Source organism: Nyctibius grandis, chromosome 18, assembly GCF_013368605.1.
Source record: "Nyctibius grandis isolate bNycGra1 chromosome 18, bNycGra1.pri, whole genome shotgun sequence".
NCBI lineage: Eukaryota > Metazoa > Chordata > Aves > Nyctibiiformes > Nyctibiidae > Nyctibius > Nyctibius grandis.
In genome coordinates this window covers 2,254,072-2,393,170 of record NC_090675.1, presented here as the reverse complement: position 1 = coordinate 2,393,170, position 139,099 = coordinate 2,254,072, and the positions used below count along the sequence as shown (strand labels likewise).

General features: G+C 54.0%; 5 protein-coding genes across 5 annotated transcripts; 2 read left to right on the top strand and 3 right to left on the bottom strand.

The window, feature by feature from the left end:
• Positions 1-51,417: 51,417 nt before the first annotated feature.
• Positions 51,418-76,679, bottom strand: TMEM132E (transmembrane protein 132E). The gene is made up of 9 exons (XM_068415638.1): positions 76,317-76,679; positions 62,900-63,797; positions 61,273-61,413; positions 58,377-58,569; positions 57,979-58,122; positions 54,137-54,342; positions 53,266-53,545; positions 52,992-53,183; positions 51,418-52,450 (listed from the first exon to the last, which is right to left on the bottom strand). The coding sequence occupies exons 1-9, from the start codon at positions 76,387-76,389 to the stop codon at positions 51,422-51,424; spliced, it is 3,156 nt and encodes a 1,051-aa protein (XP_068271739.1). The 5' UTR covers positions 76,390-76,679; the 3' UTR covers positions 51,418-51,421.
• Positions 76,680-99,972: 23,293 nt separating this feature from the next.
• LOC137671905 (C-C motif chemokine 13-like) lies at positions 99,973-101,044 on the top strand. The gene is made up of 3 exons (XM_068415758.1): positions 99,973-100,085; positions 100,277-100,391; positions 100,574-101,044. Exons 1-3 carry the CDS (start codon positions 100,013-100,015, stop codon positions 100,677-100,679), a joined length of 294 nt encoding a protein of 97 aa, XP_068271859.1. The 5' UTR covers positions 99,973-100,012; the 3' UTR covers positions 100,680-101,044.
• Positions 101,045-101,136: 92 nt separating this feature from the next.
• LOC137671906 (C-C motif chemokine 4-like) lies at positions 101,137-103,242 on the top strand. Its single transcript, XM_068415760.1, has 3 exons — positions 101,137-102,023; positions 102,487-102,604; positions 102,984-103,242. The coding sequence occupies exons 1-3, from the start codon at positions 101,951-101,953 to the stop codon at positions 103,081-103,083; spliced, it is 291 nt and encodes a 96-aa protein (XP_068271861.1). The 5' UTR covers positions 101,137-101,950; the 3' UTR covers positions 103,084-103,242.
• A 2,719-nt stretch (positions 103,243-105,961) lies between these two features.
• On the bottom strand, positions 105,962-106,810 carry LOC137671964 (C-C motif chemokine 3-like). Its single transcript, XM_068415861.1, has 3 exons — positions 106,686-106,810; positions 106,259-106,367; positions 105,962-106,083 (listed from the first exon to the last, which is right to left on the bottom strand). The coding sequence occupies exons 1-3, from the start codon at positions 106,756-106,758 to the stop codon at positions 105,990-105,992; spliced, it is 276 nt and encodes a 91-aa protein (XP_068271962.1). The 5' UTR covers positions 106,759-106,810; the 3' UTR covers positions 105,962-105,989.
• Positions 106,811-119,847: 13,037 nt separating this feature from the next.
• LOC137671775 (merlin-like) lies at positions 119,848-138,855 on the bottom strand. Its single transcript, XM_068415513.1, has 18 exons — positions 138,848-138,855; positions 137,259-137,376; positions 135,369-135,494; positions 134,850-134,972; positions 131,066-131,149; positions 130,201-130,269; positions 129,902-129,984; positions 128,604-128,679; positions 128,026-128,163; positions 126,217-126,291; positions 125,310-125,423; positions 124,748-124,870; positions 123,944-124,161; positions 122,937-123,039; positions 122,077-122,204; positions 121,328-121,478; positions 120,429-120,638; positions 119,848-119,909 (listed from the first exon to the last, which is right to left on the bottom strand). Exons 1-18 carry the CDS (start codon positions 138,853-138,855, stop codon positions 119,874-119,876), a joined length of 1,983 nt encoding a protein of 660 aa, XP_068271614.1. The 3' UTR covers positions 119,848-119,873.
• Positions 138,856-139,099: the final 244 nt, after the last annotated feature.

Sequence of the window (139,099 nt, the reverse complement as noted above, 5' to 3'; positions counted from 1 at the left end):
ATGTTGTTTACTCGTTTTCAATTAGCCTCGCTGCCTGAATCTGCTGTGAAGCCTCATCCTCTACGAGATCAGATTAATGGGCTTGTGTCTCGTATTTAAATACAGCCCCCACATGTGCTGTACGCCAAACCAATAATACTTTATCTTGATGTAATAAAAATAATTGCCAGCAGAAATGCTTTCCATTGTGCCTGTTCTTCACCACTCCAGGGAACTGCTCACTCCTGTTTCCCGCTTCCCCTCATATGTCTCTTACCTCCATGGGCAACCTCACCCTGGCTGAAATCTGAGGTCAAGTAGTGCTGGCATGTGCCCTGAGTTATCCTTTAATCTTTTCCCTCTTCTCATATAACAACCCTTGTTTTTTCTCTCTTTAAGCCAGAAAGGGTCTGAGGCTCTATAACTGCCTATTTGTTTCAGTTCCTTTTTTGCAAGGTCTAACTCTGACTGGATGCAACTTCCACTTTGTTGAAAACTTGGTGGCCTCCATGACCTCCATTCCAGGACTCCTCTCTCCCAATCTGTGCAGGGTCCTTGCATCTTCCTAACACCTTTCTTCAAGTGATTGCTCAGCCCATTACCTCGCAAGCTCTTCTTTGTAAGCTTTTATTTTTAGTGTCTCTTCCTCCTGCTCAGGATGTCTTGCAGCTCTAACACCTTTTCACTCGATGCAGTTCCAGGCATGCTGCATATTTGTGTCCATGACCTCTCTCCAGCTGACTTCACTAACCCATTCCTTTTGTTTCTTGATGTGCACTCTGCTTGAAATCAAGATCCTCAGTTGCAGGCTTATTTTCATTTGTTCATTCACTTAATCACAAGTTGATTTAGGTCAAAGTATTCAATTTGGGGCTCACTTCTGCAATCAGCCCTTCCATAATATCTCCCTTTCTCACCAAAACTCAATCCAGATAATCATTGCCTCATGGGTTCAGGTGAACATAAACCTGCCAGCTTTCACATTCAGCTTTGTGTGCTTTATGGCTGCAAGCAGCGGTTGCTTTCTGGACTCCCCTGTAGACCAGAGCCATTGAAGTGATTTCCACAGAGTAAATGATTGAAGTGCCCCAGCAAGAATTGCTGCTTCATCTCCCAAAGCGGAGGTTTGCTGCATTAAGAGGTCACAGCTTGGTCCCCATGTTCCCAGCAGCTCCTGTAAGGAGAATTACCCCAACCTGGTCATTCAAACCACTTTTTCCTTCCTCTCACCCGTTTGGGTTATTCACCTCTCCCCTTCGTGTATCTCCTCCATAGCACTGGTCTCCAGCAGGTCTTTGGAGAAGACCATCACTGCTTACATTGCACTGCAACCCAGCGTCATTGCATGTGAGCAACCAACAGCTAAAGGGCTTGGTCCTTAGGGCTTGCCCTGAGCTACCCCACATCTCCCCATCCAAGCCCTTTCTGCTTGTGCAGGGTCCCCTTGCCAAAGCTGAGCCTGGCCTTGGGGAGGCAATGTTAATTCCTCAATTTTCAGGGCTGTTTATCTCAACTGGAGCATGAAGGAGCTGGAGGTGGGCAGGAGGCCAGCGGGCACAGCCCAGGCAGGGGACTGGAATTAGGCATGCTCTTTAATCCAACAGAGGTGCCCCCGGTTCAGTGAGGGGTGGTGGAGGTGGCTGGCCTGGACTCTGCAGATGGAGGCACCAGACTGCTGACTCTTAGGACATTTGATTATTTTCTGGCACAGCTTCCCCCCCCACCCCAAGGAAACACTGGTATAATAAAATGTGTATCTCGGGGAACTCATCCAGCAGGCCCTTGCTCTCGCAAGGCTTGGTTGACTGGCTCAGTCTGACCTCCTGGGTCAGTGTGACATATGATAGAAATGGCCAAAAGAGCAAAATTGAACTGGGAAGGTTGTCAAGAAGGCTAGAAAGGAAATCTTCTTGTGCTCAGCTTTTGGCTTTGTGTGAGATAAAGCTGAATTTTCAGCAGCTCAGGACAATGTGTAATTTTCTGGTTGGCTTTACTCGCAGCCCACCTGACTGGCCTTTTCCCCCTTGCTGCCCTCCCTCCGAGACGCTCACATCCCTGCTCCCACTTCTGCACTCCAGCTGCCATCCCAGGCCCTGGGAGGATCAGACCTGAGCCTGACAGGCAATCACCATCCCACCACAGGACTGGACACAGCTGAGACCCAGCCACTGACCTCCCTGGGAGCTGCCAGAGCCCTGCGCACCAGCACGTGGCAGGATGGGGCCTGCTGGGGAGGTGGGTGGGAAGGAGGGGTGAGGAAATCATGGCAAATAGGAGCTGACTGCCCAATAATTATGGACAAGGCTTTTCAGCAGGGCCATAAATCAATGGCAGATGGAGACACAATGGGTGGTGGTTATTGATTTCTTTTTTATTATTATTCTTTGTTCCCCCCATTGCTGCCCAGCGGCGTGGAAAGGCTCCCGAGGCAGTGCTGCAGGGGCTTTCTATCTGCTCGGCAGCTCGCCCACCTTCCCTCCCTGCTCCTGGGTGGGAGGGCAGCACTCGTGTGGCCAGCACCAATAGCATCCATCCATGGAGCCTCCTGCCTGCCCTGTTGCTGTGCCTGAGCCTGGCTCAGCATCCCCAGAGCTGTCTTTGAGCCTTGGGGGGAAATTGAGGCTGGAGGCAGAGGGTGGGATGAGGCTAAAAAAGGGTGGACCACAGCTCTGGCCAAAGTCTCATCTCTGCATCTCCAGCAAGCCACCTCCACCCTGCCACCATCCATCTCACCCAGCCAGCAGCTTTCCCACTCCCAGGCTGTTCCTCTCTGACTCGTCAGGTTCTTCTGATGAATGTATCAGTCCTCGTTTCTTCTTCTCATCTCTCCTTCTACCACTTGCAGTTCTTGGATGTGATTTAAGGAACCTTCCAGGTCTCTCTGCGGTGTCTCTGCTGCTCTGCGGGGGACAGCTATGGGGGGAGGCACAAACCTTGCACTACTTGGGGGCTGGTGCAAGGGATGCCCTCCACCCTCACAGTTACCAGCGGTCCTAGGGGAAGGACTGGGTGTCCCATTGACAAGAATAATGCTGCTAAAGGAAATCCAGCCCACAGAGCGGGCAAAGCCATGGGTTCGTGGCTGGACTAAAGTGCTAGGAAATAGGGCTTTTCTCCCTGCTTAACCTTTTCTTAAGACCTTCCCTCCACCTCCCGTGCTCTTGGGTGGCTCAGCTCTTCCAACGAAGGTCTTTGAGTCAATGTCTATGTGGCATTTTGGGTAACGAGGGGCTCCCATGCCCTGAGCTTAGTGAGTACTTCTAGGCACTGCAGTAACAGTGAGGGTGCTGCTATCCTCTGGCTCGTGAAAGCAATTCTATCTGCAAGGGGGAGAGGGGATGTCATTTGGGTAATGACTTGCTTTCCAGGATGAAAAGCTCTGCCATTAGAGTATTTTTTTCCCTTCCCTTTTGTTCAGGGCTGCGCAGAGCACTTTGGAATTCATAAACTGGTAATTTATTGAACAAGTCTTTGGAGAAGGGAAGTAATGAAAACTGCCATATAAATTACAGGAGCGGTTGGGATCCTATTGCTGGCGGGAGCACGGTGGCTCCCTGGTCTCTAATGGAGCTGGCGTCTGCGCCAAGACACCCGCCGAGGAGCAGACGCCTCGCAAAGCCACGCCAGAGGCGGGTAGAAATGGGATCGGGGCTGCCAAAAGCAAACCAGTAGCCACGTTCTTGGGAGATGGAGCCATGCTCACTGCAGAGCGGGGCAAGTATCTCCTGCAGAAACACCATTTGCCTCTCCTGGAGGGGTGGGGGGATTTACTGGCCCTGTACTATCAGCAGCCCCTGGCATGGAGGCCACACATGGCAGCCTGCCCGTGCGCTCCCAGGCTGGGAGCAGATCCTTGCAGCACACCGCTGCAGCTCGGGTCACCCTGCTGAGCCTGCCCAAGGGAAGGGGGTAGGATCTTTTGCTGATGGATGAGTTGGGTTTCTGAAAGCCTGACCCTGCTAAACCCTCTGCGCACACGTGCTGTGGAGCAGAAACCTTTATCAGAGATGCTTTTGGAGGAGCTGGGATGCAGAAAGAAGCGAAGCATCAGTGGTGTGGCTGTACGAGGGGCTGGGGGAAGGAACATTGGGGCTGGATTCATGTGCAAGCTGGGGCCAGTGGCACTGGGCAGAGGTAAAATTATTGCAAGCCACAGCGTTTTCTGTGTCTTTGGTTAATCAGGGTAATGGGCCATTCACCTCCAGGTCTTGGCTCCCATTCAACGCTCCGTCCTTGCAAGGCCAGCAGGGAACAGGGTCGGGGGGGGAGCAACCCTCGCTGGTGGGGTGGCAGCACGGGCACTGCCCATGGGCGCTCCTCAGGGGTGGTGGGGTTTTGGTTGCCTGTTTTTATAGTTACTGGAAACTCCCGTCTTGTTCCTCCAGCCCAAAGGACACGGACACACGGACTTGCTCCATGTCAGCAGGGAGATCCTTAGCGAGCGGGAGCCCAGCTACTAATAGAGGGTCACTAGGGTTTTCCTCCTGCCGTGCAAAGGCAAAAGCCTGTTTTCTGGATCATCTGATCCTGGGTGCTGTTAGGAGGCCTGATAGACGTGGCTTCTGTCCCACACCTGTGGGAGGTGGTCACTGCTGAGCCCACCGTACGTCTTCTACATCGTGTCTTTGGTCCGAGCGCTCCCAAGCTCAGCCCTGCGTGAGGCTGAGCAAAACGCTCGCAGGGAAATGTGCCCTGCCCTGGCCCCCGGGTCCGTGTGGAAACTGGTTTTGGGTTAAAAACTGCATTTCAGTGAATCCTGGGAAAGGAGAGATGTGAGGTTTGTACCTGAGCAGCATAAATAAATGAATTAATGAATGGATTAAATGTAAATTGTGGCAGCTTTGAAATGAAAGTCATAGTTTCCAAAAGTGCTTTTAACCGCTACTTATTTTTGCAGCAATATAACTGCCAGCAAGAGCTTAATTCATTATCACCAGAACAAAATGAAGACCCTGTAAATTTGAAGTCCAATTTAATTTCCCCAGAAAGAGCTTTTTTTCCATCTTTCTTCCCCTTTCCTCTCGCTGGAAGGAGGATTTCCATCACTTAGAGCTGTGTGTGCCTCCCGCAAATGGGTTTTTCTCAGCCTGCCCAGCCATGGGCACCCGCTTGCCGGGGGCGAGGTTGTGGCCTGTGGTGGGTCCATATGCTGGAGATTTGTGCTGCACGTTGGCCCTGCAAAAAGCCAGTGTTACTTTGGAGAGTTCAGGCTGTAAATCAGTACTGGATGGGGAGGGAGGTGGAGGCTCAGTGAGAAAAAGCAGCTTGTCCCATGTTGTCTTGGGTTTGTGGCAAAAGACAGGCAAGGACCTGAGTGCCTGAGTCCTGACCTGCTGCCCAGCCCCGTGGCCATCAGGGTGGCCTCAAAACGGTTTGCAGGGGCTGGTGGTTGCACTTGAGGCAAAATCATCCAGGTTTGGGGACCTGCTGCTGGGAGGGTCATGGCTTGTTGGCGAGTATCCCAGGGAGGGGAGGGACCTGGCAGGGATGGAGGTGGCCACGGGCCAGCTCCAGCAGTGGAGCTGGGTCTGCTGACGGGGCTCCTGGGGCAGAGTGACTGCCAGAGGCAGCTGAACCCGTCCTTCCCTGGGGGGCTCCATGTATAAACCAGCCCCTGACTCTCCATCCCCTCCCCTCCGACCTGCCTCTTCCTCACACTTGCCACCAAGGAGAGGAGTAAGAGGGGTGGCTTGACTCTCTGGGCTCCATTAACTGTGCAGATGGCCTGTATACGGGGTCGGGCTGTGCGTGCTTGCGTGTGTGCGTGCATGTGCCTGCTTCCAGAGCTGTAGAAAACCAGTAACAGCATGTTTCTGCCCTAAAATGTAAGACAGAGATGGAGCAAATGGGGGAAGGGGCCTTGTGGAGCAGGAAGAGCATGATGAAGCCTCTGGTCTCCATGGAGCTTTTGTTTATACTCCTCTCATTTCCCTGTTGTCTTTCTTTTTTTGTGTTCTATTTTTTTTTTTTTAAGGAAGTATTTTTAGCATGTAGGAAAAAGAGCAGCGCGCTGGTTCGCTGGATGCAGGGCAGTCGGGAGCAGATGGCGTACAAGCTTCTCACGCTGTGCACCCTGCAAGAACACCTCTGTCTGGAGTCACCTCGGGGTTACTGTGATCCCAGGCTCCCATCCTCCTCCTCCTCTGCAGCCCAGACCTTCCCTCCCTCACCGCCCCATCCTCGGCTCCTGGGGCAGCTCTCGGCAGGGGCTGGACGGCAGCGCAAGGCTGATGATGGTACCTGAACTGGCACCTTGCGCAGGTGGGTCAGATGCGTTTGGAGGAGCATTGGATGGAGCTCAGAGAAGAGGAGGCTCAGAGGTGACCTTAGTGCAGTCTACAACTACCTGAAGGGAGGTTGTAGTGGAGTGGGAGTCGGCCTCTTCTCCCGGGCAACTAGCGATAGGACAAGAGGACACAGCCTCAAGCTTCGCCAGGGGAGGTTCAGGTTGGATATTAGGAAGCATTTCTTCTCAGCAAGGGTCATTAGCCATTGGAAGGGGCTGCCCAGGGAGGTGGTGGAGTCACCATCTCTGGATGTGTTTAAGAAAAGACTGGACATGGCACTTAGTGCCCTGGTCTAGTTGCCATGGTGGTGTCAGGGCGACGGTTGGACTCGATGATCCCCGAGGTCTCTTCCAACCTGACTGATTCTGTGATTCTGTGAGCTGATATGCAGGAGAGACATGGGGGCTCCTGGCCACCACTGTCCCCTTGCAGCTCTCTGTCCCCTCCCTGCACCCAGTAATGCTGCATCACGGGGTGTTTCAGATGCATTTACATTGGGACACCCTACCAAAGCTGGTGTCGTTCTGAGCATCACCTACTTTGGCTGCCGCGGTGATGGCTCCTGTCTTGGTGCTGTGCCAGCAAACCCACTCGCTCCCCAAAATCTGGGCGGCAAAGGGAATCCCTCCGGGCGTCTGAGCGGAGCAGCCGCCTCCGCTCAGCTCCTCGGCGCGCTCCTGTTAGCCCATCCCCGGTGCGTTTAATTATAGATATTACACTCTCTTCTCCTGGCAAAGAATGACTTGCAGGGTGCTCCCGGTGTTCATTTGAAACATGAAATTACCGGTGCAGCTTTCATACGGGGAGAATCGCCGCTGTGACCTGTGGGTAATTAACGAGACGGTGCATGGCCAGCAGCCCCCAAGTAATTAGCGGCAGCAATAGGAGTGTTCTCTGGAGCCCCGCTCGCAGAGGGACACGTTTGGACAGCAGCCCCGTCGCGGATGCAGCCCCGGGGCCATCGTGGTGTTGAGAAGACAGGTCAGTGGGACTTGAGGTGGCTGCGTGAGAGCTGCCGGGGTGACAGCTCTGTGCAGGAGCCCCGGGGAGCCCCGGACCTGTTGTTCTCCAGCCCTCTGTGTGAAAATGCAGAAAGCAGGAGGAAAAGCCTGAATGAAATGGGGCTGTCGGGGACTTGCCCCTGCAGATCGCATTTGCTGGGGTCTGCCCAGCACGGGCACGGCCAAAACATTCCCTTCTGGCACTGGCTATTCTGCCCCATGAATCAAATATTCAGTATAACATTTAAATAGCATTAATTCATGTAATTTCAGCTTTTATACTCTAGTAAAATATTCATTTTCAGATAGTATAAAGGTTGAGACTACATCCATCAAAAATTAAGAAAAAAGGACAAAGCTTGAAATAAAACATTCCCTCCCCTGTACGACGTGGGATGTTGGAGACGTGAAATGAGAGACACAGTGATTCGCTGTAGTTTGCTCCCGGCAGCTTTAGTCCCTCCACCAAACAGCAAAGGACCAGGGCAGCGGAGCTCCTTGTGCAGCATCGCAGGAGAGTGGGGCCCCTCGGGAAGCACCTGGGTGCTCCCAGTGCCGGGACAGGACCTCCACAGCTCTGGGACCTCACTGGGGAAGGAGAGCTCCTTTTCCATCAATGTGACCCTCTCGTGTGCCAGTGAAGCTGGAACCAATCTGGCTTTTATCCGTGCGCAAAGTAAAACCAGCTCCAAATAACACACCCTGCAAACCAGCCTAGGAGAGAGGTTCCTCACTTTCCTACCCCCCAGGCTAGAAAAAACACTGGTTGGGTTTTGGGTCCTTCTGGAGGAAGCTGGGGGAGAGGTAGCAGAGTTGCCTCAGCAGCAGAAGTTTCTCCTGGTGACCTTCCCCAGGAGCCTGGCTCCATCTCTGCCCAAGGAGGAGGGGTTTGGTCTGCTTCCCACGCAGCAGTCGGGGGGATTTGAGCTTGGGTCTCCCCAAGGAAAAATTATTCCCATGCAACACTTTAGCTAGACATCGGTGTGGAAGGGAGCTGGAAGGGAGGACAGGAGGCAAACAGACCATCCTGGATCCTCGCTGGCTCAGCCAGGACTTGTCACTGTTTCTCCTCACCACCTCCAGCCATGGCCCAGTGCCGCAGTGGGGATTTACTGGAGGTGTTTGGGCTGTCGGTGCCCGTGGTCAGTGCAGGCTCACAGGGGCTTGACAAGTGAGGGCTTGATTTACCCGCAGACCCGTCCCGGCGCCTGCCCCGACGGCCGGTCCCTGGCTCGGGCACAGCGGTGTGGGTGTGATGTAGGCGAGCTGGGGACCAGGGCCACCAGCTGACCCCGGCGGCACCGTGCTATGAGCTCCCACCAGAAGATTTACGTGGGGGCACGGTCCTCTGGTCTGGCTCACAACTCAAAGAACACTTGGTGGAGGGAAATGGAGAGGGAAGAGTAATGATTTCAGCCCGGAGGACAGTGCGGGCTATTTCTGGACTGAACCTGGGACAATTAATACCTCTGAGATGGGCTTTAATGGATAGTTTGAGATTTGGGGCTGTGAAGTACAATCGAAAGCAAAGTGTTTGACTATTGTTATAATTGTTAACAGGCTCCTTCTGAAGCCCCGTGCGAAGAAATGGATAGACTTCAGCCATCAATAATATCGCTGGAGGAGAAAATTGAAGGGATATCTGCCCAATTAAATAACCTACAGAGCTGAAATTGAGAATCAATGTGGCATGAAGGATGAGGTATGGACTACCAACGCTGAACACTAAATCCACCGCAGCCTCTGATTTAACGGAGGGAGAGGGATGGGGAGGAATGCTGCAGCCGGGATTTCCCAGGCTGCACACACCGGCCTCGGCGTGGCCACTGCGAGAGGCAGGAGGTGGCCGGGGAGCGGCTCAGCGTCACTGTCCCCTGGGCTGGGACACAGCGAAGGCGTGAGATGTTCAGAGATCTTCGCTGCTCAGGTGGGAGCGTGGGCAGAGGCAGGGCTGGCGGTGCGGGGGGACGCACACGGGGACGGATCCGTGTCCCCAGGGAGCACCCAGGAGCTGCCTGTGGTAGGTAAATGGGGACTGCTGGGAGATCGATACGTTCTTTTCTGGATATCTTCCTCCTTCTACTTTTGGGTGACCTGGGGAAGTGGAAGTGAATTTGCTGAGAGAGGTTTGAGTGTTTAAAGTGGACTTGTCGAAAATGAGCAGGGTGGCAAACGGGAGAGAAGGGCAGGTGGCTCCGGGGACGGGGCAGGGCGTCTGCTGAGGATGTGGCTGAAGAACACCAGATGTTGTGTTTGCAGTGAAAAGGTGGAGAACAGGAATAGGGTCTGGGGGAAGAACCGTGGATCTTTTTTTGCCACCCTGCCAAGGAAAACCCGGACTCGATCGCTGGTATCTGTGCGTTTTGCAGGACATATCACTCACTGGTGATGCTGGGGCAACCCTATCCAGGCGTCACCAGAGCCACCAAGGTAGAGCGGGCCCTCTGTCTCCGTGGAAGTACGATCCCATCATCTGGGCCCCTTTCCAGCAGGGATTAAGGGTAAGAAACACCTGCTCTGTGTGGCTGATTCCTCCTCCCATCTTCACCAAGATGTGCCCCACTGCGGCACGGGCTTCGAGCTCCTCCTGCAGAGGGACAGCAGGCAAGGGCACGGCCGAATCCATGCTCTGCCCCTTTAATTTTTTTTAAAGGAGAAATTAATTTTGTCTTTGCCTAAGTACCCGTCACTTTAAATTAATGTCTCTGATAGTGAAAATGACGAAGCAGACAGGTCATTAGGCAAATTTTAATTAGAGGCTCAGATGGCCTTTACTAATAAGATGCTACAGTTCTTTCCTGGCGTTCTCACTTTCCATCCATGGGGTCTTTCCAAGCCCACCCGAGGAGGCATTTCTGTATTGTTCCTCTTCTCAGCACCCACGTGCTCCTCTGCGTGGGCATCCGGCATCGCGGTAGAGCTGGGGGTGAGATGGGGGCTATCGCTCAGTGCAAGGGATGCAGGAGACTGCGTTTCCCTGGGGACACCCCCTTTCCCTGGGGCACCCCATTTCCCTGGGGACACCCCTTGCGTTGGCGCTTGCGTTGGGAGCTGGTGTATGCAGCAGCTCGTGCGGCGGTTGCAATAGCTTAGGTGATGTCGAGGCATGGCAGCATCTCTCTCGGTGCCACAGGAGAGGTTTTCCCACCCCGGCAGCCCCGGGGGAGTCCCAGCCACCACGCAGACTCCCCAGGGGCTGCTGGGGTGGGAGCACCTCGACGATGGGCTGGCTTTATTTGTCATTGCAACGAGCCCATGCGCCACATGCTACCTCAGGAGCCTTTGCCAAGAGCAGGGAGAAGTTTATAAGGCTGGTGCACTATGAAAGATTATTTATTAAGACTTTATGCAGAGAGTAAAGCTGCTCCCCCGTACGCATTCCTTCCCTCTATCCATTTTCAGTTGTTAAAAGGGGTAAGAAATTACCTAATGAACTGTCACCCCCCACATTGTCCAGATACATGTCTCTTGGATCTAGAGAGAGCATCCCTGGGCTGGCTGTAAATCCAGCCTCCAGCCCAGCATAATAAAAGGCTCAATCTGTTCCTGGGTGAGCCAGGCTGGTCTCCTGCTGCCTTACGGCACAGCCAGGGAGCAGAAATACAGCCAGCGAGCTCTCCCCGGGGCCAGCACATGGCCCTGGCCACAGAGAGGAGGACAACGGGAGGGAGGAGCAGATGAACAGGCTCTCTTCCATTCTTTGCTGCTGATGGGATCAAATCTCCTCTCCTCGCAGTGTGACCAAGCCTCTGTGCCCTGCAGGTACACATGTTTTTGTGCTGGGTAATTTCACAAGTGAGATCCATCCATTAAACTGCCGATTCTGGTCACTCCACCTACTGCCAAATAACCGACAAATGGGGCTCTGACCTACTTATATTTTTTCCCTGTCGGTGCAACGCAGTTGGAGCTGGGCAGGGAGCGGGGCAGAACAGGAGGGTAGGTGGCTGCGGCGATTCTGTGCCTGGACCCTGCTTCCTTGGCGCTGGGGGTAGAAGAAGAGGGGGCGGCCAGGCTTCTCGCTGCAGCTGATCTGCCCACAGACTTACAGCAGCTGCCCTGCCATTCCCTCACCCCCACCAAAATGCTGCAGGGAGGGAACCTGCTCTGGAAAGGGAGCCAATCTGGGACAAAAGCAAGAAAAATCATCTGCTTTCATGGCAGAACTTGCTGTTTCCAAGCTAGAGGTGAATCATTTCCCGCAGCCAGGAGAGCATCCCTTTCAGCCATGCATCCCGAGGCTTCGCCGGGTGCTGCCGGTTGCTGTACCAGGCTCTCCAGTGCCAGCAGGGCTGGAGGGACCCGGCCCTTCCCAGCCCGTGGTCCAGCCCAGGGACACGGGTTTGTGACCACGCATCCCTCTGCCATGCTGACTTCGTTATTCCCAGTGCTTGACCGTCCCTGTGGATTCACATGCTGCTTGGAAATCCTCAGCAGGAACAGTTTTATTGACAGGAAAAGCAGTTTTCTCACAATGGAACTTCCCACAAGAAAGTGGTGCTTTGGTGAGGAGGGCAAAGAGAAGGGAAAAATACGTCACGGAGCCTTTTGGATAAGTGAAAAACATCCTTGTTTCCACACATTTGGGAGGGAAAGCTTCGATTTTTCACCTCCAAATGATTTTCATGCTGACATTTCTTTTATTCTGTATAATCAGGCAGCTCTAAGTATTAGAGTGTCGCCTCCAGAAGGAAACATTTTGAGTGACATCTCCCCAGCTTTCCCACCTTCCCTTCCTTTTCCTCCCTTTAGGCATTTGGAAATAGTGGGATTTCTCTCAGGCACTAGAAATTTCACTGCCTCCTTACCTCTAGCACAGACTGAGGGCATTTTAAGCCTTCCTTGCACCCTGAAAATCCACAAATCCTTACCCTGCTCCTCCTGCCCCGGTGAGCGCCACAGCAGGGATCGCGCCGAGCTGAACCCAGCTCTTGGCCCCGTGGAGGTGGCCACGTGTGTGGCCGTTCGTGGCCATCGGTTGTCTGGAGACTTGGTGGTGGTGACCAGCAAACGGGGGAAGGAAGAAGATTTATAAAGGAGATTGATTATGCAAAAGAAGTAGTGGCCCTTTTTTTCCCCCCTTTCTCTTCATCTTGTGCAAATTACCCTATTATTCTGCTCCCTTAGGATGCCTGAGTGTCCTTATTTCTTCTTTTGAGCTAAAGTCATCCATGCATTAAATTAGTTCTCTTCCTCGAAATAGCTTGATTACTTTCTCCAAGATGCAGTTAATGTGAGGTTCCCTGAGAGTTTCAAAAATAAAAACGGGGCAAAAAGGGAAGAGGGGAGGGAAAGGGAGGAGCAGGGGCAGGATGCGGCATCCTTGAGCGGGTAGAAGATGGATTTGCCTCGAGCATGAGGTGCCGTGGTAAGAGAGAGGGGGCAGGGGCTGTCGCCTGCATGGTGTGACTGGAGGGGTCGGTCGCCCGTGCCCTGGGAGCAGTGACCTTTCCCGAGGGCACGTGGTGCAGCTGGGGCTGGACTCAGTGGCCTGTGCAGTCCTGTCCATTGTCTCTTCCCGTTGCACTGGGTGGATAATGATATTTTTCCTCCTGGCTTGACTCGAATTATGTCTCAGATTTCTTATCTTTTCCATGTTGCTGTTCTCTTGGACTCTGACCGAAGGGAAGGAGGGACACCTCATTGAGGAAACGCACCTTCTGTTCCGCTATCCACCACGGCCATTTTTCTTGTCTTCACCCTTGTTTCCTTTCTGCAGAGCTTTTCCAAGGCGGTGGCCAGGGCCAGGGCCGTGACTCGCACATAATGGCCTTAGAAAATGTCCTGGGCTGTTTTATGCTCATTCCTTTGTATCGCCTTGACATTTGTGCTAGGCTTTGAGGGGGTCTATTTTTTCCCCTTAATTCCTCTGACTGTTGGGCAGGTGCTTGCTCCCAGCTGTTTGCAGGAGCCCCGAGAGCTGTTGCCTGAGCATCAGCCGCTAATTCAGGGCCAATTATCCCTCCTCCCCGCTGCGTTTCGCTGTATCTTTCACAGAGCTACATCCGCAGGTGTGAAGCTTCGTGCCTTTTTTCTCCTTCCCAGACGCTTTGCATCCCACAGGCCTCTCCAAAACCCTCTTCACCGCTTTTACCCACCACTGGAAGTAATTTGAGGAGCAGCAGCAATCGCGCAGCGTGTGGCTGTCATCCTCTCCCAAGACCTGCATCGCACCCGTTGACGCTCCTCCTCCGGACCTGGGAGTCCCTGGAGGTGGAGCGGCCGGATCCCAGCGTGCGACTCCCCCCCATACAGCCACTAAAGGAATAATTTGCAATTACCCAGAGCTCAGGCTGCCTGCCCAGCCCGGCCGGCGTCCAAGCAATCAATTCCCGTTCAGCGCGGTGGCCTCCCTTCCTGCTCTCACAAACAATGACAAGTGGAGCACCGCATCGACTTGGATGGAGCGGCGAGCGGCGGCAGGAGGAATAATTACCCATTTGCCAGATGAGATAGGACATGCGGCTTTCCTGAGCCACCTTCCCCGGAGCTGGGCAGCTGGCGGTGGCTGAGCGCGGAGGTGGGGAGAGGATCTCCTCTGCAGCCACAGAGCAGCTCCTGGTGAAGATGCATCAGCAAGCAATGCTCTGGGAGTCCCCAAGGCTGGCATATCTCCAGTGTGGCAGGGGAAAGGCTCCCCAGCCAGCAGTGGGGACAATGCTGGGGTCCAAATAGTAGCTTTGCTATCTCTTCAGCTTCCAGGGCAGCGGTTGGATGAGCTTCCACAAAGTTCTCAAGACGTTTGGAGGAGACCAGGTGAGCCTGAGGTCTTCTCCATGGTCTCTGTGGGAGAAGAGCCACATCTGGGGCAGGTTTTGCACCATCCAGCCTGTCTTCTCCATGTGAATTTGCACTCAGAGTGTGTCTCTCCTGGAGTTAAAATTTAACCCCCTGGCTCACTTTGACCAAGGCACAGAAGAGCTCCCTGCCATGGACAAGGAGGAGGTGGAAGGATGAGCTCTCCAAACTGGGGTACGCCGGCACAGAAGATGTCCCCAGGATGGTCCCAGCCCCTTCCCCAATTGCTGGAAGAGAGATAAACTGCTTCAGGAAAATCTCATCCATGCTGAGAGGTGGAATGATGCCTGCGTGTCACCACAGCTTTCCTCTTTTCTTCCTTAAATTAAAAAGAAAATGTCTCCCTCCAAAGTCATTAATTACTAATGACACAATTAGAACTAGTAAAGAGGGACAGGAAGAATGAAGATGAAAAAGAAAAAAAAAGCAAAACAAAACCGAAACCCGAAGAACCCTCTGGCAATTTGAGACATTTGAAGCTTGAGTGAAATTAAGGAAATAATTGCTTGATTTAAACTTTGTTCTCATTCCTGGTGGGCCCACACAGGATGGCAGTGTGTGGATGGAAACCACCTTTCCAGTGCTCCTCCCTTCCACCCAAGGAAGGAGATAAGTCTCGCTGTCTCTCTCATTTAATGAGATTTTCCTGCTTGGAGGCAGACCCCAAGGCAGTGATTTGAGGTCCTTTTCTGCAGTCCCACCAACTTTCTGTGCAGGAAAACCTGGATTTAGCACTGTAATCCCCATAGTCACATATTCCACGTCTGCATTGCTAGCACCAGCATCTCTCATGGCCTCACCCCTACTTCTCTCCCTCCAACCATCCCATCTCTGTGGACAAGAAATCGCGTCTCCTCCCTCCTGCCCCATCCTCTGTTCTGCTGGTGACGAGGGATGGAGCAGAGCTGCAAGCCGAGGACAAGCAGGGACAGCTCTTGATGTCCAAGTTTAAAGCTCCTTGGCTTTGAAAGGCTGGCTTAAATTGCTTGAAGACTTTCTCTGAGAAATAGATTAAGGGCGTGGGAAGAGGGAAGCCCAGCAGTGCTGCTGGCTGCCTGCTGAGTGCTTATTTCTGTCAGCTGAGTGTTTTAACTCGGTAATCTCAGATTGAAATGGGTTTCGGGAGGGGCGGGAGGTGAGGTGGCTGCTCCCGTGGAGCTGGGATTAGGTAAAGAGCGAGTTTCAGCCTCTCTTTCGATGGTGAAAAGCAATCTCTGACCTGGAGGTGGGACGGGGCCACAGCCCTGGGTTTGGCAGCGGAACGGGCAAAGCAGGTCACCCTGTGATGGATCTCCAGGCTCCCCATCTCCCTCTCCATCCTGGCCATTCGTGGTCCTCAGGAAGCAAAGGTACCCAAGTTTGGGCTTCGTACCTCCTGGTAGGCATGAGGACCATGGCAGTCCCTCTCCTCTAGGATCCCACAGGGACAACGGGGTTTCTATAGGTCCTGCACTAGATCACCTGTCAGGGGTGGTTTAAGCTGTGTCCCAGAGGGGAGGCTTTTCTGCTCGCTAAGGGCTCTGGCACAAGCATGCCTGAGCGGTCTCAAAGGTGGTTATTTTTCTTGATGGATGTACAAGAAGGGGTGACCCCACTCCTCCATGCACAGCGAGGGATCGTGTACTGACACCAGGCTGGTTCTTCTGTCCCCATTTCAATGCAGAGCAGTTTCTAGGCAGGACAGGCTGGAAAAGATCCCAGAGGGAGGATTCGGACACATTTGCCTCGCCTATGACTGACCTCTTAGCCAGAGCACGTCCCCTGCAACGTGCAGCGGGAGATGGATCCCACCTCCACGCTAGGTCTCTGTCTCACCACCTCTTGCACACCAAGTCTTCACAGCCCCAACACCCGAGGTGCTGCCTGGTGATGAAGGAGGAAGGTTCATCCTTGCCCTTCTCAAGGTGACCTGTCTCGCAGGCCATGAAACCGTGGTGGGCAACCATGCTCCCTCTCATCAGAAGGCTGCAAAGGTGTCACCTTAGCCTTGCTCCAGGTTGCAGCAGTCTTAGGGCAAAGCCAAGCCCTTTTCTCTGTGGAACGTGACCCTCAGATAGCAAACTTTAAAAACTTGGTCAGCATTTTTTGTGGAGGTCAAGGTGAAGGATGCCGTGTCCAGCCAAAGGCCAGCCAGACTTCTGCTGGGACATGCTCTCAACCCCAATTCTCACCGACTTTCTTCTTCTGGATCTGTAAGGGACATGCAGAAACACAGGGAAAGGCAAAAAAATAGGAAGGAAAAACCAAGTTCTTATTGACTGCTGTGTCCCTCCAGAGGCCATGGCAAGTGGGGATGGGGAGGGAGAAAAGCTACTAATACATCGTTTTGTCTTCAAGCAATTATGTGAAAATGAGTTAATCACAGGGTCACAGAAGCCATAACCATTAATTAATCCCCAGCATGAGCTGAAAAGATGAATTTCCCGAGGTAAACAAACACGAGTAACAGCGTGGCAAAGAATCAAGCTCCCGCCGGATTATGGCAGCCCGCGCCGGTGGCTCCCCCGCGGCTCTGCGGGGTGGCCAGTGCACAGCCCCGGACCGCACACCGGCCGCTTGCACCCCTGCCAAGCCCCAGCCCCGGAGGGGGAAAGCTTTCCTGCCAAATCGCTGCCTTTCGGTGGCCGTGAGGGTGGGAGCAGGGGAATTGCCACAAATACAGATGTTTGGTCACTCCTGCAAATGGAAGAGGGCAAAGGCATGTCCTTCTGCTCCCTCCTGGTGCTGGGAGCAGGGCTGGTGTCCCCAGCGTTTGGAGCAGGGGTAGGAAACTGAGTGGGCGACGATATGGAGTACTAGATGGTGTCCTACTCCATCTGGATTAGGCTTGGTTATAAACCAGTGAAACTCTCCACTGGATCATCTCAGCAGCCTCCAGGTGGGAAAGGCCTTGAAGGTGTCACCCGGCTGGTGGTGGGTCTCTGCCCTCTCGTGCCACCCCAATGGGGTGCACTGCCTGCGGGCTCTGCTCCTGCGCTGTTGTAATGGGAGGGGGGAGAGAGGGCATGGAGGGATGGATGGGAGGATCTACATTATCTGTTTAATACCTATTTTCACAAATTTTATTGCCATTTTAATAACTATCTGCTCTTGTTCTTTGAAACTTTTTTGAAAGATCCTGTTAAATCCCACACGCAGACAAATCCAGCACGTCTCCTACTGAAATGGCTCTAAAGCCAGCCCAGGACAAATGAAACTTTGCTGTAAATCCAGGTATCTCATTGCAAACTGGCCTTTTTTCTTTTTTTCTTTTTTTTTTTTTGGCGCTTCCCCTCGTTCCCCCACATGAAGCAGTTAGTCCCTGGCCCTTTTGGAAAGGGTAGGAAACCCTCTGAAAATTCTTCTTGTATCAGGCTCTTTGTCTAAACTCAAACCACACCAGTTCAATAAAAATTATTATTTGCTTTGGGCTGCGCAAGTTGGCTGCATGCACACGATTAAATTAGTTTAAACCCAGCCTCTATTTATTTAGCTAAATGGAATAGGAATGATGCTAAAACCAAACTGAAATCATCCAAATTCCTCCTGGGCTGTCAGAGGTTGTTCAGGGCAGGCATGAACTGCTCCTCGCTGTGTCTCATCACCTCTCTGCTTTGCATTTCTTTCTTTATTTCTTTATTATTTATTTCACCCTGCTCTCCCCAGCGCCGTGGTCTGCTCATCCCAAGAGAGACAGACCCTCAAAGCCCGATGGTGAATAAACCCACGGTGTTGTGACTGCAATCCCAATAAAGCAATGGAAGGAAGCCAGGAAGGACGTTCCCTTCCAGAGCCCTGGAAAGGCTTCACATTGCCCCTGTTCACTGGGAGCTTTACCCAAACTCAGCAGGGTAGGACCAGCTGTTGGAGATGCTCCTCCTTGGGATGGTGCACCCAAGCATGGTTTCTCCTGCGTCACTTCCCTGATGGCATCTCGCGTGTCCAGGTGACATCCAACCGCTGCCCGAGAGGCTGCTGCAGCTTGAGCCAGTTGTAGGGCAGTGATCGTCCCTCTGTACTCGGCACTGATGAGGCCACACCTTGAATCCTGTGTCCAGTTCTGGGCCCTGCATTTCAAGAAAGATGTTCAGGTGTTGGAGTGAGTCCAGAGGCGGGTGACCACCTGGTGAAGAGTCTGGAGGGTCTGACCTATGAGGAACGGCTGAGGGAGCTGGGGGTGTTTAGCCTGGAGAAGAGGAGGCTCAGAGGTGACCTTATCGCAGTCTACAACTACCTGAAGGGAGGTTGTAGTGAAGTGGGAGTCGGCCTCTTCTTCCGGGCAGCTAGCGATAGGACAAGAGGACACAGCCTCAGGCTTCACCAGGGGAGGTTCAGGTTAAACATTAGGAAGCATTTCTTCTCAGCAAGGGTCATTAGCCATTGGAATGGGCTTCCCAGGGAGGTGGTGGCGTCACCATCTCTGGAGGGGTTTAAGAAAAGCCTGGACATGGCACTTAGTGCCATGGTCTAGTTGCCATGGTGGTGTCAGGGCGGTGGTTGGACTCGATGATCCCAGAGGGCTCTTCCAACCTGATTGATTCTGTGATTCTGTGTCCCAGGCTGGATCACCAGGACAAGGTCTGATTCTGGCCCCTGGTCCCCACGTCTGCCCCTTGCTGCAGACCCTCTGGCTTCATTCTCCTCTCATCCTACCCTCCTCTCTTCAGGTTGCTGTAGGAGTGAAGCTGAGCTCAGCCCATCTGTATTATTCGGCTGGTGTCAACCCAAAAGAGCAGTTCTTCTGAGGTGTGGGGTGTCTGGGAGTACGTGAAAGGAAAAATATCATAAAATACATCACTGCAGATCAGTGGGAAAGGGGTTTTTCTTACACTTCCCCCCCCATAAACATAATTTTAGGGCCTGTCTACCCTTTTTTTTTGCTTCAAAATCAGACAGTTTTTATTTTTAAAAAAATCAATTAAAAAGAACTCAAAACATTTCGCTTAAAATGATCAAAAGGAGCTGAGTGTCCTGAAGCAAAATATCTTGTTTCATTCTGATGCTTTCAAAATATTTCAGCTCCTTCCAGACATGTTTCTGGGTGCCTCCACCCAGACCTGCTTGCCCAAGCTGAACTCCCCTGGTTGTCCCTTTACTGGGCATCCACCAGTTAATGCCGTTTAATACCGGAATAAGTGACTCTCCCATTGACACAAGTGTTTGCACTGATTTATCTGTCGCTGGTTAACTACAAACCGTTGCTGCTGTTACCTCCTGAACGAGCTGCGCAGAAATAAATGTGAATCCTGTACAACAACGCCCGGCTGTTGGGAAAGCCTGAGACCCAAGGCTCGAAACCACGCTGGTGTTCACATTCAGAGAGCAAAAAAACTAACTCCAGACACCGACAGACGTAAGGGAGCCAGTTATAGCATCCATCGAGCCTTGTGCTCAACCAGACACTTCCAAGAAGCAGGGGCATTTTGCTGTATTTTCTCCTCTCATTTATTTGATGACTGACCTTTATGAAATTTGCCAAATCTCACGTGGCCTGAGTACCTCTTGGTGGTGTTTATTCTCCCACAGCCAGCTCCCAGTCCCTTCACAGCCATGCTGACCTTCGACAAGAGCACTTCAAGAGCCTTATTAGCAGCTGGGAAGTTGTACGATGTCCCTGTAAGTAAACGGAGGGATCAGGATGAGAAATTTCTCTGAGAAATGGGGAGTTTTGCATAAGAGCCGGCTGTGGTGGTGGCTCGGATGTGAAGGGTTGGGCTGGAAGAAGCAGGGGAGCATGGCCAAGCTGCTGGCCAGTGGCTTTTTGGTGACTCCCATGAAGGGAGATATTTGAATGAGTCTTGAGCCAGAATAAATCACGTTCCCAACCCTGTCGACCTGAGCGGTCAGAGACCAAAGGCTGGTGGTGTCACAGGGAACAAAATGCCTCCTTCGCTTGGGTGAGGGGTGAGGACGGGGATGCCAAAGCGGGCGGATGGGGATGTGTCTTTCCCAGGACTATTGGGGTGGTACCTGGGAAACTGCGTGGGGTAATTTTGGGGAGCGATGGTTGTGTGCCTTGCAGCTCACAGGAGGGTTTGCACACCCTGTTCAACCTGAATCCCTGCAAGGCTGTGCCTTGTCCTCTGCTTCCCGTGTGCCTGGGGACCAACCCTGATTCACCCAGGCTGAGACCCCAGTAAGAGCCAAAAATACCCACAGAGGCTCGGGGATGGCTCCAGGTCTGCCTGGAGCTGCAGCACCCAGGAGCAGCAGGGTGGAGAAGTCCTCAGGCCATGGGGAGACCATGGGGCTGTCGGGCAAGAGGGGATCAAACAAGGTGCCAGTCCTGCGTCGAGCAATAATCCCCTGCTGAATAGCAGGCAACGTTTGTGCCTGTGTCTGGGGAAAAGGCTGGGATATATAAACGCTGCCAGCAGGAGAGCAGAAGGGAAGCCAGAACAGCTCCCTGCTTTAAGAGAGAGAGAGAGAGAGAGAGAGAGAGAGAGAGAGAGAGAGAGAAAATGAGCCTCTGCGATATCCTCACCCATTTACACACATAAAACTTTCTAAATGCTAAGCCAAATAAAGTCGTCTTATCGGTGTATTACCACTTAAGGCTCTTTCAGGCAGATTTAGAATGAATTAGTGCTTTTTTAAACGACAAATAGGAGCAAAGTGAAAAAAAAAATCTTACTCCATCACCCTGCATGATTCCTGCCTTAACCCTTGGAGGGGAGAGCGGCTCCCTGGGCAGGCGAGGACCGTGTGGGGTCCAGGCTTGGCCAAGGGCTCCTGGTACCGAGGTCTGGTGTGAAAGCTGCTGCCTCCCACGGGTGCTGGAGGTGCTGGGCGAGGTTTTGCTAAGGTGAATCGGCTCCATCCCATCCTGGTATCCCCCTTGTAACACTGAGTTATGCGGCTTTTTGGAGCACAGGGTGGGTGCCTTTACTGTCCCACCTCGCTGCAGCCAGGAGACTTGCTCCAGTGGTGGGAAAATGCCACCGTGGCTCATTATAATGGCAAATTGGCCACTTGGTTGGGACGATGCTGGGTGCTGTGCCCATCCCGCGAGCCCCAGCCCATGCCCAGGGCCAGCGTGGCCCCTCAGCTGCGTCTCGGGGTGTGACTTGGGGACCTGGAGCAGATCCAGGTCCTGCCGTCCTCCTTCCCCACCGGGGCAGGGGTTGGGACACAGCATGGACGAACGCTGTTAGCACACGCTGGTGTCTTGATCTGTGCATGGAGACAAGAGTCGTGAGTAACTCGACCACGGTGCCTCTCTCTCGGTCACAGCCTGGTCAGGAGGAATGATGGAGCCAGACAAAGGCAGCGGCAGTAACTGGCTGGGAAGTGATGGGGTGATGCGTCCCCCCCTCCCTGTCCCCTCGCAGCAAGTGGTAATTAACAGCTCCGTGCACAGGGGCACGGAGCTCAGCTGGTGTGTATCTGTGGGTGCTTCTTGTGCTCTCTGGTTTGGGAACTCAAGGGCCCAAGCTTGTGTCTGAGCTCTGGAAGGCCGGAGTGCATCTGTCATCCCTGCACAGGATTGATGTGTTCAGGTCTCCTGGCGACTGTCCCCTCTGTGGCCGGACAGGACATCGTGCTGTCTCCTCATCCTCGGATGATCCCTGGGGCAGAGCCAGGGGCTCTCCCAGACCCGGTCTTGCCAGATCTGCTCCCACATAGGGCAGAAAACCCCTGGGGCTGAATCAGGCCCCTCCACAGGAGCCACCCAGCCCCATTCAGCTGGCAGCAGGGCCAGCTTGCCCACCAAACAGCTTGCTGGCCACGCTCCTCCTGCACCCAGGGCCCCCACCATCCATCCATCAGAGAAACACCACTTGTTAGCAATTAGTTGCCTGACTTAATTGCTCTCCAGTCCTGTGGTTTCAGGAACGCTAATGTTTTACAAAGCTGCTCTTTTTGGTTTTGTGGGGAGTGGGGGAAACAGCCGTCGGAGGCTTCATGGCTGGAATTATTTATAGAGATTAATGGCTGTGGCTTTTGATGCCTCCCAGAACAGAGTCACCATATGCCAGCACTTCTCAGCGAGACACACGCTCCGCACACACACACACCCCCCTACACACAGCCCCGCTCCTCGCTTCGAGGCCGCTCGTGGAGGCGGGCTGGGGCAGCCAGCGGGAGCCCAGCGTGGCTGAGCGAGGAGAGGGGCACCCAGGGGCTCCAGGGGGGACCCTGCCACGTGGGGAAGCTGTCGGGAGGAAAGGGGCTCCCACCAGGTCCAGGCTGGTGGTACTCGCTCTGGGGATGCTCTCGCATCTCGCCCTGCCTGCCAGGGCTGGCTTGTAGGAGGGGTGACTGAGTCCCTGGTGTTGGTCCAGCCACCCTTCCTTCTCCCCCTGCCCCACCAGGCAGTCCTGTGAGCCTTGGGAGTGTCCTCCTAACCATACTCAAAAAAACCCCCATGGATCCCCAAAATCCCAGGCTTGCAGAAGTTCCAGTGCTAGAAATACTGTACACATCATCCCTCCAGAGTAAGGCTGAGGTTTTTTTAAGACTTTGATGCCTGTTTGCTCCTCTCCCCAGCTGCCCGAGGACTGAACCAGTACTATGGGAGCAGGTCACTATGGGGTGGCTTCCCATGCCTCCTTCCCTGAATACAGGGCTGTGATGAGCCTTGCTGGGCACAGCGCTGGTGCTCGAGCTTTTCAGTTGGGATCTTCTGAGATCAGCTGAGAACCAGAGCTTTGTGAATGGTCCTTTTGACCACTCTGTGATGGTTTCTCTCTGCCCTGTCCTGGACATGGCCAGCACTGCTTTCACTGAGACCCATCACCCACGCTACTACAGGCAAACGATTCCCCATCCCAGTTGCTGTCCGTACAGCTCTGTGAGCAAAGGAGGAGCTGCCCAGGGAGAGAAGGGTTTTGTACAAGCTGGGACATGAGCCAAGAGCTCAGGGAAACAGACAGTCCCAGCAGTTTGCAGCTCATGCTCTCTTACAGCGAGTGATGTGGGATGGTGGTGTGGAAGGAAAAGACACCAAGACATTACTCCTCTTGGAGGCCAGCCTTCTTCAGGCCAGCTCCAGTTTCTATGGGATGTTGGCAACCAGGATATATGAGGCCCAGAAAGGCTGGGGAATAACCAATGGCCATTAACTGCCAGCCATTCAGCACATGTCGAGCAATGCCACCCAAACCATCGCTGCTGGTGGTGGAGGTGATCTGGGCTGTCTGTGAAGGTGAAGATCCAAAGCCGAATCCATCCCTGAAAGGTTCACCTTCAAGAGGGGCATCACTGGTGCCCTTCCAGAGTCCTTCTATGAATAAGGAGTCATTAGCAGAGCAGCTGTTGGAAAGGGCCTCCTGGGACCCACCGTGCGAGAGCCATATGGTGCGGGAGGGATGGGTGGAAGAGCGATGTTAGAAGCCTGTCGGCATCTGCCAAGCTGGGGCGATCTGAGAGGCATCTTCTGCCACACGCCATGTGATAAATGGTTCTAGGGGCAGGGCTGACATCTCCATTTGCTCCTCTTCATTGTGTAGCTCTTGGAAATCTTCATGCGTTGGGTTGGGGCCATGGGTGTCTCCCATGTGTGTGCACTTTGGTGTCTCATGGAGCCAGCAGGAAATTTGCCCTGAAGCATGCAGGGAGGAGATGTTGCTTTGATTTGGGATTTTCAGGTTGCTCTTTTGCACCGTGTTAATTTTCCACGCTCTCGAGCAGACTCCAGTTCCCAGCGCAGTCTGAAAGGAGAATTTTTCCCCTTGGTGAGGAATCAGCTTCTTCCTGATTCCTTTTCAGTACCTGCCAGGATGAGAGGAAAAATCAAAATACGCTAAATCTCCAGCTGGGTATGAAAGACCTTCTTCAGCCCTTCACAACCCACTTTGCAGTCTGTTAACACCAGCTCCACTATCTTATTCTTATTGATTTTTTGAGGGCTCCTGGGCCATCCTACAAAATTCAGAAGCTGTCCAGGTCTCTTTGTTTTGGGAAAAAAAAAAAAAAAAAGAGTACTTTCTTCCCAAGGCAAAAGCAGACTCTTCGAGCGTGTCCTTTTCATGCAAGGCAAATGGAGCTCACTTGGAAAAAAACACGAAGGCAGGAGTAAATCCCACAGCCCCTGGTCCCAGCCTTCCTTGGCTGCACCGAAGCAAATTAAAAAGCAATTTGCAAGTCCTCATTCACAACCATCCAACAAAGGGAAAGTACGAGGGCTGAGTTTAGATTCAGGAAAGGGAAGTGGCACGTGGCTTTTGTTTGTCTTCAGCCTCTGTTTAAATGAACAAAGCAGTGGACATGAGCTACTGCTGGTGGAATTCCATCAGAAATAAGCAAGCAGTGATGGCAGGAGACCAGTTGGAAGCCTTTTTGTGCCCATCAGAGGGGGATGTCTTAGCATCATCTTCATCTCATCCTTTCCCATGGCCCCTCTCAGCATTGTATCCATCTCCACTGCTTGGAGAGCATGAGCCATCCCCCACCTAGAGCCTTAGCTCTGAGCTCAGACACATCTGTTGCAAACTGCCCCAAACCACTCAGTGACACACAAGCTCCAAGAAGTACTGTGTGCCACAGTATTGCAGGAGATGTGACTTTATTGCCCAAACCTCTGGCAGAGCCAGCTATTCTTGGAAAAAAAAAACAAAACTCCTTTTTGCACAGCTCAGAGAAAAAAACAGTAGATTCCCATCAGTGTAACCTGCTGCTTTTTTTCCCATCTCCAGTCTATTATTTCTTCTGAAAAGTCATCATTTTTCCACTTGATCCACCAAGCACTTTGTACACTATTACAAGGTGATAGTACATCCAAGGCCCATTTACAACATCACTCTGGCAGCACGGACACCGGGGCTCCGTGTTTAGGAAGCTTTCCTTAGCTGAAAGCCTGTTCTGCTTGGATGGCTTCTGTCGACAGAGACCAGCTGCCTTGGTCTCCCACCCTCGCTTACATCTTCCAAGGCACTTCTAGCAAGTGCACACCCAAGACCTCTTCCCAGGATGGAGCCATGCCCATTGAGTTTTCCCCCAAAGCGTCACACTGAAGCTGCAACCAGTAGCCACATGCCCAGGAGCCAGCCCTCTTTGTGGCCATCTGCCCAGATTAAAGTAGAAAGCACCTTTGGCTCCTTTGAATGTCAGCTCAGCATCTCCATGTCTCATGCTGAGACAGGACTCCCCCCTGACACACAAAGACTCTTCCAGGCCAACCCTAATATTACATCCTCTGACCAGTTCACTCACAGTGCCAACATTTTACTTGCTGAGTCCCTTAATTTTTGCTTTTTAGCCCATTTCTCCTGTTCAAATTGAACATACAATTTTTAGCTCATGGAGCAATGGCATTTGGTACCAGACACCAATCTGTGTTTGCATGGCTCATGGCCAGCAGCTCTCTTCCTCGCCAAGGGTTGCATCTGCATCCAAGGAATCGCACCCTTGGATGACTGCTCAGGATCCTCTTTGCTTCTTGTAGTCTTGCACAGCGTAGAGATCAGTGCTGGCATCAAGGTGTGATGAGAACAGTCACCCCAGCAGTTGTTGTGGGAGATGTGGTGGCTGCCACCTTCCCTTTGCATCGACCTTGTAGCTGCAGATGGGCTCAGCTGAGACAACTGATGGACTCACTCCTCCATGCCAGAGCTAACGTGAGCCCTGTACCTGACCTTCCCACACAGACCAGAAAGTTTCCCCCTCAAAGTTTTTGCATTATTAGAGCTGATACAACCCAGGCTGTCGTTCCCGGGTCACTGTTCATATCGTCTCATGGTCCTAATTCTGTATCCTCTTGTGGCACAGAAGTGATCCCTTCCTCTGGAGAGATCACTGAATGCCTGGGATCCGGTAGGAGATCAACAGTTTTCTGGCCAAAAAACCCACCTACCTCATAGCTCTTTGCAGGACTGAGCCTCTGCTCACCTTCCTGCTGGACTTTCTGGCTGGTGCAATAACAGAAGACTTGCCCTGACCTCCAGCAGCCTGGGACCTCGGCAGGAGAGCTGGGGACCAGCTCAGCTGGGGAGGGCTGACCCTGGGCTCCCGTGGCTGAAGTCAGAGTCCTCCTCTGCTTCTCTCCCATGCACATCCCTGGGGAGTGTCTGCTTTTCTCACCTTGGAACGGGACCAGCAGAAATCAGGTGCCCCAGGCTCGGAGCAGTCTCTTGCGAGAGCCCAGGGCAAGGGAGTGAGCCCACCACGGTGGGAGAGGGTGGGTGAAGCACTCAGGGTGTGCTCAGGAGCCTTTTTCCCTTTGCTTTGCTCTAAAACCCAGGCTGGGTCATCACCAGAAGTATTAAAGATGCCAGTGATCTTCTCAGGTTTTTGGGCGCCGGCTGGGGCTGAGCGGGTGGTGGTAACTGGAGCAGATGCTCCGGAGTCTGGGATATTTCTGTCTCATCTCGATTGTTCAGAAAGCCCTACAGAAACCCTTCCCCTGATTTATTGCCCCGCTGTCACTGCTCGTCCCCACTCCTCCAGGAGGAGATCAGGGGCTGAAGCCAGAGACCATCATTCCTTCCCAAGCAGGGCTGCATTTTCCCAAAGCCAAGGCAGGTTTGTCTTCTCCCCAAGCCCAGTGCAAAGCCAGGACATGCCATAATTCAACCGAAGAAACAAAATTGGTTGTTTAAATTGCTGCATTCACGAGGAAAACTGGTCCTTTAAGTGCAAGGCTGGGCTGAGCCTCACCTGCAGCCTCCCAGGTGAGGGGCTGGGGCAGGAACAGGCCCTCCTGGGCTGGCCAGGAGCTCCCTATAAAAGGGGTCCCTGGGCTCTTAGAGGAGCTTTGGCTCCTGGGTGGTGGTGAGTACATGTGGTGCTGCAGTAACAGAGAGCTATTTTTGTCAGCCTTCTGGTGCTGGGAAGGGGACAGGCTTTTTTGGGGGATGCTGGTGATGCTTCACGCTCATTTCAGATGAAGGGGGGGGGCGCTGCCAATTGCATGACTCAGGGTGGTTTAAGGAAAAGTGCAACAAAAATATGAGGGTGTTGGCTCCCACCTCCTGTCTGCCAGGGTTTGTACAGCTCTTCCCTTTAGCTCAAAACTTGATGCTAAAAATACTTCTGAAGACTTGGGGGTGCTGGCATCCCAAATTACCTTATTCTGAACTTTTCCCATGCTTTTTTTTTTTCCTTTGGTTGCTTTCTCCCCATGCAAAAAGGCTGCCAGGTGCTTCCATGCTCTATAAGAGGCGTTTCCAGAAGAACATGCTCTTTGCTCCCCGTGGGAGGTACAGGGAGGCTGGCTGGAGGAGGAGGATGAGGCTAGCAGGGATGACCAGAGCCCAGCTGAGTCAGAGCTGGGGAAGTGACCCTTGGGAGCAGCCAGATTTACACCAGCCCCAGGCTGGTTTTGGGTCTGGCAGAGAAATACTCCTCTTCTCCCACCCACTGCCACCTCTCTGCTGGCCGTGACGCAGGAGCCATCCTGCTCTCCTCCCCAAGCTGCTGACAGGAGGCTGTTTGCCCCAGGCAGCTGGGGCATCCCCCGTGCTGGAGGCAGGGAGAGGAGCTGGGGGCGATGTGGATCCCCAGCCCATACAGAGCAATAGCAAAGAGCAGTAGCCTCTCCTCCATGTCATCCCTGGGGGAAACTGAGGCAGGTGCCCTGTGTGATCACGTGCATCATCTCCTCCTGCTCCCTGTTGCTTCCCACCCTGAAAAGAGAGGGTCCAGGTGGCTGTAATGCACAGGAAAACCATCAGGAGAATCCACCCTGCCTGCTGACTTTGTTCCTTTATTTTTTTACCCCCTTTTCTCTGCCATCCCTGGGCCCTTCCCTCTGGCACACTGGGCTCTGACCCTGCACTTGAGCAGCATGTGGCCCCTGTTCCTGCTCTTCAGAGCAGCCCCACAACTGTGATTGAAACTCCTGGGTGCTGTGAGATGCAGGAGATATCGGACTTCATCTGCCATCCCTCTCTGGGACGCCGATCCCCAGCTGAGCAGAGAATTACTCCGAGCAATGTTTCCTTTCAGATATTCAATTTTAACTTCCTTTTTCTTAATTTAATTCCATCATTCCTCCATTTCACCCCCGGGGAAGCGATATCACACCCTGATATCCAGAGCGAATTTGCTTTGCTGTCTTTAATTTGGCTCCGCTATTAAAAGGCGAAGAAGACGCCACGCTCCCGTCTGACAGGATCTTCGTTAGCCTCTCGCCTTTCACCCCTCTTCCACACTTCCCAAAGCCCCGAGTCCGTGCTGGCGGCACGTTTAGGAGCTCCTGGTGCTGTGCTAGGATGGGGCAGGATGCGGCCCCGGTCCCCATCCATCCCGCTCGGTCCCTGGCGCAGGGTCAGCCCCTCCATCAGCTCATCCATTAATGTGCTCTGCCACGCTCAGCTTTCCCGAGTGTTTCTCTTCCCCCCTCCCTGGGGCTATTTTTACGAGGCCTTTGTTACTTCCTAATTGTCCAAACCACTTTTCCACATTTCTCTTGATAAAGGCACGTTTTTAAAAGCAGTTCAGCATCTCAGCCATTTTAGAGGTATCATCTGCTTCAGCCCTTTTATTGTTTAGCAAATGGCCTACTTTTGCTCAAACATTTTTATTTCCCCCCCCCAAGAGAGGGTTGATTTCTTCCCCCCTCCCCTTTTTTAACAGCTTTCTTCTACCTCTTAAATAATTCATCTTACGTTGACTCTTTCTGCCTTTATTTTATTATTTTATTCCCACCCATTCCTCAGCTGGGCCAGCCTCCACAGCCTCTCTCCCAGCACTGAGACTTGGGTTTATTTATTTTATTTCCTTTTCCTCACAAACCTCGTGGGTTTGGGGCTTCGTTGCATTTATCAAAGAAGGGGGAGCGCTGGCGCTGGGTTTCATCCACCCACAGTGATGTGCCGGGGAGCGCAGGGGGTGGTTGGCCTTACAGCAGCCATACAGAGCGGGCTGTTGGGGTTTTTACTTTTCCAGCCCTTTTTAGCCAAAAAATGTCACCTATATCCACTGTCCATGCACAGTTCCAACCCTTCTCTGGTGTTTCCAGAAGAAACCAGTTGTTGGAGGAAAATCCCAACAGCTGCTTGGTCCCTCACCCCAGTCAAGGGGGAATTTGGCCCCAAAATGGAGCCTTTGGAACCACCTGGAACTGCCTGGGAACCACCATCAGCTTTGGCAAATTATTTCCTATCATCAGAGGGAAGGAAATGGAAAGGAGACAAAATGCATCGCTGCAAAACAGTGGTGTTTCCAAATATCGAAATAAGGGGCACGAAGGGAAAGGGAACTTTTAATCGTGGAGGCAAACAAAGCCTTTCCCTCCAGCTGATGCAGGTGAGATTGCAGGAGGGAGGCACCGGACAGGACAATTTGTTATTATTTTTTAAATGTTTTTTTAACTCCTCACCAGCCCGCTGTGCCCCGGGACAGCCTCCTTTAGGCTGTAAGGATACAGAGAGCCAAAAAAAAGATCCTTCTGTGAGATGATGCTGAATCCCACCCTGGTCCAGCTGGATCGGTGGTTTGTGGGGCACCCACTTTGCTATAAAGTTGACAGAAACAAGAGCTTTTGCATTTGCTGTTTAAAACAATTTTTTTATAAGGAAAAAAGAATGTCAGGAAGATTAAAGGTTAGGTATGAAACAAAACTCCTGAGGATTCAAATTGGTGTTTCCTCGGCTGCAATAGCAATGTTCAGTTGGATCCTGGGTGTAACAAGTGATGTTTTAAGATTAAAGATATGTACAGCGCATCCCTGTGCCCGCGCAGAGCTAAGTGGAAATGGCAGGACAAGCATGTTGGTACTCCGAGCACATGTAGATGGTCTCTGTGCTGGGGAAACGCAGGGCAGCACGTACTGGGATGCCCTGGTAGAGGGTGAGGCTGGAGGGAAGGATCCAGCTGGTGAGGACTGTGCATGCCCATGGGCTCCTCGTGTCTGGCTGAAGCTCCTTCTGCCTCCCAGTGCCACAGCCACGAGTGTGGGCCAGGAGGTGACTGGGTGGGTGAGAAGGCTGCCAAGTGGTGCAACCATGTAGTAGACACCAGAGAATCCACACAAGAGAGCAACGGGGCGATGTCCCAAGTGGGGAAAAGCTTTCTCTGCCAGACTCACCCCAGCAGACCCCAGAGTACCTGCTGCCAGCTGGGGTTTCCTTGCTGGTGGCTTCCCCGCTGGTTAATGCAAACCCTGAACAAGGCTTTCCCCCGGGACTGCTCCTCATTGCCTGTAGAGTCTCTGATGTCTAGAAAGCAAAACACTCACAACGTGGCCTTTTCCTCAGCGGGGCTGTTAATTATGTCTTTCACTCCTCTGCCAGGCTGTGGATCCTTACCAAGCCTGTCGGAACATAATTCTCTTCAGATTCCTATTATTACTGTCAAATTTCATTCAAATTGCTGTGTAAGGTATAAAATGACGAGGGAAGACGCACCAGCTGTCTCAGGCACTGGGAGTCCAATTGCATAAACCTCTCTTCCTCAGGAAACCAGGCTTATGGAAACAAAATGCCCTTTTTTTTTTTTATTTCTCCAGAGCTCAGCACGTTCAGCCTGGCATCGCCGAGGGACAGCAGTGACGCAGCTCCTGCGGCAGCATCCAGGGATGCTCCCTCCGAGGGTGCTCGCCCATGGTCTCAAAGCCTTGGAGTGCTGCCGAAAACCCCTCTCAGCAGAAGCCCACGACGAGTGACCTGCCCTTGAGTTACAGAAGCTCCTGACCAAAGCCAGCCCTGAATTTTTTGCTAAGCTGGCAGCACATGGTGAGCATCACGGTGGGATATGCCCTCTGCCTCGGGATTTCACACCAAGGGGTTCAGTGGGCTTTAGCTATAGTGTAATTTCATCTTCTTTTTTCCCCAAATAACCTCTCTGGGGTGCAAAGCTTGGTGCTTTCAGGGACCAGGAGCACCTCTATTTTGAGGGCTCACAAACCATTTAATGGGGCATCTCCATCCTTTCCCTGGGAAAAGCTCCTGACCAAACCCCAGTGTCCTGGCTCACGTGCAGTTTGGCACTTGCCGTCTGCAGAAAAAAACAGAAGAAAAATTGCTTTATAAGGTTAACCCCAGGGGAACAGCATCCATCATTTGTCACCCTCCCATCTCCATAAGCAAGTGCTGGGGAGGGTGGGAGCGGCTGGACAGGGCTGGAGGAGGGACCCTGAGCGGCCGGATCCATCTCGATTCTGCACCAAACTAGAATAAAAGATTAAATGTTTTCTCTCTCTTTTTAACGTGCCTTATGCCTTATTTATGACTCTCATTGAAGGCAGGGAGTGAGCGCAGGGACGTGGGCAGAATAATGCACCGGCTAAAGGTTGGGGAGAGGAATTACCAGGGAGAATAAATTCTTGCAGCAAAGCCAGAGCTGTGCTGGGGGGAGCAGCGTGGGGACAGGGACCTGTCCTGGATGGGGAACACCCAGGCTCTGGGCGAAGGGTGGCTCAGGAGTTACAAAAGGCTTGAAGAGAAAACAGGGATCTGGTGGTGGATGAGGGCTGGGAGTTGGGTGGTGGATGAGGGCTGGGAGTTGGGTGGTGGATGAGGGCAGGACCCTGGGGGCAGCTGAGCCCCAAGGACAGGGTGACCTTGGTCAGGCTGTGCCTGGGGGTGAGAGCATGAGCTGGAGCATCCTGCAAGGTACCAGAGCACCCCAATGGGAAGGTGAAGGATGAAGATCAATGTGTGCTTACCTGTCCAGGAGTACACCTTGTATGGGCTGCTCGGCCCCTTTGGGGGGACTGACAAAGCAACTGCAAAGAAAACTCTCTCCCGGAGCACTTGGAGGCTGCACTTTCCTCAGCCCATCCTCGCTGTCTGGGTTGCAAGGCTGAAGCTGAGCGAACGGAGGAGGGAGATGGTTGGGATGAAGGTACTGGGGTCCCCTCCACTACCTGAGGATCCAGCCCTGAACCTGGTGTGCAGCTAATCTAAAACCTAGAAATCATTTCAGGGGAAAAAAAACAGAAGTCCCTCTTCCTTTCAGAGTTCTTCACAGCTGGCACGAGTTGTTTGTGCGGCTTTCCCCCCACACTGAAAGGCTGCAGGCAAACACGAGCCCTCGCTGTCTCTGGTGTAAAGGAACCTCCCTCTTGCAGGGAAAGCAAGCGATGGAATTAAATCATCCTCCTCCACAAAACACCAGAATGCCAAAAACAGCCAAGATCCAGCTCAAACAGAGATCGTCAGGGTGTGAGGTGGTTTGATATCACGGGGTGTGTGTGTCTGTACGTGGGGGAAGGCCCAGCGCGGTGGCTTTGTGTGTGGGAGTGTTTGGATGTGCCATTGTGCCCTTGGTAAGCACAGGTGAGTGTTGGGCTCCCCATAAACCCATGGTAAGGGACCACTCTTGGCTTTAACATGCCAAGAGGTTGGAAATCCACAAATGCTGTAAGTTGGGCTACCAAGGTGCAGTTCATGCAGAAGCCTTGCAGACTGAGCTCAATGCCTCTGAGGAGATGTTGCTCATTCCCCTATGCCAGCACTCCCCTGCTTCACAGCTGTCCCTGCTTAATGAACACCTTCGTATTTTCCCCCCTGTGCCATGGGTGATCCAAGGTCTGAGCAATTCAAAAATATTCATGGACTCTGTAGCCCAGCACAAGTCAAAGGGTTTTGCTGTGGCATTGGGAAGCTCTGGTCCAGTGATTGACCAGGAGGTGGGTTTGGGAGCCTTTTAAAGCTCTTTTAAACTTGGATGAAGCAGCAGGGTTGATGTATGGTATATCCCTCGCTTTTCTTCCACGCTGCAGCCTCCAGATTCCCCCACCGTGGCAGAGGATCTGCGCAGGAGGTGGTCTGAGAGCCCCCAAACTCGTTGCACGCAGGATGCTTCGGTGCCGACAGCTGATCTTTTTCAGTTGAGAGACTTTGGAAGCGCATGAGCATCCTACCTCTGACATCTCCACTGAACCGTATTATTAGTTTTGGCGATTAAATAGAAACCCGTTTGCAGGTGACAATGCTGTAAAAATAAGTAGGTACCAGAGCCGACATCGTGAAAATAAGGCAGGAGAACAGAGCTCAGGCAGCATACGTAATCCGTGGGGAAATAAGTGTGTGAATAATGAATGTGCACTGGAAAAATAAAATATGTTATTGTGGCAAAGATAAGTCTATTAAAGGCTCGCTGCAGAGCCTGCGCTGGGATGCCTGATGGATTACCGAGTTCTCCGCCTCTGGGTGCAGCTCTCTCCTCCGCTTGGCCATGTGCCCCCGGTGTGGGCTCACCAGACACCCCTGAATCGCCTGGGATGGATGCCTCAGACCTTCTTGTCCCCTTTTCCTCCTCCCCATAAGTGCCCTGCAGCAGCTTTTAGCTGAGGTAAGGGAATCGCCCCCCAGGATGGGAGCTGGGTGCAGCCGGCAGCGCTGGACCCCAGGATCCCCCCCTGCCAGCACTGCAGGGCTCAGTCCCGGAGCACAGGTGGGATTTCTATTTATTTCTATTATTTTCCAGGCTCTACCCACACCCGTGCCCAGCCTCCCAGTGTGGGGATGGTGTTGCACCAGGTTTGCTTTTGAAGGGGAAAAGCTTTCTGCTTTCCCAGTCCAGAATTACCGTGCTTGGCTGTGAGAGGCGATGGGACTGCCAAAGCACTCCAGTCTTAGAAAACTATTTCAGATCTTGGTTCCTGCCGGTGAGCTTGGTCCCCATGTCAGCCCCACAGCTCCATCACCCACCGAGAGGAGGGTGGTCACGGCTTCGGGAGGGCTGAGGGGCTGCAGTGACCACCAAGCCTCCCCAAGCTGATTTTTTTACCATGTGAATGAGCTGGTGATGAGCACGTGCTGGCAATGGAAACTGCTTTTGTAGGCACTGCCTGAAAGTGAGGGGGAAAAACCCGGTGGGGAGGGGAATAAGTATGAATTATACACGGAGAACTTCCCAGGAAAGGCACAAAATGTAAGGGCTTACTGGTGGGAGTGGAAAGGTGCCCTTGATGCCTTCAGCTTTGAAGATGGGATTGGAGACCTGAAGGTTTGTGGATGGGTTCCATTTGCTTTGGCTTATTTTCTCTTGTCGATAGGGGTTTTTCCTCTTTTCGGTAGGATATTTTTAACTTGGATTCTCTTTTTTTTCCAAAAAGGTGACAGTTTGGAACATTTTTTTTCTTCTTCAAATCCTTTCGGAGGAAAAGGACAAGCAGGTGATGCCTGGGGCTGGGGCAGCTCTGCAATGAAGGATGCCAGCTTGGACGGGTGGGTGTTTCTGAACTTCCTGAAGAGCCTGTTGGTGAAAATCTGGGTAAGTGGGCTCATAAAAGCCAGATGCGGGAAGGTAGGGAGAGATTTCCAAGCAGAAAACCCCACCCATCTGCCCCTTCCTATAGAGCCGTTCATCTAGCCATGAATTTCCACTTCCATTTCCTCCTCCCCAGCCTCTGCATTAAGCAAATGTCTATAGATCTGAATGCCTAAAACCTGGAGGCTTTTGGAAACAAATCCCAGCCCTGGTCGCCCCTCCCACCAGAGCCAGCCAGCTCTCTGCTGCCAGCACCCCCAGCCCACCTGGCTGGTACAAATCAGCATCGTGCCCAGGTACCATCACCCACGGTGAGCCCAGCTGGGGGTCGGGGTGGTCCCTGTGTGCCCCCCGGTATGCCCCCCCACAGCTCTGCTCTGCAGGAGAGCAGGGGCAGGTGTGAGAGGACACGCTGCTGCGTGGTGTCGATAGCCCACGAGCTGAACTCCTGCCTTGTGACACATCAAGGGAAGTGGCTTTGGGGTCTTTTTCCCCACACTTTAGTCTGGAGCCGTGGCAGCTCGGGCTATGGCTGAGCATTTGTCACCACGAACAGGGCAGCTGGAGTCAGGAGGCTCTTCATGTTCTCAGCTGAGGCTCAGACCTGGGCTTTGATGGGGAGACTGGGAGGACCATGGCACCGATGCTCCAGGGAGGAGCTGTGGGGCCGCAGCCAAGCGGGGTTGCTACAATCAATATATGCACGTTGAGGAGCAGCTGAGAGCAGCTCAGGGAAATCCTGCTCCCGTCTCGGCTGCGTGCCTGCCGGGGCCACTGCACGGGAGATGGGAGATGCTGCAGAGCAGGCGTCTGCTTTGATGATGAAAGGTGGAAGTGGAGAAATCTATGCTGTCACGGGAGAGGGAAATCTTTTAAGTTGGGCTGTGTTGAGCTGCCCACCCCCAGAAAGCACCGTGTACCCATCCCCATATACGCTTTCTGGCCTCCTCCAGACAAACGTCCATCCCTCTGTCCATCCAGCCGCTCTCACTGGCAGCGGGGCTGGTGACCAGGGCACAGACTGATGCAGAGCAGAGGTGGGATCTCGGCCTGATCCTGGGACTGTCACTGTCCTGCTGCATTTTGTAGTGGGAAACTGCACCAACATGATTATCGTTCTGCTGAAAGACAGAAGAAGGGAGAGGTCTGCTTTGGGATGGTCACGTAACCATCAGCAAAGGGCAAGATAGCCCTTACTGGGCCTGTGAGCACTGCTGAGCATCGTTTCCTCGCTCAGAGCGGCATCAAAGGAGCTCAGGGATGTTGTTTTAAAGCAGTCTGGGGTATCACACCCAATCGCAGCGCTCGGTGCTGGTGCTGTACCCAGACGAGAGCCCAGGTTTGCTCCACCCCAGGGTGATGCTCGCGGTCTCAACAGCAGAGCCACAGCTTGCCCTTCTCCGTGAGCTGCTGTCCTCCTGGGAAGGTTTCTGCAGCAGAGAGGAAGCACCAGCCCTGGTTTGGTGGTTGAAGAATGAGTTTAATGCACGTTGTGGGGTTTGGGGAATTGCGGGGGGGGGGGGGGCGAGAGGGTGGTGGAGGGAATGGCAGCTAGGAATATTGGGGATAAAATAACATCAATAACGAAACAAGAGCAAGAAGGAAATCAGCCAGGGCTGCCCATCAGCTTGCTGATTTAAGATTCACTTTGAAAAACCTATTCCCCTTCAGGGGAAACACGTGCCTGCCCCGGTGGCAGCCGACCCCGGCACGCTGCTCTGCGAGAGGCAGCGTCGTGCTCCCCAGAGGAGGCGTTTGGGTGGGAAGTGAGTGATTTCAAGAGCTGCCGCTGTGCTTACAGCAAAACGGGGTTTTGCAGTGCCGAATCACGGGGGGGGAGAAGAGCTGGGCCAGCAATTCCCACTCCTGCAGCCCCCTTGACAAATGGAGCATGGGGCCGCAGGTTGCTCGGGGCTTTGTGCTGGGAGCCGGGAGCGTGGCCAGGGCTTCGGCTCGGGGTGGTCACGGGGAAGGTGCCACAGCAAGTCCCAGGGTGAGGACCGGCCTCTGCATGGGAATCCAGGCACATCTCCCTGGGAAGAGCTTCAAAGGCTCCCCCTCCCTATACACCTTTGGAGGCTGCTTTGCATTTGCATTTTTCAAACACCTCATAATCACACTAATTAATACATTCTGGGATAATTCTTCCCGGCTTCTATCAAATTTAAATCAGCATTTATTAGCATATTGCCATGTCTGTGGTGTTTGTTAAAGTCCAGCATAACCTTGTACTTCGTTACGAAGCCAGGAACTATTTCAGACGCAAGCTGTGAGCAGGACGCCTGCCTTTATTTTCCTCCCAGATCATTAGAGCCCTTCTGGGTACCACAGTAGCATCTTACTAGCACCGTGCCCACAGTGATCTTCAGCTGCAGCCAGCCAGTTCATAGGCTGTATTTGCCCCACAGGCATGTAGGCAAAGCTTGAAATCACAGTGGTGAGGCCAGCACAGCCTCGTGCATCTGGTTGACCCCACCAGCTTTCCCTGGGGATGCTCTGTGTTGTCTCACCAGTGTGAGGGGGGTCACGCTGTTATCCCACCGGGTGCCAGGTCCACACTCCCCTTCCCCAGCCACCCTTCTCCCTGGACAGTGACACCATGAGATAAGTAGAGACTGGCTAATGCTGCTCGAAATCACTCCTTGCTGCTAAAAGAGGTGGTTGCCCTTTGCCCCTGCTCTCCTCTTGCCTTCCCTTCCCTCGTGCCAGCAGCAGTGATGGAGCGAGCTGGGGATGGGATGGGACGGGCACTCGGGTGGCTTTCACTCCCCAAGCCCATCTATCAGAGCTGGGCACAAGGCAGCTCCAACACCCTCTCGCTCTGTCCTTGTGAAGGCCTGGGGAGAAGGAGGGTCTCTGGAGGGGGTCGGGTCATGGCAGGCTCTGCCCTGGGGAAGGGGTTCAGCATGCGAGTCCCTTGATCGTGGGATGGGGGACTGCGTCCTGCTCCCCCTGCCTGCTGTCTCTCGCAGGGGGAAAGTGGCTGTTTAATCTCTTTGACAGCCAGATTTCTGTGGCCAGGGGGGGTGAGACAAGAAGGTTTGGAGGCTTTATGACACAAATCCCTCAAGATTTTGGCATTTAGGTTTGGGGTCAAAAGCCCCTCTGCCCTGTGTCCTCCCTCAGCAAGCACAGAGAAGGTGCAACAGCGGTACTTGGAAGAGGCTCAGCGATCTTTTTGGCACATTTACTTGTGTCCCCTGGGGAAATTCCCACTGCAGAGCCAAGCCAGCCCACCCCGTGCTCTCCCTTCCCTGCTCCCAGCGATAGCAACAGCCGCAGCCGCCGTGATCGATCCTTGGTGTCAGCGCCGGCCCCGACGCGCCGCAGCGGGTCAGGCAGCCGTGCCCCCAGCGCTGGCCGGGGTGCAGGGTAAAAGTCAACTAGATAACCGTCACGGATGTTAATCATAATTAGAGGTGCCAGGGCGGGTCGGAGCAAATATACCCCATCTCATCTCGGCTGTCAGATCAAGGACCCGCAGGGCTGAGCCCCTCCGTGCCATGGGTCGGGCTGCTCCGCACAGGCTGGGGCTGGGGGGGGCATGATGCAGCCCCCTGGGAAGGGGCAGAGAGAAGGCAAGGAGGCTGGAAATGAATGGGGAGGAGGTGTGCAGGAGTTTTGGGGTTTTTTTTAAAAAAAGATAACAAGTATATCCAAGCCATGCCCTTGCTGGGACAGCCGCTGCCTCCCTCTCCCCTTCTGTCCCAGCAGAAGCAGCTCCAGGACCACCAGCACCTTTCAGAACCTCATGCAGAAGACCCTGAACGGGCCAGAAAACAGCACAGGTTACAGCAGCACACCGAGATTTACACTACCCCTATTATTTTCCAAGCAATGGTTGTTTGCAGGGAAGATCTTAGAGGCTTTTGCCTCCAGCTAACACATTCCCCCATTGCTGTACTTCTGAAAACACTCCCAAAATATTTTTGGGGTTTTTTTCCAGCTGTCTGGCCAGTTAGAAGGGCAAAAAGGGATCAACCTCCACCGGCTGCTCGGTGCACGAGCGCTCTGCTGCAGCTTGAGCTGCATCAGCTTGGAAAATATATCCTTCAATCAGTTTAAGCCCCTAGGCTTGATGTAATTTTACCACTGCCTTCTCTCTAAGGTACTTTTACGGCTGCTGTCTCTATTTACAGACAGCGAGAGCAGCAAAGTGAGGAGAGACTTTGCTCAGTTTGTCCCCAACGTGGGCAGCAGCTCAAGGGTCGGCAGAAGGGGCTTTTCCCCTCGTGATTTGGGGGGACCCACGTGGGACCCCTCCTGCTCACTGTCACAGGCAAGGAGCCTGTTTGAACACCAGCAAAACCTCCAGCCTCGGCAGGAACCGAGGCTGATCCTTAAATCCTCCCATCCCGGATCTTCCTTTGGGTGGGAATTGAAGTTGCTGTGGGCGCAGCACCTCGCAAGGACGCTCTCTGATCTCCACTGCCTCTTCTGTCCCTCCAGTTCCCTCTTCAAGGTCCAGCACCAGGTTCCTGGGGGGCAAAAAAAACACTCTGGAGATGAGGGAAACTGCAAACCAGGTTGTGACGCTGCACGAGGAAGCACGTATGTGCCCACGCTGAGCTCTCCACATGCTGCCAACCCATGAAACCCGCAGAGCTGACGACCTTCTAACGTCAGCTTATAACTGAGGTAGATTTTGCCTCCATCTCTGTTCATAAAAATTATTCTTGGTCAGGTCTCTGAAGCTTAAGCTGTCAGCAGTGCTACGTTACATTTTTAAACAGATCAGTCGATGTATCAAGTGTAGAATCAGCAACAGAGTCAGGGATATGCTTAATCTGGAGTCAGTGAGACAAAAGGACCTGCTTAGAGTTAAGCATGCTCTTAACTGCTCTTCAAGGTGGGCCAAGTTTGCTGAATCCAGCCCTGCAGAGAGCTTTTCAAATACAGCTAATTGCACATTGTGTGTGATGGGCAAGTTCTCGCCTCCGAAATAACCAACAATTAATTGTTAAGAACATTCTTTACCAGCCGCATAATGGACACCGATGGCGCTGCATGGTGGGGCCCGTTCCAGCTGATTTGCAAGGTCAGTGGCATTTTGCTCGCTGTATTTCATAAGTGGTCTATTAAAGCAGAACGGGGGCTGTGTCTCAGACACCTCGTTTGGAGCGGGGCTGAGCCATCTCCCACCGGGCTGGGTCGGAAGGGGACCCGCACAGCAGCCAGTGCCGTAGTGCTGTCTGGGGATGCTCGGGCAGGAGCCAAAGTGTCCCACCTGGGGCTGCAGTGACAGCCTCAGCCTTGACTCCTGGGGACGTTCATCCCCGCTCCCTTTTAACCTGAACCCCATGAACCCCATGAAAGAGCTCATCCCAGAGCCAAGGGTCTTGAACTCCATCTAGCTCCTCTTTCCTTGGGTGAAACCCATCCCAAACCCACCCTGTGCCCATGCAAGACTCTCTCACTCTCTAAATGCTTTTTATAACCTGCTTTTTGTCCCACCCTGCAGCTGATTGAAGTTAATTTACCTGCACAGCCCCAGAACTACCACAACCTTTTCCAGAGCCTGCTCTTGGGTTTTGACATGTTGCATCCAACTCTCTCCCAGTTATTTTACAGCCTTGTATGGACTGAGATGCTCCAGATTTGGGTGGCAGAGGTGGGAAATGACCACAGAGAGCAACAGAAAACTCGTCCTGTGATTTTGTAGGTGTCCTTTCATCCCATCCCTGAAAGGCATGAGGGATACCCACCAAACTGACATGTTTTCTGCCAGGTGGGGCATTGTGAGCAGCACCATGCATACAGAAAGCCCATCTGTCCATCTCTCCATCCATCCATTGCATCTCTATTTGGCCTGTGCTGAGGCAGGGCTACTTCTTGCCTTGTTCATGCAGATGAAGGTATGGTGGTTAATACAGTAAATTAAATTCATTAATCAAGGGGGAGAGAAAAACCTGAAGGGAAGAGCATTCATTCATCCACTTACTGACATGTCTAATGGTGCTTTTGCTTGCCTGCATCTTCATTTTTGTCTTGCCCTGCAGACCCACACGCAGAAATCTCAGGACCGAGCCGAGTTGGAAATTCCAGCAGAAGACAGACAAAAAAAAAATCCCCCCTCACCACCTCCCTTCGCATCCTCCAAACTGGGGAGGTTGCTAAGTGACAGCATTTCTGCTCTCACTAACTCACTGCGAGAACCTGAGCACTTAAAAGCAAGAAAATGGCTATTTAAGGACGTGATAACTCATGTGCTTTGGTAGCGACCAACAAGCTGTTTGTTCTGAGAGGACTGGGGATATTTTCACCCAGAAATCAAATTTGGAGGGGATGAGTAATGCCTTCGGTGAGAACTTGGTCTTGCCTACTCCTTGTCTGCAAACACAGGCTGAGATGTGGGCTGTGTGCAGGGACACGCACACGTGGGGGGATTTTAGCCCAATTTGTGGCCATGGAGCCCAATGGGCAGATCCCAGGGGGTCCACGCACCCGTGCCTCAGTTTCCCTGCCCCAAGTAAGGAAGTGCAGGACCTTGCTGTAGGGACAGTTGCATGCCAATCTGGGAGTCCAGCACCGTGGATCCTGTCCTGGGCATGATGCTGAAGAGCTGATCCCAATTTTACTTGTAACACCCAGGACAAAGAAGCAAGGGGAGCTCGCTCAGACATTTGCAAGCTTGTCCCTCGCTTGACTTTACCCAGGCAAGTTTCCAAGCAGGTCGGCTGGATCCTGTCTCCTGTATCCCACGCTGATGGCTTTGGTGCCCATCACCAGAGCCTGAATGCAATCAGCCTGGCTGCTTCGCCTCTCCTCGCTGCTGACTGGCTCAATTTATTTTTTTTGTTCCACTGTTGTTGGGATTGCTGTTCTGTGATCCCATTTAAAATCATTGATTTACCACCGAGTCCTCAATAAGCAATTTGGAGCAATTGAAGCTGTTATCTTGCTATAGATCACATGGTGCTGGGGGTGGGGGGAAAGGGGGAAGGAGAGGAAAAAGTAAGAAAGAAAAATGGCTGGAGCTCCCCACAGCCAGCCTGGATCCGTCCTGCGTTGCGTTACACATCTCTGAGCCCCATGGAGGCTGGGCAGTGGTTTGTGTGTTATGGTCCAGGAGGGGGAAGAGGGTCTTTGCTCCCTCTATTAGGATTTAATCCAGATTTACCGGTGCAAAGAGCATGAGCTCAGGCCAGGACCCAGGGGCTTCGCAGGGTGGGCAGGCAGGGCATCTGCAGAGCCTGCGGGACGGGGGAGACCCGAGGTGGGTCCTGAGGGGCAGAAATGGGGAAGGAGCTGGACTTTTCCACCACTGATCGACAACCACACTCATGGACGTGGGCACTTGTGGGAAGCGTAGCACAGCCCCCCGTGCCCCAGCGGTGTCATTTCTTTATCCACTTGGGTTCAAAGGTTTCCCCTCTCTCAGCTGGGGAGGAAGGTTCAGAGCCCACGATGCCACCTCACCTGTCTGGCTTTGCCTCCTGTGTCTTTGGGAAAAACACCTTTTTTTGAAACACTGAGGGGTTTTGGGGGGAAAGGAAAAAAGAAATAGCAACCTGATTACAGGGGAAATTTGCCATCTCTGCATCAGTGAGCTATGAAACGAAGCATTCCCTGACTGCATTAGGCAAATAGCAGTTTGCGGAGCCATCGAGGAGGAGGATAAAGCATCCTAGCACCATGGGCTGGGGGCTGTAGTTTTTAGCAATAATTTCCAATAACTTCATAACCCCACAGAAGGGAGCTCAGGTCTTCAGAGCCAGAGATCCCCCAGACCCAAAAGCACAAGGAGGGCAGGTTTTCTTGGTGGTATCTTTTCAACCACAGCCAGTAGCTGGGAATCAAACCATAAGAGCCCAGGAAAGCAGCCCCAGAGAGACTTTGCTTCCACGCTAATGGATGGAGACCTCTCTCCTGATCATAACCTGCAATGTGAAGCCTAAATAAAAAATCAGGTAATAGAGAGAGGACCTGGCAAATGTGTGTACTGCAGTGATTTGAAACATATTGTGAACGTTTTGAGTGCAGAGAGAAAATAAACTGGTTATAAACTGGTTATAAAACAGCCACCTGAGAGACACAGTAAAGTTGGCTTTAAAACCACAGGAATGAAATGATTCAACTGCTTTCAAAAGGGTTTGGGAGCTGCTGTACGGGGGCAGAGACGTGCAGGAGGGTGCTTGTGCCCTGGTTGCTCTCACAATGTACAGACCCTTCCTCTAGGCAAGGTGATGCCATCAGCTGTGGTGGGACAAGAAATGATATTTCTTGGTGAAATGGCACTGAACTTGTTGCCGTCTCTCCTGGGAAGCCCTGGCTTGTCTCTCTCACACCTCCAGTGCTTTCCAAGCCCAGAACTTCTGTTTAGCCTAGCTGAAATGGAGATGACGTACGATGCTTTTCATGTGGGCTCATACTCACCGGTGCAATCCCAGCCAGGAGAGAGGGCTGGGGGCTGGGGGCCAGCCAAAACCCAGCAAACCACCTGAAGGAAATACCTCCGCAAAAAAAAAGCATGCAAATTATAAAGATCCCCAAAGGCTCAGTTTTTCTGGGGAGAAGAGGAAGAACTCAACAGCAATGTTATTATTACATGATATGCCAGGCAGGACCCCCTGCCTCTGCGTCCCTCCGAGCCAGGCTCAGACACCAAATCCTTGAAATCTCCCCCAGACGGGATCATTTCCATGCCAGAGGGCTTCATTCTGGCTTCGAGGATGCTCCTCCATCCTCCCTCTGCCAAGCACCCAAGGGCCCTGCTCCTGCACCCCCCCAGCATTCGTCGGAGGCATTTTGGCATCTCTAGCTGTTGGTAGAGCTGAGCCAAGGCCAACCCCCTCAGAGACCTCCACACGCTCAATGTCTCCTTCTCAGCTGTGCCAACAACAGATTTATTTGGGTTTGTGTTTTGGTTGTTTTTTTTTTTCTTCTTCCCAGTTCTGGAGCAGTTCAGGAAAAAAAAAAAAATCACTTTTCAAAGACATCATCTGTGCTCCTGCTCTGTTCCAGTCAAAAGCAAAAGGGCTTGGGTTGATTTCCAGCTTTTTAAGGCAAAAAATAAATAAATGCAATCAAAGGACATGTCAGGGGGGAAGAAACTTCAGATCAAAAGATTGAAGCAGCTTATTGCAAGCCAAGGAAACATGTCAAAAGGAAATATTTTTATTTTTTAATGTGTTTTTTCCATCATTTTTCTCCTGAAGTGTCTTGGTGTTTCAGCCACGAGCAATCGGGTGAAGCAGGGACAAATCCAAGGGACTCAGAGCAAACTCTTGGGATGCAACTCGCCCATCGCTCCCAAACCAGCCAAGGCGATGCCTTCCCCAGCCCCCAGCAGCGTCTCTGCCACCGGCTGGTCCTACCTGTTCATCTAACGCTACAAGCCATGTCCTGTGAAGCTGAAATCACAGACTGGGAGCGCTATGAAAAGCCTCACTGGAGCAGGTGATTTGGCCCGGGCAGGCTCAGCCTCAAGCCCCTGTGCTCAGCCTGGAACACCTGGGGTGACACCACCATGGTACCCAATGGCCTCCGGCCCCTCTGCCCCTCCAGGGAGCATTCACTTGGTCAGCTTTTGGCTCCTCACACCTCCAGACCAGTTTTGTGCATCACTATTTGGAAGCAGTCACCCTTTGGGGTTTGTTGTGGGGTTTTTTGCCCCTGCTGATTTATCTGGCAGCATTCACAGAATCACAGAATCAACCAGGTTGGAAGAGCCCGCTGGGATCATCGAGTCCAACCGTTGCCCTGACACCACCATGGCAACTAGACCAGGGCACTAAGTGCCATGTCCAGTCTTTTCTTAAACCCCTCCAGAGATGGGGACTCCACCACCTCCCTGGGCAGCCCCTTCCAATGGCTAATTCACTGAGCCTAATCCCGAGAAGCAGCAGCAGTGTTCAGCAGGTCCCTGTAGGCAGCTGGGGTGGGGAGAGGTAGTTTAGGGGAAAGCACTGATTTCCCCATGGAGCTGCCTCTGCTTTTAGATGTTTCTGAACCTCCTGGTCAGTGCCCAGAGTGGCTTGGAGGAATTAGGATCAGCAATATGGGGGGGAATGGGTGGGCACATGGAGAAGAGACACAACCCACATGGAGAAGAGGCACAACCCACATGGAGAAGGGACACAACCCACACGGAGAAGAGGCACAACCCACATGGAGAAGGGACACAACCCACATGGAGAAGAGGCACAACCCACACGGAGAAGAGGCACAACCCACATGGAGAAGGGACACAACCCACATGGAGAAGAGGCACAACCCACATGGAGAAGAGGCACAACCCACATGGAGAAGGGACACAACCCACGTGGAGAAGGGACACAACCCACACGGAGAAGAGGCACAACCCACATGGAAAAGAGGCACAACCCACATGGAGAAGAGGCACAACCCTTAGCAGCCACTAGAGAATCCACAGTGGGACTCAGACCCTTCATGGACCTTGCAGAGGTGATGATGGGTGCAGGTGAGCTGGGGCCAGCTCTTGCTGGGTGCTTCTCCATGTCTCCCAGCTCACGTCCCCTCTCTTGAGCTCCCTGGAGGACTCCATAAACCAGTGGTTGGTTTACACCCATCTAGGAACAGCATTTTTTCCCCCTCCACTACAGATACAACCCCGAGAATCCTCCTCATTCAGCAAGTGATCCCAGGACCCCTTGACAGCAGCCGCCAGCACAATGTGAGCAGCAATTATCCCTCATTTTGTTTAACTGTGTTTGCGGGAGAGCCGGGAAAGGCGGCGTCTCTATGTACCCCCCCTTCCAGACCTAAACCAGGGTGATGTTTATTAATCTGCTCAGCGAGATCCTGCCAGGCGAAATGTATTTCACTGTTGAAACAGAAAGAAATGGGCTCCCACGAACAGGCAATATTATTTACGCAGCATTGATCGGTGCCGAGCTTTTGCTGGCTCAGCAGTTTGAACCCCTGGTTTTCATCAGCAGAGTGCTTAACCCTTGGCTAATTGGATTTGCCGTCGTTAGTGTGATCTATGCTGCCTTCAATTACTCTTTGCACGGCCCCAGCTGGGCACCCACCGCTTTGGACAGGGGCAGGGAGCCAAAAGACCTGAACCCTGCCAAGGTCGGGGCGGGCAAAAGCGTCCTGGTGTGGTGGGACATCAGCTCCCTGGTAAACACCGCTGACAAACTGGGGCTGGGGCTGGGTGGAAGTTTGGGCCAAGGAAGGATTTTCTTTGCTTTAAGGTGGGCGTAGTTTTAACTGTCCTAAACGGCGTCTTGCAAAGGGCAGAATTAGACCCTGTAAATCCAGGGAGGGTGTGAAAATTGGCTGTGATATTAATTACTTAGTGGTGAATTATTATTTCATTGATTAGGCTGCATCTGAGACTGCAGCCCTGAGCCCACATAGTCACAGCCTTCCCTGTGGGGTAAGGACATATTAGTGTCAAGGTAAACTGAGGCACGGGTGGATGAAGCCGTTTCACAGAGGAGGTTTGAGGGACCGGGGCTCTGCGTCCTGTCCCTGTCGTGTGGGATCGTGACAGAGACGCTGTTTCCATCCCCAGTCTGGTCTTCCCAGTTTAAACCATTCTTCCCTCAAGGCTGAGCTGGTTTCTCCCCCCACGGAGGTCCCCATCCTGTGGAGCAGTTCCTTCTTTGGATTCCCAATGAAGATGCAGAGTGATAAGAAAAAAAAAAGCCATAACCCAGCTAATTTGCAAGGCACAAGGATTGTGATTTTTTTTTCCTGCGTGGCCAAAAGGCTTCTTTTTCCCTGGACTGGCAGCAAAAACCACTCGGTGTTTTAACCCCAGAAGTGTGGAGACCCCAGATGCTGGGCTGACCCTCAAAAGCCAAATATTTGGGAGGTGCTTCAGCCTCTCCTGGGGAAAACGAAGGGCCCTGGCCAGGCGTGAGCCCTCACAGCCCTGTTTGCAGTCACGGCCGAGAGAAACCCTTTAATGGGACACAGCGCCGAGCCCAACGGCCGGGTAACGGGTGCTGTTGGCCGAGCCATCGCGGGAGGTCAGGCAAGATGCTCTTTCGTGGCCTTTAAAGCCATGAACTAATGAAATTGGGGCCTTTCGTGCCAGGCATGATCCCACCACGCGAACTGTGGGAAATTATTCCCCCCGGAGCTGAGTCGGTGGAATGAAAATGAGCGTTTTTACCTTACGGGAAGCAGTGAAGCTTATTGAAAATGCAACGGCGGTTAAAAGGGCTCTGCCTCTCCTCTTGCCATCTCGATAATATCCTTACCGAGGCACTTGAGTGAAAGCCCAGAGCAGGTTTGGGGGAGCAGCTGCGGGAGCTGGGAGCACGGGGGGACCTGGTGCCATAGGAGCCGGTCGTGGTGGAGCAGCTCCATCCCTGAGCTCCATCCTCCTGTCACCCAAGGGTGTTTTGATTTTATTTACAGCTAATTTCTGGACATGCAGATGTCAGCCGAGGCAGAGCATCCCACTGCTGCTCACCGACAGCCTTCAAGAGGCATCCAGTGCCCTGGGGCCACAGACAGTTTGGGAAACTGAGGCACTCCTGGAAAATCAAACCTTCTTTCCCTTTTTCTCGTGGCCTGGGTGCTGTGGTGTTTCGACGCTCTGCTGACCCAGCTGTCATCCAAGGTGTGCAGCAAAGCAGCTCTGGAGCTGGGAATTTATGAGAAGCTACAGGAAATTCCTGGAAAGGGCAGGGAAAGGCCCCTGGAATATTTTGGCAGCACGGAGGCACCCACGGTTGGTAGGAGGGGACCCGCTTCCCAGCGCTGAGGAGGAGCCCCAGAAGTTTGGGACCTGATGGGCTTCCCACTCCCTGAGGCCACTCAGGAAGCCCGCAGCTGGTCTGGGGAAGGTAAAAACACAGCCGAGAGCCCTCAGAAATAATGCTGCAATTACCAAAGTAATTATCCTGCCCAGTTAACGTCACCAGCGATGGGGACACAGCGCGCAGATCCTGCCTTCAGCAAACTTCCCCCCAGCCGGTCGGAGGAGATGGCTGCGGGGAAGCTCTTCTTGTCCCTTGTATTCCCGGAAAATAAACCTCTCCCGCTGTCGGGAATATCCTCCCATCCCCATGACGTGCAGCAGGACTATGGAGGGTGGCAGTGGCATGATGGGGCGAGGGCAGGGATGGAAAAGCCATCGGGTCCTGCGCAGCCCCTTGGGTTTTGGGGGCTGAAAAGTCCCATCATGGGGCCAGAGCCAGGGATGCGGCTGGAGGCATCTCAAAGGGGAGCACAACAGGGGTGTGCTGGGGTGGGATTGGGGGAAAGCGGCCCTGGTGGCTGTTGACAGTTGAGAGAAAATTTAAGGCATGAGAAAATGATGGGGGAGATGATGGAGGGGGGTGGTGGAGGAAAAAGAAGGGGGAGGCCTGGGGCATGGCTGGGGCTGACCTCAGCGGAGGTGAAATATAGGAAAAATTCCTATTTTTCCCTGTCCTTTGCTCCCTGATTGCTCTCTGTTGCATGAGGGGGCTGGATGCTTTATGAGGTTTATTGTTTGGGTTTTTTTTTTTTAAGTGTGTATCACTTTTAAAAGGGATTTTTAAAGCAGGATCGGGGGGGACCAAGCATACCTCTGGGAGCGGGGGGATATCGGGGTGCAGGGGTGCCCGTCCCCGGCTCTGCCTCCTCCTCACAGGTGGTTTGTGCAGCCTCACAGCGCTGCATTAAAATGCAAATTTGTCCCAGCCTGCTGGGAGCAGATAGCAACCGGCTGCACAGGAGGATAAACAGAGGCCAGCGCGAGGGAGCTGGAATAGCGGCTTCTTTTTAATTATTTTTTCCTTTTTCTTTTTTACTTCAGTGAGATTTGGCTGTTTGGTGGGGGGTTATTTAATGGGATCTGAAGCAATAAGGGGGGGAAGGTGCTGGTTTTGGACTAGCTGGGTGCTGGGGCACAGGTGGTCAGTGGCCTGTCCCAGTGGGTGCCACCGGCCCCCAGCACGAGGGTGGGCTGCAGCCTAAATCGCACCATCTCCAGCTGCTCTCTTGGGTCTTTTTTTTTAATTCCATGTCCCAGCTGATCATTCCTGATGGGAAAAAATAAACCCGCAGCAGAAGGAGTGAAGAGGACCAGCCAGGGAAGGGACCAGGCACCGTCAGACTCCACCGGAGCCTTCACGGCGTTCCCATTTTCCTGGGGTTTGTCGCCAGTGGTTTGCCTGCTGCCTCCTGATGCATTTGCTGACGGGCTTCAAGGGCAGCAGGAGCCCAGAGAAATTGTTGGTGAGCTGCTTCCCTGGTGCTCCTAATGCCCAGGGGGACCGTTGGAGGACTGGGCTGGTGAGAGATGCTCAGGGGCGAGAGTATTTATAGTGCCTGTATGTGCGTATGCACACCTGAGCAAAGCCCTTCGCATTAGTCCATGCACGGGCTGCACACGTACATCCTATATATATATTTCTTTATATATAGATATTTCTTTTTATATATATATATATATATAAAATATACGCACACACATTATATATGCATATATACACGTATGTATAAAGTATATACATATGTATGACTATAAATACATACATATTTATATATCAATAAATAGCTAGAGAGCTCGATAGAAGTTTTTGCTCCCTTCATTCAAAAGGGAAGCTGCCCCTCGCCCACCGTCCGCAGGGGCTGCGGGGAGGCAGTGATGCTGGCAGGGGTGCAGTGCCTGGGTGGGGAGACCCGCTCTTAGGACAAGCTCTTGGGATGCACGAGAGCATCATCACAGAATCACAGAATCAGTGAGGTTGGACGAGACCTCTGGGATCATCGAGTCCAACCGTTGCCCTGACACCATCCTGGCATCAGCCCCCACAAGCAGCTCGGGCTCCCCCAGCCCACGGGCGCTGCTCCCAAGGGCTCTTGGAGACCCGAGCTGGATCCATCAGCTGAAATGGGAAGTGATGGGCTGGAAAAGTGCCGCTGCTGCTTGGTGTCAGCCCTTGGTCAGGAGGAGGCAGTGGGCAAGCAGCCAAAAAAAGGGGGGGGGCAAAACCTGGCAGAGGCTCAGCCTTGGGCACATGCCATGGCCAGCCCGGCCAAGCTCTCCCTGACCCCTGCGGGTCTGTGTCCCCCCTCTCCGCCGCCTTCCACCTCCACAGCCCCCAGGACACGCTCACGGACCAGGAGTCAGGCGCTGCCGTGTCTTATTACAATTATAAAATTTTATTATACACTTTTCTTACCTTTCCCACCTCTTCTTTTCTTCCTTTTTTTTTTCTTTTTAAACAAATATTCATATATGTTAATTTAACGAGGAGGTTTGGCAGTTCCAAGCAGGGAAAGCAGCTGTATTAATTTTACTGCTCGGAGCCGCTATCAGCTCAGCAGCTCGTTCAGCCAGACCTGGGTCCTTTAGATAACGGGGCACCGTAAAACCTACCTGCAGCAGCTGCCTGGCCCTCGAGCACATCTCAATTCCCCTATATATATGTATATATATATATATAATCAGCATAGAGTTATCAGGTAAGTTTTAAGGCCGCTCAAGGGAGAAATTTTCATAGCCCCAAACTGATAAACTCTTCAAAGAGGCTTTTGAAACCCTGCACAGCACCACGGGCTGCCGCCTGCCTGCCAGGGAAACTGAGGCACGGGGGCCAGCGAGGACGGGGCTGCAGCATCGCCTGGTCCCTGCCCACCGGCCTTTGATCACACTACCCAAGAGGGGAGGATTTTGGAGGAGGGAGTCCCAAATCCACAGCTTTGACCCCCCCTTAGGTGGGGATCAAAGCCGAGCCATGCCCCCAGGACCCCGGCAGTGTCCCCCCCTCCCCAGCAGACCCTGCACCCACCAGGGCTGACCCCAAGCCCACCCTGGGCAGCACGGCAGAGGTACGGCCCATCACAGTGCTGCAGTGCCTTTTAGTTTCAGGTTTTTTGTTTCATTGTTTTTTTCTTTTCTAGTCTTTTATTTAAGAAAAAAAAAAAATAAAGAGACACAGTGGTGGGTAACTTCCGATCCAGAAATAATCCGCTGCCAGCCTCTGCCTCGCCCCTCCACTGGGTGGTGCCGGGGGGGTCCCCATCCCCACGTGCTTGGTGCCCACAGAGCCCGGGACCCCCAGCTCTGGCACCCAGGGGGTCCCCACAGGGTTCACCTGGCTGGGGATGCTCCGTCCTGGGCTGGGAGATGGGGTGGCCCTGGGCTGGGGGGGGGTCTCGAGTGAGCCAGAGGGGCTGGGAGCTGCTGCCAGCGCGGGGTGACCGGGGAGGCGTTGGGTTATGGCAGTCAGAAGGCACCACGGAGGCTAAGCCTGGCTCCGGGCATCCCTGCTGGGCTGGCACTGCGGGAACTGGGCTGGCACTGGGACACCCAGGGCAGGTTCAGTTGTGGGTGTCCCCACCCAGGCTTGGGCCCCTGCACTGGTGGGAAGCCCCCACACCACCTCCCAGTCCTGGAGCTACATCCCAGCACTGGGGTGGCAGAAACCAGGGGCTGGCCCTGGGGGTCCCAGCAGGGCTGTTGGGTGGGGGGGTCCAGCGATGCCCCCACAGCCGGGTGCAGAGGGAGAGGCAAGGTGGGCTGGCTGCCCCCAAACCGCTCCTGCCCAGGGCCACAGCCCCCCCCAGGCAGCGAGGGGGGGGCAGAGGCAGCCACACACAGCCCCCAAGGGATGCTCCTGGGGCAAACTGTCACCACCCCCCAGAGCCCACGGCAAAGGGAGCGGGGCGAGCTGGGCGTTTGGGGCTGGGACACGGTGGGTGATGGGGACAGCAGTGACCCAATCCCATGGCCATGGGGCTCCAGCCCCCCCTGCAGCCATCCTCCCCTCCTGCCTCAGCCAGCATCACCCGCAGCGTGGGGCAGCAGGGTCTGGCTGGGGGAGACCCCCAACACCCCAACAGCCGTGGGGCAGCGAATCCCTGAACCAGCACTCACCCCCCAAATTGTGCAAGTGGCAAAAGGCAGCGGGGGGGCCTTGGGGAAGCCCCCACCTACCTCCTGGGGGGATGGGACATCTCCCCTCTTCCACCCCCCGCACAGCAGGACCCACAGCATCGTCCTGCCCCATTGGACATGCGTACGCACACCAAGGCTTTGACCCCCATCCATCTCCTGCCCCCCGGCTCGCCTCCGCTGCTGACCCCTCGAGGGTCTGGGGGCTGCATGTGTGCTGATGGCTCCCCTGGGCAAACCATGCGGTGAAGGGCAAGAAAAGAAACAGGCCCCCGGGGATGCCCTCCAAGGCGGTGGGGAGGACGTGAGATGTGCGGAAGAGGAAACGCACAAGAGAGAAGCCAATTTGGGTCTCCAGCCCCAGGGAAGCTGCTGGCATGGTGTGGCATGGCGTGGTGTGGCATGGCGTGGCACGGCGTGGCGTGGCACCCCCTCCCTCCCGCCCCGTCCCCCCTGCCCCTGTGTTAAGCGATCTCTTTGATTCTGCGGATGTAGTTGTGAAGCTCTTCGGGGTCTTGCAGCCCCATGTCCTGGCAGACCCACTCCAAGTCCTCCTCATCAGCGATGGGGATGGAGTTGTAGGCCAGCTCGTCGGAGGGCAGCGTGGCAAAGGTGGTGAACTTCACCCGCTTCCGTTTGGAGGTGGGCGAGTTGAGGGGGTCCTCGCTCTGGTCCCGCGTGGAGCCCCCCGAGGAACCGTCCCCGCGGCCGTGGACCTGGCTCTGCACGCTGGTCTGCGAGCTCCCACTACTGTGGTGGTCCCCGTGGCAGCAGGTCTGGACATTTTCCAGGGGGTTCCCTGGGCTCTCGGGCTGGGGGGAGAGGTCATTGTGAGCCCGCAAGGGCTGCCCGTTGCCCAAGAAGACCCAGTGGTGGGAATGGTCCATGTTGGTCTGGCCTTCGGGCGGGATGCGTTTGTGCCGGTATTTCAGCACAAAGACAATACAGTTGATGAGGAAGACCAAGATGGCCAGACAGAAGACGCCCAGGAGGGCGTACATGCCTATCTCCAGGTCCGTCAGCCCCCTGGTCACCTGGACAAAGCCGGTGGGGATGGTGGGGAAGTCCTCGGTGGGGTGAGATGCGCTGGACATCCTACTGTCCTCACTCGGCTCCGCTTTCCTCTCCACCTCTGCCCGCAGGGTGGTGCTCGCCCCCGTCTCTACCAGCCCCGGCTTGCTGGGCACATGGTCGTAGTCATAGGTCGGGTCCTCCTCGGACCCAAAGTGGACCCGCACACTGGCCAAAGCTGTGAAGAGCACACTCTTGCGCTTGGTCTTCTGGCAGCTCTCGCAGATGACCAGCTCAGCCCGCAGCAGCTCCCCTGAGCCCTCGCTCTCCGCCACCACCAAGGGGAACGCCCGGTCCTGGGTCACCGAGACCACCTTCTCATCCAGGCTGCTCACCACCAGGTTGTAGTCCTTGGGGTCGTAGAGAGACAGTGGGGCCGTGGTGCCGTCGCTGTAGGAAATCCACAGGCTCAGGAGCGCTTCCTGCGGGACCAACACAGGCACCGGTTGCCCAGCACGATGCCAGTCCCACCTGCACCCACCTGTCCATCCCTCCCTCCATCCCTCCATCTTTGCATCCTTCTCTCCATCCAATTCACCCTTTCGCCCTTTATCCCTCCATCATCCATCTTGTTCCTTCCAACCATCACCTGGTTTTTCCCTTTTGCCCGTTCTTCCCTCAATTTTCCCCATGCTTGCCCAGGCTCACCCCAAAGCCCAGCCCCAGAGGTGCCAGACGTGGTTACCAGAGCTGGGCTGGGAGCTGTATAGGATTTATTCCAGGCCCCTTTGTCCCCATGGTTGTGTCCTGGCCCCAGGCTGGGCAGGGTTGGTTCACAGGTCTGCATGAAGGTTTCTGGGGTGCTCTGAGGGTCACCAAGATGTCTGGTGGGTAGTGGGTGCTGTGGAGGGCCAGGATGACTGCGGGCAGGATTTGGGAGGGAGGGTTTGCAGATGGAGCCCTCACCCCACCCCAAGTCCCCCACCAGGTCCCCCAAGCCTGAGTGCACCCCCCTGGCCTCACCTGCTTGAAGAAGCTGAGGGTCTGCTGCACAGACGTCCGGGCAATGATGGTGTGGCTATTGCCAGGGCTGGGGTGGAGGGACAGCGAGAGGCTGGAGACCACCTGGGCCTTCAGGTCCGTGATGCTGACCTTCTCCTCCGCCACCGTCACCAGCGTCTCGCCCAGCACCGCCTCCATGAGCGGGGACACGACCTGCAGGGGATGAGGGTGCCCGTCACCGCCTGCCACCCCCAGCCAAGCTGGCAGAGGTGGGGAAGGGCGTCTGGAGGGGTACCTTGAAGAGCGTGGTGCCCGGCTCCCTCCCGGCCAGCGTGAAGCTGTCCACCATGTGGGCCACCCGCGGGTCATCCACGCGCATGAAGTCGCTGACCAGGTCGGTGACCTCCACCAGCCAGTCAGGCCCCAGCATGGTGACCACCTGCCCCGTGCCCTCTGCCGCAGTGGTGTGGAACTGGGTGAAGACCTGCAGCGTGGCGTGCTGGTACTGCAGGGCACAGCCCCGGCTCTGCTTCCGCTCCTCTTCGTCCTCCTCGTGCTCGCTGTCCCGCACCGACCTGCGGGATGAGGCAGTGGGTGGGCAGTGCTGCCAAGCTCCCTCCTGCCGCAGCTCTTCAGCCGCCCCAGGGAAGGAGAGGGGTGGCCAGGCAGGGAGAAACGCAAGGTCACCAAAAAATGGTGGCTCCTGGCCAAAAGATGCCTGTTGCCCGTGAGGTCTCTGAGGGCTTTAGCAGCATGTGGTAACAGGGTCACCAGCATCTCTGCCCCCTAAGAGGCTGAGGACAAGATACCTCAGGTTGGGATGGACAGCTGGAGGTCTCTAGACCTCAAAGCAGGGCTAACTTTGGAGCTTGGCTGCTCCTGGCCTCATCCAGGGAAGTTTTGACCGTTGACAAGGATGCTCCCCACCAGCTCCAGCGTTTGACCAACCTCATTTGTGAAATTTTCCTCCTTCCATACAACTGTGCAACCTGTGTCCATGATCTCTCACCTTTTCACTGAGGACCCCTGAAAAATGACTCTGGCTCCGTCATCTTTAAAACCCCCTCATTAAGCGCTGAACAAGGCAATGAGACCACTACCACCACCTTCACCTTGCCTTCCGCAGGATGGACAGACCCCAAGTGCGGTGGCTCCACAGCACCCACCTCCTGTCCGGCAGGATGGGCACCCTCCAGCCCTTCACTTGGCTCAGCCGGGCATCCGAGAGCTCGATGTGCAGCGGCAGTTTGGGCACCCACACCGTCATCTCCAGCGGGGCAGAGAGGTGCTCGTAGGTGAAGGTGACCCGGGCGCTCATGGAGCCCCGCGACTCCTTCCCACTGACAAAGACGTAGTCACAGCTGCTGGAGACCTGGGGAAAAAAGGAGGATGGGGGAGGTTGCAACGCTCCCGCAGACACACCAGAGATCCTGGCAGGAGGCTGCCCAGAGGACGTGCCCAAGGAGCAGAATTTCACCCAGTTAACAGTGGCCCCAGGAGCAGGGATGCTCTCTCCTCCTCAAGATTCCTGCTCAGAGGCGTGGACCCACAAACGCCACGTCTACAAAATGTATTTCCCCTTGACCCAGCTTCTCTGCCAGCCCTTGCAGGCACCTTCATTTGGTGCTTCAGCTCCTTTGGCCCCCACACTGAACTGTACCCCGTTACCACGCTTGAGCTAGAAGCATCCACAAGTGCTCCACAGAGGTTGCAAATTGCTCATCGTGGACATTTGCCCCAAAATCTGTTCCACCCATGCCCAGACAGCAAAGGCAGTGAGCATGGACCAGCCCCATGCCCATGTGCAGGTGCCCACCCGTGCCTCGTCCCCATCCCTCCCGCTAACCCCAGGAAGGGCTTCCTGGAGTCCGCCTGAATCCTCATGTTCATCTTCTCTCTCTCTCTCCCCCCCTCTCTCTCTTTCTCTTTTTTAATTCTCATTTATGCAAATGCCATTAGTTAAATTCGCCATAAAACAAATAGATCCTGTGGGGGCCACTCATTACCGACCGATCCGAGCCAATTAAGGAGCTAAGAGGATGCCACTACAGCATCGCCTGTGCTTCAGCTTAGGCCATCAGGGTCAACAGCACCTTCTCCTTCCCAGCAAGGGTGGCAGGAGACAACCAGGCTGGGGAACCTCCAACCTCTCACCCACAGCAGCCCCACAGCTCAACCCTGACCCCCTTTCCACGCATCTCAATAGCTCCCAAGGGCTTGTTTCCACCAAGCTGCTCTCCCACGTGGACTCTCTGATGGCTGATAAGGGGTTGAGTATCATTCAGCGGTAGCTGACAGTGGAGGTGATAGCATCACTGTCTCTCTCCCCACCTTATCTTTGGGCACCTGTGGTCATTCACCTGCAGGAACTTTGTATTTCTGAGCCCACGAGCCAGGCCTGACTCCTACAAGAGCTCCATGTATCGGCTGCAGGAGCCCACCGCGAGGTGCCCGTGGTCCCCAGGGCCAGTGGAAGAGGCAGAGCCGGGGACCTGGGCTCTTCAGGAAGCCCCCACTGCCCAGGCATGGGAGGGAAGAGCAATGCAGGACAGTTTGTTCCTTGTCTTCTTGTCAGAGATACCAGCTCAGCAAGTCTGAAAAGACAATCTCATCTCCGGTGGGGCAGCGTCTGAATAAAGATGAGCTCCTGGACGAGTCCTCCAGCAAAGGAGCGCTCGGGGTATTGTGTCATTTATCACAATAAACATGATGGGCTGCTGCTTGCGTTACCTTAGCGAAGAAATCCCCCAGCATCTTCTCCTGGGGACAGCTTGCTTTGCAATTGAGGGGGTTGAGACTATGACAACAAAACATCCCAGCACGTCAGGCCCATCCTGGTGAGGGAGGGACTGCAGATTAGCTCTTAAATGAAGTGCTTGTTCGGAGAAACTTCCCATTTGACAGCAAGGTGTCGGGAAGCGACAGGCTGAGGTCTGCCCAGGCTCCAAGCCAAGGCACTGCTGGCTCTGCTGCTGCAGCCAGGAGCTCCCCCTTGGCACAGCCTCAAGCATGGGATCAAGGGGACACATCTTTTCCAAGGCCCTTGGGAGTGGGAAGAGCCACCACAGCTGGTAGGACCCCATGTTGGCCAGCCAGAGGTGCTGGCAGTGGCTGTGGATGACCAGGGTCCCCAAGGTCCTCAGGCCCATTGAGCTGACTTGCTCCTGGTGATCTCCAAGTGGATGTGGATGGTGGGCTCCTAAGAAAGGTTCACATAGCAGGTGAGGTTCAACATCTCCCATTGAGCATTGCTGGCAGCAGAGGTAGCCCTTCCACTCACTGCGTGTCCCTCAACACGTTCGCAGTCCCCCAGGCCGTAAGGCAGGCAGGGAAGGGGGGTTATTTCTACGCTACCTTGAGTGATGAGGTCCTCCTCTCTGGGCTGAGCAGTCGCCCCGTGTCACCGCAGAAGGGGATGAGTGACAACTCCCACCCATGCTCTCCCACCATCCTTCATGGGTGGCCCTGGCACTTTTACAGCCGTGTCCACCAGGTCCAGGACGTTTCACGAGAGCAACCACCACCGAGCCACAGGCGGCCTGGGCAGGACGCAGCTCCCCAGCCCTCCTTCACGTTAAATTATTTACAGTAACAGACAGCGCATCCCGCTACGTGAGCTTTGATTTATGTAACGGGTTTCTAGCCCTGACACCGTAATCATACTCCCCAATCTCAGCAGGTAACTGAGAGCTCCCTCGGAAACGAAGCTCCGGCACAAACACAAAATAACTCAGCATGAAATCGCGCGGGGCGGCGAGCGGGAGGCGAGCGGGGCCGGAGGGCTGCGCCATGTATTATTCATCCCGGCTTGTGTGCATGTGTCTGCTCCCCCCAGGTCTGAGGACAGCGTGTAAATAGATTTACGAGCAGAAAGGCAGCACATTAAACAGTTTAAGTGTCTCCGAGTCCATCCTGAAGTGTATTATTGCTCCAGTGTTTTATCACGCTGCGGAGGACCAGCCTCCATAAATTAGACCCGGTGCTGTAAATCCCACGGATTGGAGTTTTAGTCAAGAACTTGGGTAAACAGTTTGTGACACTGGCTGTCACCCGCCCACGGACCACTGGGGAGAGCAAGTCCCACTGGGGCCAGGGCATGGGGCAGCGGGGCCAGGGCTCTGCCCGTCACCCCTGGCTCGGCCGGTGGCTGCTGGCAAAGCAGGGGAGAAGGGGCTATGTCCCCCGGCCTGGGGGACATGGGGGAGCCCAGCCCCCCAGCATGGCCCCTGCCTCTCCCTGACGGAGCAGGGACGTGGAGAGGGTGGGCTGGCTGGGTGTGCACAGGGAGAGGGGCAGGAGGTGTCTGGGAGAAGGTGATGACATCTAGGAGTGGGTGGGTGGAAATGGTGATGGAATGATACGGCGGGTGGACAGATGGATACACACAGGGATGGAAAGATGCATATGGATGAACGGGTCTGGTGGTGGGGAAATCACGGCTGGATTTGAGGCCAGGCTGCTGCCTTGGTGGCTGGGGCGGGTGCGTGGGCAGTCGCTGCCGCTGCATTTGTCTCATCAGCATCTCTCCGTGCAGCCCACCTTGCTCCTCTCCCTCAGCCCCCCCTTCTCCCTCCATCGTCCCCAGCTTGTCCCCCCACACCTCCCTGGGGCCAGCCCCCAGCCCCAGCCTGAGCTCAGCCCAGCACCCGATCCAAGTGGGAGATAAATGTCACCCGGAGGCACGAGCGAAGCTGCTGATGGGAACGTGCAGCTTGCGCTGCGAGGTGACAGTATTTCACCTTATCAGCACTAAGTGCTGCGATAACCCAGTTACTGCTGCTGCCAGCAGCCCACGGCCTCTCCGGGGACAGTGACCAAGTGCCTTGTCCTCCCGACAGATCCCAGGGAGAGGCACACGTGGACTGAAGCCACCAAGGGGATGATGTTTGGCGTGGGGTGGGCTTGTGCAGCCCATCAGCTCACCCAGCTCCAGCCCGCGCTGCTACCGGGGTCAGCACCCCTGGGGAAGCTCAGCCCCTCACGAGGGTCACCCCCTCCCCACACCCACCTTGATGATATCTTCGTTGTTGGACTTGCACTCAACCATAGCCGAGACATCCACGATGACGCCGCTCAGCTCAATGGCGATGACCTTCACGGGGATGGCCACCGTCCGCCCCGTCAGGATGGCCGTGTTGATGATCTCCGTGTCCTGGGGTGCAAAGGGGACAGTCACGTCAGAGGGCAGCCTGTCCCCCTGGGCCAGATCCCAGCTGGCCCCTCTCCTGCTCCAGCCCTGGGGCAGAGCAGGACTTGTGTGTGAGTAGGTAGGTGGGATGCATGGATGTATAGGTGCTACGGGGCAGGTGGGCTGGTGGGAAATCCCTCAGGGGGACCCAACCCATCCCCAGCATCAAACCAGACAAGCTAAGCAGAGGGCAGGGACACGACTCCAAACCCGCTCACCATGGCCAGGGGCACGATGGCCCGGATGTCCCTCTGGATGACCGTCAGCTCCGTCACCACCTTCTCCAGGTCGGGCGGGGGGTTGCGGCCCCGGTAGTCGATGTGCCACATGATGCGGCGCGTCACCGACTGGCTGGTGAAGTTCTCCATCTCGAAATCCAGCTGCATGATCTCGGAGGAGGAGTCCCCATCCCTGGGCAGGGGGACAGGAGGGGAATATGGTAACCTGGGCGCCCTGGGTCCTGCAGATGCCCCAGGATCAGCGCCAGGCAGTCCCCTGTAGTGATGCAGAGCATCCCCACCAGGTCGCTTCTTGGGGGTCCCCACGTCTCCCAGAGGGACCCACTCCACCGGGGGCTGCTCCGATAGGAACCTCCACATCCCCGTGGGAGAGAGAAATGCTTTTCACCGCCTCTCCCCAGCGGGAGAAAAACCTCGGCGGCTCAAGCGGGCGCTCTCCCAAGGCTGTGGGTGATATATTACCACAGGGTGAGCGTGTGGCCGTGGCCCCAGGGGACAGTGGGTGGCTGCAGGCGCTGCCCTTGCCCCTCTGGCTCTGTCTTCCCGGCAGCATGGCCGGATTTACCGCCCCGGGCTGCTCCCGCCTGCACACCCACCTCCCGCAGGTCAGACCCCAAGTGTCCCACACCCAAGAGGGCAGCACACTTGGGGACAGCAAATAAGTCCTTATACAAGAGCCCAGCCCAAGCTGTTGACTTTCCAGCCCCTTCCAAGGAGATCACGTAGGGAAACTGAGGCACGGGAGAAAGGGGCTCAACTGCAGAGAGCAGATGGGACAGCACCGAGCTGGGACTCGGGGCAGGGCTGTCCCTCAGCCGTGGGGACGCGCGGGGCAGAGGGGAAGGGGATGGGGAAGATAGATGGGACCGCAGGGGTTAACCACCAGCTCACTAAAACCCCACACATTTAATGTGGCTGCTGAGGACAGCGAGACCTGGAGCTACGGGACAGGGAGCGAACGCTGGGGCATCCCCAAGGCAGGACGGGATGGAGAGGCTGAGCGCTGCTGAACCAGGACAGCCAGGTTCAAAGGTGACCCAGAGCTGCGGCTTTGTGCCAGCGGCAGTCCGGCTGGGACTCCTCACCACGGGGTGCCCCTCAGTGTCCCAGGAGCCCTGCCAGGGGCCAGCCACCACCTTCTGCCCTCCCCGAGCATTGGCTGCTCTCAGCCACGGCACAGACAAGAGCCGGGCTGCCCACATCGGGGAAATAACGTAGGGTGCAGCTACTGGGGTGCAAAACACCCAAAATTGGCCATTATCACCCCAAAGCTCAGGGCCCTCGCCCCCTCCCTGCACTGCCAAAAGCCCCCAGAGCCCCGGAGAAGCAAACTCCTCCGGCTGTACAGCCCGGAGGGCAACACGGCTTTGAGTCACTCACACCCTCCGTCCCGTTAATATTTGATGGAGTTGTTTGTCTCAAAGCTGATTGTAATCACTTCAGATTCATCCGCCGGCTCTAACCTTTCCAGGCTGATGGGAAGCGGCGGCGGCAGATGGGGAGAGGAGAGGACCTGTCTCCCGGCCCGTCTGGCAGCCGCACGCAGGGGTACTGGGGTGGCCGTGCAGAGGATGGGGGGGCTCGTGGCCCTGGGGACACTCCGATGTCAGCCATGGGGCTGCGGGCTCGGGTGCCGCGGTTGCATTTTGTACCTGGGAGCAAAGCTGTGGGGTAAAGGAAAATCCACCCCCCAGGCAAGCCCTTTGGAGGGGTTTCTGCAGCCAGCTTTGGAGCTCATGTGCAAAGCAGTCAGAGCTGAGGATCTCCTTTTCTGTCCCCGGCTGCGCCCAGTTCTGGCGTGGGGACAGAGGTACGGGGAGCTTTCCAACACCGAGGGCAGGAACAGCTCAAGCGCATCGACTCGCTTTAACGCGGCTCCCGGAAACATTTGTCTCCCTGTCCCCAGGGACACAGTGATGGAGATGTCGTAGTCCGGGAACAATTTCTTTCCAGCACTTCAAAGTCTTTCCTGCCAGTGATTTTGAGCCGGTGCCCAGCTCCTGCCCTTGCTCGCCACGTCCTGCCCAGCTGGATGCGAGGAGCAAAGCTGCCCCTTGCCCCCACAGGCCAGTGCCACGTCTCCCCTTCTCCAGGCTGAGCAGCCTCTGGGTCTTCAACTCAGCTTTGTGTGTCCTCGCTCCTTCAGATCATTCTCATTTCTATCCCTTGGACTCTCCTCAACCAACCCGAGCCTTGCCCGAAGCCCCAGGAACGGGCATCGTCCTTGTCTTGAGCAGGGTCTGCCCGTCTCAGGTGCTGCCTCGGTTCCTGCTCCCCACCTGACACTCAGCCACCACCCGAGGGCCCAGAGGGGACCTTGCCTGGGGACTGCTCCCCTTCCTTCCCGGAGGAGACACCAGCATAGACAGCAAAGAGCTGCTGCTTCTCATGGTATTAAAAATTCTCAAAAAATTAAAATACTTCCACCCCAAGCTGGGGGATCCTCCATGGCTTCACAATTGAGCCCCAAAATCCACCACATGTGCCCACCAGGATCCGACACGGCCAGGCAATCCCAGGTCAGAGCTGGGCCACGAAACCCTCCTTCACCTGCCCTTTACCCAGCTGCACGGTGCCGGCCGAGGTTAAAAGCCACACACAAAATTAAGTCCCTTCCCACATCGGGGGGACCTACCTCGACCTCAGCTGGGCTGAGGGTTTGACCCCAAAGTTGCTCATCCCTCTTCGATGCCTCCAAGTCCCACGGTCCAGGCTATGCACCACCGTGCCTCAGTTTCCCCTGCCAGCACCCCTGTGGCACCGCTGCCAACCAGGCACCCAGGGTGGGGCAAGGGGAGAACCGCTCTGGGCCAAACCCCAGCAATTTCCCCAACCCCCCCAGTGCTGAGGGGGGCAGAGCCAGGGGGTCCCTTACCTGGGCCCGGCGCCATCCGCCCTGGCCACATCGACGGTGGCGGTGGAGTGCTTGCCGCCCGTCAGCAGCTCCGAGCTCACCAGCCACTGCCCGCTCCTCGACTTGGTGCTGAGCAGGTTGACACCCTTCTTGGCCTTCACCCTGCGGAGAGCGACAGTCAGGGCTGGACCCTCTGCCCTGGGCACCCCTGCACCCCCTGAGCACCCCTGGACCCCCCGCTCCGGGCACCCTGCCATGGGCACGGGGATTTTTTGCCATGGATCCCCTGGGTCTCAAAAACATCCCCCAGGCTGGCAGCTCAGCTGTGGGGCTGAGCCCACCCCAGCCCCTCTTTTTCACAGGGTTTTGCCCCCCCAGCACCCCTGTGGCAGGAGTTTGGTCCCGCAGCCCCAGTAACACCCCTCTGGGCTGGGCATCCCCGGGGTGAAGGACAGGGGAGCCTCAAGTGCCATGTCACCCCATGCCAGGGTCTCGCTGCTGGTCCGGTGGCCACAGGGACACTTGTAAATGCCCTTTGAAGACATGGGGCTGGGGCTCGTCCCCCCCATCCTTAGGGACATGCAGCAAGGGGGGGTCACCCCGCACCAGGGTGCTCAGCCCCTCCTACTCACTGCCCCATTCTGCTCCCACCCTGGCTCTGGGGCAGGATGGGGGGGGACACGGGGAGCCCCTGCACCAGCCCCACGGCCACATCGCACCTCGTCCCCAAAGTGGCTGTGAACAAGCCCACATCTGCTGGCGGGGCCTTAATCCCAGTGCAACTGGGAGCACTGGGAGGGCGAAGGCAGCAGTCCATAGTGGTGATGGAAACCCTAGATGAACCACCCTTCCCTTCCCTCCAACACGTGCCCACTGCAAAGCCCCAAAACATTGCACAACCACGTGCCAGCTGCTCCTCCGGCCTCCCTCACCTTCCCGAAGCCCTGCCAGACCCGGTCCACTGCCCGGCAGGTCCCATAAATACAGAATCACAGAATCGATCAGGCTGGAAGAGCCCTCTGGGATCATCGAGTCCAACCATTGCCCTGACACCACCATGTCAACTAGACCATGGCGCTAAGTGCCATGTCCAGTCTTTGTTTAAACACCCCCAGAGATGGTGACTCCACCACCTCCCTGGGCAGCCCCTTCCAATGGCTAATGACCCTTGCTGAGAAGAAATGCTTCCTAATGTCCAACCTGAACCTCCCCTGGTGAAGCCTGAGGCTGTGTCCTCTTGTCCTATCGCTGGTTGCCTGGGAGAAGAGGCCGACTCCCACTGCGCTACAACCTCCCTTCAGGTAGTTGTAGACTGCACTAAGGTCACCTCTGAGCCTCCTCTTCTCCAGGCTAAACACCCCCAGCTCCCTCAGCTGTTCCTCGTAGGTCAGACCCTCCAGACCCTTCACCAGCTTGGTCGCCCTCCTCTGGACTCGCTCCAACACCTCAACATCTCTCTTGAAGTGTGGGGCCCAGAACCGGACACAGGATTTGAGATGCGGCCTCCCCAGTGCCGAGTACAGAGGGACCATCACCTCCCTAGACCAGCTGGCTACACTATCCCTAATAGAGGAATACAACACACCCTCCTCATCCTCTCCTTCCTGCCCACACAGCCCAGCAGAAACCACCACCCCCAGGCCCTCACCTCAGCGTGAAGTGCTCCACCGTGGAGTTGGCCATCAGGTAGAGGAGGATGCTCAGCACCTCGCCCGGCTTGAGGGGCTTGTCGGGCAGGCGGATGAAGACGTTGCCATCCAGACGATGCTCCTGCGTGGGCGGCGCGGGGGGCGGCTGCAGGAGGCTGACGCTGCCGATGCGCAGCAGCGGGTGCTGCGTGGGACCCTCGGTCCTGGCCCCGCCGGCCCCACGGCGGGCGACCGTCTCCCCAAGGCACTGGCCGGCCCCGTCGGGGGCGTGCAGGGTGTAGTACAGCTCGGCTTGCTGGCTCTCGCCCGGCACCTCCAGGCTCTCGGGGCTCTTCCGCCTGCCCAGCGGCACGGCCGAGGGGCCGAACCAGGCGTGGGGCAGCTCCGCCTGTACCAGGCACGTGGCCAGGCTGCCCCGCAGCCGACACGAGCTCTTGATCTCCCGGGCGTCGCGGAAAGCGTGGAGCCGCACGCAGGGCAGGCGGTCGGTGACGTCGAAGTCATCCCAATCCCGGCCGGCTACGTAGAAGAGCACTTGGACCACGGGCTGGCTGGCCACCAGCCGGGGCTGGATGATGAAGGCGCGCACCTTCCAGTTGACGGTGAGGCGGTCGGGGACCTCCAGGGTGCTGGAGGGCTGCAGCTGCTCCTTGGGCAGCACCAGCCCCGTGCTGAAGGGCCCCAGGGTGACGTTGAGGACGGGCAGCTCCTTGGTCTGGAAGACGACGAAGGGCTCGGCGCGTTGCAGTGGAGCGCTGCCGTTGCCCGTCGGGCTGGCTCCCACCTCCTTGAGGAAGAAGGCCAAGCGCGTGTTGGACAGGCGGTAGCTCACGGGCAGCGTGATGGCACTGGGGGGCTCGGCGGGCTCGGGGCTGGGGGCTGGTCCCTTGGCGTGGGCTGCGAAAGGGATGGAGAGTGTGAGTTAGCGTGGGGCATCACCCTCCAGAGCATCTCCTGAGCCCCAGAGCAGGGAGAGCAGACCTAGGTGGGAGCAGTCCAGCCCCATGGCAAGGAGGAGCTGGTGCTTCAGCCCCCAGACCCCTCCCAAGGCAGCAGGAGCCTGGCTGGGCTTCTCTCCTGCAAACCAAAAAGGCAGACCACCTTCCCAGGACCTCGGGCATCGCTGTGCTCCCCAACGGGTGGCTCCAGCCTCACCAAACCCACCCTCAGCAAGGGATGGGGTGTCCAGCAAGGAGGGAAGCCCAGGGGCTGCCTGAGGCTGGGCCAGGGGGTGCTGAAGCCACATCCAACCTCGGTATTGCCCCTGGGGAGCCTGAAGCGCTGGTCACCCACCCTGACACCCATGCCAAGGCACCGGTCAACAAAGCACGGACCCACTCACAGGAACAGAGTGTCACTGGCTACACCCCTGCTGCCAAACGCACGGAGAAAAGGGTGCTGAGCTTCTCCAGAGGCTCGTTACCAAAAATCAGGCAGGTCCAGGCTAATTTTTGGCTGGCAGATCCCACCAAGTATCTATGATCAAGACTTTCCTCCTGCTTTTAGCTCCCAGATCACAAGGGGAAGGTGGATAAAGCAGCTCCTTCACCCCAGACCCGCTCCATCCCCACAGGCTGCCCGTAAGGGTGGTGTCACAGCCAGTCTGTCACCCATCACCCACCCAGGGCTGCCACCCACACGGTGCTGTCCCCATGCCCCGAAGCTGGCCCAGCCCCAGTTTTTCCAGGCATGGACGTGACCTGGTGGAAAAGCGACGCAGACGATGTTGGTGCCACCTTGTGCAAACCCCAGCAGCACCCAGGTCCAATGGCTCTTAGGAAATCCCTTTTGTCCTTCGTTTTGACCATTTTTACCTTAAAATAAAAAGAATAAACACCCCACAGGCAGAGCAGGCAGCGGGCAGTGCCTGCCAGCCATGCGCTCCCGGGGGCTGGAGCTGCCCGAGCCCCTCGGAGGAAGCGGCTACCCCGCTGCCGCAGCCGGCAAGCGGGGAGAAACCCCCCGAAAACCCTTCTGCTACAGCAGACACTGCCAGCGGCGGCCGGTGCGGAGCCGGGCTGGTGGCACACGCTGCGCCGGGAGCCTGGAAGACATCTCAAGGTCTTCGCATCCATCAGCAGCTGCCAGCGATTCCCAGGGGCCTGGGTCCCCCCCGCACCCCCTGTTCCTGGCACTGATTGCATCCGCTCCCAAGCGGCTCCCGAGCAGGAGAGCCCGGATTACCCGTGCCAAACGGCAGCAAAAGGTGCAGGTGTGACGGCTCGGCCCCCTCCCCGGAGCGTGCCGGGACCCCGTGGCTTCCCCCAGCCCTGGTCAGGCCCCCCGGGGCTGAAGGGGAAGCAGGATCCCACAGCCCACCCGGGGAACTCTCCGCTGCGGGGCACGGGGAGTTAAGCAGCTTAGAGGGCTCATAAAAGGATTAGCACTCACACAGGGACGGGGCAGCAGCCACAGCTGCGCCATCTGGGATGAAACTTGTCTGAGAGCCAGGCAGAGAATTCCCCAGGGCCGCGTGGACGCTGGGGACACACCGCTGGCATCACCGATGAGGCCACTGTGCCGGCACTGCCGTGGGCACACCTCCGGTGCCTGCCATGCTCACCCCGCTCACCAACGGCTGCTGAGCCCGTCCTGCTCACCCACAGAGTCAATGAGGTTGGAAGAGCCCTCTGGGATCATCGAGTCCAACCATTGCCCTGACACCACCATGGCAACTAGACCATGGCACTAAGTGCCATGTCCAGTCTTTTCTTAAACCCCTCCAGAGATGGTGACTCCACCACCTCCCTGGGCAGCCCCTTCCAATGGCTAATGACCGGCTCTGTTCCCCCACCTACCCAAGAGCCAGGAGCTGCAGGAGAGGTGCTGAGCCCCAGGAAGCACCCATGGGTGCCACTCTGCTCAGAAATAACCACCAGCAAGGGGCTCTCTGCTCCTCCAGCTCATGGAGGTTTCTTTCTGCCACGAAACGTGAAGGTTTGTGTCCTCCCGGCATCCCGGTTGACGCTGACATGGCTGCTCCTGCCATCCCCAGCCATTGCAAAAGGGGATTTTTCCCCAAGACATAAGATTATTTGTGGAAAAGGATCCATCAGCTGCAGCAACGTGAGCCTGACCGCTTGGGTGAGGTACGGGCAGGACAGCAGGAGGCACGGGCGGGCAGGGAAGGAGGCTGTGTTTACCTGACCATTGAAATAGCATCGGTTCTTATCCCTTAAAAATCTCTGGGGTTCGGGGAAGGATCAGGTCATTTCACAAAGAAAACCCACCCAAAAAACACCCGACTCAACGCGCAGCACAGCCCCGAGTGACACCCACCCTGGGGATGGTGCAAAACACCCGGTGTCACCCTCTGTCCCTTGGGCAGGGGGACGGCAGACCCTCCATGCCGCCCTGCCAGCACCCAGCGAGGGGCACCCGCTGCCCCCCAACTGCACCACGAGGGCAAAAGCAGCCGGTATTTTATCTGCAACTCAGCCCCCAGCCCCGGCTCGTGGCAGAGACCCCCAGCCCGAGCCCCCCGCTCCTCCCTCCCTGCCGCAGAGATCCCCTGGTGGCACCGAAGGGTTGTGTGCCGGGGGGTGAGGAAAGCCCCTCTCCTCCCCGCAGGGCTCTCAGACGGGTGCTGGGGACCCTGCACGGCTCAGGCCTGGCACCCGGGGTGGCCCCGGCACCGAGCCCACGCACAGACCTGCACCCCGGCCGTGCCGGAGGAGGGAAGGGAGCAGGGATGAGCTGGGGTGGAGATTAACGTGACGGTCACGATTAACGCGACGGTCACGATTAGCTTGGTGCAGGAGGATTGCTGGCACCCAGAGAAGCTATTTCCTTCCACAGACAAAATGCATTTAAATGATGCCGTAATCTGTCGCCGGGAGGGAGACGGGACCGGCGCCTCCATTCCTTGGCCATAAACTCATCCTGCCGGGTGAGGGTCTGACCCGGCCGTACCCAGCCTGGGGTGGGAGCCAGGAGGGTGGGCCACAGCCCAGGCCAGCTCGAGCCTCTGCACTGCGGAGGGACAGAGGGTGGGGAGGGAAGGAGAAAGGAGGAAGGAGATGCATGGATGCATGGCTAGGCAGCAAGGAAGAAAGGGTGGAGAAGGATAGATGAGCCAGCAGAGAGAATGGAGGGTGCATGGATGGATGGATGGATGGAGACAGGCAGATCAGAAATGGCTGGACAGCAAGAGAATAGCTCTAGGAGGAGGGAGAGGCAAGGGATGGAAGCATGGAAGGAAGCATGGATGGAAGGAGAAAGGATGGAGGGAAGCATGGAGGGAAGATGGATGGAGGGAAGATGGATGGAGGGAAGATGGATGGAGGGAAGATGGATGGAGGGAAGCATGGACAGCACAACAGCTCAGGAGATGGAAGGAAGATGGATGGAAGGAGAAAGGATGGAAGGAGAAAGGATGGAAGGAGAAAGGATGGAAGGAGAAAGGATGGAAGGAGAAAGGATGGAAGGAGAAAGGATGGAAGGAAGCATGGACAGCACAACAGCTCAGGAGATGGAAGGAAGATGGATGAAGGAGAAAGGATGGATGGAAGGATGGACAGACAAGCAAAACAGCTCAGGAGACTCCATTCCCCACACCACTGTGCCCAGCCCCTGCCCTGGTTTCTCGCAGCCCCAGGAAGGGAAGGCGGCTCTTGTGCCCCCACCTCTGGCTGGGTTTGGGGGGCACAAGGGTTAAGCCCCCGGTTGCTGGCTCTGCTCTGCAGCCTGCTGTGGTTAACGGGATTTGCAGCGCCTGACCTGCATTCCCGGGTTTATTAGGCCGGCGCAGAGGGGACCATATGGTCCTTCCACCCTCGCATCTCAGCACCGCAAGCGACAAAGCAGATGTCTGTGCCTGGCCAGGCTCCGACCGGCCCGGGGGCTGCCTGGGCCCCCCGGGCTGAGGAGCCACCCCAGCCCCACAGTGGGATGGGATGGGATGCCCGTGTGTCCCCTCCTTCCCACCCCACAGCAGCCCGCAGGGAGCCAGTGTGACCTGAGACCCCCGGCGGGGAGAGAGGGGAAGAGAGGGAGATGGAAACTGCCAGCAACCCCCTCGCTGAGCCCCCACATCTGCCCGGCCAGATGTGCCCTGCACCGGCCAGATGTGCTGAGCCGCTCCCCCCGCCCACGAGGGCACGCAGGGACAGCGGCAGCACCCTCCAGCCTTGCCTTAAAACCAAGAAGACCCCCCCCCGGGGTCAAAAAAGCAGCACCAAAAGCCCCTGCCCATCACTGATGGCCCCACCGCAGGGTTTTGGTCACTACCGGCCGCCCTCCTGCTCCGTCCCCCCTGCCTGGGGGTGCTGGGGTCAGACAGACCCGCGGACATGGAGGAAAAGAGGCTGAGGGACAGCCTGGACGCAGCTATGGCTGGGGGGACACAGCGGATCGTTCGCCTTCCCTTCTTGCCTCGGATCACCAGCAAAGGGGTCACGGGGGGAGTGTGGCTTGGCCCCTCCATCCTACCCCCACTGCAGCCTCGCCAGCCCCATCACTGCTCCTATCTACCATCCCAAGGCTGAAGAGCCGCCTCCTCCTCCTCCTCCTCTTCTCCTTATCCAGCACCGACAGCCAGCGCTGAGCTCCAGCTCAGCCCCAGCCCCCTGCCATGGGGATGGCTTTAGCCACGCTCCGGGGGGGATCTTTATCCCAGCTCATCCCGTGGGACGCGGCGGGGGGCTCCCAGCACGTATATGCCCACTTAGGAGGGGAAGAGCATATAGGAAAAAGCGCTGGAGAAGAAGATGGAGGGGAGGTTTGAAGTCATGCCAGGAGGGTTAAAACCTCTCACGGTGTTAACGGGCAGCGCTGGGGGCTTGGGGCACCAATGGGCCAAACACAGCTCCGAGGGAGGTGCTGAAATACCGGTGATGGGAGACACGTGGCTGGGCTCCCGTGGTGGTCCTGCCTCGGAGCAAGCTGGGAAAGTCACCCATACAGCAAGGGCCTGAGCTGACATGATGGTAAAACCCCTCACTAAATAGCTGGGAAGGGCTGCGAGGAGGGCTGGCGGGGGGTGGCAGGGGGCTGTGTAGCTGGCCGTGGCAGGGGGCTTCACGCTGGCTTCAAGCCTGGCCTCAGGACTCATGTGGAGAGGTCACTGGTCACCAGGATTCCTGTCCAGGGGAGGAAAAGGCAGCGGGATTTCCTCAGTGGCCAAAGACCCCGGGCACAGGCCCCGGGACCCTGCCAACCGCAGCAGCCCAGGGCACAGCTAGGGTCTCCGGCTCTCTGCAGACACAAGCAGGGGATGCTTCTCCTCGCCATGCAGCAACGTCCCTCCCATGGGGCTGCCAGGACCACCAGTGATGCTGGGACCACTAGTGCTCCTATTCTCCCCAGATCCTGCCCCATATCAGGGTGACAAGGTGACAACCCCACCCCTGAATCAGGAAGACGAGGGCAGCACATGCTGCTGCCTCAGTTTCCCCACACGGGTCAGCACTCGGATGAGACAATGGGGTGACGGGTCCACCCAAAAAGCTGAGAGCCAGGGGACCACAACAAAACCCCGCAGCGCCCGAGGAGGAAGCCCAGCCTGGTTATTCCCCACCAGGACACCAGCACGAACATCCCAACTTGCATTTCCTTTCAAGCCAGCATGAAGCCACCCCACTCCCCCAAGCATCCCGCAGATCCCCGCCTGAGGCTTCAGAGCCCCAAAATCTGGTGGTCCAGGTTCTGCCTCCATCAGGGCCAAGCACAAAGGGGAAACACGAGTGGCAACGGCCCCAAACACCAGGGATGCCCCACATCTGGATGGCCCAACAGCTGGATGCTCCAGCTAGAGGCAGCCCCAGCTCCCAGGGAAGGGTCGGGCTCACACACCATCTCCCCACCCGTCCCGGGAACGGACATCGCACCCATCCCTTTCCCTCCCCACCCTGCAGCACGGATCCCTGACACATTACACTCCCACCCAAGTGGGGTCAGCACCCCAAAACACCCCAAAAACCAACAAAAAGGGGAAACTGAGGCCTCTGCCTCCACCCAAAACTCAGTCAGCCCCAACACAAGCCTCCCTCCACTCCGTGCTTCCACACAGCCAGGGAAAAAAAAACAGCCAGTAATAAAACCCAAGCCAAAATTAGAAAATACAGGCGGGCCCCTCGTGGAAACCTCCGAAATGTTTCCCAGCAGCCGGAGCCTTGAAGATTGTTTTCAGCAACATAAAAGACAACAAGCTCGCCCTTCCCTCCGACGCGTGGAGAGCCTCCATCTCCAGTCCCAGCTAATTTGAACTCAATTAAGTGAATAATTGTTACAAATGTAAAATTACCTTCCCTTGGTGCGTGGCGGCGAGACGCCCCGGCTGCTGTCACGGGGAAGGGAGGGACGTGGGGACACAGGGATGCTCCCGGCCCCCAGCTCTGCCCACGGCCGCGGCAGTGGGCAGCCCCTCGGTACCAAGGGCCACAAGGCTCAACCCAGGAGGTTAAACTGGTCCAGGCTCCCCCAAACCAGCCCAGGGTAGGGACTGGGTGGGTGCTGGCCAGGAAAAGCGAATCAAGTCTCACTGTGAGCAGCAGCGCTGGCTCCAAGGGGATTATCTGGTGTCTAATACAGGGTTGTGCTTGTGCCTCGTGGGCACTGCTCAACTCTCCTTTCTTTTAGGTCCTTGAGGCTTCTCCCCCTCCAAAAGGTCCAGCCTGGCTTCATCAGCAGAAGCGATAAAATCAGAAATGCTGGTGGGGCTCAGCCCCAGGCCAGCACACAGCCTGTATTTTGGGGCTGGCAGCATTAAGTGAAAGGGAACCCTCCCAGCGGCACAGCAGGCTGCGGTGCTCAGCTCAGCATTTCCTCCAGGAAATTATTAAAAGGGAGGGGAAAAAAAAAAAAAAAGCAAGGAACCTAAAGGAATAAATAAATATGGCCTAAAGGGGATGTGCCGTGCAGAGGCGCAGGCTGCCATAAATCCCCGGAGCAGGCAAGGCTTTTACACGGCAGCTACTTTAGAGCAATTTCCACAAATCACAGCAAGGGACAGAGCAGGGGACAGGAGGAGAGGGCCTTTATGGAGGAAGAAGATAAATGAAGAAATTAATTAAAAGCAGGGCGGAAAAAAGGGTGAGGAAGTGCCCAACCATGAATGTCGACAGAGGTGCCTGGGGGCTCCAAAAGGAGCAGCCCCCGGCATCGCAGTGTTGGGGCGGAGGTGATGCAATGACCCCCCCAAAGCCGCGTGTCCTGCTCGGATCCCCCATGGCTGGAGGCTGGAACATCCTCCCAGCACCCTCCAAATCCCAACACCAAATACATCCCCCGGGCTGTGCCCCCCCCCGCTGCCACCGCCAGCCCGGGCTGTGCCAAGCAACACGTTTCACACTGATCAGACACCGATTAATTCTCCCCCCCGGTGACGTGTGTCAGGCTGCGTTCAGAGCCAGATTCAATTCCAGAGGCACCCAAGGAGCTGCAGATAAACCCAGTCCACCCCGGCGGCCCCAAAAGCAAGGACAGGCGCTGGGCTGGGGACTTCACCAGCTCAGGACTCTGCCACGCAGCAAAGCAGCCACGACATCAAACACGCAGGGCTCAAACAGATCCCCTTCCTTCTTAATTCAGCTGGTACCCGGAGAGGAGCGCATCCCGCAGCCACACCGAGCTGCCAGCAGCGGGTGTTGCATTTCCAAGCTTATTTATCTTCAAGAGGGAAAACATTGCTTTTCCTTAAAAAAAAAAAAAAAAAGTAAAAATGGATCAATTCTCAACTTTTGCCAGTCCTGGGGAAGAGCCCAGCCTGGCTGAGCCCATCTATTCGTGGCAAAACCTGCCCCGTTAACTCTTGCAGGGGCCGGGAGGTGACAGCACCTGCGAGCGGGGGCAAAGCCACCCCCGCAGCTCCCCGGCAGGCTGCGAGCAGAGCTGTCAACAAATCAAGGATGGCAAATATGTCCAAGTGATGGGAAAACGCTCGCCGGCAGGAGACGGGAAGATTGCGAATTGCCTTGATTACGGTGTCCTCCTGGGAGGCAAAATCAGCGAGCAAGGGGCTGCGCGCCCAGCCGTGGCGAGGGACGGGTGCCCAGCGGGGAGCAGCAACAGGGTGGGCAACAGCTTCAAATAAAAGAAATAAAAGAATCCCTTCTCTGGCCCCCAGGAGAGCCACGTCCCGAGGAGCAGCCTCTGCATCCCAAACCCGGGACATCTTGGGGAGAGGTGACAACCCATCAATCCCCCAGCCTGGCTGGTGCCTCCCCCAGGGTGGGGGTCGCTGGGCCACCATCAAACGTAGCCGGAGGACCCTGTGTCTCCCAGTTTTCAGGGAAAACACTGAGCTCCAACCTCCTCTCCCCTTGGCGAGGAGCACCAGGCCCTGCCTCACTTCACACCATCAAACCATTTCTCTTTCTGGTGTCGCACGTGGAGAAACTCCCCGTGAGGGACCCAAAGGCACCACCGGGGTCCCCAGCCCCATTGCAGCGTGTCCCACCCCAGGAGCAGCCACCTCCCTCCCTCCCTGGCGGGCTGCTCGTTAGCAGAGCCATGTATTTAATAATAAAAGACGCTGATTAAATTAGCGAGAGTGACCTTTTCCAGATGGATGGGATGCTCGTACAGCAGCAGCGCCGGGCGCGAGGGGAACACTCGCCAATCCCTCCGCACCCCCATCGCAGGCAATTTCGGCCAGGAGCCAAAAATAATCATTTAACACCACGTAAGCACCATTTCCCTCACTCATCATCTCCCCGCATCTCCCAGGATGAGGCCACGTCCCGCTGCCCACCTCTGTTAGAGCTTGGGGGGGTACGGGAGGGGATGGAGTTGGGATGTGCTGGTGCAACACCAGGGATGCTTTGCAGGGACTCGGCTGCGTTGGTCTTTCCTTTCCTCCTCTTTTTAGGGTGCAGGGAGGTTGGGTGAGGAGGGACCTTAGCAGCTGGCCATAGTGGGGTGAATTAAATAGTAGCATGTAAAAAAAAACCAACCTAAACAGCCAGGTTCCTAAAAATCGCTGAGCAATCCCCAGCCAGGGGGTTGCTGCTGTCCAATGCCCTGCCTCAGTTTCCCCCAGGGCTGAGCCCAGGGTGCTGCATCGTGCTCACACAGACACACACACACACAAAGGGATGGTTCTGGCTGAGGGTATCGAGGCACCTAACACATCTCGAAACCCCCAGGGCCAAACCCTGCGACTGATGCTCGGAGGATTTCCATCATGCCGCCGACAGCATCCCTCATCCTCTTTCTCTTTCCTTGACAACACCAAGAGGAAAAAAGGGGTAGAAGAAAAGGCAATTTCCCAGTGGGGTGCCCAACTTCACACCCCCATGTCCCAGCACAAGGGATTTAAGGTATTGGGGCTGGGGGGGAGATGGAGCGGGCCCTGGGGTCACGCAAGGACACCCCGGAGCCAAAAGGGTGCCCTTGCATAACCCCTCTTTTTTGCAGCACCAAAGTGAAACTTGTGGCAGGTTTAACCCAGCTCAGAGGCCAGATCCTGTCCTCTCACCTGCCTGCCGGGACGAGGAAAGATCCTATTGCTCCTTCTCCACCCCTGGCTGGAGCTAAGGATGCTCGGCCACTCCGACCCCATGGGCACGGCCGGGATGGGGGCTGTTAAATGAGCAAACGCCGGGTGTACGTTCGGGGTTCGGCAGCGAGTTATTGCACATCTCCACCTGCTGGTCTGACAATCCTTGAGCCGGGAGATGCTCTGAGCCGGAACGGGGATGGAGGGCTGGTCCGTATCCCCCCTGCCAGGGTTGGGATGCGCTGGCTGGAGCCCCCCCACCAGGGATGGAGCCATTGGCCACAGCATCGTCCTTCACCCCCAGCCCCATGCCTGGGACTTGGCTCATCATGGAAACAACTGGTGGGAGATACAGGGAAAGCGGCACAGCCCCATCCCACCGGCAGCAGGACGTAGGTGCCGGGGCTGTAGGATGCAGTGCAGGACCCCAAGCCTGTCTTGCATGCCAGTACAGATGCTGAATAACCCCAGCACCCCTGGACCGCTGCCTCTGGGCGAGCGCTGCCTCCGGGAGAGGGGAAACTGAGGCACACTGCAGGGACGAGGCTCAGCAGGCGGCAGCGACAGACACAGGAGTCCAGGCTCGACCCCACGGGCAGCACAAGTTATTTCACAAACCGGTGGGTAAATAACCCCAGTGCTGCATCCCGAAAGGGCCCTTGCAGCCCCGCAGCACAACCACACCAAGCACACACCACCGGCACCCCTCACCGCGCCACGGCCCCGGGGTCCATCCATCCATCCATCCACCCCCCCACGAGCCGTGGGGCCACCCTGAGGCCATCCCACCCCGGAGGTGCCAAAAAACCCCTTTCTGGAAGCAGCTGATCCAGGGCCGGCAGCCAAGTGACTCCTGGAGCACAGCGGGGATGAGGCTGGCGCTGAGGGTTGCTCTTAAATAAAAAAAAAGGGAAAAGGGAATAAAAATCCCCAGGCAGGAGAGCTGGGTGCTGCTTCGCTGCCGGCTGACCCCTGCGGCCAGCCCGAGCGATTTGTAAGGAAGGTTGGGAGAACTAGGAGCTCTCAGGCTCTTTTTCCAGATCCCTCCGAGACCTTAATTTGTCCAGGAAAGGCCAAAGCGGCGCTGAGGGCAGCTGCGCATCCTGAAACGAGCTGAAAAACTCCTGGCAGAGGCTTCTCTCCCCGCCGCCACGGGCATCCTCCCATGGCAGCGCAGCGAGCCCCGGCACCGCATCCAGCCCAGGCCACCCTCACCCGCTTCACGCTGGCATCACGGCCACGGGGACCCCCCACCCATGGCACCCCCCAGCCCAGGGGCCAGATTCTGCCCTGGGATAAAGCCGAGGCCTGACCCACAGGGCTGTTGGTGTCCCAGCAGCAACAGGAGGGGATGGGGAGCAGGGGGGAGCTGCATCCAGCCCCCGCACGGGAGGCGATTCCTGGTGGATCGCTTCCATAGGGACATCTCCCATCACCTCATGCCTTCGGCAGCTCACCCACCATGGGGAAGCACCGACCCACACGGCTCAATCTCATCCAGGCAAATTGAAGAGCAGGAGATTGCGCTTCCCCGCCGCTGCCAGACCCCTGGCCTGCAAACCCCCGAACCTGGGGGTCCCAAACACGACAGCTCTGCCCTGGCAGCACCCCAGGGAACACCCAGGCTGGGGGTACAGAGGGGCAGCATCCGCCATCCCAAAGGATGCTACTTAAAGTCACGGTGCTCACCAGCCTGGAGCAGCTCGGCTCCTGCTCCTGTGCTGGGGTCAGAGTTTTTTAAGGGGGGGGAACCCCCTGCCAGCTCCCCGCAATGCTCCCAACGTCCCCCCTCCTCCTCATTTCACCGCTGTGGGTGAGCAGCTCCCCAAAGAGCCTCGGAGGGCTGCAGATGCCTGAGAACGCCCTGCCTGAGCCCTAAAAGTGCCTTGGCCACAGGCTGCAGGTGTGAAATGGAGCTGGGCACGGTCGAGAGACCCCTCCAGCTCCCGGGGGGTCTCATTTGAGCCGGGCAGCACAGTCCCCAGCCCCCAGGACATGCCGAGCCTGCGGCTAGAGCCGGGCTGGCAGGAGGGGTCTGGGTGGCTCCCCCCAAACTGCAGGCAGCCCCCCACTTTCTGCTTGGCCAAGCGGCTTTGGCTGGAGTATCTGTGGGGCTTGGCTTTACACCAAAACCAGACAAAAAAATCATCCATGAAACCAGACCCATGTCCTCCAAGGTGTGTGACCCCACGCCAGCCTTGCTCCCCAAAACAAGCCCCCAGCAGCAGGTGCTGGTGCCCCAGAGCTGTCACCGGGGGCAGCCGGGATGTCACCGCAGCTCGGCCATGGCACGGCAGTGATTTGGATGCAACTCAGGGCAAGCGAGAGCGCAGGCAGCGGGGGTCCCCCTTGCCCAGGCCGCAGGCAGCGTCGCCAGCCCCAAAACCCTTGCCCCAAAACCCATGGGGGGGGGATCAGAAAGAAACAGAGGAATGGCAGGGGCTGCACCCCCATCCCCACACCCCAAAAATGATGCCACCTGGGCAGCAATTGCCCTGCAACTCAGCGCAGGCTGGGAAAGTGCCCGGGTGTGGGTCTGGGGGATAAGCGAGCGGATCATAGCGGATAAAGCCCCTGATCCTGCTGCTAAAGCAGCTCTGCAGTAAGGAGACAAGGGGCTGGGGGGGGGATTGAAGCCCCCTCGCCCCATCTCCCCCCCTGCCACCCTACTCCGTGGCCCGGCAAACAGCCCGCTGCGAGCGCTCGCCAGCACAAGCTGTCATTTTATTAAGTCCGGAATAAACTCTAATCTTTGCCCATTGCGCTGGGGGGGGAGCACAGAGGACCAGGGGAGGTGGCGGCTGCGGGATGGGGGGGTCCCAGCCGGGCACAGTAGGGCTGGGGCTGCCCCCGGGTGGGGGGGTTAGATGGGGTTGGAGGGGGGAGATGGGTGCAACCCCCCCCCCCATGATGCAGATATACACATAATATATATATATATATATATTTCCCCCCAGCCCGGTGCCGGCAGCACTTACCGGGGAGCAGCAGGGAGCAGAGGCAGCAGAGCAGAGCGGCCGGCCCGGGGGGCATCTTCTCCGGAGAGGCCATTGTAAGGTGGGGGGCAGCCAGAAAACCGGGGGGGGCGGATGGGCCCCGAGCCACCCCCGCGGCAAGAAAATAACAAGGAATCCAAACCAAGCACCAAAAAACCGCAGAAATCCCCTAAATCCAACCACGTGCGAGCCGGGAGCAGCAGCCGACGGCGGAATTTGGGGAGGGGGGGGGGACCCGGCTCAGGGGAGGGGGGTTCGGCTCTGCCCCCCCCCCCAGCTCAGCGAGCAGAGCACCCCATCTCCGGCCCCCCACCCCAGACGTGCCGCAGCCCCCCGCCCAGTGCCTGCAGGGCACCCGGGGGGAGCGGGGGCGGGTCCCCCTCCTCTTCCTCTTCCTCTTCCTCCTCAGGAGCCGGCGGGGGGGTGGGGGGAGAACAGCACGTGTAACCCCCCCCCAGGGGAAAAAAAAAAAATAAAAGCAAAGCAAAGCTGTGCTGCTGAAGGATGATGCTGTAGGGCTCTAGCAGGTCGCCAGCCCCCCCCTGCACAAGATAAATCAGATCTCCAAGCGCGTTTCTTCCAAATAAAAACCTGAATTAAAGCGCTCCCCCCAGGAAAAAAAAACCAACAACCAAAAAGCACCACAACGGTAACAAAAAACCACAAGGCAAAGCAGGCGGGTGAATAATTAATCCCAGGCAGATGCAATTAATCAGCGGCGGGAGCAGCTCGGCGGCGGAGTCCCCGCATGCGAAGGCAAAGTTTGGGGGGAGCGGGGCCGGGGAGCGGCCGCCCCGCAGCGCGGGGGGGGCCGGGGCTCACCCGCTGCCCCCCCGGGGGGGCTGGGGGCGGGGGGACCCGGCCATGAGCGTGCAAAGGAGGGGGGGTCCCCACCTCCTCCGCCCCCCCCTCGGGTTAAAGAAGCGGGGGGGGTGCACCCCCTCCCGCTCGGAAATAAAATTAAAGAGGGGGTGCAGGAGCCGTAGGGAAAGAGGCAAGTTCGGGGGGGCTCTGCCCCTCGCCCCCCGCCGGGCCCCCCCCCCCCGCGCCGGCGGTGCCGTGCCCGCTGCTGGGGGGGCCCCGCCGCTCGCCGCTCCCGTGGCCGCTCGCCCGGCCGGAGCCGCATCGGGCTCCGGTGGGTGCCAGCGCGGGGAGGGCGGCAGGGGGAGGCGCCTTCCTCCTCCTCCTCCTCCTCCTCCTCCTCGGGCGGGGAGGTGGGAGCCGAGCGGAGCCCCGCTCCCCGCCGGTGCGGTACGATGCAATGCAGTCCCCACCCCCCGCTTCCCGACCCCCCCCAAGCCCAGCACCCCGGGGTGCGGTGAGGGGGGGCTGCACGGCCGGCCCTGCCCTCCCCTCTGTGCCAGGCACCGCTGCAACGCAAGGGGATAATGATGAAAAATGGGGTTTGAGGACCCCCCCCGGGGTGGGAGGTGAGGGGGGAGCACCGGGGGGGCACACACCTCATCGCCCCCGGGATGGCAAGAGCCAGCTGGGTTTGGTCGCTTCTTTCCACTCTGGGGGGGGTTTGGGCTCCTTCCCCATCCCAGCTGTGGCTGGGGTGTCCCCTGCCTCCCCGGCCCCCTCTGCCCGTGCCGCCCGGGGGGGCTCAGCCTTGTCACCCCACTCCCTGCAGCACCGCACATGCAGGCAGGGCCCGGCTGCGGCCCCTGCACACAGCCGAGGGGTGGCTGGGGATCCCCTGAGCCCCCCCGGGCATGGGGGATCAACCACCGCCTCACCCCAGTCCTGCGTGGGCTGCCTGGTCCCCTCCACACCGCACACCCAGGGACCCCCTCACAGCACGGCTGGGGAGGGATTCCCCCCATCCCCACTTGCCTCTGCCATGGAGCCATGGGAGAGATGTGGTTTTGGGGAGCATCGCTGCCTTCGCACCCCAGGAACGCCACGCTCCCCTCGACCACACAGCACCCAGCGGGGATGTTGGCGTTTGGGGACCCAGTCCCCATTGCAGCCATTCCCTACGTGGTTCCCGTGTCCCCTCCCCACACGCACACACCACATGCAGTGCAGACACCCCAGCCTGAGGAAGGAGCTTTTCCTGCCTCCACCAGCCCCATGAGCACCCCCAGGTGCCTTCACCCCCCTCCCTGCTGCCACGTATTTCCCCATCTCCCTTCACCAGGAAATACTGGCCGGCGCGTTCCTCCTGGCAGCCTCATTTACAGTGGAAGTGCATAAGACATCTCCATTAATGCCAAAATAATTCACGGCAATTAATGGCATTGACCTTGAGAAGTGACAGAAGCTGAAGATGTCCCCAAGAAGCGGCAGCCCGGTGGTGCCAAGGGGGGAGGACAGGCCCCAGGACAAGCCCCTGCGCACCCCCAGCACCTTTGGGTGCTGCTGGGAGGTCTTTGCAAACCGTGCTGGGGGACAGGAGAGGGACCAGGGCGAAGAAGAGGAGGGAGATGGGGTCTGCCCTGAAACCCACCGCCCGGAGCCCCACGGGAAGGGCAGAGCATCATTTTTGGTGACCGAAAAAGGCCCAGCTCCTGCAGCAAGCAGTCCCACGCCACCGCCCAGGCGACCGCCACTTGTTTTCATAAAAAAATCCCATGATTTATAAGCCAATCTCCCGATTGCTGTGGGGAGGGGAGGGCTGACTCACAGGCCTGAATCCCCGGGGATGGCGAAGTGGCAGACGCAGAAAAGCAGTGTCCGGGCCGTGATTCATCCCTCCCCAGCCTGCCCGGAGGGTGACGGGGCACAGCCTCAGTTTCCCCACTCCGACTTGGGCCCCGGGGCTGAGGAACTGGGGACGATGACAGGACTCCACTGCATCCTGCCCCATCCCAGGAGCCTTTTCCTGCTGATGGATGAGGGCTTTTAAGGCGGGGTGTTTGGGTGCCATCCCTCCCGCCTTCCCGCGGCACCACTGGCAGGTTCTTGGCGCTGCCGCTGGGATATTTTTCAACTGTTACAGAAATAAGTATTTTTACCCCAGCTGGATTTTATTTATGGCTCCGGCTTTGGCAGGCGGAGGGGCCGGGGTGGGCAAGAGAGGGCGGCTGTGATCTCTCTTTCCTGAGCAAGGACCGAAGCCGGCGTGCTGGCGGGGTTGCCACTTGTACCGGGGATAAATCCTGTTATTTTAGCAGGAGCCAAGGCAGGGAAGGTCAAAACGCAACAGCAGCGCAGGGTCCCGTCCGTCTTTGCAGGGATCCACTGGAGCATCCCCTGCCCTATCGGATGCACAATGCACTGGAAAGCCCAAGGGTGGATTTCCCAAGGAGTTACCCCCAAAAAACATCGAGGGATGTCCAGGCAGGGCTGAGTCTGGCTTCCCACATCACCCCCAAGCAGCACGGGGACATCGGTGACCTCCCACCACGTGTCCTGCTCACCCCTGTGGCATTGGCTTCATTCCCGATGGCATCGCATCCACCCTGACCGCAACAGCCCCTTGAGCCCCTCCACGGGGAAGGACTTTGGGGTGCAAACCCCACAGGCTGGAGGCACTTTGGAGCCACTGACCCCCCTGTGGATAAATCCCGGCTGTGGGAGCAAAACCCCAAGCAAGAGGGATCCGCCGTGCCGGGACAGCCCTGCCTCTGCCCGATAATCCCTGGCCTGTGTTTCACCTGCCCATCATCCCGGGGCAGCACTAAGGCTGGGATACCAGTGCCCGGGAGGTGCTAACCACCAAATCCAGCCCTAATCCCTGTGGAGGTGTCGTGGTGGAGCCGAGCAGCCGAGGCAGGCGGGCAGCAGGCACGGGGGCTGCTGAGAAGGGCTCCCCAGATGATGGGAGCAAGGTCTGGGGGAGACCCCCCTTTCCCTTCGCATGGGGAAACTGAGGCACCCACAGGGATGATGCCCCCCAAGGCACATCCAAGCCTTCCTGGCTCCGCTGGTGATGCAAGGATGGGGCTATGAGAGGCATGAACCAGCGGTGGGGAGGGCCCAAGGGGTGCAAACCACCCCCCCAACACAGCAGCGTCAGCAAACACAGCACCAAGCCCCACTTTTTGGGAGGGCTTTAAGCAAAAAGCCAAGAGCCAGGGCTGGGGCTTTGCACCTGGAGGGACACCCTAGGATGTTATTTTTCACACTGTGACCCCAAGGACCCTCCAAAGAAGATAAATCACCTATAAACCAGAAAGAAATAATAAATAAAAAGGCCTGGGAACACCCACGACAGTGAAACCCTCAGCCCAAGCCTCCAGTTTACCCGTTATTTCCCAATAAAGATTAATGCAGGCGGGGAAGTTCCTCGCCCGCAAGCAGCTCTCTCCGACAGCAGCTGCCTTGTTAGCGACAGGAGCACTTGCACCCCGGCCTGACAGCTAATTCTGGGCAGGAGCTGAACGGCTAATCCTGAAACGTGATTAAAAATATATATCAACTCCCTCCCCTTCGAAGCAGCGCCCAAAATACATTTATATCATCCGCCTTTCCTTATTCAGCTCTGATAATGACATAAATATAGAAATTCCGTAATTGCCATAAATTAATTTTATATTATTATTTCTAAGGCAAGAAAAAAAAAGCCTTTTATTGTAATTAATTGTCTATCTGGGTTCCTCGCGGGGTTTGTGGCTCATTATGTGGGTCCACGGCTCTGTCCTGCTCTTCCCCCATCTCTGCCCACTCGGGGACTGTCCCCGTCATGTCTCCAGGGCCACCCCGTGGGTCTCCTTCCTCCCAGGGTGATGCTGGCAGAGGAAAACAGGTGGGAGAAGCAAGAAATGGGCCGAGATATTTCACCACCGAGATGCTGCAGGTCCTGAGCCTGCCCCGTGGTACCCATGGCCAGCAAATTGTTTTGACTTTCGGGTGCCCCAAATAGTGTAACAGTGCATTAGATGTTGAATACAATATTTATAATATTAAAATGAATATTTTAATAGCGTATAAAAGTAACGGGAGGGCGAATCCAAGCAGTAGCACCGAGCCCTTTCCTTCTTGCGAGATAAAAATGTTTCATTTCAATGTTACTGTTTGGTTTCATCTTTGCCTTGACTTTTACGTACCATTAAAATATTAATTTCAGGCTATATCCTAGGCCTTTAATATTTTATCTGATAGAACAAGTCAACATTATCAAAGTTGTTGGGGCTCAGCACGGGGAATGGGGGGAATGAAATGGCCCTGCTGCGGACTCAGCGGCTCGGAGGGGAACATCTCCAGAGACCAGCAGGGATTTTTTTTTCCCCTTTCCTTCCAAAAATTTGTACCCCATGAGGAAATTTCTCCATTTCCATTTCTTGCTGTGTTTCTGAGGAAAAAAAAAAAAAAAAGGCAAATGCCAAAGCGTGAGGTTCCCACGCAGGGCAGGACCGATGGTGTAAATCCCCGCGGCCGGGTGCCGGGCTGTGCTTCGTGTGCACGTGAGAGCACCCGTCGTGCGGTGAAACACCCAGTAGTAAACGGAGCATCCCGGCATCCTCGCAGAAAGCTGATGAACAGCACGTTTCTCCAGTGCTGGGGCTTCAAAGCACCTAATTACAGCAGCTCGTTAGGAGGGGGCGGTTATCTTGGCAGCCAGGGAGGCCAGCAATAGCGTTTCTTTTCTTGCTTTGCTGTTTGCTTTTTTTTTCCCCAAAAAAAAATAATTTTAAAAACCGTAGAGATTCGGGGGGAGGATTTAGCCACTTGGACAAGTTCAAAAGCAATTCCTCCAAAATCAGCAGTGGGCTGATGGCAGCGCTGAGGCCGTGAGCACCCGGTTAGATGCAGGGAGCAGCACGGCGAGGACCAGCCCGGGTTATTTTGTTGTTATTTTGGAGGGGAAGAGGGAATTTGCAGCACCTAAACCAAACACCAAGCCCTCACTGGACAAGAGGCAAGCGAGGCATCAGCAGACACCGGGAAATCAAAGGCAACAGGTTCTGCCTGAAGCAGAAGCACATGTTACATCCCGACCTTGGCGAGGGCCGGATCCTGACCTGCCGCTCCCCAAAGCCCCTGCGGTGCCCAGGGGTGCAGGAGGGCTGGTGGGAAAACTCAGAGCACCAGGACACAGACCCTATAGCCCCTATGGATACAGACCCCCCGGAGCAGGGCGCGTGGCAGGGCGGGCAGGGAGGAGGCACGGTGGGCTTCTGCAAGCCCCTGCCTGCAAAGGGACCCCACTCCCGAGTGCCACCATCCATCCAGACTTCACCAACATACATATATATATATAAAAGATACAGAAATAAATGCAGAATCCCTTCTTTTCCAGCCTCGCTCCCCGTACTGTGCTCTTTGGGACCTCGCAGGGGTGCAGGAGAGCGCATGGTGGCTGTGTCCTCAGGACGGGTCCCCACCAGCATCCCTGTGCTTGTGCTGGGGGACACCCGACCACCCTCACTCACCTTTCCATCCCCGTCTCCCTCCCCCTTCCCTGCCTCTCTGACCAAGACAGAAAGACAGACAGGGAAAAGCACTTAAGAGGAGGAGAAAAGCCCATTTGCTTTGGTTTCCCAGTCGCCCCCTCGCTTGGCTCAGCTCAAGCTGTTTGATTTTCCGGAGGCTTTTAGGCTTCCCCCAGTCCCTAATCAGATAAGGGGCCGTGGATTCAGGGCTGGGCAGCCCTTAATGGTGCTGTGGGGATGAGCTCACTGCAGGGTGCAGCCTTCCTACAGCCCATCACACCAAACAGCTCCTGGACAAGCCCCCTCTGGTGCACACGTGCCTGGTGGGGCAGGAGCTGAGCCGCTTTCTCCCCACGCCTCTATCTCCCCAGCTGGGATGCTCTGGGGCTTGAGCTGATCCTGGGCAATTTGCTGGGCAATGGAGAGGTTGGGTTGGAGTTGGGTTGATTTGCAGGGTGAGGAGTGGGGTATGGGAACATCCTGGGGGGCCCCAAATCAGGCAAGATGTGCTCATTGACGTGCACTGACCTGCGGCTCCTCAGCATCCTGCCACCCCGCAGCTCCCTCCCAGGGTTTTGGCTGTCCCCAGTGGGGGTTCAGCTGGGAATTGCATGAAAAAGGATGTTTGGCCAGTTCCCCTGCTCCTGAGATGCTCAGCCCTGTGCCCACCGCATCCCCCCACTCACCCCTCGCCAGGTCCATCCACCCCCAGTGATCCCTCCCGGGGAAGCGTGTCAGCCCCAGGCCGGCTGATGAACACCCTGACCCCTGTGAAATGGGTCCCAGTGGGACACAGAGAAGATTGGCATCGTGCAATTATCCCGGTAATGGGTTTCCATCGTAAGCTGGAAAGAAGGAAGCAGAAAATGGACAAAAACACATGTACATCTCAGCCTCGAAAGGTCCCTTTTTGGCACGAGGAGAGCCACGGCGAGATGCAGCGTGGGAGAAATGCACCAAGAGTGGCTTCTCCACCGGTCCAGCCCTGGCATCGGAGCTGTGTGTGCACCACGGAGCTGCTACTGCAGGAGTGGAAAGAAAAAGGGCCCTTCAGAGAGGGCAGAGGGCAGGGGACCTGACTGCCTGGTGGGGTCTGTTCCCTGAGCACGGGCTTGGTAGGCACCAAGGCTCGTGGCTGGCCCGAGGCTGACAGCCTGGCAGTGGCCACGCGGGATGAGATCCCACCAGCTCTCCAAGGCTGGAGTACTTACCAGGGGAGCATGAAAATGGCCAGTTCAGACAAGAGCAAAGGTCCATCTAACTCTGGATCTGGTTGCTGGGATGGTCAGCTGCTACCTGCACAGCCAGCAGCCATCCCTCCCTGTATACCCTCTCTCTGTCCCTCCATTTACATACCCATCCATCCATCCATGCATCCATCCCTATGTACCTTCTCTTTGTCTGCCCATCCATCCATCCATCCCTCCTCCATCCATTCATCCATCCCTTTACATCCTCTATCTGTCCACCCGTCCACCCCTCTATACCCTCTCCCTGCCCATCCACCTCCATCCCTCCATCCCTCACCAATCCCTCTATCCCTCCAACCCTCCCTCCATCCCTCTATACCCTCTCCCTGCCCATCCACCCCATCCCTCCATCCCTCACCAATCCCTCTATCCCTCCAACCCTCCCTCCCTCTCTCCATCCCTTCCTTCCTCCCTCCCTCCACTCATCCCACACCTCCTCTCTCTGCCTTCCCCCAGATGCTCCTCATCTCAGATACCCTCTCTCCCCACGGCCACCATGACCTTTCTGGGTGAGGACCCCCATACCAGCAGCTCCGTGTCCCCGGCAGCGGGACCCCTCCACCACCTGTCCCGGCACTGCCTGGCCGGGGTGAGGACTGTTGCCAGCTGAACGGCGAGAGGCTCTGGCAGCGAACAGGGCCTCCCTTTCCCCTTCGCTGGACCTGTCACAACGGCACTCGTCAGGGACGGAGACGGCGGCGGGGGGAGGCGCTGGGAGGAGGGCTGAGACCAGCTGAGCATCCCACAGCCTGCCTTGGCTTTGGAGGCACGGCGATGCTTCGGGCTGAGTTTGCTCCTGGGCACGGGGTGGTGGCAGCTCCAGGGTCCCACCACCACGAGCATCTCCTACGGGACACCCATTGCAGAGTGGCCCCACGCTGGGCACCCCACTGCACCCCCAAAAGCAGCCAAGCATCTCCCAAATGTCAGACCCCAGCAGTAGGAGGGGAGTTTCCCCATGCCCCCTCTATGCCTTTCTCCCACGGGACATGGTCCAACCCCAGCAGACACCTCCCTGGGGGGGTGTCCCTCCAGGACTGGCAGCTAATTGCAAGCAAGGAGCCATCAAACACAGCCCTCATTACCCCCGGAGGTGGCTGTCAGGGCTCTGCTGTGGGCAGATGGGCCACCTGCCCACCCCGGCAAGTGGAAACCTCCCCTGCTCGCCGGCCTCAGGAGGCAAAACTGGAGCCTGGCTTTTACCCCGGAGCTCAGAGCCCTGTCCCCAGCGCCTGCCCTGCTGCCATGTCCGGTGGGATAATGATGGAGCAGCTGCTAATTCACCTGGGTCAGCCCCAGCACTGCCTAATGGCCACCCCAGTAATGGCCAGGGTGTCCCGGGGGTCCGGGGTCCCATCTGGAGCAGGATCCAGTGAAGCCCTTTCCTTCCTGCCATTAGCAGCTCCCAGCTGGGATTTGGGCTGCTCCCATCCCTCGTGGGGTGGAAGAACCCCTGGAAGACCATTTAGGACCATGAATTTTTCAGGAGCTCATTTAACAGCAAACATTTTCCCATCTGGTTTTGTGCAAAGTGGATTAACCCCTTCAGCAGCCGTGGGGTGGGGATGGAGGAGGCAGATCCCGAGTGGGAGTGGGCTGCTGTGATTTGGGGGGGGGGGAGGCAGGGGAAAGCAGGGGCTGGGTTGGGCTCCTTGCTTTGCTCTCCAGGGCTGACAGCAACCTGCTGCCTGCACCAGAAGGACTGGTGTCGTGGCTGGCACGGGCTTGAGCTGCCAAGGAGCGGGCAGTAGCAGCCCCAGAGGCAGCAGAAATTGGGTCTCACCCAAAATATGCCTGAAACCAGGAGGAAAACCCTTCATTTTGCACATGGACATTCACAGGATGCAAAAACGTGCCGGGAAACCCATGCGAAGGGCTTTGCCTGCATCCCCCATCACCTGCGCTGGGGACCGCGGGGGATCCCACACCCGACAGACAGGAGCCGCCGGCCAGGGCTGGGAGGTGTTGGGGAAAAGAGCATTTGAACCACACACATTGCTGGAGTCTGGAATAATTATAGTGCTGGGGTTGAAAGAGCCTCCTTCAACGTCATTTCTCTGCTCAATACACAGCAGCCGCTTAAAATAAAATAAAATAAAACCCCTCGAAAGTCCAGACGTGGGAGGGAAGAGGGGGATGGCAGGATAGCTGCTCGGCTGTCTTGGGGGGCAGGTAGGGAAAGGATCAAAATTTTGTGGCAAAAGCTGGTGTTTAAGGTTTCTAGCACCAATTTCTATGAGAGCTCAGCGGTTTTTCAAATGAAACACTCCTGACCTCGACGGTATCTGGCCAAAGATGATTCAGTATTTGGCTACAGGTGGTCACATCTCAATTAAAGCCCCCGACATCTTCAGTGACGCGTCTGATGCATCCTTTACGTCAACCCTGCTAACGGGACTGGACGTGGGGATGGTTTTTCTGACATCTGCAGCCCTTTTTGGACCTTCCTGGGGGGGTCTTATGGACGATCGCATCCTTCCTCAGCTCATCTTCCTCTCCCAGAGCCCAGCGTGGAGGGCGAGGGTCGCTCATTCGCCTGGGGGCTGCCAGGGTTCAGGCTGCCTTTCACCAGCCTGGGATTATGCTTTGCAAAGTCAAACGGCCTTTGAGGGCTCTGCAAGAGGTGGGCGAAAGGGCTGAGCCCCCGCCACCGACGTGGAGGGTGTCCTTTGTCACCTCCCTTCGCCTCGCCCCCGCTTGCCCCTGGGCGTGGGCCAAAATGGTTTTGCATTTCGGGTCACTGTCGCTGCGTCCCGTGGCTGGGGGTCCCAGGGCCCTCGAAATCACTGGGATTTGTTACAAACTGCCCTGACTAACTTGTCCCCCACCTCGAGAGACACCCCCAAGCAACCAGGCTGTTTGCTCCCATGGGAAAGAGCTTCCCCATCCTCTCCGAGGGTGGATGCCCTGGTCCCCCGTATCATCAAGCACAGACGGCACGAGGGGCTGACCCCCCTTCGCAGGCTTCTCTCTGCCCTTCCCCTGGCATCTGCGAGCAGGTGATTTAATTTTACCATCAGACCATCCTTTCAGCACAGATCTCAGCCCTCGGGAGAGCTGTGTCCACCCTCTGAAAGGTGTCCATGGGCTGCAGCATGGGGTGATCCCATGGGAAAAGCCGGGCTGGTGGGGTGTGAGCACCTGCCCAGCCCTGCTCCACCCATTAGTGATCTTAATTAATTACCCTCCTCTTGCACTACCTGCTCTTAGTTATAATGCCTCTGAGACCCCTGGGCAGCAGCAAGGGCTGCGGCTGAGCAGAGAGACCCCAAAACTACCAGAGTGACCCTGAAACAAGCAGAGGGACTCCAAAACAAGCAGAGGGACTCCAAAATGAGCAAAGGGACCCCAAAATGAGCCTCTCCCCAGTGCAGAGCCATGATTTGAGCACTGGATCCCTGCAGATGTGCCAGTCCTGGGTAAACCCAGAGGAAAATCCTTCCCACCCCCAAAGCAGAGTCCAGAGAGAGTGGAAAGGACCCAACCAGCGCTGCCAGCCCCCATCCTCCTCACGGGCTATAGCGCCCCCGGACTGGGACCAGCCCAGCCCAAGCAGCCCCCCAGGCCGTGCGTCTCTGACAGAGGTTAATGGCAGCCCCTGATCGATGCTGGTCCTGAGCCCGGGGTTCGCCTCCCCGTTGCCGTGAGCCCTGCTTCCCCCCGGACCGCGGGGCTCGCTGTCTCCCCGTCTGCCTCCCCAGAGCTCTCCGGAAAACACACCGGCGCCGGCGTTATCAGCCCGGCCGCGAGCCAGATCTGCCAGAGCCTTATTGCCATCCCAGGAGCCCGCCGTCTATTTTTAATCCCACTAAAAAGCAGGCAATTTGTCACTTAAGTCTCCATCCCGGACTCCCCCTCACCCAGGCGGGAAGTGAGCTGCAGCCCCGGCAGCATCCCCTGCATGAGCAGCCCCAAAACCTGCTACGAGGAGGGTGCTCTTCTGTTCGGGGTCTGCGGCAGCAGTGTGGTCCCGGTCCATGGGGCTGGGATCAGAGCCTGGGGCCAGGAATGGTCCCTGTCCTAGTCCTTATTCCCTTATTCCTCATTCCTTATTCCTTATTCATTTCTTTATTCCTCCACCTTTCCACCTGACCATAATTTGGGGAGGGGCAGAAGCAGTACTTTCCGACCATCCCAAAGCAGATTTCTCCTCTCCCCTTTCTAAAACTGCCAGAAACTTGGGAAAAAAAAAATCCCATTTCCCAACGCTCTGCCTCCAGCCCATCTTGGGGGTGCACCATGGCCCCCCCAAAAGCTGCTGCTCTTTGCAAACAGCCCTTGAACCCTGGTGCACACACCGGTGCTCTGCACTTCATCTGCCGGCAGATAATTTTGCTATTAATAAAATCTCCATATTTAACGTGGATTTTTGGGGAGAGGGTCCCAATTCATTCCTCGGAGCCCTGCGGCATCACCCAGATCTCCCTGCCTGCCCTCCCCGTGTGGGTCCCTTGCATCCCAGCGGGATCCAACAGCTCTGGCACGCTGAACATGAAATCCTGGATTAGAAATCAAACACCCCCCACCCCAAAATGACAAACCCGATCTGATCGCGGCGCAGGCGGCCCAGGTGGGTGATGGCAGATAAGGGCCCAGTGCTGCAGGAAAGGGAAAGCTCTCCAGGAGGAATATTAAACCTCACGGCGGATGGATTGGAGGTTTATCAGCAGCTTTTGATGGTAATAGATTTCTGTAATAACCTGACTTTATTACTGGAAACAATGTGAGGATGCCAAGTGGCTTTGAGGCTTGTTAAAAGCATTTTCCAGCCGCTTTAATTCCCTTCTCCCATCACCGGTGCTTCAGCCGGGGATGCTGAAGGGGCTGGGCAGGGGATGAGGAAATCCTGGCCCACCCCAGCAAAACCACTTGATGCTTTCCTAGAACCGAGGGCTCATCTCCAAGCAGCCGCTGTTCAGCAGAGAGGGACGTGCTGGTGAAGACAGGTGTCCCCAAGGAGCAGGGACACGTTTGGGTGGCACAGGGACGGGATGGGTGCATCCCACTGGGGCAGCTTTGGGGCCCTGCCCTCGCCAGCCGCTGCGAGCGGCGGGGAATATACCCTGACGAATAGTTGAATTCCCTTTCCCCTTGACCGAACCCCAGGTCATGCACTTGACAGGTGATATTTGCACCTCTTTTAGTGAGTAAACTGCAGTGCTCGCACTAAATCAACGTCTCAGATCAGCCCCGAGGGATGTTCCACCCCGCAGCATCCTCAGACCCTCCTCACCCTTGTGATGGAGGAGGGAAGAGGAGGGTCAAGGGCAGCACTGCAGAGCGGGGCAATAGCCAAAATGCTGGAAACTGGGCATGGGGCTAGAAAAAGGGGCAGAAAAATCAGGCAAGGGCCAAGCCGGAGCCACAGAGAGCAGCAAACGTGGGGCGGCAGGTCCCCCATCCACGCGCTTCTCCGTGACTGTGCCTGATGTCTGGCTCTGGGTTTGGGCAAAGAGATGAAAGAAAATCCCCCTCAGGGCCCGCGAGGTCGGATGCTTTGAATCACCCACATGGGGTTCTTTTTCTGGGTTTTTTTGCCAAAGCTGCTGGAGCTTGACCTTGAACGGGTGTCTCGTTTCCCTCTGCCAACCCAAAACTGCCGGTTTTTCAGCAAAATAAAAATAGTAGTCAGGTGAGTGCTGCTCTTCTCCAGCACTGGAACCAAAGACAGATTTACTGGCACCCCAAACACCCCGAATCGCCTCCACGGCCCTGCCACCACTGCAGGGTGACAGCTGGACCTGGGGGGAGATTTGCAGGTGCCATTTGGGGACACCCACATCTGGCTGGGGACACCCAGGAGCGGTGGAAGAAGAGCCTGGGGAGGAGAGGGAAGCACCCAGACCCTTCCCATCATCACTGCTCTCCCATATCCATCCCTTTAATGCTTCCAACACCCTGTTTGGAGTCTAATCGTGGAGGGGGGGTGGAATGAGGGACCCCCTTTGCTGTGTCTGGGCTGCTCCTTGCACCACAGGGAGCCCTGATGTAAGCGTGGCTCCGACATAGCAGCATCACATAAGTAATATTGAATTATTTCCCCACTGTTTCTGGGAATTGCCGGTTAAGGCTCTTAGACCGTGCACACTCACAGCTCCTAATCTTATTCACCTGCCATTTACCCCGGGAGCAGAGCACAAAGCAGGCAGCCTTTCCGGGGTGCACAGATACGGGGTCTCACATTGTTCATAAGAGGGAATAATTCATATTAACGAGAGGTGCTGCAAATCGCACCCCAGGGCCCTTCAGGCGTGCAGGGTCAGGGTGCAGCAAAGGGAAAAATGGGTCTTTGTACCCCAAAATAGCTCAAATGAAGGGGAAAAAGCAGAAGCTGAGCTTTGTTTTGCTCGGGGATTAATCTGCTGCCGGGCTTATAAACATCATTCCCCAGATACCCATCTAAGCACCAAAATACCTGCCTGGCACCTGGGAGTCACCGTGTCTCCAGAAGATAAGACTGAGGATGAAGCATCCTCCCCTTCCTCAGGATTTATGGGCCCGAAAGACAGATCTGGTGACAACAAAAACATTTCCAAACTCGACTGAACTTTGCCAAGTTGCTCATGAAAGTAAATAAGAAGGGAGGAAATCTGAAGGTTTGGGGTTTGCATCGGCAGAGAGAGATGCTCTGCCTTGCATCCCTCCTTCTCTTTGAAGTGGCCTTCAGGGATGGTGGAAGTTCCCTGAAAACCAAGCAGCCCCCACCAAAGGGTTTCCTTTCAGCCCCCAAAAGTTATGATTTAATTAAATCCAAACCAAAATGCTTTGATTAGAGCACAAGACGGAAGCGCCTCTTTTTAAAACCCCAAAGGCCGCGGGAGGTGGGAGCTCTCACCGGGTTTCAGGCAGAACAGTGATGAAGCAGCATCAGGGATGGATGCGGTACCCAGCCGGGCATCAACCCCGTAAGTGAAATCCTCTTCACCACATTATATATTTTGCTAAATTTTGATTATTGTTTGGCCAGAAAGTTTAAAAAAAAAGTTCTGTGTCTTATCACACCCATCCATCTCCCCCGGCGAGGCTGGTGACCCTCTACGGGCAGAGCCCCGCTCACCCTGCTACGGCTCCCTGCCCAAAGCAGCGGGGAGGCTGCTGACACCAACTTCGCAGCTTCTCCTGACCTCAGCTCCTTTTTTTTCCTATTGATATGATTTGTTTTTCCTGGTTCATTTCAAGCCTGAGTTCCCCAGACACTCCCTGACATCTGCTAATATCCCTGAAACTGGAGCCTGAAGAGGCTTTGAAACCACAAACAATGCTATTTTCAGGCCACGATGGGAGCAGGAGGGGTTTTCCCCACCCTAGGCTCGATGCCTCACAGCAGGATGCTCGCAGCAGCTCCGGGGGATCCGGGGTATCGTCCAGGTGAGTTTTCCACCAGCTTTTTTGTACGGGGACAGCACGGCCCCATCACAGGCTGCGGGTTGGGGCTGGCAGGAGCCACTCCAAACCATGGCGCGTGCACCTGATGAACCTGGGCTTGCGTTTGCAGGCGGGAGAGAAGCTCCTGAAAGAGGTGTTATGGGTGAAACCCAAATTGCCCCAAACAGCAGGGCTGGCCCATCCCAGAGGGGACCGATGGCCGGGGCACTCCGTGCTCGCCAGCCGAGGGGGAAGATGAGGAGTCGGCAGCCGGCACATCTCGCTGTGCTCAGCCCACAGACCTGCCACCTTCTCTGCTTGCCTTCTCATCCTGCTAATTTCAATCACGTAAAACTCCATCTGGGTAAAATAAAAAGCCAGCAAATTTTTTTTTACCTTTTTCTTTCTTTTTTTTGTGCATATTGAGCGTGTAGTGGATGTAAACTGCGTTATCTGGATGGCTTGCTGGCTTAGCACTGCCTCCGTTTTACCATACTAATGACTTTTTACACTCCAGGTAAAATCAGAACAAGACAAGAAGGTTTTAGAAGGCTCGTTCTGACAAATTCCTCACTGTAATTACTGGAGCAGAAAGAACTCATCAGCAGTACATGCCGTTGCTCCGGGCGCTAAAAGTCTCGAGTGGTGAATGGCCCAGATATGGAAACTGCAGCCGCCGCCGCGCGGCACGGGGCCCGGCAGGTCTCGGTGCCGAGGCGGCCAGCGGAGCCCATCGCGGCTTCCCCTGCCGACGGGCTCCTCGCCAGACTAGGAGCAATTTTATACACGAGTGATCTGGCATCATCCCCGTCCTCCCAGGGCTGGGGACCGCCACGGGGTGACAGCACTGCTGCGGGGTGCGCGGGGGTGTTGGGTCCTGCGCCAGCTGGGCTCGGCTTTGCTGGTGGTTAAAGACACCGGGCTGGCCTTTGGAAAGCTGGTTTTATTCTCTGTGTACCCCTCGGGCTCTGCCTCACTGGGGGGATGGTGGGTGGGGACACCCCGTGCCCGCTCCCAGCCTGGCTGGCTCCCGCTGCTCTCCCAGGCTCCAGCTCTGCCCCGGCTGCTGCGGTGGGGACAAAAGGCATCGAGGGCTTTTGCTTCAAATACATCAAAAACAAGAGGGGAAAATAAAACCTCTCCCTGGCTGGTGGGAAAGCGTCTGGCGAAGCGGTTTGCTGGCCGCACGCTGCCAGCAGCCATCAGCAGGCGTGACATACAGCCCCTTTCCCCAGCACCAACGGCTCAGGAGATGCCCGAGGACCAGATCGGCCACAAAACCCCGCTGGGAGAGTAAAGCCACCAGGATGTCTCCCGCTGCAAGAGGACAGGGCACCATGGCTCACCAGCCGGCTGGCGTGGGCTGTAGGGACCAGTGTTGGGGTGGAGAGAGGGGTCGAGGCGATACGGGGGATCCCCGGCACTATCCCAGCCCCAGCCCTGCATCCTCACCTCCAAGACTGGGTCCAGACCAAATGCCCAGATCCAGACACCCTCACGGTTGCACCCACGAGGTGCTTCGCTGGCACAAGCAAGAGTTTGGCCAGGAAGGGGCTGGGAAGAGCTTTTGAGGCGTTTGGGGGGCTGCAATAGTTTGGCCTGTCCCGCATCCCCCAGGTCCTGCCTGCGCCCGGCCCAGCAGGCAAGGCAAACCCATCACGGCTGGGCTTTTACTGCACTCTCCAGTCCCCTCCAGCTAAGGCAGCTCCCAGAGAGGGAAAGAACCTCAAAGCATGGGAGAGGGGGGGCCCAAAGCCCAGGGCTGAGCTGTGGTGGGACCCCCCAGCTCTCCCCCCATCCCCAGGGATGGCCAAAGCAAACCCTCCTTATCCTTGACCCTCTCCCAGCGCCCACCCCTGTGCCGGGACTGCGGTGGCCCAGGATGAGCCTCCCGGGAAGGGCAGGAGCCGTGTGGTTGGGCTGGAGGCTGGGGGCTGCTGAGATGCCCCCCGACACAGGGGCTGTGGGGACATGGTGTAGGAAGGGACCCCAGCGGCACATGGAGTGCCCATCCCCTCCCCTCCTGCCACCCCCCAGCCACTGCTGTCACCTAAAAGGATTAGTCATTAAGGGATTAATAGTGGATTAGACACTCAGGCACATAGGGCTTAGACACGGAGGGTGAAGCATTAGCACAGAGCCGAGCGGTGTGGGCAGGGGAGGGCAGCTTGGGGGGCAGCTTGGGGGACAGCCTGGCACCTTCCTGCCCCACTGGCTGTGACCAAGAAGCAGAGGGTTTCACAGGCACCAGGGCAGGAGGGGGATTTCAAGCTCGAAGGAAGGCGAGCATGGAGCGAAAGCCAGAGGAACCCAGGGCAGGGGGACAAGTCACCTCCAGCACCCCCTGCCCTGCAGAGCACCCCAGCCTGGGCAGCCCCCCACAGCCCCCCGCTCCCTGAAAGCTCCCCCAGATCAGCCCTGTGCAACCCCCGGGAAAGCTTCATTCCTGACCCACTCGCTCCAGAAGATCCCCAGCTCCGTTTGCCGCCCTCAGTGGCCGATTTACCAGAGCCCGGGGGGGCCCCGCAGTGCTGGCGGGCAAAGATGCTCTTTTTGGGGCACCCTGAATCTCTGAAAAGACTTTTTTGCAGATTTTTTTTGGATGGCTGTTTCAGAGACACACCGGGGGTCCGGTGTGAGTTGTCCCTCTCCTTTCCCCTCCATCCCCACAGCGGGGGGTTTGGGAAGCAGAGCCTTTCCTTTCGGGGGGCTCCTTCCCTCCCTTCAGGGTCCCTGCACCCTGCTCTCGGTGCCAAGCCTGGCTGCAGGCAGCACCGTGCCCCCCGCCGCTGCCACGAGCCCCCACGTGCCCACAGAGCGGGGCTGGAGCACATGCGGAGGATGGATCCCTTTGCTCTTAATCTCTCTCTATCTGGTAATTAAATATTGATGGTCGTTAAATATTCATAGAACATTTTGGCTCCAAGTTTTTATCTGTCTTCAGGCATACATGAGGTCTTTGATGTGTTATTTTTCTGGTCACTCAAGGTCCCAGAAGCCTCCAGACTTGTCAACATTCTTTTGAGGGTTTTTTCCCCCCTTTCCACATGTGGCTCGTAGAGGGTTTCAGTTTTTCATTCCCGGCTTGCTTTTCCCCTCTATCCCCTTTCCTATTATTTTTTTTCCAGCACGGAGCAGCCCATCACCCCCTGAGGGATGCTGGCCCCGGGAGAGCTGCTCTCCATCCCTGGCACGCGGACTGGCATCGCGGGGAGAGGGGGGACGGTCAGCGGCAGCAATGGTGGTGTCACGGGATGTGGGGCTGGGGCTGATCCCCTTCTACTTTCCTCCTCCTGGCTCCCAAGTTTCTCCCCAGATGGTTCCTGTGGGGCTGGGGGTGTCTGAGAGCTTTGTGGTGTCTCCAAAGGAGAAGGACCTGAGGCCATGGGGCTGGCTGAGACCTGCTGCTCTCGGTGCCTCTCCATCGCTTGGGTAAGCCCTGGTGGGTCCTGGTGGGTCCGGGAGCACCCGGCAGCACCCCAGGCTGGGGACCCCAAGGTGATGGAGAGGGAGCACCATGGCCCAGCCAGGCCATGCGGAGGGATGGCACCGGTGGCCGTTCCTTGGGCAGCACTGACATCTTGTGCCAAACGGAGGAAAAACATCAGCCAAGGCTTGGAGGGCTGCAGGAACCCCTCCAGTGCTGCTGTGCCCCAGGCTGGCACCCCAAACCCTGCTGTCCCCCCTGCACCCAGCCCAGCGCAGCCAGGGCAGCCGTCCGGCGGGACCAAAGGGCTCCCATGGGCCAGCATCTCACCTGGCTCGTGGTCCAGCCACTGCCACGAGCCCCGAGCAAGCCCCGGGGTCCCCAAAACAGCAAGAGCCAGCGGGACCCAGCCCTCACCCCAGTGCTCGTCCCCATCGCTGGTGCCACATCCAATGCTTCTCACTTTCAATTTCCCCCACAGTAAACTCAGCAGGATGGCGCAGAGGAAGGTCTTTCCCACGGCCGACCCCAGAAATATTTGCAAAACTATTTTGGGGAAATGTCCAAAAGTGACTCACACCGAGGGGAAAGGGCAGCTGTGCCGGGGCTGCTGCTCCGGTCCCTGCTCCCGCAGCTCGGAGCGATGCCAGGGGAAGGATGCACAAGGAAAACACCCCAGGGGAAATGAATTCATCTTCTGCTGAGTGTCTTTTCCTCCCTGGGCAGGTGGTTTCAGAAAATACATGTGATAGCTAACAGTCACTAACGCCACAAAAGCACATTGTAGCTGCAGCCTGGGGAAAAACACCACCAGGACCCCGGGCTGGGTCGCCGGGGGCTTCGGGGTGGTGCAGCACACCCCACGTCCTGGTGAGGCTGATGCCCGTTGCCCATCACCACCTCCCTGCATCCCACCGGCAATGCCAGCCCTGGGTCTTGTGCCTGGAGGAAATCCAGAGAGCCCAGCAAGTCCCTTGTGTGAGTTTTTTGATTATTTTTGACCCCAGCACCTGGGGGCAGAGGATTTTCTGAGCATCTGAGTTGCTTTTTGGGGGTTTCTTCTTTTTTTTTTTCCCCCCACCATTAAATGCTGCTTCTTGCCTTTTGGGTTGCTGGGAAATCGTGAGGCATGTGCAACCTGCAGAAATCAGGGTGCAGATAAGGAGGCAAATTGTGCTTTGGGTTTATTTTAGTTTTAAACTCCGGGTTTTCAAAGGCCAAGGTTGGGGTGTCGCGGGGGGGAAGAGATCACTCAACTCAGCCCAGCCCTGATCGTAATCTCAAGCAGAGGAGTTTGGTGTGAAATCAGCTTTTCAGCCACGGAGGCAGGCAGGATGCCGGGGGCCAGGGGACACGGAAATGAGTGGGGCAGCACCCGGGGAAGGGGGAGAGTTCAGCCCGGGATGGCTGCGAGAGGGTGAAACGTCGGGGGACGAGCCACCTGAACAGCACAATATGGGTACCGCAGAGCCCCTTCCCCCGGGTGATGGGGAGAGAGACCGTCACCCCGGAGGAAAGCTTTTCACCTTTGGGATCAGCTCTGCCACGGGTGCCCTGAGCCCCCCACCCACCGCTTTGGGTTGAAAACCTTTCACTTTGGGGCTGCTTTCCCTGCTATGGGGCCGCTTTTACCCTGTAGGGTGACCCACATCCCACTGCCCGGCACCAGCAGCTGGGAAAGAGGGGGCTGCCCCGGCACAGCCACCAGCCAGGAGCAGGGCACGGACTTAAAATGAAGAGAGGGCTCCAAAACCCCAGGGATCTACATCAAAGCCACACAATGCCACTCGTTTCGCTGGGTTCCCAGTTGCCACAGACAGGGAGCATCGCTGCTGGCCTGTACCCGTGCCTGAGTTAAGCGGGCGAGAAGAGCTGCTCTGAGCCTGGTGATGTAGCTGCAGCTTCTTCCATTCACCATTGCTCCCACGTGATTAACGGATCTGAAATCAGGGCTTGGCCTTGACTTTCCTGGTGAAATCTCCCCTGGACAAGGATGGTGGCATCTGTTCCATCTTATTTCTATACGTTTCCATGTTCCGACAGCAGGAGATGGGCCCATCCCCACAGCCTCAGGTTGGTCGGGTACCAGGTGAGGCCTCGGAGGCTGCACAACCCACTCCCACCCCGGTGAGCAGCTTTGGGGGTGAGATGCAGATCCCCAGTGGGTTTTCCAGCCTTGGACAAAAATAAAACAAAACCTTTGCTTTTTTTTGGGGATGGTGATGGCATGTGGGCAGGAGCGAGCCGGGCTCCGCAGGGGTGTGGGTGGCAGGGGAGGCGTAACTGTGAGCCAGCTCTTCCTGGGGACAGGCGAGGGTGGACCCATCTCAATAAAAACCATCTCTGCCAGCAGCTGGGAAAGTCCCGGGTGGCCGGGGCCGGGCAAGGACCTTAAAAAAGGAAACAGCACATGCAGGGTGTGCGCTTAGTGGTTATCTCACCATCAGCCCCAGCAAGGTGATGGAAAAGCTGATCCGACCTAGACAGAGATTTAAAAAGGAGAAGAATAAATCAAACAAATCCTTTACAGAAAGCAGACCCGACCTGGCAAAGCTGCTTTGATCACGGTCCTGACGCTGGCTGCCCCAGCTGCAGCAGCCGGCCCATCCCGCGGGCGCCGCGCTCAGATCCTCCTCCCCGGGGGTTATCGACCAGCTGAAACGAGAAGTGCCACAGCATCAATAAAGCATCTGCAAACACGGCTGGAAAAGCAGCTCCCACCCCGGGCTGAGCAGCATTTCCAGGGGGGCTGTGCCATGGAGCGGGCGTCCCCGCGTGCCCAGCAGCACTCCTGGGCAGCCCCAGCAATGCAGCGCCCTGCGAGAAGAGGCCAGGGCTGGTTCTGGGCACGGAGGGTGATTGAGCACCGACACACTCCCGGCAGAGATGGTGGTTTCCCCAGGAGCTGTGTTGGGCAGCCATGGGGTGGCCGTGGGGTGGCCGAGGCCGCAGCATCCACTGCTGCCCCCCGGGGCCAGAGGGATCAGGACATCCTCGTCCTCCCCAGCAGTGGGAGATTTGGATTCCCCTGCAAAGTTTTTTGAGGGGGGTAATGAGACCTCAACCCCCAGCAGGGTCCCAAATGCAGAGCCCCAGGACCCCACACCGCAGCCCTGGGAGAGGGGGCAGGCAGAGATGGAGGCTGGTGGCCTGTCCCCAGCAGTTCTGCTCCTCGCCACGCTCTGCAGCCAAGCCCGGAGCCAGAGCTGTGGGTGCTGGCAACGAGCACCCCATAAAATGGGGGAAGAAAAGGAGGAAAAGGGGGTTTTTCAGCCCAGACCACAGGCAGGACCGAGGGACTTGCAGGGCCACCCCAGAGCAGAGACTGGATCCACTCATCACAGCAGTGGGTTTGCCCATTTTCCCGTGCCCCTCTCTGCATCAAACCCTGTGTGAGCTGGAGGGAGGTGAAGACCAGTTTCTCCTGAACACATCACGAGCTGCAGGAGCACCTGGTTTTGCCGCTGGCCCCTCTGAGCCCCCATGGACACCCCCAGCTCCGGTGCCAGGTCTGTGCAAACCCAGTAAAGCCCCATCCGTGGGGAGGGGAAAGGGGACATTCCTCCTGAGACACAGGCGAGTCCCGGGGACCAGGGGCTGCTCAGGGGCTGCCAGCTCCAGGGGCCCAATCAGGGCTGAAAAACCCCCTGTGCTTCAAAATCCCCCGTCCACAGGGTTCGTTTGCCCCATGGTGATGCCAGCGCCAGGGCTTGGGACAGAGGGATGCTGCAGGTGCCGGGAACGTCATCCCTGGAATTCCCTGGCCTGATGCACCCCAGTGTTTTCCATGGGAGCCTTTAAAAGGGTCCTTTCCCAGTCCAACAAACTCTCTTTTGTTTTCCTTGTGCTTCTGTTTCATTTTCTCATTGCAGGGAACATTTTCTCCCCTTAGGAGGCCACGTTTACCCAGCTGGGCCAGGAGCTCCTCAGTGCGTGGGGGTAAGAAGGGGACAAGAGGGAAAGGATGGATCCAGGATGGGAAAGGCAAGCCAGGCAGCTGCGCCGGACCAGGACCAGGGTCATCCACCTTCCTCCGCTCCCCAGGGCCTCCCCAAGGAGAGATTAACTGGGAGTTGGGGTGATGAGAGGACGGTGCTCTGCTCCACCAGCCGGGCACGGAGACATGAACCTCCGCCAGCCCTGCGGCATCGCCCAGCCCCGCTTGCTGCACCCTGCCGTTACCCAGCATGTGCCTTCCAAAAAAATGAGGCTGATTTCTGGGAAATGGCTTTGGAGAAGAGCAAATGGAGGGACACGGGCGGTCCCCCCGTTCCCATTGGGGTAGGTCCCTGCCTGGACCAGCACACCGTGCCCTCCATGGCGGGGCTGCACTGCAGCCCAGGGTGGACAAAGTGCCATCAGGTGCCACTGGCATCCCCAGCCCTGCGCAGGGGGACATGGCTGCCCCACAGCCGGGCTGGCAGGGATGCACGTCCGCATCTCCCCGCTGCTTCCCACCATCCGCCAGCTGCCGGCAGCTGGGATGCGCCGTGGGATTTGCCGGAGATGGGGGGGAGAGGGGGCTTTCTGGACAGCTGCAGTCGGGCAAAATCCACTGGGGAAGCCCCAAACTGGCCTCTGCCTTTCCCAGCTCAGCATGGCCAAGAACATGAGCTGCTGCTTCAGCGCTGGGGGGAGAGAAGCGGGGCCACCTGCCCAGCCTCTCCCAGCCAAAACACCCCCAAAACCAGCACAGAGCTGTGTACGTGCCTGGTGCAACAAGGCAGAAGCTGTTTCTCCGTGGCTTTTTTTAGGAGGGGGAGGTTATTTGGCTTTTTGTTCCCTGGGCCAGGATGCAAAGCAATGGGATATAAAACTTCAGGGTGCAGGGGGAGGATATGGACCATCAGGAGTGTGTGCAGCTGCTGGGGACCCTGCAGGGTGCTGAGCCTGGCCCTGGTCCCATCCGAGGGACATCCCCAGAGCCTCCCACCCTCCCTGGGGCTCCTGCTGTGGGGCACGCAGGCTGCCTGGGGAGCGAGGGTGCGGACCCAAACTTTCGGAGCAACCCGGCCACCGGCCCTAATGCTGGAGGCAGGAGCTCGGGAAAAATCCCAAGCTCATCAGGGACCAAAAGCACAGCTCGGGAGTAGTTTTTTTTTCTTTCTTCTGGGGCTGTGCTGGAAGAGGATGAGTATTGCTCACCCTCTGTGCTTTGGGACATGGCAAGGGACCAGGTCCTCCCCCTGCCCACGCAGCTGCTGACCCTGGTGGAAGCCAACCCGCTGCTTCCCCATAAAAGCAGCCCGGCAGCCCTGACCCTGGCAGACGGCAGCTCTGCCCCAGCGCCTCGCAGCAGCCCTCCCGCAGCCCGGCATGGCCAAGGCAGCCGGGGTGGTCTGCGCCCTCCTCCTCCTCGCCACGCTGTGCTGCCAGAGCCTGGCTCAGAGTGAGCACTGCTGCCCGCTCCGTCCCCGTGGGCTGGGGGACGGGGACAGCCCCCAGGGCCATGGGGATGGGTTTGCTTCGTGCATGGGGTGCAGGGGGGCTCCCCCCAAAGAGCTGCCGTGCCCACGGTGGGTGGGCTGAGATGGGAGGTGGGGGTCTCCAGGCTGAGCCGAGCTTGTGCTGTCCCCTCAGGAGCCCCGGCCGTGCCAGAAAAGTGCTGCTTCAACTTCCAGATGAGAAGGATCAAGAGAGACAACATCGTCACCTGCTACCCCACCAGCCCCGAGTGCCCGCACCAGGCTGTGATGTGAGTACCCTAAACCCAGCCCCGGGGGTAAAGCCCCTCTAGACCCTGCCAGACCTCGCCAGACCCCATGCCTTGCTTTGGAGGATCCAATTCTGACCCTCTGTGCCTCTGAGCCCCCCAGAAACTCAGCACCGGGGTCCCCGTACCACCACTCTGCTAACTCCATCTTCTCTCTGCCCCAGCTTCAGGGTGAGGAGCGGGAAGGAGATCTGCGCCCAGGCAAACAGGGCTTGGGTGAAGAAGTACCAGCAGAGGTTCCAAGTCAGCTCCTTCTCCATCCCCAGCTAGCGGGGTGGCTGGGGGCAGCACGGGGAGTGCCCTCCATGGGGGACGGGACACCACGAAGGTGACCCCTTTGCAGAAGCAGCTGCAGGGACACCACATTTGGATACAGCAGCTCATCAGGAACATCCTCCCCATCGTGCCATGATGACCCTCACCACCTCCCGAAGGCAAAGAGACTTTGCTATCCCCAGCATCCCACCAGGATGGGGTGTGCTGACCCCGCGGGGGTCCAGCCCCCGTGCTCTCAGCCCTGCTTCGCACACAGGCAGCTGCCCGTACCCCTCGCAGGGGTGACGTGGGGGCAGCTCCACAGTTATTTTTTTGTACAACACACTGAACAGAATTAAACGTGATCTCACACATGCAAACATGTGGCTGTGCGAGTGTCTAGGGAGCGGGCAGACCCTGCTGCGGGTTTCCTACCCCCGTGTTAAACCACTGCTGTAAGTGCCAGGGTCAGCAAGGAGCCAGGAAGAGCCGAAACCCCGACCATGCCTCTGCAAGGGGGTCCGGGGGGTGTATGGGGCCAAACCATGTCCATGTGGGCTTTGGGGAACCACCAGTGAGAGGGGCAAGAGGTAGGCACGGCCTGTGAGGAGGGGGCGTCCCGTGCTCCTCATCAGCCATCCTAACAAGTGGAGACCCCCCAGCCCAACCTCGATCAGCGCTGTCCCTCGGGGATGCCTGGTCAGGCCCCACCGACAGCCCACGCTCCTGGGATGCCACGAGGAGATGTGATGGGCACTGCCTCCGCGATGGGCACAGCCACCACGATGGGCAGCCAGTGACAGGTCTCAGGGTGGGCTGGGGTGAGCCCGGCCATCGTTGAACCACCCACCCCGGTGCAAAATTGCAAGAGAGGCATCGCAGCCGAGCTGACAACGGGTAGTTTTTGCAAATAAACTCGCCCAGGGCTTTGGCAAGCGTGAGCATCATCCTGTGTGGTTTGCCAGCGGCAACAACCAAACCCAAAATAGACTGCCGGCCCCGCGCGTCGCCAGCGCACGGAGCTGCCCGCTGCCTGCCACACTTCCCAGCAGCCCTCGGGTACCGCAGGGGCCGGAGGGGCTGGCAGAAGGAATTTCCATTCACCGGTTGCCCTTTATCAATATCTCTGGGCGGTTCTTTCCCCGGGGAGAGTCCAGAGATGTCATGGAAAGCCTGGCCGGGGGTTATATCATGCCGAGGTGGAGGCAGGAGAGGCAGGTAGCTCTCAGTGGCCCTGAGTCAGCAAGAGCTGCCGGTGCTGGCACTGACTGAGCGCCGGCTTGGACATGAAGGTCTTCTCCTTGGTGCTGCTCACCCTGCTGCTGGCCACGCTCTGGTCTGCAAGCCTGGGCATCTCCTGTGAGTATTGACACGGAGGCTTTCCCCACGGCTGCCCCAGCACCAGCCCCGGCTCCTCCGCTGCTGGGGTCTGGGTGGGGTCAGGGAGGGGGATGAGAGCTGCAACTCCTGCTTCTGCCATGGCTTTGGGGGGCTGAGGGGCATCGCCAGCTGCCCAAGTGCGGGGCTGTCCCAGTCCTGTTCAAAAGGAACAGAAACAGGCTTGGGGATGGCTTCAGCCCCAGCACCCGCCCTGGGGAGTTCAGTAATAACCCCCCGCAGGCAGGGAAACAGGGGGCTCCTACCCTGGGGCAAAGCAGCACCGCTGCAGATGCGAGAGGGGACCCCTTGTAGTGGGGGGGAGCAGGAGAGTCCCCGGGTGAGCACCCACACCCCTCGGGGCAGCTCTCACACCCCTCGGGGCAGCACCCTCACGCCTCGGGCCAGGCGTAGGAGAGCACCAACCCTTCTTGCTTCTTCTCAGTCCGCAGCCCTTACAGTGAGTGCTGCTACAGAGACATGTTCGTCCGGAAGAAAATCCCTGCCTTCCTCATCAGAAGGTACGAGGAGACGCCTCCCAGCTGCTCCCGCAAGGCCGTACGGTGAGTACCCCCAGCCCCCACCCAGCCTTCCTCCCCAGAGCCCCGCTCCTCACCCTTGCCCACCCACCTTCCCTCCCAGTTGTTCTGCTTTCGGGGACACCCGAAACGAGCCACCCCCAGAAGGGAGCCGTGGGTGGGGATGCCCTGCCCTGGCTCTCACACACACCCCCTCCTTGACGCTCTATCCCAAATAGCCCCACAATCCCCCATTTCAGCTGCCAGCCAGAGAAAGGGGAAGGCACACATGGTTTTCAGACTGCTAAAAACCCGCAGGTTTGGGGGGGCAGGATGCTGCAGGCATCCCCAGGCTGGCAGGAGAACCCCAGGGCACGGCCGGATCCCGCACCCCCCCGCTAACCAGCCCCTCTCTCCTCCCCAGCGTGGAGCTGCTGAAGGGGAAGAAGGTCTGCGTGGACCCGGAGCAGGGCTGGTTCCAGCAGTACCGGCGGCAGAAGGAGTTGACCAGCACCTCCATGTGAAGCTGCCTTCCATATAAACTCTATTTATTTGTGTTCCACAATTATCTGTACGTTCTCGTCTCGTTAAGTTACGGAGCTGGCTCCGTCCCCTCCCGTGCCATCGTCCCCTCCACACTCCTGTACATCCCTCGACGGCTTTAATAAAACACCTCGTGCCGAGCTGCGGCTGGAGTGAGATGATGTACGTGCCGCGGGAGAGCAGAGGGGTCACAGCAGGGCTCGGCACCCCCGCGGGGACCCAGGGGTAGGCCAGGAGACCCTGGGAGGGCAGCGAAACCCCAAGGGCCGAGGCTGAACCCCTCAGCTGCCCCCCAGGATGAAGCAGCCCCTGGGAGGGCGGAGGGTTTGAGGCTGCCCTGGGCAGCCGCCCGCCCGGTGGGTGCGCTTTGAGGAGGGGATAGAGATGGGCGCGGGCTGGCAATGAGGAAAGGTTGGCTTTGGGGGGCTGGTTTGTTTTCTTCCCAGGCGAATCGAGGGGTCAAATGGGGGTGGCCACAGAAGGAGCAGTGCCCGGAGGTTTACAGAATCACAGAATCAATCAGGTTGGAAGAGCCCTCTGGGATCACCGAGTCCAACCATTGCCCTGACACCACCATGGCAACTAGACCAGGGCACTAAGTGCCATGTCCAGGCTTTTCTTAAACCCCTCCAGAGATGGGGACTCCACCACCTCCCTGGGCAGCCCATTCCAATGTTTAGCGCTGTCCTTCAGCCCCGGCCAGAGCCCGGAGAGGGGTACCCGTGGGCGCGGCCCCGCCCGTGCCGGGGGGCTCCAGGGCTCCGGGAATCACCCCATCCCGCAGTCCCGGGAGCCCGCCCGCCCCCCAGGCAGCTCTCCTGGCTGCACAGCCCGTCCTGACGGTACTCGGGGACACCCCGCGCCCGCCCGGCTGCAGGAGACCGGCCGGGAAGGGGCCACGGCCCGTCCCGAACCGCCCCGCGTGGCCCTGAGGGGCGCCGGCTGTACCCGAGTGTCCGCCTGCGCGGCTTTGCACCGACTGCGCATGCGCCGGCAGCGGCCGGGGCCTCGGGCACCACTGCGGCTGCGCGGACCCCCCGAGGGGCGGAGGCGGGCAGAGCGCGCCACGAGCTACAGCTGCGCATGCGCAGGACTGGGAATGCGCTGGCAGTTACAACTGCGCATGCGCCGAGCCCCCTCAAAGCCGACCTTCCCTCAGGTGGCCAGGGCACCCTCAACCCCCCGCCCTCCCAGGGGCTGCTTCATCTTGGGGGGCAGCTGAGGGGTTCAGCCTCGGCCCTTGGGGTTTCGCTGCCCTCCCAGGGTCTCCTGGCCTACCCCTGGGTCCCCGCGGGGGTGCCGAGCCCTGCTGTGACCCCTCTGTCCTCCCGCAGGACGTACATCGTCTCACTCCAGCCGCAGCTCGGCACGAGGTGTTTTATTAAAGGTGTCGAGGGATGTACAGGAGTGTGGAGGGGACACGTCTCCAAACCGTTCTATGACTTATCCAAGTAGTTTGTAATGTTGACTTCCTTCCGCAATTGCCACTTCAGCAGTTTGTTCTCTCCAGGTGGCGATGTTCTTTACTTAAAATCAATTTGATGACATCCTACAGGCCCACACATGGTGGAATATGTACAAGAAACTGCGTAATTTCGGAGTTTTGCACAGACCTCAGAAAGGGCATAACAAAAAAACCTTAAGGCTTATCCAGAGAGGGGCCGATGAAGAGGGGTTCTACGGGTTCCTCTTCCCCGTCATCCGGCAAGAGCTGGAGCGGGCGGCTCAGAAGGTGATGCTGGGGGGCACATGTCCCCACTATGGTCCCCATGCCCCATGTCCAGTGCCGTGCAGGTCAGCAACCCTCAGGGGTGCTCTGGCAGCTGGCTGCAAGCAGCCCCCCAGATTCTCCTTGATCTGAAAAGGCCCATTTCTGTGGAAACCGGGCATTTGAAGAAGGGAGGTGGCTTTATCAGGGGCCCAGTGTCACCGGCCAGACGGCCCACCAAAACGTGGCAGGGCTGTGCTGGCCGAGGGCGAACCGGGCTCCCCAGGGGTGTGCGGCGCTGGCGCCGTCCTGCTCTGTGCCATCGCCAGAGGTGCTGCGTCTGCCGGCTGCGGGGAGCCTCAGTGACCTGCCGGGGCCAACACTGCTGCCGCATGTTCCGCTTCCCCTGCGAGCGGGGCTGCGTGTCCCAGTTCTGGCAGCTCAGCCCTGGCTGGCAGGGGGGAGCAGGGTGGAGGTGGGCTCAGCACAGCACCGGGGCTGGCAGCACCCAGCTCCGGGGCCTTTGGTGGCAGCGGGTCCCATTGCTCCCCCAGGCCTTGGAGGCTTCTGCTCTGCAGCTCTGGCGGCTCCCATGGGACCCACCAGCTCTGCTCCACCCTGGGAGAAGATACCGAGTCCTGGGAGTGCAGCAACTGCAGCGGCATGGGCACTGGTGAGGGGTGCAGCTGTGGGGGGGACAGGGTCCTCAGGGCCATCTGGCCACCACAGCCATGTGGGAGCTGGGTCCAGGCTCAGGGCTGTGATCCAGGGAGGGAGGGATTGTGGCACGGCCTTGTGCTCATCATCTCCCTGCCGCTTGCAGTGCCCCCTGTTGCAGCCTGCCCAGACTCCAGCCCCTCTGCGTAGGGACCCTTGCACAGCACCCGGCGTCCTGCCCTTTGGCTGAGGAAGAAGAGGCTGGGGTCCTCGAAGGACACCCCAACACCCAACTGCCCTCCTAGCCCATGGCAAATAAACCTCGTTTGTAAAGCTTGTTTTTGTATTTTAGATTTTTTTAATAAAAAATACTTAGTTTAACTTAACTTAAATAAGTTAAATAGACTAAACTTTCCCGTTGAAGGCGGCTGCAGTTCAAGTCATCTCTTGCGTGCCTGGGGCTGGAAGCCCAGCTCGCTGGGGGTGGCACCGGGGACATCGCGGGTGGCAGCAGGGTGGCAGTCAGTTCTTGAGGGCCTGGAAGTGCTTCAGATGCGCCTGCACCCAGGGCGCCTGGGGGTCTGCGCACAGCTCCTTCTTCTTCTTGGTGACCAGGCTGCCAGGAGAAAACCCACGTTGGAGCGCTCGGCCGGGGCAGTGGGCTGCCTGCACCGGGCCCCGCTGGCAGCACCCCGGCTGGCCCCGACCGTGTCCCCGTCCCCCTCCCGGCCACCCTTGGGGCACTGCGCCGGCCATCGCACCCCGAGCCCCCGGCCGCGGTGGGTACTCACATCACTCCCGGCTGGGTGCAGCTGCTGCTGGTGATGTAGGCGGAGGCGATGAGGCCCCGTGGGACGGGTCGTTGCTGGTAGCTGAAGCAGCAGGCGGTGGGGACGCCGTCTGTGAGGGCAGAGAGACAGACAGACAGCCCTGGTGAGAGCCCTGGCTGCAGCACCGGCTCTGGCCCCGCTGGAGCTTGGGGTGCCCCAGGCATGTGCCATCTCCCGTCCCCCTCCCTGTGTCACGTTCCCTGGCGCTGGCCCCCCAGGAGCCCCCTGGCCCCAAGCCCAAGTCCCAGCATCTCAGCGGTCTCCTGCTCCCAGCCCTCCCCACAGCCACAAGGGTCCCTGCTGATGGGAACGGGGCTCTGCGGCTGCCCCGGCAGCTCCTGGGGAGCGACGGCACAGCCAGCCCCGGGGAGGACACATTGGGACTCACCGAGATGGGCCTGGGACGGGGAGCAGGTGGCCACGAGGAGGAGAGCGACCAGGGCGGCTGCGGGGACCTTCATGGTGCTGCGGGGCCGAGGGATCCGTGAGCGGGGCTGGAGCTGGGGGGCTGCAGGGCTCTCCTCTGCACGATGCTCGGCCCCGGTGGTGATGCCCTCCTTTTATCCCCGGGCGCTGGGCGGGCGCAGGGTTTCAAGGAAAGAAAATGAGTGCATCATACCAGGGAAATTATGTCAGGATCGCCCAGTTTTGCTGAGCTGCAGGAGGCGAGGAAACCGCAGAAGAGGAAGCGCTGGCCACGGGGCTGCGGGTTTGAGATGCCGTTTGGGTGCCTGGCAGGGACCGGCTGCAGCCCAAACCCCCACGACACCGACCCAGCCGCCGCTGCACTGACCCCACCGGCCACGAGCCAGGCTGGGGCACGAAGCTCCGCGGCCAGAGCCCCAATGGCGATCCCCAGCAGGCAGCCGTGAAGCAGCACCAGCCAGCTCCAGGTTTGCTTTGCAGCAGCCCCAGCAGCAGCCCTGTGTCAGAGGGCTGCAGAGCTGCTCTGCAGCCGGCCGGCCCAGCCCAGCTCAGCTGCCATGGCATGGACACCCCCAGCCAGTGCTGCTATTGCTGGCAGAAAACCACTGCCAGGAGACAGATCCCAACTTAGGCCCAGTTTGGGCACAACTCCCACTTCTCACCCCGCTCCACTGCCCGCAGCAGGGACACAGAGTTCACTCCGTAACGACGTGTTGCACGTATGTGCATCTCCACCAATAGCACTGGTTCTTGGTTAGACATGTAGGGCAGGAAAGATCAATCACGTAGGAATGAGGTTGCGTTGACTGGCAAGTCACTGCGGGGTCTCACGTTTGTCCCTTTTTGCTGGTAATACGGTCACAAGCCGTATTCTCATGCTGGAAAGGCTGCAGAGACATGGAGGGCTGGATGGCCTGTAGGGACTGGACTCTTGCCCCGCTCCAGGGCTGGAGCAGTGGACTCAGGCTCCACTCCTGTCCCCCTCCCCGTCCCTCACATGGACAGAGGATTTACACCTCTCTAAGGAGTTTAGTTTTGGCTGCAGTCTGCAGCCGCTTGGCAGCGAGGTTGTTGCAAAGACTGCTTGCCCACTTCTTCCCAAGCAGGATAATTTCATCCAATTCAAGCTCTCTCTGCTGGCTTAGCCCCAAAAAAGTGAATACACCCATGTCAGGAGATAAGGCATTAAGAGTAGGAGCTGGAGGGAGGAGAGGATTCTGCTGGTGCCCACTGAGGTCAGCTCATTGCAGCCTTGCAGATGATGCCTTGAGGAGATTGTAGCATGACTGAAAAGGGGCAGCACTTGCCACCCCAGAGGGTAATTCCCAAACGCCCCCGCCGGTGCACACCCCATTTTTTTTCCTTTTTCCAGCCTTGCCCTGATGCTGCCCCGTGGTGCCACAGAAGGTTTGCTGCCCAGCTCCCAGCTGCCATCCAAACCCTCGGCCTCCCACCACCTGCCCTCCTGACCCTTGCTCGGGCACGACTAATTCCTGCCACCCTGATTCAGAGGAAAAATCTAACTCACCGAGACGCTGAGCAATGGCTGTTGCCCACCCTCACCACGTGGCAGGGGCGATGCTCCCCATTCACGCGCAGGGATAAACCTCACGGGGGCTTCGGCAATGGGCTTTTGCCCAGAAAACCTTCCCCTGCCAACAGGTCCCTGGCTGAAGGATGCACCCCTCCAAGCTAGCACTTGTCTGAGAGGAGGTGTAGGATTAGGAGACAAGGTTGTGATTGTTTCTTTTAGAAAAGATGGGACAGAGGTGAGGACGGGTGTAAATCATCTCACTGGAGACCTTCAGGAGGAGCTAGGCAGTGCTGATCTGGCCTCAGGGCAGTGGTGTGAACAGAACCGACCTCTCCAGCTCCCTTCTCCAGCTGCCTGTGTTTCAGCTATTTCTGTCTAAGCCGCTCCATGTCTGGGGCTACAAATGGATGAGTCCTTTGTAATTAACGGTGACCAGGGTCTTCATCTGGGGCATTTGAGAAGGGCTTGGACGAGAGGTGGGACCTGCTGTAAATGCTACTGCTTGTCAATGTCACTGGATACACAAAAGCAGCAGGAAAAGGCTCAATTCCTCAGAGGACTGAAAATCTGCATAAGTTTTTCTGTTAATGCCATTGCGGAGTCACTAAGAGGTTTCTCTTAACCTCAAAGCGTTCCCTGTGTGCAGAGGAATCCCAAGTTCAGCAGTCAGCCGGCAGAAGCCTTTTGTGGTTTTATGAACGCCTCTGCCTGTAAACCCCCATGCGTCCCACAAAGACCTGCCCCAGACCCTCTAACCACCCCATTCTGGCATCCCTCCAGCCCTCACCAGAGCCATCTTTGCTTTGCTGAACAAGGAGGAGTGTGAGGAAGGACACCAACATGCAATAGGCTGTTATAATGAAGGCAACCAGCAATTGCCTTCTGGGTCAACTGTAGGAACAAGATGCCGAGCTACCCAAACCCCAGGGTGGGATGTTTCTGGCGAGAGCAGCCCTGAGCCAGAATTGAGCTCAGCTTGGGCAGGAGAACCAAGTCACAGGGCCCACAGCCAGGGATGAGCAATGGCAGTGAGCAACGCTGGCTTGGTGGGAACCCCTTTGCCTGCCCAAGCAGACAGAGGAGTGGGATAGGTTAAGAGGGTAGCAACGAGAAACAAGAAATGCCAGGATGGTGGTGAGGAATATCCCACACCCAGCAAATTGCAATGACAAGTAGAAGTGTGATGATCTGTGGGCATTGGCTTTAGCAGTAACCAGAGGAAAGCTTGTCATCTGGTAGGAACCACAGAAAATCTCACCATTGGAAAGATTATTTCTAATGGAAATGGCGAAAATATTTCCTCTTTGCAGCAGAAATGGTTGGCCAAGCTTTCAGTTCTCCATTTAGATGAGAGCCGGATGGGACTTCTTACTGGATGCTGATGAAATACTTTCCATTCTAACTGTAACTGAGGATATTTCAATGAATTGCACAAAATCGCAGCTCAGCAAAAGTAGATAGTTTGTGTTTAAGTGTGTTTAAGGAATTAAATATAAGGAACTGATGCAAAGGGAGAGTGAGGAAATGACTTATGCTTTTATTTCTCCTGCAATGGAAGACCTCCGTAAGCAGATGACTTTCTAATCTAGCAAAGAAACTGTAGAGAAATTCAAGGCGGGGGGAGGAACACAGGAGACCAGAACACCCAGCTTTACAAATACCAATTTGAAAAACAAAAGAAAGTAAAAGCCTGTTAGTTAGGAAGGGGAGCAAGTAGCCAAAGATGCCACCTCTTTTTGGCTTGTCTTTGCATAAACAAAACAAGAGGTTATGGTCAAGTACTCAACACAACCAAAATTTAGTGCACACAGGTGAGAAAAGGGAAAAGAGAACAAATAAGTAAGGAAGAGGTAGAGAAGGCAGGTATGGTCAAGCAAAAAGGCTCTAAAGATTCCCCTAACATCCTCCTGAGCCAGGCTGTGGCCATCTCTGAGTCACTGGTGGTTAGCAGGACAAACTCCCATAGATGAGCAAACACGACACTAGTCTTGCATTATCAGATGCTTTTGGCGCTGCCTTGCATGTGTCTCCTTAAGAAAACAAGGGAATTAAAGTCTAAAAAACACATTACCCCCAGGGGCTGTGAGTTTTTACTGACCTGATGGCAAGCAGGTGGCAAGGCAGAGGGGGACAAGTCGAGGCATGGTGACATGTGAGAGCTGCACTGAGAGAGCAGCCAGAAACAGCAGAGACAGAGCCCCAAATGTGCTCAGTGCCGGGGTGACTGCTGCTGGGGAGGAATTTGCCCCTTAAGGCCTCGCATTTCAAGAAATAAGTGATAGGAGAGCGATAACAGAGCAGCAAGAGTCCCACGTCCAGACAGGGCAGCCAGACAATGTCACGGGATTCATTCAGACTAGAAGAGAGGACGAGGAGTGATCTCAGTCATCGCAAGGGAACAGCATCGCTTCGGGTCCCCAGGCCTGCTGAGGGGAGCTGAGACACAGCTGCCTCCGTCTGCAGGCAGCTCCAGGAAAGCCTCCCCACCTCTGCAGAGAGTCTACCCTGCGGACAAACCTCTGCCCTGGTGAGAGCCCTGGCAGGGTACGTCTGACCCTGAGTCAGGGCAGAGGGATGATGGTCTCTGCACCCAATTCAGGAGAGGCTGCCACACGTGGGGCCCTGTGCTTCACAGCACCGAAGGGATCCCAGCAGCCCTTCTGCCTTCACCCTGAGCCAGCATAAGATAGGAGGAAACCATAGGCAGAAAGAAACTGCCAACACCACGATCCCATGCAAGTGTAGAGAAAACCACACGGCATTACACAACGTCCTCTGGGAAGTGACAGTCATCATTGATAAAAATTATGCAAAGCGGTCCCGTGGCTAGAGGTTACAAGGAAAATACAGATCAGCCGTCAGCCTCACCCTGCACTGAGCTGTCACTGACCCTTGCCTATATTGGTTTATGAGAGTAATTCAGCATTCAAAGTAGAATTCCTTAACCAGACCCTACTGGTACCTTGGAAATTCAAATTCCTGACTGCCCCTTCCCCCTCAGAGGATCCTGTGCTATGCCCTGCACAAAACCCACAACCCAGGACAGGGATTGTTCTATGGTCCTGGATCACAGACCTCTTCTCCCCCAGTCTGAGTGATTCCTACACTAGACTGAAAGGAAAGAGAGTGGTAAGAGCAAAAATCATCTCTCCCCAGGCAGGAGGCTGCAGCACACCTCTGTGTGTGCACATTACAGAAAAACACAAGGGCATTAGGGAGGTCCAGCAGCAAAAGGAGGGGAACTGGACACTGCAGGCACATGTACCTCACCCCCTCCAGCCACCCAGCCCAGCTCCACCAAACCCCAAGGACACCCTGAGCTGGTTACCCTCCCCTGCTCTGTCTGGGAGCTTAGAGACCACCCCATGGGATGTATTTCACCCAGAGCTGGCTGCACCCTCAGCTTCTCTCACCCTCTCCCAGACTCTCCACACTGACTCCAAGTCCCCAGCCTTGAGCACCCCTCGCTCCTTAAGGCAAGCAGATTTCTTTGAACAAAATCAGGGAAGAGAAATGCTGTGTGAGCAGAGCAAGCATTGACATGAGACAGAAGTACACCGCTTCACTGAAATGCAAACGCATCCCTCTGCACACAGCAGTGTCTGCACTCTGCTCAAGGCAGTGAAACACCCAGGTTCGAAGCTCACTCACCAGCCCACGGGCACCTTCTTGCCACGCTGTGAACCCAGCAGCTCTGCCCTGCTCTGGCTCCCCCAAACACCCGCCGCAGCCCCCCCTCTGCTCTCACACAGTGCTTACCCCCACCCCACTATTTGTCTCCTATGCCTCACGACTCGCACCTGCAGCCCCATCCCCACCCCTGTGCTCAAGTGGAGGACAAGCCCAGGGGCTGATGCTCAGCAGGGCTGCATTTGGTTTTGCAAGGGCACACGGACTCTGGTCATAGAATCACAGAACGGTTTGGGTTGGAAGGGACCTTAAAGATCATCTCCTTCCAACCCCCCTGCCACAGGCAGGGACACCTTCCACCAGACCAGGTTGCTCCAAGCCCCGTCCAACCTGGCCTTGAACACTGCCAGCTCTCACAGACATACTGACCTACAGCTCATCCATGCTATTTGGCAGAGCCAGGGGCTCTCAGCTGCTGCCTCTACAGAGATCTGCGCCTGCCCACGTGAGTGCATTGTTGGGACGTTAAAAAGAAGTTGTCTGGCTGCAAGAAGTCATTTCAGTTTTGAGTTTGCAGACACCGACTATCATTACCTCCTGCGCCCAGACAGCACATTGCATAAGCCCCATTTCCGTAAAAACAGGCTAAAATAAAAAATTGTCTAAACTTCCATAGCTGGGGTTATCTCATAGCAACTGCTTCTATCTTTCTTCTCTTTTTGCCCTTGATGAGACCTGGCAGAGAGTTTCACATGTTAATTATGCCTTGTGTCAAAATATTTCTCTCTAGTGCATGGTTTCTCTCTTTAAATGGTTCTAACCTCGTCGATGTCCCTTTCTTCTTCTGCATGAAAGGGTAAATAATCAATATTTAATGTTTATTTTTAAGCTCCCTTCATGTATTTGCCCCACTCTTTTCAATCTTTCATCTCCAAGTTACTAAATGCTTTCATCACCTGGCTCAGTGTCTTCTGTGTCGGCTCTATCCGTCTTTGAGTCAAAATGATCAGAGCTGAATGTGGCATCTGGAGATCATCCTGCTGGTTTCTACAACAGCATTAGGGCATTTGGAGAATTAGTTTCTATCCCATCATTCACACACTCCAATATTCTGCTTTACCCTTGGACGTGCAGCACCAAAGATCAACTGTAGAAAATAAGATGTTAAGACTCATTTTCTAAAGAAAATGGCATTGAGGGGACCTGAATGTCATTGAAGAGGAATGGAACAGAGACTTCCAAGTCACGTGGGCCAAATACTCAGGACCCAAATATCTTTAAAATCTGGCCATAAAAAAAAACATCACCACAGGCCTTTTGCTTCCCCAAATAGCTGTAGTTCATTTGACCTTAAAACCAGAAATGGGTATTTCAAATGACTCCTGAGTGAATGTCATCTGCTAGCATGTTGCTCCATCAACTAACTCTGTTAAGCCCCAGTCTTCTGCAACCCCGATTAATGTAAATAATGTTGTATTTTGCAGACATACACCTCCCACTGAACTCCCCTCTCCAGATCCTCAGGCATCACACAAGGTACAACCTATTTCGCAGTACATCAGGCAGTGTTGGTCCTGACGCACACCAACGCTACCCTAATAGCTTCCTTTTATAAGTTCACAGATAGTTGCGATGAAGGAAATCAGTAGATCTCACTCGTCTGGGCTTCAGTAAGACATTTGAAATGGTGCCACACAGTAAATTATTAACTAAGCCAGAGAAGATGTGACTGGCATATGAAATGCAAAGTGGGTAAAGAGCTGCCTGAAAGGGGTATGGTAATTGCTTCAGCTGAAAGGGGATGTGTTAGGCTGAAGGTTTACCAGTACAGTTCCTTGAGTTTCTGTCTCAAAAATTATTCTGCTTAACATTTGCATTAATGATCTTGGCACAAAAAGTAGGAGAAGGCAAAGGAAATTTGCTGATGAGGCAAAATGAGATGCTATCATCAATCTAAAAGAGGCCAGGATATCACCCAGAAGGAGTAAAATGACCTTGAGGACTGGAGTAATGGAGAAGGGCTTCGATTCAGCGGTGCAGACTGTATGATCATGCTGTTGGGGACGAGGGATAACAGCAGCAGCCGTTCCAGTCTGGGAGGCTGTCAGCTGGACACGTCTGGGGCAGGGAAAGGCCCATGCTCCAAATCCCAAGAGTGTGACAAGCCCCTGGTGTTACACGACACGAGAAGAGTCAAATGCAAAGAGCTTGGGTTGAGGGGTTAGGAAAACGAGGGACTGATGTGTGTGAATTCATCAGAGTCAACACCGGGGTGGAAAAGAGGTGTCATGGGCACTGGTGGTACGAGGACATACAGCTACAAACTGGCTGGGGATACAAATATATGGGAAATTAGATTTCCACAGGGAAGTGGTACATTTCTCATGAAGGTTTCTGACCCAAGCAGGACAGATAAAAAACCCCCACCGCTCCGATGGATGTCAGTCCTACTGTGCAACCAGCACGCTCAGGAAGCCAGCCTGATTAGAGGTGTGATCTTCCTTCTGAATTTGAACTGGTTTGTCTTTACAAGGGCCTATTCACAGAGGCGTTTCAGAGTCCTATTTTAAAAGGTGTCACTAACCACAGCGTTGTTGTGGAATCAAACATTCTACAAGGCTGTATAAATGCCATCAGCCCGGGCAGACGGCAGCTGCCTGCTCTCTTCTTTCCAGGACAAAAGCTAGAGATTCACTTGTTCCCCTCCAGGACTGGAGGTGGTTTCAGTGGTTGTGGGTTTTTGGTGTGTAATTAGCTGCTTCACTCTGAAACCACTCTGGCCTGCTCAGCCCAACCATTCAGTCTGGAATCACTGAATAATGGCACTGCCTACAAATCTCCTCCAGAGCATCCTTTTTGGACACTCCATCTCTAACAGCTCCTCTCACTCAGCCCTGAAGGAGCAGGGCTGAGGCAGAGCCTCTCCTAGTGCAGACACCCCCATCGCCCCAGCTGACTGCTTGCTGCTTCTGCTCCCCAGGAGTGAATTTAGTTTTGCAGTTGCAGCCTTTTTTACTCTTCACATTCCCTGCATTTACCCATCCCAGCCCGCTGTCCTTGCTGCCACATCCCCAGGAACACGGTCACCTTCACTGCAGTACCTGAGCACATCAAACCTCCTTTGGGATCATCAGAGGTTTCGATTTCTCTCTTTTCATTTTCCTCTCCATACTTGGCTCTGGTCACCTCCTGCCTGGACTGCATCTCTGCTGAGTCAAAAGATTTTTACAACGCTATTTTAAATTTTCAGGCTTTTTCTATTGACTTCCTCTTTCTCTGGAATCTCCCTTTCAAATTTACTGGCACAAGACTATTTCTGGGGTCAGCCTGTATCCCTTTCCCCTTGCCCCTTTCAACCACAGGATGTAGGACTGAATCACACTGTAGGCAGGATTATTTAATGGTCCCTCCATGTCTCTCACTTGTATCCCCCCCAGCACCCACAGCATCCCCCTACTACCCCAGCCCAGCCACAAAGCTTTCTCTTTGAACAGCCTCTCCCCTTTTCAGCTGAAGGGGACTGACTTTTCCTTCTGTGAATTCCCCAGTGAGAGCAGAGATTTATGGCCCAGCAGGCAACAAGCTGTCATATCTTGGCTTTGCTCTTAGGACCAAGCCTGGAGTAACGGCAACCATTAGCCCTTTACTAGCCTTCTAAGAGACGGCTCCCTCCTGCAGCCTCCATGCCCTAACCCCACTGGGTGTAATTCAGCATACCAAAGCCTTCTCCTCCCAGGAGAGGTATCGCTCCTGATTCAAAGTGCTTCTTGGTGTGAAGACTACTTTCTACTCCAGTCTAAATGCCTCAATGCAGTCCCAGGGGTGGGCTCCCCTGCATGCCCCCAGCCCCTCCAAAAAGCTGACCCTGCTACCCCTGAAAATGCCTTCCAGGAAGATGGAAAGGAGTCCGAAGAGTGCAGAGAACCAGAAATAACAACACATAGCTGAGTCTCATATCTGAGCCTGTCTTTTGCCCACAGAGCTGTGTGAGAACAGTTTGACCTGAGATTTTTGCTGCCAAGGACTCATCACAGCTGTCCCCATGGCAGAACTGTGTCCCCACCGTATTCCCCATCACGAAGAGCAGTAGGCTGGGAGCACACATGACAATGGCAAATTAAGGGTGCTAGCCTAGTGCCCCCCACACACCCCTGAGGTTTGAGCACAAGTGCCAGGGATGCTCTGGGAAGGGCACAAGAAGTTGGCAGCTGCCTCCAGCAACAGAGAACAAGTATCCTGGGCACAAGAGGCTGAAAGAGTTGGGGTTGTTTAGCCTGGAGAAGAGATGGCTCTGGGGAGACCTTACAGCAGCCTTCCAGTACCTGAAGGGGCTACAGGAAAGCTGGAGAGGGACTTTTTACAAGGGCATGTAGTGGTAGTAATAGATGAAGTGAGGTAGGACCACAGTGAGATGCAGGGATGAGAGCCTGTTTGCACAGAAGAAGAGGAAGAAGCCTGCTTGTGCATAATTCTGCAACTGCAGTCCATGAAGGCAGGATGTGAACTCATCGTGCTGCTGGTGACTGGACTCCTTAACAGCAGCAGTGCAGGGAGGAAAAGGTCAAGAGCAGATGACTCAGGGGTCAGGCACATGCCCTGTGGTGCCCACCTTCCAGGGCCAGGTTACCCCTGGATCCAGGCTAGGTGAATATGAACTGGCTGGTCTTTAAGAGACAGGTCCCTGGAGAGGACATGCTGTCTCTAAGGGCTAAACGGCATTTGCTCACTCCCACAGCTCAGATCAGGAGCACCCAAGCTGAGCAAGAATACAGTTTCCCATCTAAGGATTTTATGAGGGCAGGGAGAGCCCCTTGGGGTTAGAGCAAGTGGTTTTTCAGAGAAACACAGAAAATCAGGCTGGCGAGAGTCAACAACTTCCACACAGAAGATCAGCACTCACTGTGTCACTCCAGGAACAGACTTCCTCACTCTCCAGGTGATCTGCTAGCACTTCCTCACTGCTGCAAGATTTTTTCTTCCATTTTTGCTGTAGTTTGAGACCAGAACATCATGTCTTATACAGCATGAAAACAGAGGATGAATTTGGTCTTTCCTCCTTCCAGTGACCCTTGTAGACTGTTCTCAGGCCTCTCCCACCCTTTTTAGACTGCAAACCACAATTCTTCCACGCTCTGCAAATTTAACAGGCCTATGTTCATTTCACATAGCATTAATGAAAAGATCTCATAGCACCAGACCTGTGGGGTCCCACAAGCCTCTGGCAGTCATGGATTAAATCCCCTCAGAAAGCCATTTTCACAGTCTGATGATGACAATGATGTCTCAGAACTATTACAGGACATTTTTGTAATATGGGGAGCTAGCTCATACCCACGGGACTGACCTGTTTGGGCAATAATTACTCCTCATAGTGCTTGCACATTTTGAATCCCCATCAAAAATTATGTCAGGTTAAACTCCAGGAAGAGAAATATGAGCAAGTGTGGGAACATACACATTGGCAGAGATTCCCAAGGAGCGATGCAGGGTTTCCCAGAGTGGCATCACAGCCCCATCTGCTGCCTGCAGGTCCACAGCTCTTCACCACAGGCAGCTCTATGTTGGGCCTCAAATGTTCAAAGATGCTGACAGCATCATCAGATAAATACCTCGCTCTTCAGGGTGAAAAATCTTGCAATTACTGATTAGCACAAGATATCTGTGTTCTCTTCCCTGCTTTGGGGGAAAACAGGGCTCACGCTTCTCATACTTTCTTCAACTGAAAGACAAATCTCACATTATCCTCAACACACATGTAGCTGCCTGTTTTAAGAAGCAGTCAATACTGCAAGTGAGTATGAGCATTGGAAGCACCAACATACAACATTTAATTGCTGCAAATACTTATCTAGTTCTTATGCAAACCAATGCCCAGGTGGCATTTCTCTTTGCAGTGCCCTCCCAGCAACAGCCCAGTACATCTGACTTCATCTGTGGCTATGCAAGCATTTCTCCAGCAGATCCCAGCTCCTTTTGCCCCATCTAATCTTTCAAACACGCACACAAGTATGCAGAAACACCATGCTGCACATGAGCAAAGCACAGCGAGAATACATTGAGCCAGCAGGCTCACAGCTTGTGCAGATATACCTCATTTTTAAGGTGGCAGCAGTGTGACCCTGTCCTTTTCTTCGCTGTGATATACAAAGAAATAATCATGCACGTGGAGCAATTCTCTTTCTCTATGCCCTATACCATAATGCCAGCTCAGATACAACAGAGCAAAAGGAACCCCCAGCACGTGTGGCAGAATGAGGGTACAAGCTTATCTCTGGCAAGACAAAAAAAAAAAAAGAGGAAACAGGAAAAGAAGAACCAGGGAAATCCCAGCAGTCGCCCCTCCCGCCCCAAATCCAAGCATGCCATGTTCAGACTTGTTTTGTACTGTTTTCCTCTAGGATTATTTCCTATCTCACCACTGTCCAGTTCTGGCCAATGCCACCTACCCACCCTTGACAGCATCTGCCTCTTCAGTCTGACACCTCTGAGAGCTTCTCCATCTCACACACGAGGCTTTTCCCAGACAGATGAGAAACTATGCATGTAATAGCCAATAGTTTGCAAACCTCTCATATCAGAGCTGTGAAGAGAATTAACACTCTCCCCTCCTTCTGCACACCAGAGGCAGCAACCCTCAAGGCTGAGAACAGACAGCGAGACAGCACTGCAGGTTGCTGTTCTGTGCATCTTGTCATGGAAACATCACAACTGGTAAAAGTCTGAGAACGGAGCTGGCTACAGATGCTCTCTCCCACTGTGCTCTCCATCTGTTGCAGATGTGTACAGAGATTTGTGTGTTTGCTCTTAGAACTTGCCTTGTTAATGTTGTTGTAATATTGACACAACATTCAGTTCAAAGCTGTTACTAGCAAGTGGAAATTGAAGCTTTTTATTGAATGTATTTTTTTTATCTTAGCTTTTAGAACAAGATATTTAACAACATTAACATTAATTTTTACATCACATGTCACATGCTCAACTGTGCTACTACTTTAGCTAGAGCTGCATATCGTCTGCTTCCCCAGAAGTCCTCAGACTGAAGATTTATGGTGAAACAGACACTTAAACACACACAGAACCAGAAAATGCAAGTAGGTTTTACTAATGAGACAGATATTTTGCTGCATGTACCTCTCCATCAGAAACAAGTCCAACTTTAGCAGACAGCAATAGCATCTTTTGTCTTTGTCTAATTTGGAAGCTGTGTTACACTTCCCAGTTAGAACTGGGAAACAAGTTAATGTATGCAAAGTTTGCTGGAGCAGCAAAAGCAACAGAAAGTGCTTGATCTAGTCAGAAACTGCAGAGAACAGAAGCTTTGCATTGCAAACAAAGGATTCCCCCAGGAATGAGAGGTATTTGAAGATGTCCACTTCTACACCTGGAATTAAAAGCTGAGATTTCTCACAGAGAAATGCAAATCAATTAAGCAAACCAAGAAATGTTTGGGGAGGAAAAGGAAAATATTTGGCGGGCAAACACTAAAATGTTGAGCAGCTCTGTGGGATTCCTGTCCCGTGGACGAGACCAAAAACATAATTAGTCTATTGTGTAGGTAAACACCAAGCTCATGTACAATTTTTTTCTCATCCCAAACATCTCCTGGACACTTGCTGCCTAGCATCCTTTCTACAAAACTACAGTACCACAGGGATAAGTCACTGTGTAAAAACCCCTGGGGGAGGAAGGTTTAGCAAAGTATAAAGTGTTTTGTCAAAAGTGCATAAGTAGTAAACAACAGTCCTCTGGGTTTGTGTGTTTACCATTGTACCCAAAGACACTAGCCATTTCACACTGGCAGTTTTAGCACTCCCAGCTTATGTTACCTGCTTGGAAGCTGACTGGCACCACTCTAACTACAGTACCATGTCTCTCATGCCGATGCCTTTCAGCAGAGTTGCACAAGCATCCTCATATAGGTGCATTTTGCAGCAGCCAAAAAGATGGCCACCAGGTTCTACCAGTCTGATAAGGAGACGAGAGGCTTCAAATGTAGATCACATCCGAGTCATGCTGCTGAACCTACAGGCAAATCAAATAGGAAAAATTAGTTCCACCCTGAACTCCTACTTAAAGCAAAATAACTCCCTTTGGTCCAGTTCTTCCTTTACCTCCAACTCTGGAGCCTTTTGCAAGATGCCCCACAATACTTTTTTCTTCCTTCTTGAAACAAGCATATTTGCCTCACCCCTGCTATTTGGATTAGGTTAGTCTTGAAAGTTGCTTCTGCTACTTGCATTAGAAAGAGCTGCTTCCTGATCTGTTGCTACACTCAGCTGTGTTCCTTCTAGATCTAAGCACACAACCCTGAAGATTCAGGTCTTGAATGTTATATACTAGAGCCTCTAACAGACCCTAAAACTCCTCAGAATGGTGCACCAGTGCAGGGTCTCCAAACTCATGCAACAGCCATGCACTGACTCGTCATTTGAGAGGCTGTGACAGAGCTGGACAGAACAGGTCCCTCAAGCCAGCCATTCTTTACCTCTGAACTCTAAACTTGTAATCAACATTTGGGAATTTACTTACAAATCTGATTACCTTTATAATCTGTTTTCTGGTTCCTGTGCCCACACTGTTGGCAACCAAGGAATTTGCTTGAAAAGATGACTTTTCCACTGGCACCGTGTGTTGAATTTTGTTGGTACAAGGCCAGCTGCTTGTAGTATTTAACAAGTAAGCAGGGAAAGGTCTTTGAAGATTTATATCCGACGAATCTGCAGTTTCGAAGGTTTTCATCCATGATGGAGTCTTTAAAAGGAAAAAAAACACGTGGAAATTTAATGCCCTTTCTATATCAGCACTCATTAAGCCAAAAAGAACATCAGATGCATAGTCAGAAAATAAAGGCCATCTTCCCTCAATTTTTCCAAGCCTCCCTTCTCTCTCTCAAACCATTGACTCAGAGCCATTTTTGCTACATGTGGAACAACCTGGAAGGACAAAGCCAGCCCTATTCTTGCGCTGGTTCAGGAAGTGGCTGCAGTGTTTGTATAAATAACAAGAAACTTGTGACAAAAATCCGGGTTTAGTTCCTCAGTGCCTTAAAAAAGAAACACACCAAGACTTTTGATTTTTAGCAACCACAAAGCACGTGGAATGAGAATGCAATGCAAACTGTGAGGAACCACATTTCAATGTGTTATTAATTCACAACAATTTAGTTTGCTCCAAGACCTTAAACTCTCACTGTGATTTCATAATCTCTAAAACAACATGATTATTTTTTGCTTATGGTACTGGTCTCCCACCCAGGAAAAACAACTTAGATTTTGTTTAGACATGAATTTTCCTTGTCTGCGTTCACAGTTTTAATATTTTACTATTAAGGGTACTAAAGCACGTGCCTTGAACTGAAATACAGCAACTATTTTTGGCACAACCACACTATTCTCTTATGTTTCATGCTGAAAAAAGTGGCAGGTATTCAGGGTACATACATTTCCTAAGGAACGATCCAAGGATCCCAGTACTTCATTCCAATGAGAGTGAAGCCCAGACTGTTTTTCTTCTAGTTTCAAAGCATGAATTTCAGACTTTAATTCTTTCAGTCGATCTTCAAATTTTCTGCTCTTTTCTAAGTAGTCTAGCCTGGAGTCCACAAATCAGAGACAAAAAGCATATTGGTGTGACATAGCTCAAGAACAGGTGTGTGTGGAAGAAGAGAGGACGTTTTGTTTCATTATGATTTTTTGATAGGCAAAGTGATGTCTGGCACATGTCAGCCTGCCTCCCCTGGCCCAGTGAGAAGGGGACTCACTTCCACCCTTCAGCATCCACACACTTACTTTTTCCCAAGCATTTCCTTCCAGACCAAGAGAGGAAAAGCCTCTATATTAGATCAAAGCAATATCATGCCATGCTTCAACACTAGGGGGAAACTTCTGTCCACTAACATGCTGTTACTCCAGCAAAGTACTTTACCCCTGACACAGTGCTCTCCAAGACAGAAGGGTTCTGGACTTGTCACAGCTTGATGCCACCAGAACACTCTTCCTCTGTGTAAATAGCTAGTCTTACACAGACATAACCCACACCAGCTCAGTAAAAGGCCTCCAGCCATATGTACAAGTAGGAGGCCATCCTGAGTTGTTAAAAGGATGAACTGCAATTCCCTGAGATTTTTTTTCCTTTCTGTACTTTTCATTATTAACTTTCTCACATATTTAAACCATAAGCATACTGATACCTCTCTCTCTCTATCTCAAAGGATAGTCTCTTGAGGTCAATGTCCTTCAAATCCAGCTTTAAGGATCCTTTGTCAAAGTTGGCATCTCTGGTGTCAGCTGGCGAGTATTGTGGGTACTTGACCATGTGCTGAAAGAGGCAACACAAGCACTGTCAGTGAGATCTGATTGTTTGATTTTGGGTTTATCTGTCTCCCCAGCTTCTGCAAGAATGCCACACTGAGCCATTTCATAAGTTACCCATGGATTCTGAGACACACAGATGGTCCTGCAGCCCTTTCCCTCTACCTGAGTGGCCCCAGATGAACTGCTGAAGTCCACAACCCACAGATCCAAGGGCAGAGTAGTATCCTGGCTGCAATGTTCCTGTCGATTTCAGCAGAGAATGGAAATCCATTCTCAGCAAGACTGGAGCAGAAGAGGGAGCTGGGGCACACAGCCTTAGCGCTGCCTTCTTGCTGGAGACAGCTTCATCTGCTTTGCCTAAAGACACTCATGGGCAATTCACATACCAGGACACCACAGCTGGCTCACTACAACCACATCTAAAAAGCATTGCCTGACTGAGATGGCACAGAGCCAGTATTAGGCATGAATGCAGGCAAGACAATCTCTCCTCACTAAGTCCCAATACCAGTCCTGATTTTTTACTTTTGTCTTGCCTTTGTTACCATCCTGACTCACTGCCTGTAACAAATACAACTTCCATCCTAGCTACACTGTGTTTAAGCATTAGTTGGTTCTATAGGTGTTTGTCCCCCAGCTGGATGCAGACATGCCACTGCTCAGCTTGACAGAAAAACACAATCAACATCTGACTATCTCTGAAGATGAAGTGGTGCCCAGTAGAGCAGAAACTTACAGGATAATTAAGCCTGGTTATGTCTAAGAGTTTCTGCTTTGCTTTCCGTTCAGCCTCTCTAGCTTCATGCAGATCTTGTTTCAGATGCTCTGCTTCCTTGGCTCTGTAAGACAAATATCTTGACATGAATGGCTGATGATTTCCAATATAGAGCAACACATGGATTTCAGAGCTGCACACCTCACTAGCTTCCAGAGAACAAGATCCATTACTGTGAGTGATTCCTTTACCCAAAGACACTGTGGTAGGATGGTCACATGGAGAAATAACTGGACACAGCATGACACATGCTTCCAAAGACAATCCTGCACAAACTGGCTGAATTAACATGTTTTTCCTACTCCTAATTTCCATGGGCTCAGTTATGACCTGCTGATACAGATTCTCCAGGCTGTCAGAGATCCTCCCTGAGGTGGGGAGAAGTGCAACATATCTGCTCTTTATTTTGGCAAGCTTTTTGGCAGTATCCTAAAACAAGCAGAAGGCCCTTAGTAGCAAGGTTAAAACATCCTCTGTCAACAGTGGCCTGCTGTGCATCTTCAGGCAGCACAGTGTTATGGAACATGCAAACACTTACAGAGTGGTTTATATTCCACATGAGTTTACCTGGTTTACACTTCTCAAAGATCTGAAAGGGACACAAGAGACCATCACTTGGTACTAATGAACAAAAACAGCCTCATAACTCATGGGGTATATAGATTGGTAAATTTAGATAGCTAGGTAGTGAGTGCTCTTCTGATAACACTGAATAGAAAAGGCTTCTGCATTCTGGATCTTTAATACTAAAGATCTCTAAAGCCTTGCATCTGATCACCTGTAAAATTCTTGACCTGCATCACCACCACTGGTACCAGGTGGAACAAACAAGACACAAGAAGGCTTAGTCAATCTGAAGTGCTGCTTGGGGACAATTCCTCCCTCATGGTCTTAGCTCTGAGAAAAGCAGCACTCTTCACTCAGGCATCCCACTAGAGACCCCACAACCCCACTCAAGCAAATCTAACCTGCGGTCAGACTCCTTCACCAGCTTCACTGCTATCAGCTCTGCCTCCCGCATCTTTTGCTCCATCAGGCGTTTCTCCTCCTTGGTTTTCAGAGCTGTGATCTCCAGCCTCTGTCGCTCTTGCTCAGCTTCTGCAGCATTCTGGGCCAGCAATTTTGCCTCTTCCTCTGCAATCTGAGCTTTTTCAGCCAGCAACTCAGCTGCTTCCTGGGATCGGAGCTAAGAGGAAACAATTTTTTGTAGTTACCCTGTCTAGCATCTATAAAATCACCCCTGCAGACAGTCAGGAAGAGGACATCTTTCCCCCAGAGATCAAGTGATAAAAATATTATTCCTTAAAATAAAAAGTATAGTAAACATAATTGTAGGGTCTGCTGTTCCTCCTCTGCTCCAGAATTGCCTAACTTCCTTCTTGCCTCTCACCTCTACAAAGCAAGGAGACACATTTGCTTAGAGCTGGACAAAGACATCAACCAAAAACTGACGTTGACCCCTTCAGCTGCCAGTGCCCCATGCCTCTTTCTCCCAGCTTCAGCTCCAAGGTTGCTTCCTTTCTTCCCTCTTCACCTGAAGAAAGCACTGTGAACCAAATACAGGGAGCAAGTGGCTCAGCAAATGGAGGTTATGGCAGATCAGAGTTTTCCCAGGTGTTCCAGCATGCCCTCTCCACCAGCGGTCAGAAACTCTCCAGCCTTGTCTGAGCCATAATTCCTGGTGTCTCACAGGAGCCATAAGAAATAAAAAATTCTTCCAAACCAAGAAAGCCCATCAAGCACAAGAATATTCAGACTAACATGCCACTCACCAGGGCCTCGTTGGCTTGCCTGGCTTCATCTTCCAGCTGGAAAAGGCGCCTTTCCAGCTCATCTTTGGCTCGCTCAGCTTCTTCTCTGAGCTGCTTCTCCCTGGCCAGCCTTTGATTCTCCATCTGGAAATAGAATGAGCAATACTACATTTGTGGGTTTGCAGCAGAATCTCATCTGGGCCTGAGGCGGCACAGCAAATTAACCTAACGAAGAGCGGCCTGCTCTCTAGCCAGGGGACTGATATTCACCAGAGATGCCTGCTGAAGCTGCCTGCACTTTGCAGCACTGAACTCCTCTAACAGGTAATACTGGTTATTTCAGACTGCTGGGAGAGCACTTGGATTGATCTTATGTACCCCAAATCTTTGTGATCACCTGTTCAGTTTCACAAACATCAGTTACATCCTCAGATGCTGCATACACACTAGAGCTGTTCCCACATTCAATCCTGCTGCACTTTCTCACCTCCCACACACGTACTGATGCAATGCATGGACAGCAAGGGCACCAGCTGGAATAATAATCAGTGTTTTCAACAATAGAGGAGCAGAAAGAATCTACCTTTTTTCTAGCTTTTTCTTCCCTGGCTTGTGCTTTCATTTGCTGGATCTCTATTGAGTCCACTTTTCTTCTCCTCATAAATAGGTCATGGTTTCCAATGCACAACTGCAGAATCTGCATAGGAAAAGCAAAGCAAATGTGATTTTGATGTACTTCTGATGATCCCCCAGCCAGCAGGACAAAGAACTGAGGCTAATGTGGGCATTAGCCTCACAGGACAGAAGCTGACAATTCTGTCTTCAGCACAAGTGCTGGCAGTTGCTTCCCTTCCAAGAAAATCAGCACCCAGGGCAGGCTCACACCCAGGTATGCAATAGTTTAGAAAAGTTCATAATAGGATGAGGGGTTCCTTCTGTCCTACAACCCCCCCGGTTCCATTTTCCTAAATAAGAACAGGCACTAGATCTAGGCCAAAAGTAGACGAGATGTAGCTGTGGGAATGGTCCCTGTGATGGTCCCTCCACAAGCTCATTGAGAAGTGATCCAGCCCCTGCGGTTGTGTTAGGAAGCAATCAGTGATGATACAATTAGCCAGCTGATTACATCCCTTCCTTGTTACTTCTCCCAGAAAAGGAGAGGCAGTAGCTGATTGAGAACCCACAGCAGCCAGGCAGATGCTGCAGTGGCTTTGCACCTTCCCATATGCTACATCCTCCCCTTCCAACATCTGGATTTCCCTTTGTGATTTGGGCCTTCTTTCACATCTTGCTTTCCACCCATCATCTTTTCTTTCCAGAGGAGACAAATGTAAGCACCCTGACTTCCCAGACAGAACAATCCTCAGGAAAACACATGGGAAACTCAGTGCTCTCTGGCCTCTCTATAGGTTTTACAAACAATATTTCTCACTCAGATATCAGTCAGTATTAACAGGCTCAGTTTTAAAGAAGGAAGGCAGGATACTTACCAATTTGTTCACTTTGAGTTGAGAGGAAAAGAACTTGAAGACTTCTGCTTTTTTGTCAAGAGGTTTAATAGTTAACTATACAGGCAAAAAGGAAAAAGAAAGGAAACACAGTGAGGAGGAGGAAAAACAAAGCTGAAACTATTAATACTAATGTAAACTTCAGCCCATCTCCACTTCTCTCCAGGGAAGCAGTGATTTATGCCCCAAACGTGGGGAGAGTAATGCAAAAACAATTTGCTCAGAAAGAATCAGAACCAGGACTGCTGTTACACAGGTTGCTCATCTGCTCCCATAGCAGGCTATGTTGGAAGATAAAGCCTCCCACAGACCCATGCTGGTGCCAGTTGGGATGGTGGTTTTCATAATACCACCTGTGCATTGTAAACTATACTAGGAACACTGGTTATCAGGAGAACAGAATACATTATTAATCCCCAGAAGGAGTCATTCTCAGAAGTCAGGGAGATGTCAAACACCTCTCTGAATACCAATCACTACAGGTGTAAACAAAACATATCAAGGGCCTGAAGGACTTGTTCTTCTGACCATCAGATAACAGTCCTGGAGCTCGTGCTTTCTCACATTTTCAGTCCTATCTCTCAAGCTGTTTCCAGAGGACACGAAGGGCTTTCATGCTGCCAGGTCAGTACACACTGTTTCACTTCCTATGTCGTGCTCTGTTTGGCTGCATAACAAAGTACGACTCTTCTTTAAGATCCTGTTTTCTGTGACTCATGGGTTAGCTAGCACTCTATTCCTATAATTCATTTGCAATGCAATGTATAATTTCAGGCCATCTGAGTCACCAAGATGATAATGTCCTACAGCTTGTTTCACCCTGTAGGGAACAACTGCTTGAATGTGTTGCCTTGTAAGGAGCAGGGCTGTGAATGTGTCACTGAATACAGTGGAACTTTAATACAGGGCTACACAATTTCCCAACAGTAGGGAGTTAAGGCAGTTTATTCACAGACCAGAAGAGAAGTTTAATGTCATGCAAGGACCAAAAACTTTTTGGAGGCAGAACTCCTGTAGGCTGCCCTGCCTGATTTAATGTATGCACATCTAACCCTGGACAGCAAATCGCACCCTCGATGTTTTTCATCGAGGCCCACAGAAAACAGAACAGGCTGTGCTGTCCTTTGGCTGACAAATTCCAGGTATTCCAGTACCAATGTAATTTTTTGATTTTGTTTTTTCTGATTATAGCCTTCCATGTAGCCACATTATTTGTAATCAGACTAAATTTCACCCACTCCCCACTGTACTTTCTACAGGTAAAAGATGGGCTCTGAAATCACAGCAAAATTGCAATGGTAGGGCTGTGCTGAAGACTGAAATCATGCACTGCCAAAATGGCAGAATTCAAGCAGAAAAACATGTACATCTCCCTGCATGTCTCCTCTTGTCACTGTGCTTCAAACCTCATCTACAAGGACAGCTTCTGCATGTGAAAACAGCATTAAGTCTTTATGGATCATCTAATTCCCACTGACAACTGAAGAAGCTAGTCACAGTGGCATTCATAATATCTGTCTTTTTCAAAGGACAAACAGCAGGGAAGGAACCAGAACAGAGGGGTCTACAAGTTTGGAGAGCTCAGAGCAGCCTCTGGCTCCTAGGGGAACCAAGGTTAGGCAGCACATCTGAAAGGCGGGTCTGTTGTTTTTTAGTTTTCTAACAAAGCTCCCTAGGATTTTTCCCTTCTCCCCTAAATTATTTAAACAGAGACAGCTTTCAGCCTGTTCCAAGAATCCCAGTTCACACCCATGCCCATATGAAAAGAATAATATATCAAAGCCATCATACCTCTTTCTCACTATAGGAAATGTTTCTGATAGCACTCCACTCGAACGACTTATTTGGAGAGAACCTGTTATTAATGCTGTAGATGTGAATGCCTTTGGCATCAACTCCAAGGAGGAGATCTGTATGGTTTTTGTTTTGCTAAAAAACAACAGATTTCAGTAAATGCCATTTATGGTGACATTAAACAGCCACAGACAAGATCCACGTTTATTCTAATACATTGATATTTATCTCTATTTTTAGGAAATTGATGTTTCCACAAAATATCATGAATGTTGTCACTGCTAGTTAATAAACCCAGTACTCTAACTTGACTATAGCAGCTGAAACTTTTACTCTATTTCTCCTTTTCCTATTACATACCCAGAGCTACTCAAGAGCTCTGTCAGATTGTAAAAGATTCATCTTAACTGTTTTATTCACCTACTCATTTAGCAGGCAAGTAAACCAAGTCAGGACAATCAGTACACAGCCCACCTTCAGCAGAGAAAAGCAGAAGTCAGGAGTCCCAGTTCCAAACTCCCTGGAGGAGTACCATCATCTACTGCAACTGAAAACTGCTAAAATAAAACACTTACAGCAATTGGAAAATAATTGACACCATACATTTCCAAGTCTTGGGCAATTTTCAGGTAGTTCATCTCAGCTTCATCCCTAGAGAATAAGGCCATGATTATACTTGGAGATTCCTTTCCAGTCTTTCTCTCCTAGCTGACTATTTCCCACTTAGAAAAGAACAGGCAATCTGGTCCTTTGTACCTGCTTCAATTTTGCCATCTTACTCTCAACAATAGAAAAAGGATAATAAAAACAGCATCTCCACAAAATACAGACAGTAAAGCTGTACCTATTTTGAATCATGTATAGTGTAATCTTTATTAAAATTCAAGCCCAGTCTTATCCTTGTGTTAGTGTTGCCAATCCATCAACATGTCTTGGAGACCTCCCCTACCATTGTTTTCTATGACATGAGGATATTTCCTTCAGGAAACAGAGTTTATTGAGAAATGAGTCCTGAACAAGTTCTAAACAGAGCTTTGGGCACAGGCCAAAGAAGGGTGAGAATCTCTCCACCCACCATTCTCCCTTCAAGGTGAGGCGTCAATAAGTCTTAAGGAAAATATTCAGTAAAAATAGTGCTAAGAAGCATCTGCAACAGCCAAAGAGAAATTGAACCAAAATATTAGGAAAGGCTGCCTCTGTGTGCCAACAGCTCCTGCTGCTTGTTTAATTGAATTTCCAGGCATGCTGAATGTCTTGAAGTAGCTGAATGTCCACATGGACTAGCACCAAAACTCAGCCCTGGAACTATGATGCCGTGTCTCTACTGTTTTGGTTCCTTGCTAGGTACGCTGACACCCTTTTGAGCCATAAATTTTCACAAGGTATAAAATATATCAGCTTCATTCTTTTTATTCAAGGGGGAGACTGGTGTGATATGGCTCCAGAAAGGCAGCTGCTGCATAGGGCAGACACACCAGCAACTCCAGGTGGCTAACAGCCTTAAAGAAAAAGGTTATAACTCCCAGGGCTAACTGCAAATTCAACACAACTCAGACTTTCTGCAGGAACCTCTCTCTGCCGGCATACATGGACTCTGATGAACAGGACTCCTGTTTTAGACACGTTAGGTCATGAAGCTCTGCAAGAGCCCTCAGCTTCTCTGTTCACTTCAAAGCAAGTCCAGTTTACAAGACACCTTTTACCCCAGATGAGTGGGTGTTTTTATCCCTAGTTATAAATTAACCTATTAACATCACAGCTTGGAAACCAACATTTCTTTGCTCATTCTACAAAAGCCAAATTTCACTGAAGACAGCAAATATCCAGTTACTGAACAGTATGGGATTTCCAAAGAATGAAATTATTTCAATACCTGGCGATACCCCTGTGCTCAGCATACCAAGCAGTAATCTTTTCTTCCCACATCTCTGCTGTCAGCTGATACTGCCTGAGGACCTACAGAGAAAGGAAGGAGTTTGGTTTCCTTTGAAGATACAAATACATGTGCTGCCTCTCCCAAGCAACGTGAATGCAGCAATGCAGTTCACAGCTCGGTCATTTTGCCAAGTTCAGGGCAGACACAGTTTCTGATGCTCTGGTTAATCCCACAGCAATATCTGTGTAGCAAAGAGTAGATTCAAAGATCTGGTTTTATACAGAATAAAGACTTACCCTTTTGGGTAAAAGTTCATCATGGGCTAGAAAGCCTGGCTCATGAAAATTTGGATCATAGTCACCATACTGTCCCAAGAAAAGAAAAGATACTTCAGTTTGTTAGATGCAGAATGCTGAAGAATTTGGTGCTTGCGTAGTTTGATGTGATCATTTGAGGCAGATTTTGGTTTGGTTCTCCCGTATACAAGGTAACACAATAAACAGACTCCCCTCATCTGAACAGTGCATGGAAGGTACTTCCAGCCTTTGTGCTATGCACATGGCTCCAATACAGCCACTAAGGTGGCCTATAACCTTAGGCTTCAGTCCTAGCCTGCAGCTCTCAGTAACTGCAGATATGAAGGAATCTCCCATGGCTTCATACCCTTCTCTGAACTACAAGCTACATCCAGGAGTGTAAGCTCCCCTAGTCCTATAGCCTACTGCATATAGGCTGCATTTGTGTTCACCTCCTGCTATTGTATAAGTTTGGCTCTTGGTGGCAGAGAATCACAGCATCACATGAAGTCAACTATGTTCTGAGAGGTACTAAAAAACATCATGTCCTTCCATCGTGAGCTCTGGTATCAGCACCTGCTGTATCCATGGACATTTTTTAAAACAGGAAATAATTCTACCTGGGAGAAAGATTAAATTAAAATGTTAAGTCCAAAGAAATCCCCTAAGTTGTGAAAGCATAGTAATAACACCACAATCCTTGTAGTGGTATCTAATCCTTATTTTTCTAGCTGTGTGTGTACCTCTCAGGATGACCTACTTCTTTAATAGCAAATTTTAACACCGCTGTGTTTTACATACCACCATGTATATGTGTTGGTTAAAAAAAAAAAATCAATAAAAAAGAGCACCTATATGCACAAACCTTGGCCTGAACAGCATAAGAAGCCAGTAAAACTGTTGCTTCTGGAGAACAATAGATTTCCTCATCCAGTATTTGTTTCTTAACCTAAATCAAGAGAAAAAGGAAGCAAGTTAAAGAAGCTCAAAGTCAGGACTTAAGTCAGGCCTGAAATGAAACTAGACATGCCCAGACTATAACTTGGCACCAAACATCACCATTATGAGTTAATAACAGCAACAATAAAATGGCATTCAGAAACACAGGAAGCCTTTACTTAGCATTACATTTAATGTAAAAAAACCCCCAACTTTTGAATGTTAAAGTGTCTTAATTCTAAGTTCATAGAAATGCTAGTCAGATATTTCCACACATCTATATAAGGAATCCTGAAAAAGAATGTTATAAAATACGAATTTTATTGTCTGCACTTCATTCCTTTTAACAATTCTTCTTTTTCTTCCTGCTTTGGAGCTTTACAACATGTAAAACATCAAATTTTAGGTTGGAAGTGACCTCTGGAGGTCATCTAGTCAAAGCAGGTCCAACTAGATGAGATTGCTCAGGGCTGTCCAGCTGACTAATATTGCCAAGGACAGAGACACACTGAAAACTCTAATAGCATGTTCTCATGCTCTCCAGAATGAAAATAAAGGAGACCCCACAAAGGGAAGCTGACTAAGAGCACTTAATTGATTCAATTACAGTGGTCTAAGCACAACAAAAACACAGGGGCTTAAAAATAAAAGCCCAGTATAAATGGTAAAGAGTCTTTTAACATTTTCTTCATTTTAATAATCCATGGCACTATCAAGATCAGAGGTCTAATAGTTTGTAAGATGTTGCTTGATTTTAAATCAGTTGGGTAATTTTTACTTGAAAACCTAAAGAGGGAAGGGGAAATTAATCTTCACAAATCCTCCTCTCAGGTGTAATGTATTTAGCCTACTAACAAGCACACAAGACAAGAAAATTTTGCATAATGCAGAGTCTTAAACATTTCCAAAAAGAAAAATGACTTGAGATAGCGCTGAGCTATCTTTACAGGTACACTTCGGCACTGGAGGTACTGTGAACTGAAATGAACCATCAAGAAAGTTTTTCTTTTAAATTCAGTCTTTGGTGAGTACAATATATGAACTTGAGTTATAGTACAGGGAAAATTCTTTCTAAGCTGTTAAAATGGAAAGAATGAAAAGACTGAAAAGACTTTCTTCCAAATTGGAAAGCTCCAGCTTTCATACTCCATGGTGCAAATCATACATTTCAGAATTTAGAACTTAAGATAAATACCCCATAAGCATCTGGTGTTTTTTTCTGATCAGTTCTTACAAGGACATTTTGTTATACTTTATGAAGGAGCAAATTACCTAATCTTTAAACAGATAACATTTAGCTTTAGTCATTTACAGTTATTCACACATTTTGCAAAAAGCTGTTCTGCCACATTAATTTGTAAAGGTCTGAATAATCAGTAGAGCTGAAACCTGTCAGCATCCAGATGTCCGTACATGTTTTCCCTATTGCCATCCAGGTGTGATCTTAAGTTCTTACAGTCAGGAAACCTTGCAAGTTCAAATTTGTTTCAGTCTTGTTTTTCTACTTTGGAATGAGAAGAATTTGCTAATTGCATATCTGCTAGTCAAGGCAGGTTCAAGGAGAAAAGAAAAAAGTGAAAAAAATCAGGATTAAAAGACTAGGAAAAGAGTTTAACCCCTCTCATTCCTTTCCAAAATTAGCTTAATAAACAAATTGCCAAGTGTTAAGGGTTCTGGATGAAGTTCTAGTTAGTATATTAACCCTCAGAACAACCGCATTTTGCCATTACTTCATTAACACATCCTCCTCGGGGAACAAGTGTATTTACTGTATTTATTTACAGATGCAGACTTAATTTATTCCATACACCCAATCGACTTGCACAGACACATATTGCTGAAAGCTACCAGAATAAAGCAACACACCAGAATGCTGTAACTTGCAGAGGACTCCACAGCAACTCAGTAGAGAAGCTGGATGTCCCAGACATTGGAACAAACAGCTGACCAACGAGTGACCATCCAAAACTCAATTGCTAAAGGTACAGCCTGGTGCTGCAGCTATGGAGCCACTCGATGGCTCTTCCTGGATGATGCATCTTTATTTTGATAACAAAGCATTGCACTCCAAGAATTTGCTCCTTCATCTACTTTTTAATGGAGCCAAGAAAACCCTAACAATTTCTGAGACAAAAGAAAACCAAGTGGCAAATAAGAAAGCTGCCTCTGCAAAGCTACTAGCATTAATGCATGTGTGGAGTTAACTTTATTACTTCTATTGGCTTCCGTCTCACAGAAATTTGGAAATTTTTAAGAACCACCATGGTGTACAGACCAAGCTGTGTTCACACAGCTAACAACTCTGCTCTTGAACACAGAATTGCTGTCCTGCAGCTCCTCAGTAGGTGCCCCTATGGCAGAGCTGATGTGGGTCCTGTTATCTGTACTGAAGATTTGTCAGGGCTGGGGATTTATTCTGCTAGCACAAGTAGCAGGCACCCTGTTCAATGGGGGAGGGAAGACAATTCAGACTGGCTAATTCAACTGGCACAAGTCAGTGTCTGCAAGTCTGAACGTTTCAGAAAAATACCAACACCACACCAATGGAACAAGACTTCTCATCCAGGGCCTATCAGACAATATGATGATGCCTCCAGACTTTGTCTTTAAAAGGATCACACATTGTGGTGAATCTTCTGTTTGAGTCATAGCTGTGTACGCTGCTCCACTCCTCATGAAACTTGCTCGATGAACAAACCTATATTTCAGAATGGCTATCAAACTCTATGATCTTTTTTCCCTACAATCCGAAATGAAGATTTAAGGACAGGTTAGGGAGTTCTTGCTTGCTAGTGATTGTGCCTTCTACAGTCATACAGAAGAAGATCTCCCAGTAACCCCCTGGTCTATTTTTAGGAACTTGCAAGTTTTAGTTTCAGGGATAGGCTGTAGTCACAGGTCTTGTTCTAACTGCAGCTGATATGGGTGAAAAAGCTTGTTGTCCCCAACTGCTTATCACCATTCATTCCCTCTTCTCCATCTTCACAGCTGCCACCATAATTGCTTGTGTAGTCACTCCCCGACACAGTGCGTACAGCTAATAACAGGTCTCTTCTAATTCAGCTCATTTTGAAAGAACTGGGTTAGGGAATGGTTACATCAGAGGTTACACCAGCAAGTCTAAGACAATGATGACAGGGAGCTGTTGAGACTCTCTTCATCCAACTTAGCTGCAGCCAGAGCAGACCAGATGACACAGTCCTCAAGATAACTTCTGAAGCTGATAAAAATGATGGCTTCACTTTATAAGTCTCAGCACTAACCAGTTAGGGCAAAAGCCTCACAGTTCTTCAAGCAGTGTCAGCCTTGCAAGGATTTTCTTTTTTTTTTTTTTTTGTAACACATGCTATAGGAGCAAGACAAGTCTGGAATATCCAGACATGGAATTATCACCCAGACTGCTAGGTGTAAAAGTCATTTTACATGAAACTACAGGTCCCAGCAATTTAACTCCCTTTCCTAGCACAAACAGTAAGAGAAGCCATCAAGAGAACAAAACCTGCAGAAGGCAAACATTCAGCTTACCAGTACACAAAACCAGAGCAGTCAGGAGAGATGTTTGTATTTCATAAAAAATGAGATCTTTACAGACACACTGGTACAGCTGAAGCCAGCAGAATCATTCTGAGACTAACAGCTGCCAACAAGATCAAAGACAACACAAAAGGGATAAATACAGAAGGAATTCATGGTTAAAAAGTGTTCCTGACCTGAAGGAAGAATAAATGCTGGGTAATTTCCTGTAATAGTTCCTCTTCTACCTTCTCTGGGTAGAATTTAGCCAAAAAATGAAAGCTAATGGGATCTTCTTTGGGGATTTCTTGATCTAAAACCTGTTTAAAGATAAAATAAAATCAGCAGCAAAAATAGCACAGAAGTGTCTCAAAATAATATTCCAGAGGAAAATCAGAAAGCAGCCAATAATCTACTTAAAGCAGCCTTTCCATATTTTAGAAGGAAGGGCAATGCTTAACTTTAATCTAATAGCAATCAGTGCATATACTGGTGATTGGTGTGTGATACTTGAGGCCAAATGTGATAGAAGCAATCAGACCAAATAGCACAAGGAACTTCAGTCTTAAAAAAAACGATACCACCTAAAATTATAAGTTGTCGTGTAACACATTCCTTTAGGCTCCTGTGCTAAAAAAAAGCACATTTATAAGCATTCTACTTACAAATAATCTTTCTATAAGTAGAAAATTGCCAGACTTTTTTATTTCCTATACCTTTTTGTCCATCTTTAACCAGGTGCACATTCCTTTTATTGTGTACTGCAAGCCAAAAAACCAAGTCTCCCTTAAACCAAGTGCTCGACACACCAGATCAAACAAGTCCTTTCCCTTCCACTTCATCTAAAAGAAAAAAAAAATTAAGAAAAACAGGTACGTCTTGGATGAATTTGCCACATTTTAGTCAACCAGGCCACCATTTGCCTTTCTCCTATGAAATCTTATTTCACCTTTAGCTTTTCAATGAAATACACCTACTGCTGTCTACAGCAAAGCTGCAGTAGTTACCATGTTCTACCTCCTCTTCCTCTCCTCCAGAGAAGGATTCACAGAGCAGCTGTAGTCATTTGACTACAGCATCATGCACTTTATGAGCACACAGAATAAGGATTGCACTACTGATTTCCTAGGACACGGCAAGGCTTTATTAATATTTGTACAAATCTCATTCAATAGTTTTTACAAATTGGAGAGACTGAAAGAAGGCCAGGGGAAATCAAAGGAGTGTCGGGGCACAGTGCAATCAAAGCAAATCCATCTTTCACATACCTCAGCTCTTTCAGTGGCACCAAGCCAAGCCTTTATGCTACTCTGATTTAAACAAACAGGAGCCTGTCTTCTAGAGTAATTTACTAGCCTGGCTCCATAGAGAAGAGAAACTTTGATTAAAGGTCCCGAAATTCACACACTATGACATCTCATTTTTTCACTGAAGAGGCAGCACCTCTGTTTCTTCTGTTTGGCTACATGTTAAAAAGATTGTTTTGTCTAATTGCATGCATCAGAGACTAAAAACTTAATGGCAAACAGAACAACTTTTGGGTAATATTTGGATGGAAAGCAGGAAATCATCCCAGCAAGAGAGCAATATTTGGGAAGAAGGGAGAGATAGCAAAGAATACATCAAGCTGGATTTGATAACAAGGACTCTGATCTCCAAAACACATTTTCCAAATCCTTTATTTTCACAACTCTGCCTGCAGGTATTCTAGATCAGTATGTCACAGAAGTGCACTGCTTGTTACTAATCTGTCTCTGAAGGACCTAGTAAATGAAATACTAAATGCCCCACAAGACAGTCAAGTCTCATTAGAATTGCCAGTCGCATTGGACCTCAGCTTTCTAACTCATCTTCTCAAAATAACTATGTTTTTGTTTTTGCTGGATGATTAGGACTTAATCAGGTGCAGTTCTGTCTCCTTGATAGGGCAGCCCAATTCATTTAGCAATTGATCACTTGCTATATTTGTTTTCTTCCATATTTTTCTGCAGTCATGATTTCTCCATCCAATTTACTAGATAGCCATGACTGACAGAAGAAAAGCCAGCTTTTTCATTTGATCATTTTTCTCTTCTGCCCAGAGATGTTAACCAGCCATTGTAGCTGAAGAAGTAAACTGGAGTTTACAAATGGCAAATCACATCTGAAGAGAATGTCCCAGATCAACTGAGCACAAAAGTACCATTTTATAAATTATTTTACAAACATCATCTTAGGAACAGCTCTGACCAGACTTCTTCACCCAAGCTAGCAGTGTCTTAAAGAGCCATGTCACACAAAAAAAAAACCAACAGAATTTTGTGGAGAAGTGGGTATATATACAAACAAGCCCGGCATCATGTACTGGAATGCTTATGAAGAAAGCAGGCCTACTGCTAATTTAGCTGTGTCACAGTCAAATAGATTTAATGGAAACAGCTTTAAATTCTGACTAGTCAGAGTTGTTTAACAGAGGAATGCATCTGAGCATAAGTAATCCATTGTTTATAAAAATAATATTTCAGTTTTCAGACCATCTATGAACTGATAATCTGAACTTTTCAAATTTATGTCTTGCTAATAGAAAGGTCAGTCTCCCCCTTTCTAGCATTCTGCTGAGGACTCACCTCACAGCTGAACTCCATTTCAGCATCCACTGTTATAATTTTGACTTTAAAAGTCTTCGGTTGTTTCTTCTTCAGGCCTCGGATGGACATATTTTTTAGTTTACGAGGATAGCCACACCTGCAATCAAACATGCATTACCTTTAGGGCTGGAAATTCAGTAACATTTTCTTGGTTAGATTCCAAAGTAGATGAGTCCAAACTTGCAGAATAAAGTCACTTTTAAATATGCATTTTTGTGTCCAAGACAGTAAGAAAGGATGTTGAAACAAAAAGTTTAGATTAACCTTTAAATTTAGTTTGCTCCTTAAAATAAATTGCTCCAAAATGTCATTCCTGTCTTTCCTCACACTGCGTTCCTACAATACCAGAAAGAACATCATTCAGACCTTACATTGCAAGATCCAGGGGCCTGCCTCTCACTACAGCTGAGGACATCTAGGGAACCTCAGTCCAGCCCTCGTGCTCCACACAATCACCCGCATCCATCCAACCCAGCAGTCTCTCGCAACAAAACTCTGCAGTGGATGAATGTCTACAGTTTCATGAAAGTAATACCTGGCTTTTGAATAATGCCAACAGAAAGATGACATTCCTCATCCCTTTTACACATCCAAGCAAAATTCCCTTTCTCAGTAAAGGTCTCTGCAGTATGTACCAACACCAAATGCATCAGTGGAGGCTCCACAGCGCCACATCACGCAGCAAAACCTTATGATATCAAATCCAACTCAATCCTTTTCCATCAGTTACGGCTCCTTAAGCAACCAACCTATTAAGTTTCTTTACAAAATTACATCTTAGCTCCCTGAAATGATACAAATGCCAAGAACATATGCAGTGAAATTAAGCTGAATTTACCCTGTTCTCTTGGGAATACTAACTCACAATGACAAAAGCTATTTAGAACACAAATTTTCCAGTGCAGTTCTTGTGAAGGGAAATGCATTTAATTTTGCTCAAGCCTACAGAAAATTCCTTCACAAATCTTCTAAATGCAATTGACTGCATACCATCAAGAAAACTGAAGGGATGTTCTCTTCCCACAGCCACAAGGGTTTTGTGGATACCATTCAAACCAAATGTTGAAAGTTGGGGTTAAATGATAGCGTGAATCTGCACTATGCAGTTCTCAGATGTTTATTTCTGAGCACAGGAAATCAGCCTGTAAAGTTTTCTTCTTGTTTTTACTTTATAAAATCAACAGCTCAGACTTGCACAACCTAGTTAGTATCTGTGAACTATATAGGTCAAGAAGAGACTGAGGCATTCTTGGTTTCCTACAATATAAGACTATTACAGTGTGGCAGACTTCCAGTCTCTCCTTAAGGAATTCCAAAATAAAGTTCTAGTTTAAACTGAAAAGTTCCATTTCTCTGTACCTTCCAGGATTTTATAGAATATGTTGTACCCTTCTTCGCTTCTGCTGAGCTCTAAATTGGCTTGCAAATGCACTGATTATTTTCCACTTACTTTGTATGTGCCCCCCATCCAAAAATTCCAAGCAGCTAAATAGGAGGTAAAATGTATATGGAAGTTTTTATTTTCAAATTGTAGGGAAGTTGAGTCAGAGAACAGATGAGTTAGTTACCAAATCATAGGGACATCAGCAGCACAGCTGAGAACAAGTACTTGAGACAACTCAGAGCAGGGAAGAAAAGCTCAGGAGGAAATTCATCTTTCTGGCACCATTGAGACTGGTTGAGGAGTCCTCTCCCTCCAGTTGGCTCTGGTGAAGCTTCTGCTGAAATCTTGTTCGGTTTGGGGCAACACACTTCAGGAAAGATAATGGGCTAACTGGAGAGAATCCAAAGGAGAGATCCAAGGGCTAGACAATAATCTG

What these genes read in the sequence shown, in the direction of transcription:
- TMEM132E (XM_068415638.1), bottom strand. Translation starts at nt 76,389, where the DNA reads ATGGCCTCTCCGGAGAAGATGCCCCCCGGGCCGGCCGCTCTGCTCTGC. An exon ending in GTGGAGCACTTCACGCTGAG is followed by an intron (nt 61,414 to 62,899) that starts GTGAGGGCCTGG and finishes CGCTCTCCGCAG; the next exon opens with GGTGAAGGCCAAGAAGGGTG. An exon ending in CCATCGTGCCCCTGGCCATG is followed by an intron (nt 58,123 to 58,376) that starts GTGAGCGGGTTT and finishes TTTGCACCCCAG; the next exon opens with GACACGGAGATCATCAACAC.
- LOC137671906 (XM_068415760.1), top strand. Translation starts at nt 101,951, where the DNA reads ATGAAGGTCTTCTCCTTGGTGCTGCTCACCCTGCTGCTGGCCACGCTC. An exon ending in TGCAAGCCTGGGCATCTCCT is followed by an intron (nt 102,024 to 102,486) that starts GTGAGTATTGAC and finishes GCTTCTTCTCAG; the next exon opens with TCCGCAGCCCTTACAGTGAG. An exon ending in TGCTCCCGCAAGGCCGTACG is followed by an intron (nt 102,605 to 102,983) that starts GTGAGTACCCCC and finishes TCTCCTCCCCAG; the next exon opens with CGTGGAGCTGCTGAAGGGGA.
- LOC137671775 (XM_068415513.1), bottom strand. An exon ending in AAGAAAAAGCTAGAAAAAAG is followed by an intron (nt 124,871 to 125,309) that starts GTAGATTCTTTC and finishes TTCTATTTCCAG; the next exon opens with ATGGAGAATCAAAGGCTGGC. An exon ending in TGGATCGTTCCTTAGGAAAT is followed by an intron (nt 120,639 to 121,327) that starts GTATGTACCCTG and finishes TTCCTTTTAAAG; the next exon opens with ACTCCATCATGGATGAAAAC.
- LOC137671964 (XM_068415861.1), bottom strand. Translation starts at nt 106,758, where the DNA reads ATGAAGGTCCCCGCAGCCGCCCTGGTCGCTCTCCTCCTCGTGGCCACC. An exon ending in CCCGTCCCAGGCCCATCTCG is followed by an intron (nt 106,368 to 106,685) that starts GTGAGTCCCAAT and finishes CTGCCCTCACAG; the next exon opens with ACGGCGTCCCCACCGCCTGC. An exon ending in TGCACCCAGCCGGGAGTGAT is followed by an intron (nt 106,084 to 106,258) that starts GTGAGTACCCAC and finishes TTCTCCTGGCAG; the next exon opens with CCTGGTCACCAAGAAGAAGA.
- LOC137671905 (XM_068415758.1), top strand. Translation starts at nt 100,013, where the DNA reads ATGGCCAAGGCAGCCGGGGTGGTCTGCGCCCTCCTCCTCCTCGCCACG. An exon ending in CTGCCAGAGCCTGGCTCAGA is followed by an intron (nt 100,086 to 100,276) that starts GTGAGCACTGCT and finishes CTGTCCCCTCAG; the next exon opens with GAGCCCCGGCCGTGCCAGAA. An exon ending in TGCCCGCACCAGGCTGTGAT is followed by an intron (nt 100,392 to 100,573) that starts GTGAGTACCCTA and finishes TCTCTGCCCCAG; the next exon opens with CTTCAGGGTGAGGAGCGGGA.